Source organism: Oncorhynchus mykiss, chromosome 12 (assembly GCF_057628025.1).
Source record: "Oncorhynchus mykiss isolate SJ-2025 chromosome 12, ASM5762802v1, whole genome shotgun sequence".
NCBI lineage: Eukaryota > Metazoa > Chordata > Actinopteri > Salmoniformes > Salmonidae > Oncorhynchus > Oncorhynchus mykiss.
Genome location: NC_143033.1, coordinates 45,193,302 through 45,337,480, shown reverse-complemented (window position 1 = coordinate 45,337,480; position 144,179 = coordinate 45,193,302). Strand labels below are relative to the sequence as shown.

The 144,179-nt window shown below is 42.8% G+C and overlaps 3 protein-coding genes across 5 annotated transcripts; all 3 read left to right on the top strand.

Moving 5' to 3' along the window:
* The first annotated feature begins 41,547 nt into the window (after window positions 1-41,547).
* On the top strand, window positions 41,548-76,454 carry LOC110537659 (RNA-binding protein Nova-1). The gene is made up of 4 exons (XM_021623868.3): window positions 41,548-41,925; window positions 44,818-44,961; window positions 62,492-62,658; window positions 67,828-76,454. Exons 1-4 carry the CDS (start codon window positions 41,922-41,924, stop codon window positions 68,845-68,847), a joined length of 1,335 nt encoding a protein of 444 aa, XP_021479543.1. The 5' UTR covers window positions 41,548-41,921; the 3' UTR covers window positions 68,848-76,454.
* A 6,354-nt stretch (window positions 76,455-82,808) lies between these two features.
* On the top strand, window positions 82,809-99,044 carry LOC110537657 (alkB homolog 6, nucleotide demethylase). Of its 3 annotated transcripts, none has more exons than XM_021623867.3 (6): window positions 82,809-83,079; window positions 86,952-87,020; window positions 87,127-87,187; window positions 87,282-87,433; window positions 90,988-91,086; window positions 98,199-99,044. In XM_021623867.3, exons 1-6 carry the CDS (start codon window positions 83,056-83,058, stop codon window positions 98,469-98,471), a joined length of 678 nt encoding a protein of 225 aa, XP_021479542.1. In that variant the 5' UTR covers window positions 82,809-83,055; the 3' UTR covers window positions 98,472-99,044. The 3 variants fall into 3 exon arrangements, with proteins under 3 accessions (XP_021479542.1, XP_021479541.1, XP_036793524.1); XM_021623866.3 differs by lacking the exon at window positions 82,809-83,079 and adding an exon at window positions 85,323-85,688; XM_036937629.2 differs by lacking the exons at window positions 82,809-83,079; window positions 87,127-87,187 and adding an exon at window positions 85,361-85,688.
* A 17,903-nt stretch (window positions 99,045-116,947) lies between these two features.
* On the top strand, window positions 116,948-126,226 carry LOC110537656 (calpain small subunit 1). The gene is made up of 11 exons (XM_021623865.3): window positions 116,948-117,163; window positions 117,838-117,909; window positions 121,999-122,035; window positions 122,149-122,241; window positions 122,507-122,564; window positions 122,766-122,830; window positions 124,519-124,587; window positions 124,713-124,791; window positions 125,033-125,149; window positions 125,375-125,433; window positions 125,609-126,226. The coding sequence occupies exons 2-11, from the start codon at window positions 117,863-117,865 to the stop codon at window positions 125,633-125,635; spliced, it is 651 nt and encodes a 216-aa protein (XP_021479540.1). The 5' UTR covers window positions 116,948-117,163; window positions 117,838-117,862; the 3' UTR covers window positions 125,636-126,226.
* The last annotated feature ends 17,953 nt before the right edge of the window (window positions 126,227-144,179 follow it).

The following is a 144,179-nucleotide window of genomic DNA, read 5'->3' as shown; positions in this document are numbered from 1 at the left end:
CAGCTCCAAAGATGTCCAGCTCCAGTTATAATATTGGCAAATAATGTTTCTGGTTTCTGAAAGTACAGAATAAAGAGGAATTATTCATTAGAATACAATATAAGGATATAGCAATAAAACAATACTACAAAGAAGTAACATAATAAACACTGCTATAAAAAATAGTTTATTGCATTGACAAAATCACAGATTTGAGTTATAACAGTAAGAAACTAACTTTTGAGCTCCACAAGGGGGCAAGGCAGGGCAGAACAGAGCTATGCTGAATAGACCAAATAAACAAACCATGGTCATATTTTTATTTATTTAACTAGGCAAGTAATTTAAGAACAAATTATTATTTACAATGATGGCCTACACCGGCCAAACTTGGACAACGCTGGGCCAATTGTGCGCTGCACTATGGGACTCCCAATCACAGCCAGTTGTGATACAGCCTGGATTTGAACCAGGGTGTCTGTAGTGCCATAGACCGCTGTGCCACTTGGGAGTCATAAGGCCAGGGTAGCTTCAAAATACAACACAAGCTAATAGTTTTCTGACGCAACTAGCATTGTTTTACAGAGCTAATAGAATAATGTAGCTAGGTAAGCATGATTGACAATAACACCACAAAGGTTATAAAATGTGTAACGTTACCTCACGTGTCCGCAGTTATAAGGAATATATTATGATCTACAGCTACAGCAGAAACGGCATACGGAAACTATTATTATAACTATTATAACGTAATAAGGCACTTACTTTGATAGAAACGCAGCCTGGATTTGAACCAGGGAGTCTGTAGTGACGCCTCTAGCACTGAGATGTGGTGCCATAGACCGCTGCTCCACTTGGGAGTCATAAGGCCATGGTAGCTTCAAAATGCAACACAAGATAATACTTCTCTGACGCATTTAGCATTGTTTTACAGAGCTAATAGAAGAATGTGGCTACATAAGCACGATTGACTATAACACCATAAAGGTTATACAATGAGTAACGTTACCTCACGTGTCCGCGGTGATAAAGAATATACACAAATATATTATGCTCCATACATGCAGTACGCTACAATAGAAATGTGGAATGGAAAATGTGAACATGTGTGCAGACGGGAGATGAGCTGCAGACGTGAACTGCACAAACAATTGGGAAGTGCTTGGGGAATTTTGTCCGTGTCAGAAATGTCCCAAAAATGTAATTATCCGCAAAAGTAAAAATGACTATTTTTATGTGAATGAATGAGGAGGCGGAACACACCTAAATTCAAACTGTTTTTAGAAAATAAAAACTTGTTAGAAAATCATTTGAAATTGAAGTTAAAACAACCTATACATATAAACAGTCTGCGTGCTTTAGTTTGAGGGCAGCGCGGATAAAATGTACTGTTACGTATAAATCACATTCTGGAATGGAGAGGACATTCTAACATCACGTGCATAAAAAAACTCATGCTGGGGCGACCGTTAGAGATATTTGGAACTCACGCATGAAAGGGTTAAAGATAAGTCCATTGATTTAGCTTCTTCTGGGTTTTTTTTAATAAGAGGGTTAACATTTAGCAAGCCTCTAGAGTTCTAATCCTTAGTAATGGTTATGCTAAATATGTAAACTCTTCTTTCAACAAGTGGCTATTTGGACATAAATTATGGACTTTATGGAACAAATCAGTCATTTATTGTTGAACTGGGATTCCTGGAGTGCCTTCTGATGAAGATCATCAAAGGTAAGTGAATATTTATAGTGTTATTTCTAACTTCTGTTGACTCCAAAATGGTGGATATTTCTCTGGCTGGATTGGGCTCTGAGCGCCGTTCTCAGATTATGCTTTTTCCGTATAGTTTTTTTGAAATCTGACACAGCGGTGGCATTAAGGAGAAGTCTATCTTTAATTCTGTGAATAACACTTGTATATTTCTATCAATGTTTATTATGATTATTTCTGCAAAATCACTGGATGTTTTGGAATCAAAACTACTGCACATAACGCGCCAATGTAAACTGAGATATTTGGATATAAATATGCACATTATCAAATAAAACATACATGTATTGTGTAACATGATGTCCTATGAGTGTCATCTGAAGATCATCAAAGGTTAGTGATTCATTTTATCTATATTTCTGCTTTTTGTGACTCCTATCTTTGGCTGGAAAAATGGCTGTGTTTTTTTGACTTGGCAGTGATCTAACATAATTATATGTTGTGCTTTCGCTGTAAAGCATTTTTGAAATCGGACACAGTGGGTAGATTAACAAGAAGTTTATCTTTCATTTGCTGTATTGGACTTGTTAACCTCTCTGATCTCCCCATCCCGGATCCGGTATCAGGAATACAGACTCAAGCTCATTACCATAACGCAACGTTAACTATTCATGAAAATCTTAAATGAAATGAAATAAATATGCCATCTCTCAAGCTTAGCCTTTTGTAAACAACACTGTCATCTCAGATTTTCAAAATATGCTTCTCAACCATAGGAAAACAATAATTTGTGTAAAAGTAGCTAGCTAGCGTAGCATTTAGCATTAGCATCCAGCACGCAACATTTCAACAAAAACATAAAAGCCTTCAAATAAAATCATTTACCTTTGAAGAACTTCTGATGTTTTCAATGAGGATACTCTCAGTTAGATAGCAGATGCTCAGTTTTTCCAAAAAGATTCTTTGTGTATTAGAAATAGCTCCGTTTTATACATCACATTTGGCTACCAAAAAAAAACGAAAATTCAGTCCTCAAAACACAAACTTTTTTCCAAATTAACTCCATAATATCGACTGAAAACATGGCAAACGTTGTTTAGAATCAATCCTCAAGGTGTTTTTCACATATCTCTTCATTGATATATCGTTCTTGGAAGCATGGTTTCTCCCCTCAATCAAATGGAAAAGTACAAGCAGCTGGCAATTGCGCACCGAATTCCACGCAGGACACCAGGCGGACACTTGGAAAATGTAGTCTCTTATGGTCAATCTTCCAATGATATGCCTACAAATACGTCACAATGCTGCTAACACTTTGGGGGAACGACAGAAAGTGTAGGCTCATTCCTTGCGCAATCACAGCCATATAAGGAGACAATGGAAAACAGAGCTTCAGAAATCTGCTCATTTCCTGGTTGACGCATCATCTTGGTTTCGCCTGTAGAATGAGTTCTGGGGCACATACAGACAATATCTTTGCAGATTCTGAAACTTCAGAGTGTTTTCTTTCAAAAACTGTCAAGAATATGCATAGTCGAGCATCTTTTCGTGACAAAATATCGCGCTTAAAACGGGAACGTTTTTTATCCAAAAATATAATAGCGCCCTTAGAGATCAAAGAGGTTAATGTGTGAAAGTTACATATTTCTAAAAAATGTTTTTGAATTTCGCGCTCTGCCTTTTCAGAGGAATGTTGTCGATGGGTTCCGCTAGCGGAACGCCTGCCCTAGAAAGGTTATTAAACAATTTAAAGACAATGCTACCAAATACTAATTGAGTGTATGTAAACTTCTGACCCACTGGGAATGTGATGAAATAATTAAAAGCTGAAATAAATCATTCTCTCTACTATTCTGACATTTCACATTCTTAAAATAAAGTGGTGATCCTAACTGACCTAAAACAGGGAAGCTTGTTACTAGGATTAAATGTCAGGAATTGTGAAAAACTGAGTTTAAATGTATTTAGCTAATGTGTATGTAAACTTCCGACTTCAACTGTATGTATATTATCCAGTTTATTTAATATACATATTATCCAGTTTATTTAATATATACATTATCCAGTTTATTTAATCTATATATATTATCCAGTTTATTTAATCTATATATAGTATCCAGTTTATTTAATCTATATCTATTATCCAATTGATTTTTATCTATATCCATTATCCAGTTTATTTAATCTATATATTATAACGTTTATTTAATCTATATATATTTTCCAGTTTATTTTGTAACTCAATCAGTTCCATCTTCGCCTCCCCTGTGAAGCCGGCTGTGGACCTCTGAGAAAGGGAAGTTCTCATAATGATCACCTTTTCCTCCTTAGCTCTTCTGGTCTTAGCAAGATTACCACCATATTTTCTAAGGTATTTGGCCACTTCAAATTTAAAGAGCTCCCACCCAGTTCATGCAATAAGATTTTTCTTAACAAGCCCTTTCCCAAAAGTGTGAGAGCAGTGCTTTAACTTCAAACTTATCTATATAATTATTTAATAAGGAGCTATTTAGCTTCCAGCTTTACCAAGTTATCAGGGGTAAATATTTTGACAACAATGTGAATGGCCCTATGGTCTGTGAGGGGAATAGTACAAATATTTGTAGTAACACAAATATTTGTAGTAACACACGAGCAATACAATTCAATATAAGCCAATAATCTATTCTGGACTGTTTGGAACCTGTTTTGTCACTCCAAGTGAATGATCGTCGGCCGGGCAATCTCTTTCTCCATAAGTTCAAACTTGTCCATAAAAAGTATTAAACTCAAATTCTAATTGGTTGGCCTACCTGGTGGCCATCTAAATTGAATTATCATAGCAATGTTAAAGTCCCCTCCTATCAATAATAACGAATTGTGAAATTGAGATAACCAATGAAATATATGTTTCTCTCCAGATTCAAGCAACTCATCATTCTCATGTTTGGTGTTGTACCCGTAGAAGTTTACAGTAATGAGTGTAATGTCATTGTAACTGATCACAAGACAAATAAAGTGACCAAAGGGGTCACAGTCCGAATGTAGAATATTACCACCAAAGGTATTTTTCATTGTAATTGTCTTGTTTTGCACACTTTGTACAAAATAATGAAATGCAGTACTACAGGATATTTCTTAACGTAGCTCTTTATTAGCTAGCTATAACTGGCATGTTCACCTATCGTCAACCAGGATCAAACTGCCCATAACCATCATTTGGGTGGTCTTAAATAATCATAGCACAGTATAACATGGTGGTAAAATGCATCCAATTACAATTCAGTATGTTTACACATATGAATATTACATCCCCCTTCTTTTAAAACAAAAGAAAAATGTTTACATATTCTAAGCGTTTCTTTTGAATACATGCTCTGTAATTTGAACTCAAGGTAAGTAACCATTTATATTGCATACTACACCAACTGAATCAACATAGACTCTGAACAATGATCCAACATACTGTTACTTTTCAAACAAGATATTCTCAGCAACTCAGCTTTCACTGTAGAAATAACATCTTAACATTTCAAACAAATACAATACCAAAGCATTTCAAGTGAACTTTCAATAACAAGTTTACAGTCTGGAACTCTTTTAGGGCAGCGATCCTCCTACACCCTTTGACGTTTCACAGATCTAGGACAGCTCTGGGCTTGACCTCTCATCCTGACCTTGTGCGATATGATGCTGAGCATGCTTCTGTGTCAGTCAACAGTTATTGTGGTGTTGCAGGTAAGTATGGTGTGTGTTTAGTCCATCACATTCTCTTTCAGGGGAACAGTTCATCTCATCAGTGTGTTGTTCTTTTGTGTTCAGTAGGTGACGACGATTTCGGCGGTACACCGCTCCTTCTGCGGTGCGGACGTGATATGAACGTTCAGTGTCAGCTGGCTGGATGATGATGAATGCTGGCTTCCAGAGGCCATGCTCCTGGATTCTAACTGATTCTCTGTCGATCAGTGGTGGCAGTGGTCTAGCTGACCTGTCGTAGTATCGCTTTTGTTGTTGTTGTCTCTGTGCACGTTTTTCATGCATTTCCTTGCAGCTGACGACCTCAGGTTGTAGCTGCTGGTTGGTGCTGGGAAGGATTGAGCGAAGTCTGCGGCTCATCAATAGCTGGGCTGGGGATTTGAAGTTGTCAACTGGAGTGTTGCGGTATTCAAGGAGACTGAGGTAGGAGTCTCTCTTGTCTGCTTTTGCTTTGTCCATGAGTGATTTAGCAATCTGCACCGATTTTTCAGCAAGGCCATTACTTTGAGGGTAATGTGGGCTTGTGGTGACATGTGTGACCTCCCATGCTTTTGTGAAGGATTCAAACTCATTTGATTTGTAACAGGGCCCATTGTCAGATATTAAAGTCTCTACAATGCCATGCCTGGCAAAGGCTGCTTTCAGCTTGTGTATCACAGCTGTGGATGTGGTGCTGTGAAGCTTGTCGAGTTCGAAGTATCTGCTGTAGTAGTCCACTGTTACGATGCAGTCCTCGTTGTTCCAGGTGAACAGATCATTTGCCACGGCCTGCCAAGGTCGGTCTGGGATACAGTGAGGTAACATTGGCTCTTTGGTGTTTGAGGGGCGTCGTTCAAGACATATGGTGCATTTACCAACAATGTCCTCTATTTGTTTGCACATTCCGGGCCAAAACAAAATGTCCCATGCTCTCTGTTTGCACTTTTCCATGCCCATGTGTCCAGCATGGATTTTTGTCAAAATCTCTTCTCTGAGACTGGTAGGAATAATGATTTTCTCTACTTTGAAAATTATTCTGTTGATCTGTGATAGTTCATCAGAATCAGAATCCTGAGACGCTGTGAGGGCATTTTCTCCTCTCCTCAGGCCATCCATCCATCCTGTATGACATTCCTCAGCTGTGCGAGTTGAGTCCTTTTCTGTTTCTGCTTGGATCTCCTTCAGTTTTGTGTCACTAACTGGTAAGTTACTGTACACAGTGTGCACTTGCATGTCCATGCCTTCACTGAGGCTGCTGTCCTTATAGGTAAGAAACTTCCTGGAGAGTGTGTCTGCGACAGGGATGTCTTTGCCTGAACGGTGAGTGATTGTGAAGTCGTATTTTTGTAGTTGAAGGATCATTCTCTGTAGCCTTGGCGGGGCTGTGGCTAGTGGTTTCCTCATAATTGACTCAAGGGGCTTGTGGTCGGATTCCACAATGACTTGTCGTCCATATGTGTACTGATGGAAACGTTTACATCCGAACAGAATGGCGTAGAGCTCCCTTTCGATTTGAGCATAGTTGATTTCACAGTCTGTGAGAGATTTGGAAGCGTAGCTGATGGGCTTTCCTTCTTGCAGTAGCACTGCACCTAGTCAATAGTTTGACGCGTCCACTTGGAATCTGAGCTCTTTGTCGGGGTCGTAGTAGGCAAAGATTGGTCCTGGTTCTCTCGTGATCAAGTCTTTCACATTCTGGAAAGCAATGTCGTGTTGCTTGTCCCAGAGAAACTCACTGGACTGCTTTAGCAGTTGACGCAGGGGTGCATTAGCATTGGAGAGGCTGGGTGCAAACTTGGCTAAGTAGTTGACCATGCAAAGCACTGTTACCAGCTCTGCACGGTTCTTTGGTGGCTCCATTTCTTTTATGGCTGAGGTCTTCTGTGGATCTGGCTTGATTCCAGTCGCTGTGAGAAGATGTCCGAAGTAGCTGACCTCTGTAGCGCCGACTGTGCTCATCTCGGGGTTAAGCCGGACTCCTCTCTCGCGAGACCTTTGCAGCATCGCGCAGAGGTTTTGGTCGTGCTCCTCTTTGGTTCGACCATAGACAAGGATGTTGTTCACAATTGCCACAACTCCGTCGATCTTTCGCTGAAACTCGTCTTGGGCTGAGATAATCCCAAAAGGCAGGCGACGGAACCTGTAGCGTCCAAACGGTGTGTTGAATATTGTGAGCTTAGATTACTCTTCTGTGAGCTTGATAGCCCAGTAGCCTGATCTAGCGTCCATGACACTGAAGTAGTGTGCTCCCGCTAGCTTGTGTGTGATGCCATCTAGCGTCGGTAAAGGATAATGGGGGCATTTGATAGCCTTGTTCAAGTCTCTTGGGTCGAGACATACTCGGAGCTTGCCTGTGCGTGGTTTCTCCATCACCACTAACGCGTCCACCCAGTCAGTCGGTTCTGTTACCTTGGTGACTATGTCAGATTGCTCCATGCTCTCCAACTCCTTCTTCAGACAGACACGGAGAGCAAGGGGAATCTTTCTCGGTGGGTAGACCACAGGGGTTGCGTCTGGGTCAAGGTGAATGGTACATTCTCCTGGGAATAATCCTATTAATGTAAAAACATCAGCAAACTCCTCCAGTAAATTGTCTGCCGCTACTGGTGCTGTCACTGATAAAACTAGCTTGATGAGGTCCATGTCTAAACATGCTTTAAGACCTAGCACTGCAGGTGCTCTAGTGTCAACAACATAAAAGTCCAACATCATGTCACTTTCCTTGTATTTGCATTTGAAAGTGCATGTGCCTATAACTGGGAGCTGTTCACCACCATAACTAGTCAGTCTGCACGTGGTGGGCTGTAGCTCGCACTCAGATGTCAAGCTGTGGTACTTATTCAGAGGAATAATGTTTACTTGTGCACCAGTGTCTAGTTTGAACTTAAGCTCTGTGCCTTGTGTTCCTATCTCAACGTCAGCAAAGGCTTGCTCTGTCTCTGATATTTGACTTTTCTGTGTCACTGAATCAATAAACAGTTCCTCAGCGTTTGACTCTTTGATTGACATTTCATCTTCACTCACTGCGTGTACTGTTTTTCCACTGTAAGCTCGGCACACTTTTGCAAAGTGATTCCATTTTCCACATTTTGTACACTGTTTACCTTTTATCTGGGCAATTTCCTTGTTCTCCATGCACTTTGTATCCACATTATCCACATGTTTTGGGACGTTTTGAGTCTGTGTCATTATGTCTCTCTCCGTTCTAAAACGCGCTCTCTGTGCACCAGAGGTGTGCTTTGTTTTCTGCCTGCCTGCGTGCACTGTTTGTTCACCTGATGCGCTCATGCTGCCGCACTAAATGGTTTTCATCTGAGCCTGTGCTAGCTCGTGAGATCTGGCTATGTCGATAGCTTTGTCCAGCGTTACCTCAGACCCAACATTCAAAAGTTTCTCTCTCACTCCGGTGAGTGTATTCCAAATACAATACAGTCCCTGGCCATCTCATCCTTGTTTGCATAACCACAGTCTTTCACAAGCAAACACAGCTCTGTCACAAACTGTTTAAAAGACTCGCTAGCTCCCTGTCCTTTCTCATCGAATTTGTACCTTGCAAAAATCGTATTGGTCTTCGGCACAACATATGCTTCAAAACAATTGTAGTATGTTTTCAGTACCTTTGATTCAGCCTCGGTAAGTGTCCATGTGTTATAAATATCTCTCCCTTTTTCACCGATCCAGAGGAGCATGTTTCCTCTTCTCCTCTGTCCTTCAGAGGACCCGTGAACATTAGCTCCACATGCTGTTTGTACTTACGCCATGCATCGGGTAAGTTTGTAGACTCCCAGTCCATTCGAGGTGAAGGAACTCCAGAAAAATCCATCTTGTAAGACCTTTAACTCTAACACCAAGTCTTGTTTTGCACAATTTGTACAAAATAATGAAATGCAGCACTACAGGATATTTCTTAACATAGCTCTTTATTAGCTAGCTATAACTGGCATGTTCACCTATCGCCAACCAGGATCAAACTGCCCATGACCTAACCATTTGGGTGGTCTTAACCAATCATAGCACAGTATGATATGGCGGTAAAATGCATCCAATTACAATTCAGTATGTTTACACATATGAATATTACAGTAATGACCTCAGCGGATGCGTTCAGAGCCATGGGGAAGTCAAATATCTTTGCCCCATTGTGACTTTCAGAAGTTGGCATCAGCAGAAATTGAGTGTGACTCCTGAAAAAAACAAAAAAAAAATAGGTTTGAAGTTGTTTAGCAAATAAAAATAAGGCATTGCGCTTCACATTGTTTTTTAACCCCCCAGCATTAAGATAAACTACAGACAAAGACAAAATAACAAAGATAATATAAAAGTATAAACTTTCGGATGAGTCAAAAACGTAGGAGCAGTGAATATAAGCTATAAGGAACCGAGATCATCACCATTTAAGTCAACTTAAAGTAAAAATAGCTGATGCATATGAAAAGTAATCATAAAAAATCTAAAGTACAATTTTATATATATATATATATATATATATATATATATATATACACACACATTCCTTTCTCACTTGGAAATAAGTATTAATAAATAAATAGAACAATAACAGTGTAAAGTAAGTCAGAGCAGACCTGTATGTCCCTTTAAAACTGTATCTTAGGTACTGTATGCATAAAAAATAAAAGAAGATGCCCTGGCCTGGTGGGTCGTTGTGCTTAAACTCTCACCTGTCAGCGGCAGTGTGGTCTAGGCCTACTTGCAGCTTTGAAACAGTATTTCCCTCCTCTTGCACTTAAAAGACAACAATAACAACAGCTGCACTTACAACGACCGAACTGCCGTGGACTTACTGTAGGCTATGTTTATCCTAGAAGATGGCGTGAAGATTACTTAAAAATATATATTTTTATATATAAAATCTTTCAAATGGTTACCTTTTTGATAGGATCGTTCATCAGTGTCACTACTGACGTAAAGGCATTATTTAAAGTCACCTTGACTATTGCGTGTAAATCACGGGCAAGATGACAATTCCTCAACACAAAGGTTTTGAAGTGACAGGAGCGCGCTAATGGATGCAGTTCACTCAATGGATTTTTATATTTAGCTTTCTGTGACGCTCTATCAGCCAACTGCAAGCAGATTCGTGAAGAACAAGCAACACCGAATGCGCTGTTTTGCCTGTTTATTTTGGTGTTCTCAAACAGGAACACGTAATTTTAAATCAAAACTGAAAGATTGGGATAATTTTTTAACAACTCGCTTCCATTCATGTGGTGCCAGCGCGGTGGAATAACGATTTTTTCCAACAAACTGGTCGGTTAATGATGGCAGTTGAACATAATGGGATATTCTTGAAACCTCATTATCACAGTCAACAGTACCACATGGAGTCGGTTCCCCCAGACTCTCGTAAACGACCACTAACTCCGACCGAGGAAGACTGTTGTACCAAGCGCACAAACACGGGAGGTAAGACCTAGTGCCTCATGCACACCCTCCATAGGCTACATTGTCTGGAGCGTGTGTCAAGCAATAGGCCAACTCATATAACAGGGCCTCGGTAAATGTAACTTGTCAACCAGATATATTTGACAGACAGATAATTTAGAAACTTCTTATCTATGACTAATATTTCAGATGTCATAACCATGTAGTTACGGTAGTCTGATGTTTTAATGCATAAGATTCGGCATATACAACTTTTGTAGCCTATTTCAAAGCACATTGCATCAATGTATCTAAAATTCCTATTGCCTACCAGATTGGCAAAACCTGGTTGAAAATACATCAGTATTTTTATGATTTATTCTGGTAGCAAACTGGTTGAAAAATAAGGGTTTTTACATATTTTTACTGACCAGAGGAGTGTTTCATACCACCACATGACAAATTGGCAGGATTTGGGAGTAACGGATTACATGTAAGGGATTCCAAAAAACAAAAACTGTAATCCGTTAAATTATCAGCAAAAATATTGTAATCAGATTATGATACTTTTGAAAAACGAGATAATTACTTTTACATTCAGAAAGGATATTTGCGTTAAAAAAAATATTTGACACTTCTCTTTTCTCAATGACATTCAAATCAGCATTGAAAAAAGGCGCAAATTTAAGTTTGTTCCACCTGAGCGAGTCTGACCACAAGTCAGAGACCACTATGATGACACACCAAATGTGTTTGATCGATCGCGGGAAAAGCGGAGGAATAAGCTTTTGTAGGCTACAGACTAAGGTATGCCTTCCAATGGTGTGACTGCTGTCAGCATCCAAAGACTATACAACTTGAATAACCGCTTGGAGGTAAGAATGACAGTAGTGGTGTAGGCTACGGCGATACGGCGATCACTTATTATTGATATCTACATAGCGCATTGATGTGAATCACACTGCTGCCCTCTCATTTACCTATTTGCGCCTTACGGATATGGCTGTTCACAAATCCAAATGTGTATTTGAACCCAATAATTCAAGAAGTTTAAGCTGCCTATAAATCTTTGTTTTTGAAACCAGTGGACAGCCAGTGGAAAATGCACTCTTGTAACAGCTGCATAGTGCGGATCCCAGCCTATGGAATAAAAGTTAGGCTTTTATTGCTCAATTTAATTCATGCTGATAAAAAAAATCCATAGGCCTAATGGACACATGCTCAAACTCGCACAGTTTTGATAGACTGAAAGGGGCAATCTGTAGTTGCTACATCAATTTTTGGGCTAATAATATATTCATTAATTATTGAAGAATAGAATTTATAAATAAATGCCTCATTAGCTTAGTTCAACTGTCAAACTCGATGAGAACCCAAAATATAAGCTTGCTTTTCTCCAATGTTTGTAAACATTGTAAATGTTAACAAACACTGTATAGCCTCATAACACGGTTACAACAATACTTTTGATGTCATGGATGGTCAGTCCTTGCATACATAGCTCTGTCTATTCATCTGAACAGAGGCGGGGCGGCTGTTTTGTCATTGTTACATTTGTGGATTTACCCTTTAAACAGCTGAATATTATCAATATATCAAAGTGCCACCAACAAAAAGGTACACAATAGGCATATAGCAAAATCAGCACATGGCATTCATTTTTCACATGTAAATATCACTTTTCAGTAGTGCTCAAAGCATGCCATTCCATGAGCGCAGCATTTATTTTTCAACTCGATTCAATGAGCACAATCAGTCCTCCATGACAACAAAATCATAAACAATAGAGTAGGGCTGGCTAATAAGTCCTTAGTTTTGGGGTTATGCTCAGGTAAAACAATTAGGCTAATCTATACTTCCATATTTCCAAGTCCTATTCTTGAAGATCAAGGGGTATAACATTTATCGGAATGACTGGAGTTCTGATAGACTTTGGTTTTTAATGTAAAGATATAATTTAAATATTATATGTAGTAGAAAGCAATGGGTTAGAAGAAGCCTACATAACCAACCCATAAAGTATAATTTAACATCTATTTATGGCCAGCTATGTAAACTTTAACATTGATTTATCCTGCAATAGATGTCGTTCAATTGGTAACATACATTTTAGTCTTCTTCTAATGCCTTTTAAGGGGAAAGTAATCTAAAAGTAACTGAATGTAATCAGATTATGTTACTGAGTTTGGGTAATTCAAAGTCACGTTACTAATTACCATTTTGGACAGGTAACTAGTAACTGTAACAGATTACCTTTAGAAAGTAACCTACCCAATGCTGCAAGGTTGTCTTAATTGTGACCTCTATCTGATCAGCTGTTCATAATTCTGATCACTATATAATGTGCTACCGGTATTTTATGTACGGGTCATAGTTAATAAGACCTCACCATAACCTAGTAAAGACCACCTGACAACACCTTATTACCCACCGTAAAAAGTATTGAAGAGGATAAAGTTGGATATTGAAAACATTGTTCATTACATTTATATTTGATTCCATAAGCACCTATCTAAGTTTCAATCTTCAACATACAGTGCCTTCGGAAACTATTCAGACCAATTTACTTTTTCCACATTTTGTAAAAATATATATTCTCAGCAATATACACAGTATACCCCATAATGAAAAAGCAAAAACAGGTTTAAAAATTAACATTTAAACAGAAATACCTTATTTATGTAAGTATTCAGACTTTAAGAATTCAGAATAAAAAAATTGTATGGTTGAGATGGATGAGACAAAATGTATGGCAATTAAGTCTGGCAGCCCAACTGATTGGCAAACGTACTGCAAATTAAGAAATCATGTGATGAAACTAAAGAAAAAGAAACTACACTATGAAACAAAGATAAATTATATAAAGAATGATTTGGGGCACCTTAAATGAAATCTTGGGGAAAAAAGCCAACTCGGCTCCTTCATTAATTTAATCAGATGGCTCATTCATCACAAAGCCCACTGATATTGCAAACTACTTTAATAACTTTTTCCATTGGCAAGATAAGCAAACTTAGGGATGATATGCCAGCAACAAACGCTGACACTACACATCCAAGAATATCGGACCAAATTATGAAAGACAAGAATTGTACTTTTGAATTCCATAAAGTCCGTGTGGAAGAGGTGAAAAAAACATTGTCTATCAACAATGACTAGCCACCAGGGTCTGACAATCTAGATGGAACATTACTGAAGATCATAGCAGACAATATTGCCACTCCTATTTTCCACATCACATCCACTACTAGAGAGCATGTGCCTTCAGGCATGGAGGGAAGCTAAAGGCATTCCACTACCTAAGAATAGTAAAGCCCCCTTTACTGGCTCAAATAGCCAACCAATCAGCCTGTTACCAACCTTTAGTAAACTTCTGGAAAAAATTGTGTTTGACCAGATAAAATGTTATTTCACAGCAAACAAATTGACAACAGAATGTATACATGCTTGTAGGGAAGGACACTCAACAAGCACAGCACCTACACAAATTACTGATGATTGGCTGAGAGAAACTGATGATAAAATTATTGTGGGGGCTGTCTTGTTAGACTTCAGTGCAGCTTTTGACATTATTGATAATAGTTTGCTGCTGGAAAAACGTATGTGTTATGACTTTACACCCCCTGCTATAATGTGGATAAAGAGTTACTTGTCTAACAGAACACAGAGGGTGTTTTTTAATGGAAGCCTCTCAAATATAATCCAGTTAGAATCAGGAATTCCCCAGGGTGGCTGTTTAGGCCCCTTGCTTTTTTCAACTTTTACTAACGACATGCCACTGACTTGAGTGTCTATGTATGCGGATGACTCAACACTATACACGTTAGCTACTACAGTGACTGAAATGACTGCAACACTCAACAAAGAGCTGCAGTTAATTTCAAAGTAGGTGGCAAGGAATAATTTAGCCCTAAATATTTCTAAAACTAAAAGCATTGTATTTGGAATGAAACACTCACTAAACCCTAAACCTCAACTATATCTTGTAATAAGTAATGTGGAAATTGAGCAAATTGAGATGACTAAACTGTTTGGAGTAACCCTAGATTGTAAACTGTCATGGTCAAAACATATTGATGCAGTAGTGGCTAAGATGGGGATAAGTCTTTATGTCTATAATAATGTGATGTTCTGCCTTCTTAACAACACTAATAACAAGGCAGGTCCTACAGGCCCTAGTTTTGTCGCACCTTTACTCAGTTGTTCAGTCGTGTGGTCAGGTGCCACAAAAAAGGACTTAGGAAAATTGCAATTGGCTCAGAACAGGGCAGCACGGCTGGCCCTTGGATGTATACAGAGAGCTAATATTAATAATATGCATGTCAATCTCTCCTGGCTGAAAGTGGAAGAGAGATTGACTTCATCACTACTTTTATTTATGAGAGGTATTGACATGTTGAATGCACCGAGCTGTCTGTCTAAACTACTAGCACACAGCTCGGACACCGATGCATACCCCACAAGACATGCCACAAGAGGTCTCTTCACAGTCCCCAAGTCCAGAACAGACTATGGCAGGCACACAGTACTACATAGAGCCATGATTACATGGAACTTTATTCCACATCTAGTAACTGACGCAAGCAGTACAATTTGATTTAAAAAAACACCTAATGGAACAGCCGCCGACTGTGAAGCAACACAAACATTGGCACAGACACATGGATTTAGTGCTGTAGATGTGTGGAAGTGGTGGAGTAGGGCACACAGTGTGTTGTGAATTCTGTGAATGTATTGTAATGCTTTTAAAATTGTATAAACTGCCTTAATTTTGCTGGACCCCAGGAAGTGTAGCTGCTGCTTTGGCAGCAATTTAGAAGTGCCGTCTTTATCTTATTAATTATCGTTAATGCTGTTTTTGGTGTGCTTGTCAATGAACATGCACCTTTTCCCCTCCTATCGCTCTTTCTATCTGTGGAACAGCTTGTTGCGTTGTGGCCATAGACATATAATCCATAGAAGGGTTTTGGAACCTTTAACCCTGGCAATTTGACTGTTAAACTCATGGGTACACTAGCAATGGCTGCCTAGCCGTGCCCTCAGAGTATGTGCAGACCAGCTGACTGTTGTGTTTTCAGACATTTTCAATCTCTCCCTAGCTCAGGCTGCTATACCCACCTGCTTCAAGTTGTCCACTATCATCCTGTGCCCAAGAAATGGAAAGTAACCGAACTGAATGACTTCCGACCAGTAGCATTCACTGCCGTCATCATGAAGTGCTTAGAGAGGCTAGTCACCTCCTCCCTCACCGACAATCTCGATCCTCTCCAATTAGCCTCCCGTCCTGAAAGATCCACGAACGACGCAATCACCATTGCACTGCACACTGCCCTTACCCACCTGGACCAAAGGAATGCATATGTGAGGATGCTGTTCATTGACTACAGCTCTGCCTTCAATACCATAGTGCCTTATAAGCGCATTAGAAAGCTAACGGCCCTGGGTCTGAAATCCTCCCTATGCAACTGGGTCCTGGACTTCCTGACAACCCAGGTGGTGAAGGTAGGCAACATTACCTCTTTGACACTGATTCGCAACACGGGGGCTGACAAGGGTGCATCTTCTGTCCCCTCCTGTATTCCGTGTATACCCACGACTGCGTGGCCTCACACAGTTCCAACTCCATCATCAAGTTCGCTGACGACACGACAGTAGTAGGCCTGATTAACAACAATGACGGGGCTGTCTACAGGGAGGAGGTAGGCACTCCCTCAACGATAACAAAAGAAAATAGCTGATTGTGGACTTCAGGAGGAACCAGGCTGGACATGTCCTCATCCTCATCAGTGGGACCGCCATGGAGATGGTCAATAACTTCAAATTCCTTGGCGTACACATCTCAGAGAAGCTGAAATCGTCTAACCACATGGACACTGTAGTGAATGCATGAGATTGACTCTTCAACCTCAGGATGCTGAATAAATTTGGCCTGTCCCGAGGGCTCTCACAGAAGCACCATCGAGAACATACTGTCGAACTGCATCAAATCCAGGTGCGGAAACCCACTCCCGCGGACCGCAAGGCTCTTCAGAGGGTGATACGTGCAGCCTAACACACTATTGAGTGCACACTGCCTGCCCTACAGGACACCTACAACACCAGGTGTTGCAGGAAGGCCAAGAAGATCATCAAGGACCCCAGCCACCCAAGCCATGTCCTGTACTCCCCGCTTCAAATCACTCGGATCCGGGCATAACAGAAGCATCATGGCAAACACTAGCCAATAGTTTCTAATCTCAGACCACCACTAGTCAGCAGCCAGCTCCCCCTCCCCCTCTATTACTCCCCCTATGGCCCCATTACAAGATACTCAAATTGTCCCTATACCCATCATAAGGTTGCAACAACCTAGCCTATGAATGAAAGTTTACAACGTAGGTGCACAGGTAAAGAGAAATTTGAGTAATAAAGATGACAGACAGTAAGTGACAAATTAGTACTGTCTTGTAAACTCTTGCCTGCTGATCTAGGGTGTAATCATTAGTCCAAAAGTTGCAAACAATAGTTTCTATTCGTTAATTTCAGGTATGTTTATCCCTGTTTTATTCCGTTTGCTTCTGTTTAAACCTTTTTCCACAGAATCTGTGAAATGAATACACCCCTGATTACACGCAAACACAGTTTACTTTCATAACAGCCACATACAAATCTATGCACTCTCCTCCTCTCACATTTTCCCTTCACTTGTGAACTTCAGTGCACAACGTATCAGCTTTCTGTGACCAGGTGAAAAAAAACTTTCCAAGCCAAACGGTCATATTATAACTGCTAACCGCTGCACACAGCCTACATTGTTGTCACCATATTAGCTAACGTCAAGTCAACATAGCTACTAGAATTAACACATTAGTAAACCCGCAACAATCATGCAGGACAGTGTACAGTTATTAAGCAGTCTATCAGTTACACCGGCGGGCCCCGGGGGCAATAAATTAATAAAACCAATACCTTACCTTGACTTGGAAGAGTTCCAGTGTTGGATAGCCATAGCCAGCTAGGTACCATAGCATCCCTATCTGTTTGAGCTGGGTGTTTGAGTAGGCTAAACTAGCTAGCTTCATTGGCTAGCTAAGTTAGTAAAAGTGAAACAAATGTGACATATACAGTTGAAGTCGGAAGTTTACATACACCTTAGCCAAATACATTTAAACTCAGTTTTCCCATTGATCCTAGTAACAAATCCCTGTCTTAGGTCAGTTAGGATCACCACTTTATTTTAAGAATGTGAAATGTCATAATAATAGTAGAGATAATTATTTTTTTCAGCTTTTATTTCTTTCATCACATTCCCAGTGGGTCAGAAGTTTACATACACTCAATTAGTATTTGGTAGCATTGCCATTAAATAGTTTAACTTAGGTCAAACGTTTCAGGTAGCCTTCCACAAGCTTCCCACAATAAGTTGGGTGAATTTTGTCCCATTCCTCCTGACAGAGCTGGTGTAACTGAGTCAGGTTTCTAGGCCTCCTTGCTCGCACACGCTTTTACAGTTCTGCCCACAAATTTTCTATGGGATTGAGGTCAGGGCTTTGTGATGGCCACTCCAATACCTTGACTTTGTTGTCCTTAAGCCATTTTGCCACAACTTTGGAAGTATGCTTGGGGTCATTGTCCATTTGGAAGACCCATTTGCGACCAAGCTTTAACTTGTGTAACTGATGTCTTGAGATGTTGCTTCAATATATCAACATAATTTTCCTACCTCATGATGCCATCTATTTTGTGAAGTGCACCAGTCCCTCCTGCAGCAAAGCACCCCCACAACATGATGCTGCCACCCCCATGCTTCACAGTTGGGATGGTGTTCTTCGGCTTGCAAGCCTCCCCCTTTTTCCTACAAACATAACGATGGTCAATATGGCCAAAGAGTTCTAATTTTGTTTCATCAGACGAGAGGACATTTCTCCATAAAGTATGGTCTTTGTCCCCATGTGCTGTTGCAAACCGTAGTCTGGCTATTTTATGGCGGTTTTGGAGCGGCCTTTCAGGTTATGTCGATATAGGACTTGTTTTACTGTGGATATAGATACATTGTACCTGTTTCCTCCAGCATCTTCACAAGGTCCTTTGCTGGGATTGATTTGCACTTACATCCACACGTACACCTCCAATTGACTCAAATTATGTCAATTAGCCTATCAGAAGCTTCCAAAGCCATGACATCATTTTCTGGATTTTCCAAGCTGTTTAAAGGCACAGTCAACTTAGTGTATGTAAACTTCTGAGCTACTGGAATTGTGATACAGTGAAATAAAAGTTACTTGTGTCATGCACAAAGTGGATGTCCCAACCGACTTGCCAAACTATAGTTTGTTAATAACAAGAAATTTGTGGTGGTTGAAAAACAAGTTTTAATGATTCCAACCTAAGTGTATGTAAACTTCTGACTTTAACTGTAGGTAGCCCTCTCTCACTCTCTTGTTTCTCCTTAATTTTTGAAGACATTAATTTTGTTCAAAACTATTCAACTATTGTCTTTCTCTCTCTTTTAAAGAAAAACTTTGTTTATTAAGTTTTACACACACACACACACAGACAAGACAACACAAAGCAATATAAACAATATACTCAACTAGATAAAAAAATAGAAAAAAATTAATAAATACAAATAAAAAAATTGCCTTAAAGATACCATACTTTAGACAAGTTAAACACACCCGGCAGAAGGCTACAGAGGTTAAAGGGCAATCTATAGTACAGGGACAGAGCAAACACCTCACCATTGTTCCTGTAAACAGTCAAGGGCTAAGGGTGGAGAAATGCAACCACTCACATGGTTGCATGTGACCGACCATCCACTGGACCAAAAATAAAGTTTACAATGCTTTAAAATAAAAAAAATATAATGATTATTTATGTAAGCGTGAACAAAATGTAAAAATAACTGTGAAAAACAAGCTCACACTTCAGTCTCTGCCCGGGCAAGATGAACAAGGCATCCACAGGTCACAATCAATAAGCACATGGACCTTAATGCCCCCCCAGCAAAAACACACAGAGAAGCTCCTCCAACCCTTAAGTCACAGGGGGGTCAAATACAGACTTATTTTTGTTTTAATTGGAATGCCATCAGAGGATGGACTGTTTAATTGAATTAAAACAATTCTAGTTTCAGAGAGCACAACACATCTCTCACCCAATATTTATAAGATGGGGGAGCTGCCATCTTCCAATTCTGTAGTATTAGCCGTCTAGCTAAAAGAGTTGTATAAGCAACAGTGTCCAACTGGATTCTTGATAGAGGGGTACCTATGGGCAGTACTCCAAAAAGGTCTGTAAGGGGAGACGGATCTATAACAGTGTCATATATATCAGAGAAACATTTAAATATGAAATTCCCAGAAACCTGACAGTTTATGACAGCCCCAAAACATATGCAACAGTGTGGCTGGTTCCACTTTACATCTGACACAGGTAGGATCAAAATCTGAGAAAATTCTTCCAAGTTTGGCCCCCGACCAGTGGATACGATGAACCACCTTGAATTGAATGAGGCTGTGTCTAGTGCTAAAAGAGGACGAGTGCACCCTGTGCAGCACAGATTCCCAGGTGTCTTCCCCAAGTTCCCATCGAGTCTTTAAAGGCACCAAAGAAGGGTTCTGTAAGTCATGAATGATTGCATATACATCTGAAATTGCGCCCCTAGGAAGCTTTTTCAACTCCAAGATGCTCTCTATAGCTGTATTCGCAGGCCTATGGGGAAATCCAGGTGTGTTAGCTCTGACAAAGTTTCTCGTCTGGAGATAGTGGAAAAAGTGGGATTGGGGGAGATTGAACTTTTCCTGCAGCTGAGAAAAAGAGGCAAATGTATCATCAAAGAATAATTGGGCTAGCGAGGAGAGGCCTAGTGAGTGCCAAATGCCAAAAGCCTGATTATTCAAAGATGGAGGAAATAAAATGTTATTGGGGCTGATAGAGAAAAGCCTCGGAGGCTAAAGGCTAAACGGAACTGATTCCAAATTTTAAGAGACTGCTTTACAATTGGGTTGACACACCTCTTGCCTAGGGACACTGGGAGAGACGAGCACAACACAGAGGAGAGTGCTGCAGGTTTACACGATTCAGACTCCATCGGGACCCATAGTGGTCTAGGGCCAGTAGGGTCAGTCTGCAGCCAGTACAGGAGGGCTCTGAACTTTGCAGCCCAGTAGTATGTCTGAAAATTTGGTAGAGCTAAACCCCCCAATGACCTAGGCTTGTCTTTCTCTCTCTTTGAGTCAACTACTTACCACATTTTATACCCTGTTGTGCTAGCTAGGGGTGAGAACCATGAGCCTCCTAGGTTTTGTATGTACCCAAAGGAGGACGGAAGCTAGCTGTTTTCCGGCTACACCATAGTGTTACCCTACAGAGTGCTGTTGAGGCTACAGTAGACATTGATTGCAAAACAGTGTGTTTTAATAAATTATTTGGAGATATATGAATATATTAAGAATACTTTTATCTAAAAATGATTACATTTTTTGTTTCAGAATTTTTATTTTTATGGTCCTCCCCTTCCTCCTCTGAGGAGCCTCCACTGGTATATAGTGCTATTTGTATTGTTGTTTTTTATTACCATTTTAACTATTTTATTTCACTTAGTCCTGCATGTTGGGGCTCAAAGCCTAAGATTTTTACTGTACCCTGCAATCACACCTGCAACCCTGTACATATGACTATTAAACACTGAATCTGAATCAGTCTTGACTTGAATGAGAACTGCCATCTATGGATTACATGTCTATTGTTGGTTGCGACTGTCAATTTGCCTTTGGGAGATTTCAAAATCCAATCACTCGAAAAACGTATAGTTTGGGGAGAAAGTGCTGTCCTTACTAAATTTGTAATGTGATGGGTATTTTGTCCCTTTATCTACTTCCCCAGAGTCAGATGAACTTGTGGATACCATTTGTATTTCTGCGTGCAGTTTGAAGGAATTTGCTAACTAGTGTTAGCGCAATGACTGGAAGTCTATGGTAATTGCTATCATGCTAGTAGATACCATTTACACCCAGTCATTGCACTAACGCTAGTTAGCATTGGCTCATGAAACTACCTCTAACTTCATTCATACTGGATGCAGAGATATACTAATGGTATCCATGAGTTCGTCTGGGGAAGTAGATATTGCTAAAATACTGAAGTATCCATTTAAAATACCCATCCCCTCTATTGTGCCTTGTTGTGCCTCTACCTATTTTTTCCCCTTTTTTGCTTTTCTTTTTTGGTGCCCGCTCCTGAAAGGGGTTTCATTCGACTCCATTGAACAACAAGGCAGATTGTATAAAGTCTTACCCTCCAGCAGTCTCTAATAATGGTAACATTTTTGGACCATACATTACTGTTAAACAGTCTGCTACATTAGCTTGTAACACTGTTCAATACATTAGACTAATATCAAAGGGGCTGAAGTCTACATCATCCCATATTACAGTATACTCCATTAGGCCCCATTAACTTCCATTAGCCCGCTGTGTGTGTGTGTGTGTTGCACCTGGAACTGAGGTGAGTCAGTGAGTATGCCTGGTCTATGGATGTTCTTCCACCAGCGCAGTTTGTCCTTCTGATTTATGGCCATGAGAGTGTTGTGGAGCTCATTACACACAGCCTTCACACTGGGAGAGAGAAGGAGAGGGGGAGAGAGAAATATAGAAAGGGGAGGGAGAGAGAAGCGGAATGAGAGATCAGGGCATGACAGAAATTATCATTGAGAGATGAGATAAAGAAACACCACCCACATACACACACACCATCCTAGTAACAGTCTGACTTTAGGTGTAGCCTACCTCGCATTGTTGGTGACGTCCATTGTGGATCATTGCTGATCTTCTTCCTGATTGGTCGAAGTAAAAAGATATATCTATTCCACTCATCTAGGCATTTTAAAATAGGAAGTCAACTCAGCTGTTTACAGCTAGCATTATACAACTAGCTAGGAATCGTAGCTAAGACCTGAATGTCTCTCTGGTTGATAATGTTAACTAGTTGGTCAAAGCAATGTATAGCCAGATATGAGTATTTCTGGCATAGTCATACATAGCTATATAGTTAAATAACTGGCCAGGTTGCTAACATCACAACTTTTAAAAACTAGATGTGTTCGCTGACAGGAAAAACTACTATTGGCAATGTCAGCTAACAGGGTAGCCTCCGGGAGACTTGGGGTGTTATCATTAAGCTGATTCTGTTGCAAAATGTGTCATCTGTTGCAAAATGTCTTGCAACAGAAACCGTTCACTACAAACACAAATGAGAGTTTCTATGCGAAAAATTCAGGTAGGTCCCTCCCCGTTTCGTTGTGTTTCTTGTTTGCTTCTGTTTGGTTCTAAAGTGGTAAATGGTTTCTCTAATGAATACACACCTGTCTCTCGAAGCAAAGAGACTACTAACAGGAGGAATGTAATGCTAACGAGCAAGCCTGTAACTAGTTGGTAACGGTTTTGTGTTGCCGAAGGTTGCAAGTTTGTGGCTAGCCAGCTAAATAACTTGGCTAGTTTGTTCTCTGTGGCTTAATGTTAGCTAGCTAGATAGTTAGATAATTTGCTAGCTAATTTTAGCTAACCGTTCTGTCCACTAATGAGTGATACAATGGAACCGTTTGCTAACTTAACAAACAATATCAAGCTAAAAATGTATGTACTCAAAATTAAATCCAACTAATTGCAGCATTACCGCAAAAATGGAAGAGGCAAGTAGAAGGGGAAGAAAGTAAGGAACGGCCCTGAATTAAAGAGAAACAGACTCCTCACAAGTCCCCAACTGGCAGTTTCATTAAATAGTACCCGCAAAACACCAGTCTCAACGTCAACAGTGAAGAGGCGACTCCGGGATGCTGGCTTTCGAGCCAGAGTTCCTCTGTCCAGTGTCTGTGTTCTTTTGCCCATCTTAATATTTTATTTTTATTGGCCAGTCTGAGATATGGCTTTTTCTTTGCAACTCTGCCAAGGTCAGCAACCCAGGGTTGCCTCTTCACTGTTGACGTTGAGACTGGTGTTTTGCGGGTACTTTTCAATGAAGCTGCCAGTTGAGGACTTGTGAGACGTCTGTTTCTCAAACTAGACACTCTAATGTACTTGTCCTCTTGGTCAGTTGTGCACTGGGGCCTCCCACTCCTCTTTCTATTCTGGCTAGAGCCAGATTGTGCTGTTCTGTGAAGGGAGTAGTACACAGAGTTGTACGAGATCTTCAGTTTCTTGGCAATTTTTCGCATGGAATAGCCTTCATTTCTCAGAACAAGAATAGACTGACGAGTTTCAGAAGAAAGTTATTTGTTTCTGGCCATTTTGAGCCTGTAATCGAACCCACAAATGCTGATGCTCCAGATACTCAACTAGTCTAAAGGCCAGTTTTATTGCATCTTTAATCAGCACTACAGTTTTCAGCTGTGCGAACATAAACTTTTGAACTGTAGTGTATACTAACTCAGCAAAAAAAGAAACAGCCCTTTTTCAGGACCCTGTCTTTCAAAGATAATTCGTAAAAATCCAAGTAACTTCACAGATCTTCATTATAAAGAGTTTAAACACTGATTCTCATGAAGAATTAATGAACATGCACCTGTGGAACTGTCGTTAAGACACTAACAGCTTACAGACGGCAGGCAATTAAGGTCACAGTTATGAAAACTTAGGACACTAAAGAGGCCTTTCTACTGACTCTGAAAAACACCAAAAGAAAGATGGCCAGGATCCCTGCTCATTTGCGTGAGCATGCCTTAGGCATGCTGCAAGGAGGCATGAGGGCTGCAGATGTGGCCAGGGCAATAAATTGCAATGTCCGTACTGTGTTGACGCCTAAGACAGTGCTACAGGGAGACAGGACGGACAGCTGATCGTCCTCGCAGTTGCAGACTAGATTAAACAACACCTGCACAGGATCGGTACATCCGAACATCACACCTACGGGACAGGTACAGGATGGCAACAACAACTGCCCGAGTTACACCAGGAACGCACAATCCCTCCATCAGTGCTCAGACTGTCCGCAATAGGCTGAGAGAGGCTGGACTCAGGGCTTGTAGGCCTGTTGTAAAGACAGGTCCTCACAGACATCACCGGCAACAACATTGCCTATTGGCACAAACCCACCGTCGCTGGACCAGACAGGACTGGCAAAAAGTGCTCTTCACTGACGAGTTGCGGTTTTGTCTCACCGGGTGTAATGGTCGGATTCACGTTTATCGTCGAAGGAATGAGGCCTGTACTTTGGAGCGGGATCGATTTGGAGGTGGAGTGTCCGTCATGGTCGGACTGAGCTTGTTGTCATTGTAGGCAATATCAATGCTGTGCGTTACAGGGAAGACATCCTCATCCCTCATGTGGTACCCTTCCTGCAGGCTCATCCTGACATGATCCTCCAGCATGAGAATGCCACCAGCCATATTGCTCGTTCTGAGCGTGATTTCCTGCAAGACAGGAATGTCAATGTTCTGCCATGGCCAGCGAAGAACCCGGACCTCAATCCCATTGTGCACGTCTGGGATCGGAGGGTGAGGCCTAGGGCCAGGGCCATTCCCCCCAGAATATCCGGGAACTTACGGGTGCCTTGGTGGAAGAGCGGGGTAACATCTCACAGCAAGAACTGGCAAATCTGGTGCAGACCGTAAGGAGGAGATGCACAGCAGTACTTAATGCAGCTGGAGGCCAGATAGTGACTGTTACTGTTGATTTTGCCCCCCCCTTTGTTCAGGGCCACATTATTACATTTCTGTTAGTCACATGTTTTTGGAACTTGTTCAGTTTATTTCTTAGTTGTTAAATCCTGTTATGTTCATAAAAATATTTATACATGTTAAGTTTGCTGCCAGTGAGTTGACAGTGAGAGGACGTTTCTTTTTTTGCTGAGTTTATAAAACATTTTTTTCTTTTTTTGATCTATCCATCCATGGCCTTAATCAGTATAAAGGAGAACATGTTGCTTACTTGTTGAGCAAAATCAAATCTGTAATGCATCCTGATGTATTTGCTTGCTGGTTCAGTAGGGGCCACCAGAGACATCTGCAGGTCTTGACAGGTGGTTTTGCAGATAGCAACCATCTTCTGGTAGACAGACCACTGACTGAACAAGCATGAGATGCTGCTATTGCTTCTTCAGCTTGGCTGACTTAACAGCTTCTGGCAGATTGGCAGATCAGAAGACCTCATAGTTGTTCACATTGCACTGCCAGCACAGGTCTGTCCTGGGCTTGGTGCTTGAGATGTGGGGCATCAGATTCTTGAAGGAAGACAGCCTGACTACACGTCCCTCTGGAAAATACAGAAATCATGTGAGATCAATAAAAGTAGTGCCATTCATGTTGGAGGTCAATTAAATAATCAAAACGTGTTTATGCTTTACATACCAAGTGTTGTCATCAATTTCTTGTGGAGACGCCACACTGCTGCTTTTGTCACATGAGATGGCAGCAGCTTTCCACCAAAGTATTTGTCCTGGGTGGTGTTCTGGTAATACTATTGCATTATTCTCTGCGTAGTTGTTGATGAAGCTCACCACTCGCTGCAAGGTCTTGTGCTTCAGGTGTAACCTGTGCTTGCTTTGGCCAGCTCTCTTTTTGATTGGAGGCATTAGACCATTCTCCTTGTATGACTGGTGGAGGAGAGCCAGGCATGTTCTACTTATGCTGAAAGACACATTCCAGGTAAAAATATTTTAGCATTATTATACTATAGATGCAAAACGGCATTCTGAGATATCGCCACACACAGTTCATAAATGTAATTTTAGCTAGCAAGCCAGCAATCTACTATAAAGTCAGCAAGCTTTACTTGGGGTCTTTTGTTTAGACATGTAGATAGCTAGTTTGCCAGCTAAACAATGAACCATAATCCCAATCCATAGAGTACTAGCAATACAAACCGATTGTCATAGCAAGCTAAAGTTAACCAAATAGGTTCAATATTAGCTACAGTTGAAGTCGGAAGTTTACATACGCTTAGGTTGGAGTCATTAAAACTTGTTTTTCAACCACTCCACAAATTTCTTGTTAACAAACTATAGTTTTGGCAAGTCTGTTAGGACATCTACTTTATGTATGACACAAGTAATTTTTCCAACAATTGTTTACAGACAGATTATTTCACATATAATTCACTGTATCACAATCCCAGTGGGTCAGAAGTTTACATACACTAAGTTGACTGTGCCTTTAAACAGCTTGGGAAATTCCAGAAAAATATGTCATGGCTTTAGAAGCTTCTGATAAGCTAATTGACATCATTTGAGTCAATTGGAGGTGTACCTGTGGATGTATTTCAAGGCCTACCTTCAAACTCAGTGCCCCTTTGCTTGACATCATGGGAAAATCAAAAGGAATCAGCCAATACCCCAGAAAACAAATTGTAGACCTCCACAAGTCTGGTTCATCCCTGGGAACAATTTCCAAATGCCTGAAGGTACCACGTTCACCTGTGCAAACAATAGACCACAAGTATAAACACCATGGGACCACGCAGCTGTCATACTGCTCACGAAAGAGACGTGTTCTGTCTCCTAGAGATGAACGTACTTTGGTGCGAAAATTGCAAATCAATCCCTGAACAACAGCAAAGGACCTTGTGAAGATGCTGGAGGAAACAGGTACAAAAGTTTCTATATCCACAGTAAAACAAGTCCTATATTGACATAACCTGAAAGGCCGCTCAGCAAGGAAGAAGCCACTGCTCCAAAACCGCCATAAACAAAGCCAGACTACGGTTTGCAACAGCACATGGGGACAAAGATCATACTTTTTGGAGAAATGTTATTTGGTCTGATCAAACAAAACGAAAAAATCGGAGGGCATGTTGTCCGGTCCTCTGGCAGTCTCTATGGGGGTACCACAGGGTTCAATTCTCGGGCTGACTCTTTTCTCTGTATATATCAATGATGTTGCTCTTGCTGTGGGCGATTCCCTGATCCACCTCTACGCAGACGACACCATTCTGTATACTTCCGGCCCTTCCTTGGACACTGTGCTATCTAACCTCCAAACGAGCTTCAACGCCATACAACACTCCTTCCGTGGCCTCCAACTGCTCTTAAACGCTAGTAAAACCAAATGCATGCTTTTCAACCGTTCGCTGCCTGCACCCGCACGCCCGACTAGCATCACCACCCTGGATGGTTCCGACCTAGAATATGTGGACATCTATAAGTACCTAGGTGTCTGGCTAGACTGTAAACTCTCCTTCCAGACTCATATCAAACATCTCCAATCTAAAATCAAATCTAGAGTCGGCTTTCTATTCCGCACACCAGTATCTCTACCTGTACATGACCATCTGATCATTTATCACTCCAGTGTTAATCTGCAAAATTGTAATTATTCGCCTACCTCCTCATGCCTTTTGCACACAATGTATATAGACTCTCTTTTTTTTCTTTTTTTTTCTACTGCGTTATTGACTTGTTAATTGTTTACTCCATGTGTAACTCTGTGTTGTCTGTTCACACTGCTATGCTTTATCTTGGCCAGGTCTCAGTTGTAAATGAGAACTTGTTCTCAACTAGCCTACCTGGTTCAATAAATTTGAAATAAAAAAATAAAATAAAAATAGAACGATTTGGACATAATGACCATCGTTATGTTTGTAGGAAAAAGGGGGAGGCTTGCAAGCCGAAGAACACCATCCCAACCTTGAAGCACGGCGGTGGCAGCATCATGTTGTGGGGGTGCTTTGCTGCAGCAGGGACTGGTGCACTTCAGAAAATAGATGGCATCATGAGACAGGAAAATGATGTGGATATATTGAAGCAACATCTCAAGACAAGTTAAAGCTTGGTCGCAAATGGGTCTTCCAAATGGACAATGACCCCAAGCATACTTCCAAAGTTGTGGCAAAATGGCTTAAGGACAACAAAGTCAAGGTATTGGAGTGGCCATCACAAAGCCCTGACCTCAATTCTATAAGGTGTATGTAAACGTCCGACTTCAACTGTAGCTAACATTAGGTGATAACTGACAATGCAAAATGGTATTCTGAGAAAATATCACTAATTTACACACAGTTCATACACGTAATGTTAGCTAGCTAGCCAGCCATCTAACGTCAGCTAACATCACGCTTTAATTTGGGGTGTTTGTAATTTAGCTAGCTAGCTAGCCAGCTAAACAACAACAATAATCGCAATCTGTAGAGTAATAGCAACACAAACCAATTGCTAAACTAACGACCCTGGGACTGAACACCTCCATCTGCAACTGGATCCTGGGCATCCAGAAGGGCCACCCGAGGTGGGAAGAGTAGGTAGCAAAACATCCTTGACGCTTATCCTCAACACGGGGTTCCCCCAGGGGTGCATGCTCTGTCCCCTCCTGTACTCCCTGTTCACTCATGACTGCACGGCCAGGCACGACTCCAACACCCTCATCAAGTTTGCAGATGACACAACAGTGGTAGTTCTGATCATCGACAACGATGAGACAGCATATAGGGAGGCGGTCAGAGACCTGGCCGTGTGGTGCCAGGACAACAACCTCTCCCTCAACGTGATCAAGACAAATTAGATGATTGTGGATTACAGGAAAAGGAGGACCGATCACGCCCCCATTCTCATTGATGGGGCTGTAGTGGAGCAGGTTGAGAGCTTCAAGTTCATTGGTGTTCACATCATCATGCTCCAAACACACTAAGACAGTCGTAATGAGGGCACGACAAAGCCTATTCCCCCTCAGTAGACTGAAAAGATTTGGCATGGGTCCTCAGATCCTCAAAAGGTTCTACAGCTGCACCATCGAGAGCATCCTGACTCATTGCATCACTGCCTGGTATGGCAATTGCTCGGCCTCTGACCGCAGGGCACTACAGAGGGTAGTGTGTACGGCCCAGACATTACTGGGGCCAAGCTTCCTGCCATGCAGGACCTCTATACCAGGCGGTGTCAGAGGAAGGCCTTTGTCAAAGACTCCATCCACCCTAGTCATAGACTGTTCTCTCTGCTACCGCACAGCAAGCTGTACCGGAGCGCCAAGTCTTGGCCCAAAAGACTTCTTAACAACTTCTACAGCTAATCAAAGGGCTACCCAGACCCCTCTTTTACGCTGCTGTTACTCTCTGTTTATTATCTATGCATAGTCACTTTAACTCAACCTACATGTACATATTACCTCAATTTCGTCGACTAACCGGTGCCCCCGCACATTGACTCTGTACCCCCTGTATATTGCCTCAATATTGTTATTTTACTGCTGCAGTATAACCACGTGTTACTTTTATTTATTATTTAAGTCTTCTTAAAGCATTGTTGGTTAAGGGCATTTCGCTCTGAGGTTTACACCTGTTGTATTCGTAGCATGTTGTAACGGCTTTCTTCTATCTCCTCCTCTGACGAAGAGGTGGAACAAGGATCGGACCAAAATGCAGCGTGGTTTGTTCGATACATCTTTAATGAAGACAAAAACACGAACTATACAAAAACAATAAACATAACGTGAAAACCGAAACAGCCTATCTTGTGCAAACGAACACAGTGACATGAACAATCACCCACGAAACACTCAAAGAATATGGCTGACTAAATATGGCTCCCAATCAGAGACAACGATAATCACCTGCCTCTGATTGAGAACCAATTCAGACAGCCATAGACTTTGCTAGAGAACCCCACTAAACCACAAACCCAATACCTAACAAAACCCCAGGACAAAACACACCACATACAAAAACCCATGCCACACCCTGGCCTGACCAAATAAATGAAGATAAACACAAAATACCTCGACCAGGGCGTGACAGAACCCCCCCCCCCCCCCCCCCCCCCCAAGGTGCGGACTCCCGGACGCACATCAAAACAATAGGGAGGGTCCGGGTGGGCGTCTGTCCATGGTGGCGGCTCCGGCGCGGGATGTGGACCCCACTCTATCAATGTCTTAGTCCCTCCTCGCGTCCCTGGATAGTCCACCCTCGCCGCCGACCATGGCCTAGTAGTCCTCACCCAGAACCCCACTGGACTGAGGGGCAGCTCGCGACTGAGGGACAGCTCAGGACTGAGGTAGCTCAGGACTGAGGGGTAGCTCGGGACTGAGGGGTAGCTCGGGACTGAGAGGAAGCTCAGCACTGAGAGGAAGCTCAGCACTGAGAGGAAGCTCAGGCAGGTAGTTGGATCTGGCAGATCCTGGCTGGCTGGTGGTTCTGGCAGATCCTGGCTGACTGGCGGATCTGGAAGAGTCTGGCTGACTGGCGGATCTGGAAGAGTCTGGTTGACTGGCGGATCTGGAAGAGTCTGGTTGACTGGCGGATCTGGAAGAGTCTGGTTGACTGGCGGATCTGGAAGAGTCTGGTTGACTGGCGGATCTGGAAGAGTCTGGTTGACCGGCAGATCTGGAAGAGTCTGGTTGACCGGCAGATCTGGAAGAGTCTGGTTGACCGGCAGATCTGGAAGAGTCTGGTTGACCGGCAGATCTGGAAGAGTCTGGTTGACCGGCAGATCTGGAAGAGTCTGGTTGACCGGCAGATCTGGAAGAGTCTGGTTGACCGGCAGATCTGGAAGAGTCTGGTTGACCGGCAGATCTGGAAGAGTCTGGTTGACCGGCAGATCTGGAAGAGTCTGGTTGACCGGCAGATCTGGAAGAGTCTGGCTGACCGGCAGATCTGGAAGAGTCTGGCTGACCGGCAGATCTGGAAGAGTCTGGCTGACCGGCAGATCTGGAAGAGTCTGGCTGACTGGCAGTTCTGGCTGCTCCATGCTGACTGGCTGCTCCATGCTGACTGGCTGCTCCATGCTGACTGGCAGCTCTGGTTGCTCCATGCTGACTGGCTGCTCTGGCTGCTCCATGCTGACTGGCTGCTCCATGCTGACTGGCTGCTCTGGCTACTCCATGCTGACTGGCGGCTCTGGCTGCTCCATGCTGACTGGCGGCTCTGGCTGCTCCATGCTGACTGGCGGCTCTGGCTGCTCCATGCTGACTGGTGGCCCTGGCTGCTCCATGCAGACTGGCGGCCCTGGCTGCTTCATGCAGACTGGCGGCTCTGGCTGCTCCTTGCAGACTGGCAGCTCTGGCGGCTCCTTGCAGACTGGCAGCTCTGGCGGCTCCTTGCAGACTGGCAGCTCTGGCGGCTCCTTGCAGACTGGCAGCTCTGGCGGCTCCTTGCAGACTGGCAGCTTTGGCGGCAACCTGCAGACTGGCAGCTCTGGCAGCTCCTTGCAGACTGGCAGCTCAATGCAGACTGGCGGCTCTGGCTGCTCCATGCTGACTGGCGGCTCTGGCTGCTCCATGCTGACTGGCGGCCCTGGCTGCTTCATGCAGACTGGCGGCCCTGGCTGCTTCATGCAGACTGGCGGCCCTGGCGGCTCCTTGCAGACTGGCAGCTCTGGCGGCTCCTTGCAGACTGGCAGCTCTGGCGGCTCCTTGCAGACTGGCAGCTCTGGCGGCTCCTTGCAGACTGGCAGCTCTGGCGGCTCCTTGCAGACTGGCAGCTCTGGCGGCTCCTTGCAAACTGGCAGCTTTGGCGGCATCCTGCAGACTGGCAGCTCTGGCAGCTCCTTGCAGACTGGCAGCTCAATGCAGACTGGCAGCTCAATGCAGACTGGCAGCTCAATGCAGACTGGCAGCTCTATGCAGACTGGCAGCTCCATGCAGACTGGCAGCTCCTTGCAGACTGGCAGTTCTGAACAGGCGGGAGACTCCGGCAGCGCTGTAGAGGCGGAAGGCTCTGGCAGCGCTAAACAGGCGGGAGACTCCGGCAGCGTTGAAGAGGAGGAGGGCTCTGGCAGCGCTGGACAGGCGAGGCGCACTGTAGGCCTGATGCGTGGTGCTGGCACTGGTGGTACTGGGCCGAGGACACGCACAGGAAGCCTGGTGCGGGGAGCTGCTACCGGAGGGCTGGGGTGTGGAGGTGGTACTGGATAGACCGGACCGTGCAGGCGCAATGGAGCTCTTGAGCACCGAGCCTGCCCAACCTTACCTGGTTGAATGGTCCCGGTCGCCCTGCCAGTGCGGCAAGGTGGAATAGCCCGCACTGGGCTATACAGGCGAACCGGAGACACCGTGCGCAAAGCTGGTGCCATGTAAGCCGGCCCAAGGAGACGCACTGGGGACCAGATGCGTAGAGCCGGCTTCATGACTGGAGACACCGTGTGCACCACAGCATAACACGGTGCCTGCCCGGTCTCTCTAGCCCCCCGGTAAGCACAGGGAGTTTGCGCAGGTCTCCTACCTGGCGTAGCCATACACCCTGTTAGCCCCCCCCCAATAAATTTTTGGGGCTGACTCCCGGGCTTTTTCTCCTGCTGCACCTTTGGGCGGCTACACTCCCCTGGTTTAGCCCAGGGTCCTCTCCCGTCGAGGATTTCCTCCCATGTCCAGAAATCCTTATTACGCAACTCCTGCTGCTGTTGTTGCCTGTTACCACGCCGCTTGGTCCAGTTGTGGTGGGTGATTCTGTAACGGCTTTCTTCTATCTCCTCCTCTGACGAAGAGGTGGAACAAGGATCGGACCAAAATGCAGCGTGTAGATTGCGATCCATGTTTAATTAACAAACGTAAACATTAATTAATACAAACACTACAAAACAAAAGAACGTAATGAACGAAACGAAAACCGAAACAGCCTATACTTGTGTAAACTAACAAAGACAGGAACAAGGACACTAAGGACACTCAAAGAATATGGCTGACTAAATATGGCTCCTAATCAGAGACAACGATAATCACCTGCCTCTGATTGAGAACCAATTCAGACAGCCATAGACTTTGCTAGAGAACCCCACTAAACCACAAACCCAATACCTAACAAATCCCCAGGACAAAACACACCACATACAAAAACCCATGCCACACCCTGGCCTGACCAAATAAATGAAGATAAACACAAAATACCTCGACCAGGGCGTGACACGTGATAAATCCGATTTGATATTTAGATATATCTGAATGTCTAACATCTGTTTGTTGCTACAGAGCCCTGTACAGATTGTGTAAATATATTCTGTGAATCCATATAGGCAGACGAATTTTGAGGATTGATTGAAAAGATCCATATTTATTTTATAGTCCTTTATAGGGCACACTGGCAAAGGTGTTTGGCATGGTGGGCTGTGGAAGATGAGTGCTTGTGGTGAATGGTCTTGTCCCGTCTGCGGTGTACGGCCAGCTGGATAAGACTGCCGGAAGTGGTTTAGGGTTCGTAGACCTTAACCACCTGTGAACTTGAACTTGTTATCAGTATAAAAGACACCTGTCCACAACCTCAAACAGTCACACTCCAAACTCCACTATGGGCAAGACCAAAGAGCTGTCAAAGGACACCAGAAACAAAATTGTAGACCTACACCAGGCTGGGAAGACTGAATGTGCAATAGGTAAGCAGCTTGGTTTGAAGAAATCAACTGTGGGAGCAATTATTAGGAAATGGAAGATATACAAAACCACTGATAATCTCCCACGCTCTGGGGCTCCACGCAAGATCTCACCCTGTGGGGTCAAAATGATCACAAGAACGGTGAGCAAAAATCCCAGAACCACACGGGGGGACCTAGTGAATGACCTGCAGAGAGCTGGGACAAAAGTAACAAAGCCTACCATCAGTAACACACTACGCCGCCAGGGACTCAAATCCTGCAGTGCCAGATGTGTCCCCCTGCTTAAGCCAGTACATGTCCAGGCCCATCTGAAGTTTGCTAGAGAGCATTTGGATGATCCAGAAGAAGATTGGGAGAATGTCATATGGTCAGATGAAACCAAAATATAACTTTTTGGTAAAAACTCAACTCGTCGTGTTTGGAGGACAAAGAATGCTGAGTTGCATCCAAAGAACACCATACCTACTGTGAAGCATGGGGTTGGAAACATCATGCTTTGGGGCTGTTTTTCTGAAAAGGGACCAGGACGACTGAGCCGTGTAAAGGAAAGAATGAATGGGGCCATGCATCGTGAGATTTTGAGTGAAAACCTTCCATCAGCAAGGGCATTGAAGATGAAAAGTGGCTGGGTCTTTCAGCATGACAATGATGACAAACACACCGCCCGGGCAACGAAGGAGTGGCTTCGTAAGAAGCATTTCAAGGTCCTGGAGTGGCCTAGCCAGTCTCCAGATCTCAATCCCATAGAAAATCTTTGGAGGGAGTTGAAAGTCCGTGTTGCCCAGCAACAGCCCCAAAACATCACGGCTCTAGAGGAGATCTGCATGGAGGAATCGGCCAAAAACCAGTAACAGTGTGTGAAAACCTTGTGAAGACTTACAGTAAACGTTTGACCTCTGTCATTGCCAACAAAGGGTATATAACAAAGTATTGAGGTAAACTTTTGTTATTGACCAAATACTTATTTTCAACCATAATTTGCAAATAAATTCATTAAAAATCTTACAATGTGATTTCAGGATTTTTTTTCTCATTTTGTCTGTCATAGTTAAAGAGTACCTATGATGAAAATTACAGGCCTCTCTCATCTTTTTAAGTGGGAGAACTTGCACAATTGGTGGCTGACTAAATACTTTTTCGCCCCACTGTATCTTTGTGCTTGTCTCCACACCCCATCAGGTGTCTCCCATCTCCCCTCGTTACCCCATGTGTATTTATACCTGTGTTCTCTGTCTGTTGCCAGTTTGTTTTGTTTGTCAAGCCTACCAGTGGTTTTCCCCTTGCTCCTATCTGTTTCTAGTTCCTGTTTTCTAGTTTTGATCATTCTACCTGCCCTGAGCCTGCCTGCCATCCTGTACCAAGTCCTACCACACTGGATTATTGACCTCTGTCTGCCCTGATCCTGAGACTGCCTGCCGTTCTGTACCTTTTGGATTCTGATCTGGATTACTGAACTCTGCCTGCCCTTGACCTGTTGTTTGCCGGCCCCCTGTTCTAGTAATACACTTTTGTTACTTTGACACTGTCTGCATCTTGGTCTTCCCTAAAATGTGATACCACCAACTGTTTTGACCTCTTGCAGAAGATTTACTAGTGCTGCACGTCTCCTGGAGACGTGGTTGAGTTGTTATAGACATGGTTGAGTTGTTATACTTTTTGTGGAAGGGACGAACATCAACATGCCTTTGTTGGTAAAGGTGTCAACTGATTGGGAGCTAAGTGTTTAGAGACAGACTAGTGTATTGTTAAGGGACAATGATGGACATTGGGAGCTGCGTTTGAGAAGAAAGATCAGTCAACAAAGTGAATGGGCTGGGGGGCTGCAAAAGGCGTGGAAGTCTTTGGAAGGCAGTTCTTACACAGTATGTATTGTTGTGTATGGTACATAGAGGAGAAATGGTACCTTTCAATTGTTCTCATACACAACAATACATTTACTGTCTCTAAGCATAACCAAAACACCACAACAATCTGCAAAGAGAATGAGGTGGTTGTGTCATTACTGTTGTAGTCTTGATTTTATACCTTTTCAGTGTCCCTTGCTCATTTTTGTCCCAAAATCATGTTGTGCCCCATAACAGCTGAGAATCAACAAACCAATCATAGACAATTTATACACATTCAGCATTACTACCAACACACAGAGAGTGAGTTAGCTATATTGACAATTCTATTTTTAGTAACAGAGTGTTTTCCAGAAAAGGGTGAAATAGATTGCTACCTGATTGAGTTACTATTATTTGCTAACATTAGTCAAAGATAGAATGAACAGACAAGCATGTTTACTCTGCTGAAGGTAGCTACCAGTATGGTGGTGACCTACCATGGCATAGGCAAAATGTATTAAAAGTGTATATCCAAAAGATAGCTAGCTATATGATTTAGCTGATGGCTTTCAGAGTTCAATACAGAACTGTAACTTTTGCTATCTAATTTACCTCGACCAGCTAATGTTATGTTACCAATAATCGACAAGCTTACGTTTTGTTGTGAAGGGAGAAAACGATGGTATCGCAGCACTTGTCAGCTGTTGTCTAAATGGATTCCCCATCCATTCAGTAGGAAAATTCCTCTGATAATATTTGGTCACCGTAAGCATCATTCTTGATATCTGCAAACCACTGGCAACATCAGTCTTACCATAAAATAAAACAAATATTTTATTAAATTAAAGTAATGTGAATAAGTGATAAGCAGTAATGGGCAGTAACTACCATCACGTGACTTTTATTAATTGTTTTATGCAGTGTTACAGCATTAAACCCACATAATGCATAGTGCATTTAATGTAGATAAGGCATACTTTTATGACTACTGAATACCAACTATCAATCACTTAGATTATATAATTTCAGGCACGCGAAGCAACTGCTATCTAATCCCTCTCGATGTGCGTGTTCTCTCTTCTCTCCACGTCTGCTCCGTACAGAATGAAATGTGTAACAACACAGTGGCTCTTAAATGTATTTGTGTCACAGAAATGTAACACAAGCAAAATCATACACAATTACTAATGACATTTCTATATTGTTTTGTCTTTCTAAGGTCCTGTGGAAAACATAATAATCTACTTAAAGAAGACGAGTGCTGTTGCTCGTAGGAGCGTATCAAGACTGGTAAGACCAGAGACAGATGAGCTGGGGTAGTTATTGACCTGGATCATTGATAGCCAGCAAATGGGGGACCGTTCCAATCCTCACAAATCATGTTAAACACTACTTGTTGACCTGGATCATTGATAGCCAGCAACCCCTGGAAGGTGTCCCCCATGATGACCATTTGGACAGTTCAGATGGGGGACCGTTCCAATCCTTATTTGGTTGGACAAATGTATTCATGTGTCATCCCCAGACTGCAGGGAATATATAATGTTGTCAATCATCTCTTGCACTCCCATAATAAAAAGTATGTGATTTAACTCAACTTGAAGAAATAATGTTCTCTATTGCAGCAATGTAATCATTTTCTAGAGGTAGATGATCACCATAGCTTGGAGGGAACATGTCTTAACAGGATGAACGTTGTGTCACAAATCATGTCCTTTCGTTTCTTATCATCCTTATCCAATATGCTTGAAAATATGAAGAGTGGTACTCAGTGATGTGTTGTGCTGGATTTGCCCCAAATAACTATTTGTATTCAGGACATAGTTCATTTGTTTGCCAATTTGTTTGCGGTTTTACTTTTGTCTCTTATTGCAAACAGGATTCAAATTTAGGAATATTTGTATTCTGTACAGGCTTCCTTCTTTTCACTCTGTTATTTAGGTTAGTATGGTGGAGTAACTACAATTTTGTTGATCCATCCTCAGATTCCTCCTATCACAGCCATTGAAAGTTTGTAACTGTTTTAAAGTCACCATTGGTCTCATGGTGAAATCCCTGAGTTGTTTCGTTACTCTACGGCAACTGAGTTAGGAATGGGAAGGAAAGGGGGATACCTAGTCAGTTGTACAACTGAATGCATTCAACTGAAATGTGTCTTCCACATTTAAGGATGCCTGTATCTTTGCAGTGACTGGGTGTATTCATACACCATCCAAAGTGTAATTATTAATTACACCAAGCTCAAAGGGAACACAGGTGGGAAAAGTTTACCTAAGTATGATTCTCAGAGATAACGAACGACACCTGCTTCTGATTGAGAACCATACTAGGCCAAACACAGAGAAAATATAACATAGAAAAAAGAACATAGACAACCCACCCCAACTCACGCCTTGACCAACCTAACACAAAGACATAAAAAAGAAACTAAGGTCAGAACGTGACAGTACCCCCCCCCCCCCCAAAGGTGAGGACTTCAGCCGCAAAACCTGAACATATAGGTGAGGGTTTGGGTGGGCGTCTGTCCGCGGTGGTGGCTCTTCCGCGGGACGTGGACCCCACTCCATCATAGTCTTTGCCCGCTTAAGTGGCGCCTTTGGAGCGGCGACCCTCGCCGCCCACCTCGGACTGGGGACCCTTGCAGCGGGCCCCGAATGGACGGGAGATTCCGGCAGCACCGGACAGGCGGGAGATTCCGGCAGCGCCAGCGTGAAGGGCCGTTCGTCGTTCGTGACGGGCTGCTCTGGCAGCTCCTGACTGACGGGCGGCTCTGGCAGCTCCTGACTGACGGGCGGCTCTGGCAGCTCCTGACTGACGGGCGACTCTGGCAGCTCCTGACTGACGGGCGGCTCTGGCAGCTCAGGACAGACGGGCGGCTCTGGCAGCTCAGGACAGACTGGGGGCTCTGGCAGCTCTGGACAGGAGGGAGACTCTGGAAGCGCTGGACAGGCGGGAGCACCTGGAAGCGCTGGACAAGAGGGAGCACCCGGAGGGAGGAGACAGAGAGACAGCCTGGTGCGTGGAGGAGGCACCGGATGGACCGGACCATGGAGGCGCACTGGAGGTCTCGAGCACCGAGCCTGTACAACCTGTCCTGGCTGGATACTCACCGTTGCCCGGCCAGTGCGGCAAGGTGGAACAGACCGCACTGGGCTGTGCTGGTGAACCGGGGACACCGTACGTAGGGCTGGTGCCATATACCCCGGGCCGAGGAGACGCACTGGAGACCAGATGCGCTGAGCCTGCTTCATAGCACCTGGCTTGATGCCCACTCTAGCCCGGCCGATACGAGGCGCTGCGATGTAGTGCACCGGGCTATGCCTGGCACTGGGGACACCGTGCGCCTCATGGCATAACATGGTGCCTGCCCGGTCCACCTCTCTCCACAGTAAGCACGGGGAGTTGGCTCAGGTCTCCTACCTGACTTAGCCACACACATAAGTTTTTGGGGCTGCCTCTCGTCCCTGTTGCGCTGCCGTGCTAGCTCCTCATAATGCCGCCTCTCGGCTTTGGCTGCCTCCAGCTCTTCCCGGGGGCGGCGATATTCCCCAGCCTGTGCCCAGGGTCCCTTTCCATCCAAAATCTCCTCCTATGTCCAGGAGTCCAGAACCCTCTGCTCCTGATTACCACGCTGCTTGGTCCGGTTGGGGTGGGTGATTCTATAACGGTTGTCTTCGTCGTCTGACGAGTATGAAATATCGGACCAATGCGCAGCATGGTACGTGTTCATGATGTTTTATTTACTGAACACTGAAATACAAAATAACAACGTCCTGTAAGATGCAGAAAACACTAAACAGAAAATAATCACCCACAAAACACAGGTGGGAAAAGGCTACCTAAGTATGATTCTCAATCAGAGACAACGAACGACACCTGCCTCTGATTGAGAACCATACTAGGCCAAACACGGAGAAAATATAACATAGAAAAAAGAACATAGACAACCCACCCCACCCCAACTCCCCCCCTGACCAACCTAACATAAAGACATAAAAAATAAACTAAGGTCAGAACGTGACAGCCTAGGAACAGTGGGTTAACTGCCTTGTTCAGGGGCAGAACAACAGATTTTTACCTTTACCTTGTCAGCTCGGGGATTTGATCTAGCAACCTTTCGGTTACTGGCCCAACACTAACCATTAGGCTACCTGCTGCCCCAGGTTGAATACTTATTAACTGAAGACATTTCAGCTTTTAATTTTGTATTAATTTGTACAAATCTCTAAAAACATAATTCCACCTTGACGTTATGGGGTAGCCAGTGTGTAGCCAGTGACACAAAATCTGAATTGAATCAATTTTAAATTTGGGCTATAACAACAACATTTGGAAAAAGTGAAGGGGTGTGAATACTTTCTGAGGGCACCGTATATAATACATATGTAATAAGTATTTTTCTGGTGACACTGCTTGATGGTCCTCAGCCATTGTGGTCATTACATTACAATTTGTGTCTGATATTGTTTACATCATTCCTGTTGATCATTAACATGACTGGCAGTTACCATAACAAAGGAGTAAGGCTCTGCTGTTTTTTTTACTGCCGTGTGCCTATTGTGCATTTAGGTTTGCTGGCGAATTACTGCCCAACTCGAGGAAGAGGTAGCCTATTGCTTCTTTTATCAGCAACACCCCTCTCCTCTTTCATTCATCGCTCATGCTAATTTAGCCTGTAATTTCCCATGTCCCGAGACCCTTTTACTGGATCGGGTGCCTTTCCTAAGCCTGTGTAGTTGAAGGATTATGTATGATATGGTAATGTTGCTAATGGAAAGGTTGGCACAGGAATGTGAGCTGGTGGTTTTTTTTGTGAGAAGGACACAGGTGCCCTTGCAGAGAGATGTGACGTGAGCGGACTATGAATTTGCCAGGTGGCAGAGGAAGAGAGGAGGGAGCCTACAGAGAGACAATGCTTATGTACACCAGTGAGTCCGGGTGACACAATGAACGGTTCATCGGTAGAATTTACAGTAAGACGTTTGCCAGATGCTTATGTGCCTCAGTTATTACTTCAGTTTGCTCTGTGATTTAAATACATTGGAAATGAATCTAGAAAAGGAACAAAGAGACTATGCAAATGGTACTAGTGTTTCTAGAGGTTCCCTGGAAATTACTATTGAGCGGAGCCAACCCCCCTCCCCTCACACACACAGACTCTCTCACACATAGATACACAAAGACACACACACTCACACACACGTAGGATACCTCACTCTATAGTCTACAAGATTTATAGACGTAGTGATTGGCTTCGTTGTCCCCCACCCCTTCCCCCCTTCACCATTCTGCGGCACTGCCATTTGCAGTGGTTGATGAGGGCCCCCTCCCACTCAAACATGGCCGTTTGAGGGAAGAGGGGTGGATGAGATGGGGTGTACGGCACACACTATCAGATCAGTCCTCTCCTCCTCCACTCACCGCAACCACACACCTTTTCAGCCATCGCTCAAGGTCACCCCATGTTCTCTCCAATGAAACGCACAAACCAGTTTGTAATTTTTCACGGAAAAAGAAAGTGAATGGGTCGCTATGCTTTATAGTGCTGCGTCAAAAGAGGCGGAGTGTGGAAGAAAATATTTTTTTTCGGGGACAGGCATTGTGGGGGGTGTTTGGGGAATGACGTGCTAGGGAGGAGACTGCCGATTGGCCAGGGCAGGTGTCAGTCGCCACGCTGCTGCAGACGGACAGGCCACTCGATGAATATGGATGAGAGCAGTGAAAAGGGTGATGCGGCAGGGAAGACCCCCCCCTTCAAACCGGTGCAGGCTTGAACAATGCGTGGCGTCTTTCACTGAAAATACTGAGAGCCTGCATTAGCATTTTCTCATACAATTGAGGCTCTGGCCAGCTGCAGGCATGGCTTGGATGTTGCGGTGAAATCTTTTTTTTGCACCCACTGATGTATTAGACCTCTGTGAAAAAGGTTGACTGGCCGCATTCCTCAACGCCACCATTGCACCTATGACTAGCCTAACGTTAAGGTACCCTTACAAGATTGTACCCCGGTATTGATGGCGATCTGACAGAGGATTTTACCAGCAGATCTCAGAATGGGTAAGAGCCAAACTGTTTTTGTCATGACTTGTTGAATTCATTTATCACACTCAACTCTTAATACTTGACTACGTAAAATATATTCTGCTCATTATTGCCCATTTTGATCCATCGTTCTTGCTGCCTGTCAGCGCCAGGTTGGTCCATTGACATGCAGAGTGGGTATTTGGAGGGAGTGGGGGGTGGTCACAAGGCATTTCCTCCTGACCCACCCCCCTTGAGTGACTTCACTAAACACGTTTGGCTGAGTGTCCGTGTCTCTCCTTCAAGCCATCCCTCCAGTATTGGATGCATGGGGTTTGAACTCAACAGCCCCGACTGGCTTAGCTTCCCAACCTGCCCCATACTGCTCCCATTCCCCTGACGGATTGCAGCAACAGATTGCCATGTTTACTCTACTACATGACGCCATTGAAACCTGTTAGTGTGATTTTTCAGACGCTAGGACGAAATGAATTATTGACTAATGACTGTAAACGCTGCCTGTGAGGGCAATGGAGTGAATCTCAATGGCATGCTCTCCCCTGCTGGGTTCACCCTGGTTTTAAGACACATAGAAACGGGAACTTGTACACCCCTGCCAACACAGGTCTAATAGAGGACATTTCCATTCCTATTGTTCAGTTTATCCTGTGTGGAGAGTTGTAATAACATGTGTCCTCTGACTGACAGTAGAAAAGTCTGTACTTCCATGAAGACAATGTCAATGTCTAAGCCATGGTTTTTACTTTTTCATCAAGGTCATCTATTATTATTTTTCTCCTGGAAGGGAAAACTTTTTTTCTCTGAAAGGGGAAGATTAATGGAGTAGAAAGCAGAAATCCAAGCAGAAAAAGTGCCTTGGCTAAAGGAGTATGGTTTGTGTCAGATTGTCATAATGGTTTCTCTCCGATTGATAGAGGACTAATGGATGTTTTCAGAAAGGCTCTATCATTCATTGGTGTGATTTACAATATAAATGTTGACGGACTAGACATGTGAAGATGGTGTGTATTTTCATATAAATGTTGGTTCTAGTAGTCTAATGTGTGACCAGTAAGGAAGGTCCTTTAGTCTGAGTTAACAGAATTTACTTTGGATTTTAGATATCAACGTGTCATGACTTTATTGAGAGACCTATCAAAATCCAAATGGAACATGCGGGGCATGTTAAAAGAATCAGTAGAGAGGTGACATGTAGAGTGACTGAAATCCCTAGATGTCACAGTGCCACATTCATTGTGATCAGGATCTAATGAGCCCATTTAAGAGGCAAACAGAAGGTCAGTCTTAGAACAGTGACATCGATGTGTGCAGACCTCCATCCATCCGTCTTCCCTGGACGAGCTTGCAGATCCATCCCCCTGCATGAAGCTATACAACGACGACACAGGCAAACACGCATCTTGGCGTTGTCAACCAAAATCACCATTAAAACGAACAACTACGGTTTGATATCGTCATTATCTTTTTTTGTGCTGGTCTGTATTAAAAAAACGTTTGTTCACTGATATAAACAGTTCTTTGAATGTACGTTCTTGCCAGAGTGACGTCACCCTTGCTGATGAAGCATTGAAGAAGTCCCAAATTGAAGTCATTAATTGAAAAGGAATGTTAAAACTAGTAGTTGATATCTGAAAACCATACTAGATACTTTTTTGGGTCATACCAGCACAGATGTTTGAAGAATTATTTAGGCTATTATTATCTAATTGATTTCTGGGGTGACATTGAGTAGTAATTTTTCTCACAGGTTCATATATTGATCGCATGTCTGTCTCCCATGTTGATTACTTATGTCTGGAATAGCACAACCAGGTGTTGGTTGGTACAGAGACGGAAGAGGAAGTGAGACATCCCAGCCGCAATTTTTTTCTGGTTAATCTACAGTTAATGAACTAAGCTGACCAGACCCAGCTGCTATTGCATTGGTATCTATGGGACAGCCACCCCTTAAGCAGACCTGTTCTTTGACCAATCCACCATCTTTGGGTTGGTATTCGCAGTCCAATCCCAACATTGGATTGATTGCTCTACCCAATTGCTACCCAATCTGGATTTGTTTGGAGTGATACACACTGCTCACCTGGGTGATGATTAAATCTTCTTGATTAGCCAGTATGTGGAGTGGAACATTCTCGATTAAAAGGATGAAGAACAGAAGGTTTGATCGGTGAATTCTTTGAGCTGACATGATATCAATCACTGACTGATACAAGACAGTGTTATAAGCCACTGAACCCCCTTTTAAACGTTTTAAAAGTCTGTCTTTTTGGCAGGGATTTTGTTTCCTTATGCTAGCATCTCTAACAGTTATTACTCTGGATCACAATGGGTTGGATTTCATGCACCGCAAGCATATGATTTATATGTTTCGACATAGTCCTGTGTGAGTAATATTCTGAGTAATGTTAATACATCCTGTAATTTTCACCATTCCGATGATGTTTATGCTCCCCTTTGTCTCTCGGGTTTGAGATTAAAAAAAATAAAAAAGTTTACATTGTAGGTCTTGGCTTGGTTTGAACCATGAATTAGATATTTTGTCAGAAGATTCTGATAAAGGATACTAAAACTCCTTGAAAACAGTTAAAATTAGACCTCTGCAAACTGGAAAGGAGGTCAGCATTTACTCCACAGGAAATCTGGGACAGAACACAGAACGTGTCACCAAACTCTGATGAAATATGGGACTAGAGGCTACAAAAGAATCACACTCCGAAATGAAAAATACCTCTAGATACCTTCCTACCAAAGTGTCAGTCTGACAAGAATATATGTGGCTAGCTACCTATTCAACTGTTTGCATCTGATCTTACTTGCAGTATGGTGTATATGTGTGTAGACTACAGCTTCTTTACTAGCTCTGACCCTCTCCTGTCTGTTCGTCTCTCTCTCTCTATGTCCTTCCAGAGGAGGGTGAGTACTTCCTGAAGGTGCTGATCCCCAGCTATGCGGCCGGCTCCATAATTGGCAAGGGCGGCCAGACCATCGTACAGCTGCAGAAAGAGACGGGCGCCACCATCAAGCTGTCCAAATCCAAAGACTTCTACCCAGGTAATTGGATCCCACTATGTCCCTGATCAAATTATCCAAATATAACGGCGTACACCCAAGTAAGAGCCCCCAAAATCATCGGACTCTCTCAATTCAAGATCAGTACAAGATGTTATTTGTTGGTTACACTGGAATTTGAATTCCAACTGGGGAGCCCAATGAGTTTGATCCAGCCTTCCAAATGCACAGTATTTTTACCCAGACAAAAGACCTATTCAGATGCTACAGCTGCTTCTGACTCAGGAATAGCATTTATAGATACAAGCAATTGCTCTTTCAATTTGGCTGTGCTCTTAGCAGGGAGCTGATCCAATTTCTGTGAAAAGTCTGTAGTCCCCAGAAGTACTATCATTCTTCATTCTGCTACAATGCAAAGACTGCATTTAATCAATTCCCCGCTTAGCTGCCTGGCTGCCATTTTACTCCAAGATGGAGAGAGCACATTATCCAATGTCGAGGACATGTAAGGTACACTGGAAGCAGTAGTCGCCCATAAGGGCCTTGTTCTTAAAAACATGTCAACATGGAAAAAGATGCTCATGTTTTCCCAATGACCCCACACTGATGGAGGTCACTGCACTCTCTGGTTGGTGCTGAAACATCTTGTCTTCGGAGCAGGAAATGTGAGAGCCGCAGTAAAGTGTATGCGTTTGTCCTTCATGGCTGAGGAAGCTTCAACCTTCTGGAAAATAACAGGTGTCGGGCGGCTCGCTGTTGATTAAGATTACTTTATTAGCCAATTGCACACAAATTTGACTTCCGCTTTTAATCCAACCCATCCGAAAGACACACATACAGGTTTTTGGAGAGGTGCAAGGGGCTGCCACTCTGGGCACCTGTTGTTGTGGGGGGTTATGTGCCTTGCTCAAGGGCACAACAGCAGGTAATGGCATCTAGGAATTGATACCAGCAACCTTCCAGTTGCCAGGTCACTTTCAGACAGATTTTTTCTTGTCGGACACTGGATTAGAACTGGCAACGCTCCAGTTGCTGGCTCACCTCTAACTGATTGAACAAAAATGGCAATATGGCTCAAATATGGGCTATGTTCTGACACGCGGAAGTTGTGATATACTGCACTTGGACTAAACCTTGGCAAAATATTAGGTCACACTTTATTTGGATAGTCCATCTGTAGATGCTCTACAGGTTGTCATACTCTCAACAAACGATCTGTTGATAAGCAACTGCTTGCTACGGTTAGGTTTAGAATAAGGGTTAGGGTTAAGTTTAGGGTTAGGATAAGGGTTAAGGTTAGTGTTAGTTACATTAAATGTTACTGAGTCTGTAGAGCATCTACAGATTGACTATCCATATATAAAGTGTTACCAATAATTATTGAACCTCGGCAAAGAATAGAAGTACAATAATATTTCCCTTTTAGGGTATCTCCTGTTCCCACTACTGCACTATCTGAAAAACTGGATTCATCGATCGTCACCATGACACCCTGAAAATGAACTATAGTAATGGCTTACTTTTGCATACAATGTAGCAGCACTCCTTTGTAGTGTTGTCACGATATCAGAATTTTGACTTTGATATCGATACCAGGGTCAGCATCACAATGCTCGATACCAAAACTATAGCAAACGATACCAAGGGAAAAAAGAAGGCGTATTAGCCAGTCACAGAATGGCACTCGATCCAGACAGTTCTTTTGAGTTCAATATTATTACATTTGAAATTGTAGATGTTTGAATGAATGCATTAAGAAAACAATTATACAAGTATGCAAATTATTTGAATGGTCAATCTCAAGTCTATTGATAAACTGGGTGAATCAAGATGCAGCCTAGGTCTATTTACTATACAGGTGAATACAATGAGTTATTGAGCTTGTTTTGGCTGAATTCATGGGGCTACAGATGAAAAACAATGTTTACCTTCCATTTGGGGCTTATTTTATTATTTGCATAGAAGAAGCAATCTATTATTTTGTAAAAGTGCGTGCTGTCTCTTTAAGACCCATGACGACATATACACACTAAGTTCTAGGCTTGAGCAAATGTGATCTTGGGAGAGATGTGAGGCAGGGGAGATGAAGTGAATGAATAAAGTTTTTGGGTGACAATCATCAGCATTTTGCATTATGGTTTGCATATGATTACAAACAAGGTACTAGGGTAGTCAATTGATGTTAGCTTCTGCTGTAAGCTTTCTTTTGTGAACAGAAATGATTCTATAGCAACGGTCATCGAAATTGTTAAAAGGTTTTAAAAACAATTCTAATACATGCACATTTGAACAATGAATTAAGATACTCCAAAATGTTGGAATTTTTATAATCCAGTTTTTTGTTGTTGCATATATGAATACATTAACGCAAAGGGAGGAACAAGGCTGCAACCACCAAACACTTTCTCAGTCTACCCTAACTGCAGTCACATAAACATACTTTACAATGTTTACGAGATCATACATAATATCACTGTAATCCGAGAGCTCATTTTTGAAAGTTGCTTTCATTTCAGCTCATCTAATTTATAAAAATTTCAACTGTTAGATTCTTACTTTTTTTCAAGTACACAAAAAATGAACACCCATCAAAATAACGTTTTTTTTCTTCTCTTTCTTGTGATGTGGCGAGACGGTGAGTTCAATCTCTGATGAAGCGTTGACAGGTCATTACAAGCATTTCAGCGGTCGTAACGTTCATGGAAAGAAAATTGACAGACACAAGCAAAAGTGTGAAATAAGTCGCAGGAGTAAAATTAAAGCAATCAATCCAGCGAGATTTAAGTAACAAGCGGATTTAGCGCCCCTCAAACACAGGAAATAGATGGCTGAAAGACAGATCATCAGCTGGGCGGGGCATGCGCGTTGCTAGTTTCAAAATTGCTACATGCCATGTTGCATTATTCAAGTGTGTTAATAACTTCTGTGCAGCATAAGTGGTGATGCAGCCCAGACTCGCAGTGAGAGTAGTGGTTCTTCAGGACAGGCTAGAGCTAGTAATGAGTAAGTGCAACAGGCACTGTGCTCTCGTGCTATAAGAGGACATTGGCTGTGCTGATAGACAGACTTGATCCTCTCTCAACCAGTAGATGACGTGAGACACGTTTGACAGAAGTACCGAAAGTGAAGAGAAAAAGAAGAGGTATACCGTGCAACACTACTACTTTGTTTGTCTACATCGAAAACACACTTTGATGCAGTTGTGCTTTTGTATCCTCTTCCTCTCGCTGGGTGGTGAATGTGTCGATAGAGCACCACCTGCTCTGCTCCTCCCCATCCCCATCGTGTTGTGAGGAGTTCAGGGAGAGGGTGCTGGCAGCGATGTCATTGGTTACTGCTAGGGTCCCCAAAGTAAAATTAAACTACTACACCATCTCACACAATGGGCCGGAACTCTTCCAGAAAGTCTGCATGTATTCAATGTACACTTATATGACCAAATATACAAGGCTTTTGCACCTGTTCAAAGTTTGCAGCTGTTATTTTTTACTGAGGAATTCAAAGACAAGAAACAAAGCTAATCAATTGCATTTTAATTTGACTACCTTGTTCCTCATCGCAAGTCTGTAACCTTTCATTTTCGTTCTACCTTTCGTGATTTATTCCCTACTGAGCTTAGTGCAACATGTTGTAAATTCTGCTGCAATATTTTATCAAACTTGTTTTTAATGACAAACAGGTAGGCTATACCATAGCAATGACTTTTCAAATCAAATCAGACCTTACTTCAAATCAAATGTTATTTGTCACATACACATGGTTAGCAGATGTTAATGCGAGTGTAGCGAAATGCTTGTGCTTCAAGTTCCGACAATGCAGTAATAACCAAGAATAATCTAACCTAACAATTCCACAGCTACTACCTTATACACACAGGTGTAAAGGGATAAAGAATATGTACATAAAGATATATGAATGAGTGATGGTACAGAACGGCATAGGCAAGATGCAGTAGATGGTATCGAGTACAGTATATACATATGAGATGAGTAATGTAGGGTATGTAAACAAAGTGGCATAGTTTAGTGGCTAGTGATACATGTATTACAAAAAGATGCAGTAGATGATATAGCGTACAGTATATACATATACATATGAGGAGTAATGTAGGGTATGTAAACATTATATTAAGTGGCATTGTTTAAAGTGGCTAGTGATACAATTTTTACATAAATTTCCATTATTAAAGTGAGCTGGAGTCAGTATGTTGGCAGCATCCACTCAATGTTACTGACATCGCCTTCTGGATGATAGCGGGGTGAACAGGCACTGGCTCGGGTGGTTGTTGTCCTTGATGATCTTTATGGCCTTCCTGTGACATCGGGTGGTGTAGGTGTCCTGGAGGGCAGGTAGTTTGCCCCCGGTGATGCGTTGTGCAGACATCACTACCCTCTGGAGAGCCTTACGGTTGTGGGCGGAGTAGTTGCCGTACCAGGCGGTGATACAGCCCGACAGGATGCTCTCGATTGTGCATCTGTAGAAGTTGAGTGCTTTTGGTGACAAGCCAAATTTCTTCAGCCTCCTGAGGTTGGAGAGGCGCGGCTGCGCCTTCTTCACAACGATGTCTGTGTGCGTGGACCAATTCAGTTTGTCCGTGATGTGTACGCCGAGGAACTTAAAACTTACTACCCTCTCCACTACTGTCCTGTCGATGTGGATAGGGGGGTGCTCCCTCTGCTGTTTCCTGAAGTCCACAATCATCTCCTTTGTTTTGTTGACGTTGAGTGTGAGGTTATTTTCCTGACACCACACTCCGAGGGCCCTCACCTCCTCCCTGTAGGCCGTCTCGTTGTTGTTGGTAATCAAGCCTACCACTGTAGTGTCGTCCGCAAAGTTGATTATTGAGTTGGAGGCGTGCATGGCCACGCAGTCGTGGGTGAACAGGGAGTACAGGAGAGGGCTCAGAACGCACCCTTGTGGGGCCCCAGTGTTGAGGATCAGCGGGGTGGAGATGTTGTTACCTACCCTCACAACCTGGGGGCGGCCTGTCAGGAAGTCCAGTACCCAGTTGCACAGGGCAGGGTCGAGACCCAGGGTCTCGAGCTTGATGACGAGTTTGGAGGGTACTATGGTGTTAAATGCTGAGCTGTAGTCGATGAACAGCATTCTCACATAGGTATTCCTCTTGTCCCGATGGGTTAGGGCAGTGTGCAGTGTGGTTGCGATTGCGTCGTCTGTGGACCTATTGGGGCGGTAAGCAAATTGGAGTGGGTCTAGAGTGTCAGGTAGGGTGGAGGTGATATGGTCCTTGACTAGTCTCTCAAAGCACTTCATGATGACGGAAGTGAGTGCTACGGGGCGGTAGTCGTTTAGCTCAGTTACCTTAGCTTTCTTGGGAACAGGAACAATGGTGGCCCTCTTGAAGCATGTGGGAACAGCAGACTGGGATAAGGATTGATTGTACTTACTTATAAGCTCTTAACCAACAGTACAGTTCAAGAAGAGTTAAGAATAGAAATAAATAGACTAAAGTAAAAAATAATAATAAAAAGTAACACAATAAGAATAACAATAACGAGGCTATATACAGAGGGGGTACCGAGTTAGTGTGCGGAGGTACAGGTTAGTTGAGTTTTTTTGTACATGTAGGTAGGGGTGAAGTGACTCTGCATATATAATAAACAGCGAGAAGCAGCAGTGTATAAAAAGGGGGGGGGGGGGGAAATGTAAGTAGTCTAGTGGCGATTTTATTAATCGTTCAGCAGTCTTATGGCTTGGGGGTAGAAGCTGTTGAGGAGCCTTTTGGTCCTAGACTTGGCTCTCTGGTACCGCTTGCCGTGCGGTAGCAGAGAGAGTCTATTACTTGGGTGACTGGAGTCTCTGACAATTTTATGGGCTTTCCTCTGGCACCGCCTAGTATATAGGTCCTGGATGGCAGGAAGCTTGGCCCCAGTGATGTACTGGGCCGTACGCACTACCCTCTGTAGCGCCTTGCGGTCAGTTGCCGAGCAGTTGCCATACCAGGCGGTGATGCAACCAGTCATGATGCTCTCAATGGTGCAGCTGTAGAACCTTTTGGGGATCTGGGGACCCATGTCAAATCTTTTCAGTCTCCTGTGGGGGAAAAGGTTTTGTCGTGCCCTCTTCATGACTGTCTTGGTATGTTTGGACCATGATAGTTTGTTGGTGATGTGGACACCAAGGAACTTGAAACTCTCGACCCACTCCACTACAGCCCCGTCGATGTTAATGGGGGCCTGTTTGGCCCACCTTTTCCTATTGTCTACGATCAGCTCCTTTGTCTTTTTCATATTGAGGGAAAGGTTGTTGTCCTGGCACCACACTGATAGTTCTCTGACCTCCTCCCTATAGGCCGTCTCATCGTTGTCGGTGATCAGGCCGAGCACTGTTGTGTCGTCAGCAAACTTAATGATGGTGTTGGAGTCAGGTTTGGCCACGCAGTCGTGGGTGAACAGGGAGTACAGGAGGGGACACAACCCTGAGGGGCCTGTGTTGAGGATCAGCGTGGCAGACATGTATTTGCCTACTCTTACCACCTGGGGGCGGCCCGTCAGGAAGTCCAGGATCCAGTTGCAGAGGGAGGTGTTTAATCCCAGGATCCTTAGCTTAGTGATGAGCTTCGTGGGCACTATGGTGTCGACTACAGCTCAGCGTTCAATGAACAGCATTCTCACATAGGTGTTCCTTTTGTCCAGGTGGGAAAGGGCAGTGTGTAGTGCAATTGAGATTGCGTCATCTGTGGATCTGTTGGGGCGGTATGCGAATTGGAGTGGGTCTAGGGTGTCCGGGAGGATGCTGTTGATGTGAGCCATGACCAGCCTTTCAAAGCACTTCATGGCTACTGACGTGAGTGCTACGGGGCGGTAATCATTTAGGCAGGTTACCTTCGCTTCCTTGGGCACAGGGACTGTAGTGGTCTGTTAGGTATTACAGACTCCGTCAGGGAGAGTTTGAAAATGTCAGTGAAGATACTTGACAGTTGGTCTATCTCCATTCTGTGTTGAGCTATGAGAGGCCTATGTTGACATGTCATGTTCATACCAATATGCACAGATCACCCCTTAATCTGTAACACTTATTCTTATTCTAAAATTGATTAAATATTTTTTTCCCTCATCAGTCTACACACAATACCCTATAATGACAAAGCAAAAAACAGGTTTTTAGAAATATTTGCAAATGTATTAAAAATAAAAACAGAAATACCTTATTTACATAAGTATTCAGACCCTTTGCTATGAGACTCTAAATTGATCTCAGGTGCATAATGTTCGCATTGAACATCCTTGAGAGTCCACCTGCAGTCAATTCAATTGATTGGACATGATTTGGAAAGGCACACACACTATATAAGGTCCTACAGCTGCACCCTGACAGTGCATGTCAGAGCAAAAACCAAGCCATGAGGTCGAAGGAATTGTCCGTAGAGCTCTGGGACAGGGATGGTGTCGAGGCACAGATCTGGGGAAGGGTGCCAAAAAATGTCAGGATTGAGGGAGGGTACAGAGAGATCATTAATGAAAGCCTGCTCCAGAGCGCTCAGGACCTCAGACTTGGGCGAAGGTTCACCTTCCAATAGGACACTGACCCTAAGCATACAGCCAAGACAACCAGGAGTGGATTCTGAATGTCCTTGAATGGCCCAGCCAGAGCCTGGACTTGAACCCGATCTAACATCATTGGAGAGACCTGAAAATAGCTGTGCAGCAACGCCCTCCATCTAACCTGACAGAGCTTGAGAGGATCTCCAGAGAAGAATGGGAGAAACTCCCGAAATACATGTGTGCCAAGCTTGTAGCTTCATACCCAAGAAGACTCGAGGCTGTAATCACTGCCAAAGGTGCTTCAAAAAGTACTGAGTAAAGGGTCTGAATACTTATGTAAGTGTGATCAGTTATATAAAAAAAAAATATACATTTACAAAAAATTAAATAATAATACGTTTTTGCTTTGTCATTATGGGGTATTGTGTGTAGATTGATGTGGGGAGTGGTAATCAATTTTAGAATAAGGATGTAACATAAGAACATTTTCAAAAAGTCATGGGGTCTGAATACTTTCCAAATGCACTGTAAGACATGAAACCATGAATGGGGGAAGGCCTTGATGGGAATGGGAACTGTCCTACTGGGCCCTGCTGTGGTGGCCTGACATAGATGACTGGAGATAGTGAAGGGTGTGAATGATGCATGATTGTTTGTGAGGGGAGGGGAAAGGGGGGCAGTCCCAGAAATAGCCTGTTTCAATCTCTCTCTCCTTGGAAGTGACCGAGTCCCAGCTGTACCCAAACTGCTCTCTCACTACGCCAATTTTCCTCTTCCCCTCTCTCTCTCCCTCCTGAGCCTGGTTTTTCATAGCACTTGTTCTTAATAGTTTGGAAGTTTTATCCAGATTAGATGGCATTGTGCCGTCTCTACAGAGTTTTGTTTGCATGTTTGCCTAGTAACGAACAGCCCCTGCCCTCTTTTTGTCATTCAATCGCAACCTTACTTCAACCATAACTGACAGAATTACACATACCCAAGTATTTGAACAACATACTGTTCACTCATACTGTACACACGTGCACGCATTAATGTATATACGCACAAATGTACACGCACACACACACACACACACACACACACACACACACACACACACACACAAATTTCACAGCTGCAAATTAAGTTAAGCTGAGAGTTCTTGGTAAGGGCGCAAAGAACCAACAATCCAGGCTCCCTGCTTTGTGCAGCTAGCCGTCAGTTCAGCTAGCATATAAAGTTACACAATGTGCTTCACTAACAGATAAAATAGTTATGTCATAGGAATATGGTGCGGATGTTTTGGATTAGCCGAAAAACAGAAAGACTGACCTCACCCTGAAAAACAACACCATGTCAGTCCATTTTGAGTGAGGTAGTTTGATCAAAAAGCATGTTACATAGTTAAGTAACCTCATTGAAATGCTTTGAAGACAGCCTTTTAGTATTCCGAGTGAAACGCAGATAGTTGTTACTGCTTTATAGCCCTCTGCAGTTAAAAAATTGCAGGCTTTTACTGAAGCCACTGGACTCCAGATTCAAGGTCCTAATTCATTCTGCCTTTGGAACTGCTGCCCTGTGTGCCAGACCTCCCTCTAAGATTAAACATACTGTTACTCAAATTTTTATTACACACATATCAGAACCTATATTATAACTGCTCCTAATAACGCTGTCAAGTAAACCAAGCTCCCAGAGAACCTCAATCCCACCCAAATGACTTGGAAAGAAACCATTGCGGTTCTTAACCAGTCTCAGTCAATGTATGACAGCACTTTGAGGTACAGGCACAAGTATACGTAAACCCATGATGCAACCTACAGTAGTAGCCCCATAGGGACTATACTCTGTCCATGCCACACAGCATAACTACTGAAAGACAACATGGTTGAATGTCTTTACTTCGGACTCTAAAATGGGAACAGTAGCAACCAGCCAGAGTTGGATCGAGTTTGAGTGAGATCCTGTCCCGTCACCAGACTGTGTGGGCTGTGTGTTTTGATAACTTTGACGGACATTTCCTGAATGTTGACAAGTTCTTCTAAGGGCAGATGTGTGTCACCCAATTCTGTAAGGGGAGATGAACTCACGTTAAAAGGAATGGAACACAAATGGCCCGGACTGGCTAGAGTGGAGTGGTGTCAACCCGCAAAAGTAGCAGGCCTGTTTCAACCAGCCGGTCTTCCTGATAGGAGAAAACTCCTATTAGAAGGTTAGGATGACTCTCGTCGCTAACAGAGACCCCCCCCCCCCCCCATATAAAAGGTATTGTCACTAGTATTGAATACATTTTTCACTAATTGGATTGTTGTATTTGATCAGATTTCTGTTAACCAGCAAGTCATTTCAACAGTCGATTCATTTATTTGTATTTTGATAGATATAACACAATGTAGTGCTTACTGTAAAGCTGGTGGTGTGAGATTGAATGAATGATGTGGGTGTAGAAGTATTTCAAATCATATTTTATTTGTCACATGCGCTGAATACATGAAATGCTTAGTTATAAGCCCTTAACCAACAATGCAGTTCAAGAAATGAAGTTAATTAAGAAAATATTTACTAAATAAAGTAAAGTAAAAAAATGATATCTAAAAGTAATACAAGAAAATTACATAACAATAATGAGGCAATATACAGGAGGTACCAGTACCGAGTCAATGTGCGGAGGTACAGTTTAGTCAAGGTCATTTGAAGAGTGACTATGCATAGATAATAAACAGCAAGTAGCAGCAGTGTAAAAACAAAGTAAGTAGTCCGGGTGGCCATTTGATTAATGGTTCAGCATTCTTATGGCTTGGGTGTAGAAGCTGTTAAGGAACCTTTTGGACCTAGACTTGGCACTCCGGTACTGCTTGCCGTGCGGTAGCAGAGAGAACAGTCTATGACTAAGGTGACTGATGTCTTTGACAATTTTTGGGGCCTTCCTCTGAAACCACCTAGTATATCTATCTATCTATCTATCTATCTATCTATCTATCTATCTATCTATCTATCTATCTATCTATCTATCAATCAATCAATCAATCAATCAATCAATCAATCAGAAAATGTATGTATAAAGCCCTTTTTACATCAGCCGATGTCACAAAGTGCTGTACAGAAACCCAGCCTAAAAACCCAAACAGCAAGCAATGCAGATGTAGAAGCACGGTGGCTAGGAAAAACTCCCTAGGAGGAAACCTCGAGAGGAACCAGGCTCTGAGGGGTGGCCAGTCCTCTTCTGGCTGTGCTGGGTAGAGAATATAAAAGTACATGGCCAAGATGTTCAAACATTCATAGATGACCAGCAGGGTCAAATAATAATAATCACAGTGGTTGTGGAGGGTTCAACAGGTCAGCACCTCAGGAGTAAATGTCAGTTGGCTTTTCATAGCCGATCATTCAGAGTTAGAGACAACAGGTGTGATAGAGAGAGAGAGTCAAAAACAGCAGGTCCGGAACAAGGTTGCACGTCCGGTGAACAGGTCAGGGTTCCATAGCTGCAGGCACAATAGTTGAAACTTGAGCAGCAGCAGGACCAGGTTGACTGGGGACAGCATGTAGTCATCAAGCCAGGTAGTCCTGAGGCATGGTCCTAGGGCTCAGGTCCTCCAAGAGAAGAGAGAAAAGAAAGAGAGAGTTAGAGGGAGCATTATTAAATTCACACAGGACACCGGATTTGACAGGAGAAATACTCCAGATATAACAGACTGACCCTAGCCCCCCAACACATAAACTATTGCAGCATAAATACTGGAAGCTAAGACAGGAGGGGTTGGGAGACACTGGCAGGATATAACCCCACCCACTTTGCCAAAGCACAGCCCCCACACCACTAGGGGGATATCTTCAAACCACCAACTTACTATCCTGAGACAAGGCTGAGTACAGCCCACGAAGATCTCCCCCAATGCACGAACCCGAGGGGGGCGCCAAGCCAGACAGGAAGATCACGTTAGTGTCTCAACCCACTCAAGTGACGCACCCCTCCTCGGGACGGCATGGAAGAGGACCAGTAAGCCAGTGACTCAGCCCCCGTAATAGGGTTAGAGGCAGAGAATCCCAGGGGAGAGAGGGGAACCGGCCAGGCAGAGACAGCAAGGGTCACTCCAGTGCCTTTCTGTTCACCTTCAAACCCCTGGGCCAGACTACACTCAATCATAGGACCTACTGAAGAGATGAGTCTTCAATAAAGACTTAAAGGTCAAGACTGAGTATGCGTCTCTCACATGGATAGGCAGACCATTCCATAAAAATTGAGCTCTATAGGAAAAAGCTCTGCCTCCAGCTGTTTGCTTAGAAATTCTAGGGACAATATATAGGTCAATCCAAGATGGCAGCATGTCAAGTCGTTTGTCTGTGACTAGTAGTTTTTAACCTACTAATAACCTATTCATTTATGGTGGAGCAAATCTACAATTTCCTTGTTGTGTAGTGCAAACTATTTTGTTTTGCTATTGCAAAGATCGCGGGTCTTCCTCAACTCTGATATTATTTTTTTTTAGCTATTTGCACTTATTTACTTGAAGTTTACCAAAGTAACTCTCTCTATGGCTGGCCTGGGTTCTATCTTCAGCTTTCCCTCTGCGGAGTGTCTCGTCCAAGATGCTCCTCTTCACTCTCCGCCTGGCTATCAGAGGCAGCTCAACAATCCCCAACCCGTTCTCTCAATCAACCCCCACACCCAATCTACTCACACACTCACATACATACTCATACATACACACAGTCCCTCTCTCCCCTTACCTTTCCTTGGCCTCTATTTCTTTTTACATATCTCAGAGAAAATGACAATTTTCGTAGTATTGCTTTGTGTACTGACTTTACTGAACTCTGGAGAAAACATACATTGTCGCTGGGTGAGTACATCTGACAATGTGCTCTCCCGTCCATTAGACATTTTGTCTGCGGGAATTTGCTATTTTTCACTCGGTCCACTCGTCCAAGTGCCGATGCATTTGTGGCATGATGCGAACAGTACGAACTTGTGTCACTACCAAAGTCTAATGGTTTTAAATGACTGTTTTGTATTGTCTGGAAACTCACTTGTATAATTTGCTTGCAGTAAGTCTATTAAAAAAGAGAAGCCGTGGAAGGTTATTAAACAGAGGTGCCTAGTTATTCTAATTTTGTTGATATCAGGGAACGTGCATCCTAAACCTGGCCCTGATATGCAATGTCTCCAAACTCCCTCTGATTTTAAATCTAGATCTGGTTTTGGTAGTTTTCATTTAAATGTACTGTTGTCAAAAAATTGATGGGGTTAGGATTTGGGCTTAATCAACTGATTCTGATGTAATTGTGTTTTCTGAAACCTGGCTCAAAAAGTCTTTACTTGTAAAGGATATTTGTATAAATGGTTACAATGTGTATCGCACTGATCAAGTTAAGGAAGGTGGGGGGAGGGCTATATATGTAAAAACTAAATTCCTTGTAAGTGTGGCAAAGTCTGAAACTATTTGTAAACAGTTGGAATTTCTTGCTTTGAATCTTGAGGTTTCAAAGGGTCTCTCTATAACTTTGATTGGCTGTTATAGACCCCCCTCTGCTCTCTATAACTTTGATTGGCTGTTATTGGCTGCTCTCGTTGATGTATTTTCTTCTCTGATGCACCTTATATCTAAACTTCTTTACAGTGAAATGATCTTGATTGGTGATCTCAACTGGTGTTGGTTAAAGTCGGTCTCTGATGATTATAAAATGTATTGTAATTCTATGAATCTTACCATACCCAGTTGATTAACTCACCCACATCTCAAATGTCCAGAGAAATCTACCCTGATTGATTTGATATTGACAAATGTTCCACATATATATTCTGCGGTTGGTGTTTTCTGTAATGATTTAAGTGACCATTGTGCTTTTGTTGCTGTTAGAAATACGAAGGTTCCTAAAACAAACCCACGCTTTATTCGTAAGACATTTAAAGAGTTTTAATGAGCAGGCTTTCTTTCATGATTTGTTTTATTTTGACTGGAGCAAGATTGAGTTTATTCCTGATGTTATTCCTGATGAAACTGCCTGGAAATTCTGTCAGGATGTTCTTTTTAATCCAAATAGTAAATAACATGTCCCATTCCGCAGTTCAGAGTTAAAGGGCGGGATAATCCAGAGTTTTCTTCTGAGCTGTCTTGTATTATTCACAAACGTAATCTAGCCTGGGCTAAAGCAAGGAAATCATGTTCTGATGCTGATTGGCTTCTTTTTAGGCAGCTACGAAACAAGTGTTATTTTCTTCTCAGTAAGGCCAGGTCAGAATATTTTATGTATTTTACCACTGATAACAAGAATGACCCTAGAAAGTTTTGGAAGGCTATTAAGTCTATGTCTGCTAATGTTAATGAATTACTGTCATGTGTATTGAAGGACTCCGTGGTTGAATATGACAACTGAAATGCTGAATTGTTTCAATGAGCACTTTGTGTCATCTGGTAGGCTGTTTGATTCAGTATCCTCTGTCTCTGTACAACCCTGTGTGGATGAACCAGTGAGAGCTGGTCCAACTTCTAGCTTTTTGCCATTCTCAGTGCAGGAGTAAATAAAGCCCTGAAATCCTTAGATCAGAGAAAGCCTGCAGGTCCTGATCTTCTTGATCCCTGCTTTTTCAAACTGGCAGCTGATTTCATAGCTGAACCACTTACATAATATCTGTTAAATCTAACCCTGGGATGTAATGAAATTCCAAAGATCTGGAAATCAGCATTTGTCCTACCACTTTTAATAAAAGGGGGAGATCCCACTCTAATTATAGGCCAATCTAAAAGCTGTCACCCCTGGCAAAAATATTTGAAACCTTTTTATATACTAACTCTATTTTATCAACGTACCAATCGGGCTTCAGGAAGAAGCATAAGACAATTACAGCAGCCATTAAGGTTTTAAATGATATCACTGAAGTCCTTGACTTCTCTAAGGCTTTTGATACAGTTGATCATGCTATGCTGAGTCAGAGATTGTCGAGCCTAGGTCTTTCAGAGCATTCAGTTGCATTGTTTGCTAACTATCTCTGATAGAACTCAATTTGATGGACTCATGTCTGTTAAATTGTCTGTCTGTAATGGTGTGTCCCAGGGCTTTGTACTTGGTCCCCTCTTATTCACTATTTATATAAATAATTTAGACAAATGTGCAAAATGCGCAACTTCACTTTTATGTTGATGATACTGTTATTTATAGTTGTGACTCGTCTTCTCACAAAAGCTTTCCAGAACTTGCAAACTGCTTTTTATACTGTTCAACATACCTTGTGTCAATTGAAGCTTATCCTCAATATTGACAAAACTAAACGAATGGTGTTTTCTAAAGCAAGAAATAGACCTCTGAACCTTTCACCTATTACTACCTGTCAGGGCAATGAGATTGAGACTGTAACCTCATATAAATATCTTAGAATTTGAATTGATGATGGCCTCTCTTTTAAATTGCATACTCAACAACTAACAAAAAAAAGGCATTTTTATATTGTTCAGAAATGTTGTGGGTACTCTCTTTGTTCGCAGGACTTTATCCTGCTAACTGTTCCAAATGTCCGAACTGAATTTGGTAAAATGGCTTTTATGTACTCTGCGCCATCGGCTTGGAGCGCCTTACAAAATACTTTTCAACTGGAAGAACCGATTGGTGTTTTTAAATCATTGATGAAGGATTTTGAGTCAGATTCCCTGACCTGTCAATGTTTTTAATTTGCTGTTTTATGATTGTTATCCTCTTGTGAATTCTCTGTTTTTTTTACTACATTACTTGTAGTTTTTCATGTTGTCTGTCTGTAATTGTGTAATAACTTGGTGCTGCCTATCTTGGCCAGGAAGCTGTTGAAAAAGATATTTCAAATCTCAATGAGCCCTTCCTGGTTAAATAAAGGTTAATAAAAATGTTAAATATATAGGTCCTGGATGGCAGGAAGCTTAATCCCCAGTGATGGGACATATGCACTACCCTATATTGTGCTTTATGTTCAGATGCTGAGCAGTTGCCATACCAGGCGGTGATGCAACCGGTCAGGATGCTCTCGATAATGGAGCTGTAGAACTTTTTAAGGATCTGGGAACCCATGCCAAATCTTTTCAGTCTCCTGAGGGGGAAAAGGTGTCGTGAAGAGGGCACAACTGTCTTGGTGTGTTTGGACCGTGATAGTTCGTTGGTATTATGGACACCAAGGAGCTTGAAACTCTCAACCCGCTACATTACTGCCTTGCTTGCTCACATTGAGGGAAAAGTTGTTGTCCTGGCACCACACTGCCAGGACTGTGACCTCCTCCCTATAGGCTATATCATCGTTGTCGGATTGTTGTGTCGTCAGAAAACTTTATGATGGTGTTGGATTCATGCTTGGCCACGCAGTCATGGGTGAACAGGGAGTACAAGAGGGGACTAAGCACGCACCCCTGAGGGGCCCCAGTGTTGAGGATCAACGTGTCAGATGTGTTGTTGCCTACTCTTACCACCTGGGGGTGGCCTGTCAGGAAGTTCAGGATCCAGTTGCAGAGGGAGTTGTTAAGTCCCAGGGTCCTTAGCTGAGTGATGAGCTTTGATGGTGTTAATGTGAGCCATGACCAGCCTTTCAAAGCACTTCATGGCTACCAACGTGATTGCTACAGGGCGGTAATCGGCAGGTTAACTTCGCTTTCTTGGGCACAGGGACTATGGTGGTCTGTTTGAAACATGTGGGTGTATTACAGACTCGGTCAGGGAGAGGTTGAAAATGTTTGAAGACACTTGCCAGTTGGTCCGCACATGCTTTGAGTACACATCCTGGTAATCCGTCTGGCCCTGCGGCTTTGTGAATGTTGGCCTGTTTAAAGATCTTGCTCACATTGGCTACGGAAGAGTGTGATTGCACAGTCATCCAGAACAGCTGATGCTCTCATGCATGCTTCAGTTTTGCTTGCCTCGAAGCGAGCATAAAAGGCAGTTAGCTCGTCTGGTAGGAGCACGCCACTGGGCAGCTCGTGGCTGGGTTTCCCTTTGTAGTCCGTAATAGTTTTCAAGCCCTGCAACATCCGACGAGCATCAGAGCCGGTGTAGTAGGATTCAATCTTAGTCCTGTATTGACGCTTTGCCTGTTTGATGGTTCATCTGAAGGCATAGCGGGATTTATTGTAAGCGTCCGGATCCAGCTCCTTGAAAGCGACAGCGCTAGCCTTTAGCTCGGTGCAGATGTTGCCTGTAATCCATGGCTTCTGGTTGGGTATGTATGAGTCACTGGTACTTCCTGCTTTAGTTTTAGCTTGTAAGCAGGAATCAGGAGGATTTAATTATGGTCAGATTTGCCAAATGGAGGGCTTTTTATGCGTCTCTGTGTGTGGAGTAAAGGTGGTCTCGAGTTTTTTTCCCCCTCTGGTTCCACATGTGACATGCTGGTAGAAATGAGGTAAAACGTATTTATGTTTGCCTTGAATGTGAATCTGTGCGAAGGAAGGAGAGAAATAAAGCAAGGCAGACGAGGGGAGTAAGAGAGGGAGAGAAAGAGAAGGAGTCAAAGGAAGAGAAGCAGGCTGTAGAAAGGACATGCTGTTACATCACCTGTTTCCACAGCGCAGCTCCTTAACCATGGCAACGGAATTCCGGTAGGCCCGACAACGGGGGTGTAGAAAGAAACTTGCAAGAGGGAAGGGTGTGTGGAGACTATGCACGGGGCAGTGGGGAAAGGAAAGGCCTTGCATTCCAGGGCCCTGGAAGAGTTACATAATTTAGGAGGAATCATACTCTTTTAGCTGCTCTATTTTTGAGCGCCTACTTGGGGGGTGGAATATTATGGAATAGGTTAGCAATTAGCACCACTGCATAAAGAAACTGTGATATCAAACCTTGAGCATCCATTATTTTCTGCAAAGTGTCACTGCATAAGTGGCTATTAAGTTATAAATGAGGTTGCTTTGCAACACTAAGTACTAGTTTTAGTAAAACAGGTACTTGATAAAAACATGTTTTATCCAAGAAATCCTGTTCCTTAAATTAAACAAGGAAGTCTCTTGCAAGTGATATACTACAGCGATAGCAGACGCTGACCCCAAGGCACAAGAATCTATGTTCTCATAAGGCTGCGATCCCAAAGAAAGTAGTATTGATACACCGAGATGTATATGTTTTCTGTTCTCTCCACACAGGAACCACAGAGCGTGTATGTCTGATACAGGGTACAGTCGAGGCGCTGAATAGTGTCCACAGCTTCATCGCGGAGAAAGTCCGTGAGATGCCTCAGAGCGCCCAGAAAACAGAGCCAGTCAGCATACTGCAACCACAGACCACTGTCAACCCCGACCGCGTCAAACAGGTGAGGCACGGTCCACTCAGTCAGCCAGCCCTGACCAACCATCATACTAGACAGATCAAAGCATGTTCCTTCCCTGATGATCTGTCTGATTGTCTACAATATTGACATGTCATAAGCAGGGTTTCCAGGTCTAACTAAAATGTCTAACCCAGTGACCACTCAAAACCCGTACGTACAGAAAGCCTGAAAAGTAGCCAACATTTTTTCTGCAACGAGAGGATTTGACACATTTATGCAATAAACCCTTTTTCCATAACGTTATCGGGCCAATTAAGAAGAAATATCGACTTAACTTGTAATGACATTAGAAGCTGCATCTGGTTTTCATCAAAATAATAAATGCGAGCTATGACGTGACGTAATAAAGGAATTTGAATAAATTGCAAGAATGTCTGGATAGAGCCATTCGCCGTGTATTGGCCATATACCACAAACCCCAGAGGTTCCTTATTGCTATTACACAGTAAACTGGTTACCAACGTAATTAGAACAGTAAAACTTTTTTTGTCATACCCGTGGCATACTTAAGCAATATGGCAAGAGGGTATGGTATATGGCCAATATACGACGGCTAAAGGCTGTTCTTAAGCAAATCGCGGAGTGTCTGGATACAGCCCTGAGCAGTTGTATATTGGCCATATACCACAAACACCCAAGGTGCCTTATTGCGATTATAAACTGGTTACCAATGTAATTAGAGCAGTGAAAATAAATGTTTTGTCATACCCGTGGTATACGGTCTGATATACCACAGCTGTCATTCAATCAGCATTCAGGGCTCGAACCACCCAGTCTATAATTGTAAATAAATCCCTTTTGCGCATGTGCATAACTATAAATATATCAGACAGGAGAGTTTGAGTGATGAAAGTTGGACAGAGGATTTCAAAGTCTGCGCAAAAAACACTTAAAAAAACTGGCAATTATGTCGTTATTATGTCAGATGTTAAGACTACAAACCGTTATAAATGGCCCATTTGCGAGATTGTCTTGTCATTTCAATAGGCATAGGCTACAGACTAAAATCTGGGTTTATGATTGCAATTCAACTTTGCCTTGGTTTTATTTGTCACGTGCGCCGAATACAACAGGTGTAGATCTTACAGTGAAATGCTTATTTACAGGCTCCAACCAATAGTGCAAAAAAGGTATTAGGTGAACGATAGGTAGGTAAAGAAATAAAAGCAACAGTAAAAAGACAGTGAAAAACAGTAGCGAGGCTATATACAGCAGTGAGGCTATAACAGTAGCGAGGCTACATACAGACACCGGTTAGTCAGGCTGATTGAGGTAGTATGTACATGTAGATATGGTTAAAGTGACTATGCATATATGAAGAACAGAGAGTAGCAGTAGCGTAAAGAGGGGTTGGTGGGTGGCGGGACACAATGCAGATGTCCCGGTTAGCCAATGTGCGGGAGCACTGGTTGGTCGGGCCAATTGAGGTAGTATGTACATATGTACATGAATGTATGGTTAAAGCGACTGTCCACATATGATAAACAGAGAGTAGCAGCAGCGTAAAAGAGGGGGGTTGGCAGGGGGGGGGCACAATGCAAATAGTCCGGGTAGTCATTTGATTACCTGTTAAGGAGTCTTTTGGCTTGGGGGTAAAAACTGTTGAAGACTTTTTGTCCTAGACTTGGCTCTCCGGGCACCGCTTGTCATGTGGTAGTAAAGAGAACAGTCTGTGACTGGGGTGGCAATTTGACCATTTTTAGGGCCTTCCTCTGATAGCGCCTGGTGTAGAGGTCCTGGAGGTCCAGGCAGCTTAGCCCCAGTGAAGTACTGAGCCGTACGCACTACTCTCTGTAGTGCCTTGCAGTGGGAGGCAGAGCAATTGCCGTACCAGGCAGTGATGCAACCAGTCAGGATTTTCTTGATGTTGTAGCTGTAGAACCTTTTGAGGATCTCAGGACCCATGCCAAATCTTTTTAGTTTCCTGAGGGTGAATCGGCTTTCTCGTGCCCTCTTCACGACTGTCTTGATGTGTTTGGACTATACTAGTTTGTTGGTGATGTGGACACCAAGGAACTTGAAGCTCTCAATCTGCTCCTCTACAGCCCCGTCGAGGAGAATAGGTGCGTACTCGGTCCTCCTTTTCCTGTAGTCCACAATCATCTCCTTAGTCTTGGTTACGTTGAGGGATAGGTTGTTATTCTGGCACCACCCGACCAGGTCTCTGACCTCCTCCCTATAGGCCGTCTCATCGTTGTCGGTGATCATCGTGTGTCGTCAGCAAACTTAATGATGGTGTTGGAGTCTTGCCTGGCCATGCAGTCGTGGGTGAACAGGGAGTATATGAGGGGACTGAGCACGCACACCAGGGGGGCTCCAAGGTTGATGAAAAGCGTGGCAGATGTGTTGCTACCTACCCTCACCACCTTGGGGCAGCCTGTCAGGAAGTCCAGGATCCAGTTGCAGAGGGAGGTGTTTAGTCCCAGGATCCTTAGCTTAGTGATGAGCTTTGAGGTTACTATGGTGTTGAACGCTGAGCTGTAGTCAATGAATAGCATTCTCACGTAAGTGTTCCTTTTGTCCAGGTGGGAAAGGGCAGTGTGGAGTGCAATAGAGATTGCATCATCTGTGGATCTGTTTGGGCGGTATGCAAATTGGAGTGGATCTAGGGTTTCTGGGTTAATGGTGTTGATGTGAGCCATGACCAGCCTTTCAAAGCACTTCATGGCTACGGATGTGAGTGAGTCATTTAGGCAGGTTGCCTTTCTGTTCTTGGGCACAGGGACCATGGTGGTCTGCTTGAAACATGTTGCTATTACAGGCTCAATCAGGGTCATGTTGAAAATGTTAGTGAAGACACCTGCCAGTTGGTCAGCACATGCCCGGAGCATACGTCCTGGTAATTCGTCTGGCCCCGCAGCCTTGTGTCTAAAGTTCTCACTCACGTTGGCTACGGAGAGCGTGATCACACAGTCGTCCGGAACAGCTGATGCTCTCATGCATGCCTCAGTGTTGCTTGCCTCGAAGTGAGCATAGAAGTGATTTTGCTCATCTGGTAGGCTCATGTCACTGGGCAGCTCGCGGCTGTGCTTCCCTTTAGAATCTGTAATAGGACGAGCGTCGGAGCCGGTGTAGTATGATTCAATCTTAGCCCTGTATTGACGCTTTGCCTGTTTTATGGTTTGTCGCAGGGCATAGCAGGATTTCTTGTAAGCTTCCGGGTTAGAGTCCAACACCTTGAAAGTGGCCCTTTAGCTCAGTGCAAATTTTACGTGTAATCCATGGCTTCTGGTTGGGGTATGTACGTACAGTAACTGTGGGGACGACATCCTCGATGCACTTATTGATAAAGCCAGTGACTGATGTGATATACTCAAGTACATCGGAAGAATCCCGGAACATGTTCCAGTCTGTGATAGCAAAACAGTCTTGTAGTTTAGCATCTGCTTCATCCGACCACTTTTTTATAGACCAAGTCACTGGTGCTTCCTGCTTTAATTTTTGCTTGTAAGCAGGAATCAGGAGGATCTTAGCTATATGCAGGTAGCCTATAGCCCTGATAGGCCTACATCTAATTTCAGATAGCCTACAGTAGCCTAGCCAAGATGTAGGCAAGATGTAAGCAGAATGATTTAGCGGCTTGCTTCGTTCAAATTGACAGACTAATTTATTCAACATGAATAGCGAGGTGATTTCGAGGTAAGAAGTGCTTGTGCTGCCCAATAGCCTGCTGGAATAGGCTACTGAGGATGGGGTAATACTTTCAATCACTGAACCAAATATTAAGAATATGGATATGACCTGAATATGCTTGTCAACAACAGACAGTGTTTTTTTTCTCTTTAGCCTAATCTGACTACTGTTACCGTCAATCAAATAAAATGCATTCTAACTACTAATCATCAATTGCGATAGAGCTTTGATAACTTCCAATTTAATGAATTAATAACTGCATAATAACGCAAGGCTACAATAACAATAAACTGAAGTTATAGGCTATTTATTAAATTGGTTTGCCAGCTCCAGGTAGGCTACACAAGTGGCACTAATTGATTTGTAATGACTCCAGTGATATCGACATTTTAACATATTTATTGTATCAAATGGTAGACTACAGTAGCCTACAATGGCAGATAAATTAATAGGCTACTTGATGGCCAACAGATATCATTCTCCACATTTAAATGTCAGTACCATTGAGGACTTCCCCATAACAGAAGCACAGGAGGGGGATCCATAACTTCCATTTCAGATTTCCACTCGCGCAGCCTTCGAGACCCAAGAACTGAACATGCATAAAACACTTAGTTTGATATGGTTTTCCATAAGCAAAGTTGACATTTAGAATGGACTTTAAACTACCTCCAAGCAAATTTTTTATCTAATGTGCCCAAAGTCGTTTTCCAGTGCTTGTGTTATTTCTTGATGCGCATCAGTTCTAGCATATTAAAGTTTTATGGAAAAAAGGTTGAAAATAAATAAATAACCTACAACTGGTAAAAAAGTTGTCATGACATGCGCGTCTGCTCCTATGTATCCTCTCACTCATGTAAACTCAGCCAATAGTGGACTCAGCTGCCTGCTGCTGCGCTCGCTCAACAAATACCCCTCCGGCCCTCCCCACCACTCACTCACTCAGCAACGGCCTGCCTCACAGTCATTAGGTCACTTTGAAATACATTTTTGTTTATAAAGAGAAATGCAATGGAGGTCGCAGTGCAACTTAGAAGTAGCCCAAAAACCCGCAGCCCGCCACCAAAACATTTTTACCCACAACATCGTTTTCAAAGTAGCCCAATTTGGATGGAAAACCTTGGACATGGCAAACCTGGTCATAAGGACACATGGTCAGCACATGGCAAGAACACAGTCACACTTGCCGCACACCTTTTCTGACAGGGGCGAGCCTTCTTACCGGTTACCTGCCCCACAACCCGAGTCCTGACAGGGTCAGGAACATGTGAAGGCAATGGGTTATTTTTAACGGCCAACCGCCCACTAGGTCCTCCACACTGCCACAGAGCTGGACGACAGCTGTAGCCTTAACCCCTGGGATTAACACATTGCTGAGTAAAGCAGGGGGGCTGGGATAGTAGAATGACTCTGTGAGAGATATATTTATCTACCTCTCTTTCCTACTTAACAATCACTCACTCTCTCTCTCCCTTGCTTCCTCCCCTCCTCCCTCTGGCTCCCAACATTCCTCTGCAGGCTAAATTGATTGTGCCCAACAGCACGGCTGGGCTGATCATCGGTAAGGGCGGGGCCACGGTCAAGGCGGTGATGGAGCAGTCGGGTGCCTGGGTGCAGCTGTCCCAGAAGCCTGAAGGCATCAACCTGCAGGAGCGTGTGGTCACCATCAGCGGGGAACCCGAGCAGAACTGCAAAGCCGTGGAGATCATCGTGCAGAAGATCCAGGAGGACCCTCAGAGCAGCAGCTGCCTCAACATCAGCTACTCCAACATCTCAGGCCCCGTGGCCAACTCCAACCCCACCGGTTCCCCCTACGCCAACTCAGCCGAGGTCCTCCCCAACGCAGCCGCAGCTGCCGCCACTGCCTCCAGCCTTCTGGGCCAGGCCGGCCTGGCAGGAATGGGCGGCTTCCCGGGCACCATGTCCAGCTTCTCTGGCAATGACCTGCTGGCCATCACCTCGGCCCTCAACACTCTGGCCAGCTATGGCTACAACACCAACACCCTGGGTCTGGGCCTCAACCCCGCTGCCGCCTCTGGGGTCCTGGCCGCCGTGGCTGCTAGCGCTAACCCAGCCGCTGCTGCCGCCGCTAACCTCCTGGCCTCCTATGCCAGCGATGCCTCCGGCGGCTCTGGCCACCCCGCTGTCGGCCTGGGCGGCTTCTCCCTGGGCTCGCTGGCTGCCGCCACAGGGGCCTCCAACGGCTACCTGAACGCCTCATCCCCACTGATGGCCTCTTCCCTGCTGGCCACAGAGAAGCTGGGAGACGGGGCCAAGGACGTGGTGGAGATTGCCGTGCCCGAGAATCTGGTGGGCGCCATCCTGGGGAAAGGTGGTAAAACGCTGGTGGAGTACCAGGAGCTGACAGGCGCCCGCATCCAGATCTCCAAAAAGGGAGAGTTCATCCCCGGCACGCGAAACCGTAAAGTTACCATAACAGGGTCGCCCGCGGCAACACAAGCTGCCCAGTATCTGATCAGCCAGCGGATCACGTATGAGCAGGGTGTGCGTGCCACCAACCCACAGAAGGTGGGCTAAATGGGAAAAAATGGTAAAATAAAGGAAGGATGGAGACAGAGAAAATAAAAGGGAATCGAGGGTCACGGCGAGGGGAAAAAAATGTCAAAATATCCGTTCAATATTTCAGTATTAAAAAGAGAAGATCACAAAGGAGGAAGAGGTGGGGAGAAAACCAAGATAAGTTTGTGTGATATGTGATTGTGTTTTTAGGACCGAGGTCCTGATGTTTTTAAAAAGTTGTGAGGAGTCCTTTTGATGATGGCGATTAGAGTAAAGCTGAACTGGTCCACTGCCAAGCTGCAGATCCAGGGGTGAGCACATGAGTTCACCCCCATTCAGAAACCTCATAGCTGGGTTTGTTTTGGGTTTCGTTCTCTTTCGTTTCACTCTTCTATCATTGTGTGGGTTTTTCAGCTTCAGTTGCAGACCTCCGCTCCAGGTGAGTTGAGAGTCAGTTGAGGTTCCAGACAAGCTAAAAGAGCAGAGATGGATGTTTGCTCATGCCTTTTTCCTTTGATGTTAACCTTGCTCCATGTGAACAAAGCAAAAAAGTCTTTGTCTACATGAGAGCGGTTAAATGATGCTCACCAGAGGTCGTCCAAGACCATTAAGCATCCATTTTATTCTAAATTCTTAACGGATATCACATTGTTAATGACATGCCACTGTATGATTCATATCAAGATTAAGATTTTAACACTTTGGTTGTTATAATTTTTATTTTCATCAATTATTTATTGAAATATGGTCTCATTCAAACACGTATAGATTATTTTAACCTGTGAATTCGGGTTGATATGAATGTAAAGACAGTATTATTGTTGTTTTTTTATTAACGAGGATCACATTTTGAGTTGCAGTGACAGATATGTATAGTTTTAACCCAGAACTGCACAGTAACTATATATGAGTGTAGATCAGGGGTCAAATGTTCAATGTGAGAGGATAGATGAGACACACAGGAATGTACACACACATACACAGGAACACACATAGACAATCATTCATACATGTAGACCGCCACCCACATACACACCACTTTTGGTGCTACGAAAACATAACTACAGATAGGCTTATATCTCCTGTATTACCTAAATTGAAAATCCCTTTTGAGATGCCAAGCGTTGTCCACTCATCTATAGTTTACGGGATTTAGTTCTGCCTTTATGTGAGTAAAGTAAGACTGGATTTCATGCTACGACTGTCAGTCTTAATATTTTACCCCAGTAAATCAGTTGTCCTTTAGTTGCCATGGCAAACTGTTTCTTGTACCATCATGGGCAGTTTAGATCCAAATAACGTAGTTACTGGTTTAAAACCAATCATTTTATACTATTGTCATAAATTGGCCCTGTACTTTGAGTTTGCCAGACGATATTGCTCCTTGCGACATACTCCGACAGTATGTAGAAATATGATTAAACCCCCATGGGAAGGAGCATTGTATCCGAAAGGGAAGACGGCACTATACACAGCTTGAGGTATGTTACATTATCTTTTCAATTGAAGAAACATCTAACCAGAAGAGTCCCCCAAGGGAACGAAGCACTACAAAGCAGTTTTGTTAAGAAAAGCAGTTTGAACCTTATCTGTGAACAAGAAGACGATTGCTTTAGATTTAGGGTGGCTGGTAGTCAAGAGAGACAATAATGAGAAAGAAATGGAGTCACCATGAAACACATTTGGACTGAAACCATTTGGAGTTTGTTGTGAACCATTCTTCCCAATCAGAGTAAATACCAATATGGAGTCAAACAGTTTATGCAGTTGGTCAGTCGAACTTGTTATCTAGCCTAAAGCAGACATTGACACTAGCTTATGTTGGCAGTAGTGCATAATGCATTGCTGAAACATTTTGCTGACATTCTGTAAGGATAATTGCAGGGGGGGGGGGGGGGGGGTTAATTGTCTCCTAGAAAATTCTCAAACAAACAAAGATTACCCTTGCTTGCTTCTGCGCTGCTATACATTGGTTTTCATCCGAGTACACTGGGTCTATTATGACTGCACTGTGAGACACAACGAAGACACAACGCAGTGTGCCTGTCCCTTCTTGAGCCAAGTGTTCATATTTTGATGTACATATCCAAGAAATAGGCCTACAGCTGACACACACGCATTGCATGTTCTAGAGCAAAACCAGCCGAGCAGTGAGATAAGGAACATCTCCACAAGAACATCCATAATGTGATGTCTTGGAGATGTTTTGGTTTACCAATAATATTGCACAGCAGAGAGCTGCTACACATTCATATTAATGGAAGTCTCTTCTACTGATGAGTCCAGAGTCATCAGTCAACCATATTGTCTTTTATTAACCCAAATGACTCCTAATACATTTATTTTCCTGCACAGCAGTCCCTGAATCTTATTCTGACCCTCTTTTCCATTTCACACGTTTATCCTTATGTAACCAGAGCTCTGTGATTGGCTTTCAGTAATACAGGACCGGAAGGGATAGCAGCAGAGAATCAAAGAAAAAGCAACACTCCCTTTTTATGAGTGAAATGACAACGCCCCTCCTCCACCATACCTACCTACTCAATAGTTATCCTAAGGAATGTTTGCTCGAGAAAGAAGTTACCTTTACCTCATCTTACTATCAACTATGTGTTTGAGCACTCCGCATGGCATGGCACTAGCCACGAGCCCCATTACCTTGACTCACTGAATACACGTTTCCCTTTCATTGTATTTCTGAAGGGATGTGCTGTGACTTATAACAGTACTCAATGGTGCACTGGTTATTTGAAATGGCACTCCAGTTAAAATATCTGTAACTTCCACCCGTGGGGTTCAGAAACCTTCATATTTTAGCCCCTAACCTCACAAAATGTTTACGTGATTTAAAATACAAGCACAAATCAAGGTGAATTTAGTAATATAAGCAATGCAACTAGACTTGGTTTAGAGGACTACTCTAGAGCTGTCTGATCTATACATTGTCCTCTTTTTACGTTCATTACATTACTTACTTCGGCATTTCTCCCACCCTTCATTTGGTATTTTTAGAATATTTTAGAACGCTCCTATATCCAGATTCCCTTCTCTCTCTCCTCCACTCTGCTCGCCCTCTCTCTCCTTTTTTCTGTCTACTCATAGGCGCTGATGTCTGGGGTTGCAGGGAGTGCCGAAGTGATCGATAGCAGTTATGCACTATAGGTCATAAGGGTATGCAAATATTTTCACAGCCCATAGAGTTCACCAGGCAAAAATGCACAGATAACAACTGCCTCCAAACTGTGACACCCCACAAGACCAACAAGCAACATTGGTTCAAACTACGGTATCAAATTCCCTACTAAAAGAGGAACAAGTAGGATTTAGACAGGCTTATATTGTAATATATGACCTTTTAGGGGAACAGGAGAGGTTATGTATTTTTTTCTACTGGAAAGCAAAATAAGTAAGCAAATCTTTGTTCAATGAGCAAATGTCTGTTGGTTGACCAAACATAACTTATTTTTCAGCCTTTTAACAGGAGTTTATTTCAAAAAAAGTTCATGATAGAGCGCAAGAGAAAGATGGGAACTCGTTCGTGACCTCATGCTGAAACAGTGACATCCTTTATGCATATCCTCTTATCTGAAAAATGACTAGAAATTAATTTCTGTGGAATATGTCATGTCAACATGATGTATATGTATGTTATTGTAGCTATTCTAGTTTGTAGTCCAAATGCAGTCCAGCGTCTCGTCAATACAATGTGAAACTCTATGTTATCTTTGTGTGGATGATGAAGAGTGCCAACTAAGCCTGAGTAAGATTAGCTTCGCTATTTGTTTGTGCATTACGATGACTCATCATATGGCGTCCATATTTCTGTCATTTAGTTTGACCGTAAGAAAAATGTAAAGAATATTGGAAGCAATATAGTAGCATGTTGTCCTGTTTTGTGTTTTGGTAATGTTTGTCGTATGAACCTTTGAAATTACTAAGATTTTGAATTAATAGGTTTACATGTACTTTTTGTAAATTATGAAAATGCTGCTATTTGATAAGTAAAATATACAAAACATTTTAGTTGAAAAGATGTCTGGTCTGTTGATTAGAAACATGCTCTAAAAGACAGGGCATACAATTAGGTGTATAGAATACTATACAGTATTGGTAAGATAGTAACAGTAATAATAGACTCTATAGTACAACCTGTGCCAAACTAGACTTCTGCAGCTTTTGAAATTGTAGATGTGCAATCAAATGTTAGATATTAATAACTTGTTTAGAAGTGCTGATCAGGTGCCAATCAAACAATGTTTTTAAGTTAAGAAAAGATAATCAAATACATTACTTAAGAAAACAAAGGATGGATAACTGTTTTGTGCATTGTTTTACCCCATAGCTACATAGAGTAAGAGCTAAAGATTGTGATTTTTATGGATCCATGTTGTTTTACACTCCATGCATCCCCTGTGTGTTCATTTGACCTGTGGCTTAAGCACTGCTGTTTTTCACAAATGTCTCTATAGGCCAGCATGGACTTAGCATAACATGTTATAAGCATTCATAACATAGCCAGCCATTATCAGACAAAATGTGTTTCGTGGAGTTAGGTGTTATCTTTTTGCACGTCTTCTATTGCATGGTATCAAAGTGAAATATGGAGGGGGAAAAAATGAATGCAAAAAAAATGTGTTCTCGCAACATTCAAAGACATAACGTTGCATGCAATCAGTTGTAGAGCACTTACGTTAAAACCGCCTCATATTTAAAAAATGGTTTATTGTCGTAAGTTGGGAGGGGTTCTATTATTGTCATGTTGGTCCAAATACAACATATTTCAGATCAAATTCTCATACAGTCCATCTCTTTATATTATTACAGATATGATTTTGTTTTCTTAAGGTACCATGAGGAGTATTACAAATGCGAAAAATGTTAGTCAGTGTTATTCTTGTGTTTTGCTTTCTAGAATACCAGGCATGCATTTTTTTAGGATCAGGTTAAACCTCACAAAACCTGCGTAATATTTTTTACGATTTTTTATACTACAGCTTGAATTCCCAGATCTAATCTATGAATGTACTACCATTTGCTCATTATTTCTGTTGAATGTTTATCAGTCTTTAAATGTGAATTCAAGGCTGGAATGTCAACTACATGTAGCGTTAACATATTGTGTCAAGAACCAATTTCAGCTATAGTCAGGTAGGCCTGACATGGCCATAGTCATAATCCAGATATGTTTCAACAACACTTCAGATTCGCTGTAAACATTATCCTGTATGTTTGGTGTTGCATAAATGCACTTTACTTTTTACAAATTACATCTCCTATTATTGGATGTGAAACAAAGCAAACCATGTTCATTTTCTGCCGTTTTTGTCATTCTTTGCTGTTGCTCTGATGTTATTGTTTTAGTAAAAAAACAAACAAACAAACAAAAAAATGAAACTTTTTGTGAATGATGAGAGGGTTTTGTGTATCAGACTTCTCTGAAAAGTTGGCACCCGAGTCCTCACAATATCGATTCTCATTTCCTTTTAGCAAAGATTTGTGTTAATCGCAATGAGCAAATCTCTCTTTGAAGATAGAATCCTTTGTTGCTACATACATTTTTTTTACTTATAAATTAATAATATATACCCATTGATCCTTGAAGAATATAACTTATACATGCCTCATAAGCTTAGTTCAACTGTCGTATCACAGCAGAACCCCAAATATGCGCTTGTTTTACTCCATCTACATTTGTTAACAATGTAGATGTAAACAAACGCGTTATGGCCTCAAAACATGGTTAAAACTAAAATGTTAATATCATGCATGGTCGGTCCTTGCATCCATTGCTCTGTCTATGAATTTGAGTTGTTACATTTCTCCAGGCCCATCCCTCAGCTTTGTCATTTTTTCAATGAAGGATTCTAGATTTAAAAGAGGGAGAGGGAACTTAAGAGTGGAACTGTTCCACCTTGTCATGTTGTATTCTGCTCACTTGAAATCTAGCGATGGGAGTATTTTTATGAACAAATTGGCATTGAAAGCATGGTAAACCTCATACAATGTCTCTATGTTCTGTTATCAGAGTCCATGTTTGTTACGTTACAGAATGCTATCCCAAGGTCTCGCTGATATAATATTAGATCAGAGACAAATACAGCACCGGAAAAATGTGATCGCTTCGGTCATACCGCTGTCAGTGTTGGTGTATTTGACGACAACAACATTTTTAGAACCCTATGTAACCTAAGATGGCCTAACTAATTTACCACATGCATGATTTGAGTGTCTGTCTCATTCTTCTGTCATACACGCCTACTAACCCCCACCAATGTTCTAACCTCTCCACTACTGAGTGCCAAACTAAGTCAACACCATTCCAAACATTTAAAAAATATATATATATTATTTAAAACAAATAATCATCTGGATATTCACCTAACCCTCCCAATGTTCCTCCTCGGGGGGGATTCCTTTGAACTATCAGACACAGGACTAAGACGGTTCAGGCTGCTTGCCCCCGCTTCTCCTCAACTCTCTTCATCATCTTTTCAGCCTACATGACATTACGATTATGTGTGGTGTTGTCTGGCACCTTATCTTTGACCCTTTTTTGACCCTCCCATGAACGTAGTTGACCTTATCCACCCTTTGTGTGTTTTTATTATTTTGACCCCAGGTTTATTGCCAAACTTTGCTGAGACTACAACTGTATGAATTTTCATTTTGTTTGTTTGTTTTCTTGTCATCCGGATCATTCTGAAGGGTTGAAAGTTAACTAAAATGTTGATTGAAAAAAGCATGACAATGCCTTGCACACCTCTTTGGCTCCATTGCAAATATTATTTTGGGTTAGGTTTTTAATTTTGTAAAACTCTTTGTTTTTCCATTTCAAGAAATGGACTGTCAGCATAAGTTAAATGTTATTCAAAACAAAAAAGAGTTTTGTCAATCTGAATGACTAGTGTCTCTATATTAAGACAGAGAAGATACCATTTGAAAGTTTAGGCCTCACTTGTCCTTTGACTTAAGCATTTGCTTGGATGCCTTTACACAGACACAGTCTCAATCTGAAAGATGCAAGGGCAATACTGTCTTTCCTTGAGCCATTTCAGTGAAGTACGTATGGGAGCTTTTTAATCGAGATATTTGCCAATACGAGTGCCAAATGAAATCTCCATTAAGCCAAAAGCCAGCCAGCCTACACACTGAAGCTGTGGTAGCACTGGGATGGTTCACTTCCCAATCCCATTTCTCCCAGAAAACACTTCATTGTTTGACATTTGACATGACATGCCACTATTTTTATATGCTGCCAGTCTATTTACTGCTTTCCTCAGTGAAACATCTCAGAAGCAGTTCCTTTTATAACGATACACTGTTGATTAATGACAACAGCAACTATGAAAAGGGAATGAAAGGATTTTTAAAGTGTCATTTTTGTGAACTTTTTTTAATTATTATTATAAATTCTGAACATCATTCATTAATAGATTTAAGGGTAATGACTATATAATGTAACTGTAGTATTGTGTTTGTAAAAAAAAATCTGTGAGTTGTGTTTTATGACTCGTGGACTACCAGTGAAGTCAGCATTTCAGTGTTAATATATTGAATTGTTTTTTAAAGATTATTTTTGCGACGGCAACAGCAACAAAGAGTCATTATAAATGTTCATTTTAGCATCACTTGTCTTCTGTTCCTTTATTCTCCTCCACCTCTACTCTCTGCCTCATTGGAGTGAAAGGTCTTGAGTTGATAAAACTGCATGCAATATGCTCACCGACATGTTTGTTTTCTAAATGGAGTGCTGAAACTTCGTTTATGAAGTAGATCATGAAAAATGTACATATTTCTATTTAACCTTTATTTAACTAGGCAAGTCAGTTAAGAACAAATTCTTATTTACAATGACGGCCTACCCCAAGCAAACCCTAACCCGGACGACATTGGGCCAATTGCGCTCCGCCCTATGGGACTCCCAATCACGGCCGGTTGTGAAACAGCCTGGAATCTAACCAGGGTCTGTAGTGACGACTCTGGCACTGTGATGCAGTGCCTTTAAATGCTGAGCCACTCTATATCTCCAAATCATAACTGTGGTTTTATTGTGCATGTTCCTAATCGTTGTTCAAGGTCTTGGTGAAAGCCAAAGTGAGCGTCTAAGCTAATTAGTGTCTACCTGGCACAGACATCTATTCAACGTCTATTTCAATGAAATTATGTGGAGACAATGTTGATTCAACCATTGTGTGCCCAGTGGGTAGTTCTAGTACAGTGGTGTGTGGGCAGAATGTTGGAGCATTACAGATATAGCTGAGATCTTAATTTAAACACCCTGTTGTTGCAGGAAATTCCCTGCACAGCAGGAAATGCAAACTTGTAGTGTATTCAAGGTTTGAAAAGACTTCTAAAGTTAGTCATTTCCACTTCAAAATGTCAGACTTGATTTGCCCTAACTAAACATCTCCATGAATTATAATCCACACAATAATTCACATTTTCTATTGATGCAGGATTATTTTCCTGTTGTGAGAAACTGGTAAAATGTATATCCTACACCTGTATCTGTTTTGTGAACCTGTGAAGTTCTTCAAATAGGCCAGAATCTGTTGAAGTTACCTTGATCTACAGTGCCTTTAGAAAGTATTCACACCCCTTTACTTTTTCCACATTTTGTTGTGTTACAGTGTGAATTTTTATTTTATTACATTTAGATGTTGTGTCACTGGCCTACACACAATATCCCATAATGTCAAAGTGGAATTATGTTTTTAGAAATGTTACATAATTCATTAAAAAGGAAACACTGAAATGTCTTGAGTCTAAGTATTAAATCCCTATGTTATGGCAAGCCTAAATAAGTTCAGGAGTAAACATTTGCTTAACAAGTCACATAAATTGCATGGACTCACTCTGTGTGCAATAATAGTGTTGAACATTATTATTGAATGACTTCCTCATCTTTGTACCCACACAATTACCTGTAAGCTCCATCAGTCGAGCAGTGAATTTCAAAAACAAATTCAACCATAAAGACAAGGGAGGTTTTGCAATGCCTTGCAAAGAGGGGCACCTATTGGTAAATGGGTTAAAAAAAAAGCACACATTGAATATCCCTTTGAGCATGGTGAAGTTATTATTTTTATGGTGTATCAATACACCCAGTCACAACAAAGATACAGGTGTCCTTCCTAACTCAGTTGCCAGAGAGGAAAGAAACTGCTCAGGGATTTCACCATGAGGCCAATGGTGACTTTAAAACAGCTGCGGAGTTTAATGGCTGTGATAGGAGAAAACTGAGGATGGATCAACAACATTGTAGTTACTCCACAATAATAATCTAATTGACAGAGTGAAAAGAAGGAAGCCTGGATAGAATAAAAAATATTCCAAAACATGTTTACTCAGTGACGTTTGGGATTTGTCACAAACGGAAGGCTTTGCATTTAGGTCAAAAAAGTGAATCCCTTTGCAGTATTACTTTAGTGCCTTGTTGCATACAAGATACAAGTTTTTGAATATTTTTATTATGTTTATTGTATTCTTCTTTTCACTGTCATTTAGGTCATTGTTGTGGAGTCACTACAAGGCTGTTGATCCATCCTCAGTTTTCAACTATCACGGACACTGAACTCTGTCACTGTTTTAAAATCACCAATCACCCTCATGGAAGTTTAATTTCTTTCCTGCAGCTCAGTTCACAAGGACGACTGTATCTTTGATGTATCTGGGTGGTTTCACATATGTAATCTACAGCATAATTATTAACTTGACCATGTTTCAAGAGATATTCAATGTCTGATGTGTTACTGTTACCCATCTACCAATCACTACCCTTCTTTATGGGACATTTTAAAAGTTCCCTGGTCTTTGTAAATAAAATAAAATTTTATTGGTTGCATACACATATTTAGCAGATGTTAATGTGGGTGTAGTGAAATGCTTGTAGTTTTTTTCATCAAATTTGCTTTGTTAAAGTCCCCAGCTCCAATAAATGCCGCCTCAGGATATGTAGGTTCCAGTTTCCACAAAGTCCAGTGTAGTTCCTTGAGGGCCGTCATGGTATCGGAGGACCGTCGTAGTATCGAAAGTTGAATCTGTGCTTGAAATTCAATACTTGACTCGGGGACCTTACAGATCTTGTATGTATGGGGGACAGCAAAACAGTTAGTGGTTAAAAAATCATGCCAACCCCTATTATTTCACACAGAGTGAGTCCATATAATTTATGTAATTTGTTAAGCCACATTTTTATCCTGAACTTATTTAGGCTTGCCTAAACAAAGGGGCTGAATATATAGGCAATTATTATATTTGTGTTATTTAAATATATATTTTTAAGAATTTTCCTTCCGCTGACATTACAGAGTATTTTGTGTAGATTGTTGACAGAAAATGACAACTAAATCCATTTTAATCCCACTTTGCGACACAATGAAAGGTGAAGAAATCCACTGGGGCTTGAATACTTTTGCAAGGCACTTTAGGTGCGTTTTGAGGCCAGATTTGATAGAGCCTAGAGTCTGAGGTGCCTTGAGGTAGATGGCGGGGAGTACATTCCAGAGGTGAGGATATGGGATGCTGCTCAACCATGTCTCCGCCACTGCGAAATATATGAATCTAAGGAAGTTATAATAATATATGTTTCATATTTCTGTGGAATGAGAGAGGTTAAAACAGTGTAAGGGCTCTCAACACTGCAATACATCCACAGTAGGCCTACCATGTGAAGCTGCTTGGTTTCTCCTACCCTTTGAATGTTCTCATTTAGTGACCCAATGAGTGTATACAGACAGGTGGCTGAGCAACTTCATGAATGAAAGATATTGGCTGTTCCGGTGACTTTGGATGACACACAGAAACGTTACAATCTCTGAAGTTACATTATTAACAGATATGGGTTTCCCTGAGTAAATTAAGCATTTGTTTAGGGTGTTATTGGAAAGTCATTCAGTAACATGGGATGGTAGTGATAACAGAAAACACTGAAACAGACGCGCCAACAGATGGGTTCACCATGTGTGAAGACTAGCAAATAGCCGGCAAAACCAATACAGCAATATCTGGCTGGGCGTATACACTCAACAATAAATGTAATCTATTCTCATCTGTGCTTTGTGCATAATATCAAGGATAAGGTCTCACCAACTCCCCACCCTACACCGCACAATGGTAGAGGAAGACGGGGTTTTTTCTTCATAGAAAAGTCTTGGGCAGGCCGTTTAAGTGTTTTTTCGGGCCGCCTATGTCCAAACAGTAAAATATATATACAGTGGGGCAAAAAAGTATTTAGTCAGCCACCAATTGTGCAAGTTCTCCCACTTAAAAAGATGAGAGAAGCCTGTAATTTTCATCATAGGTACACTTCAACTATGACAGACAAAATGAGAAAGAAAATGCAGAAAATCACATTGTAGAATTCTTAAAGAAGAAGTTACAGGTCTATGAGAGCCAGAAATCTTGCTTGTTTGTAGGTGACCAAATACTTATTTTCCACCATAATTTGCAAATAAATTCATTAAAAATCCTACAATGTGATTTTGTGGATTCTTTTTCTCATTTTGTCTGTCATAGTTGAAGTGTACCTATGATGAAAATTACAGGCCTCTCATCTTTTTAAGTGGGAGAACTTGCACAATTGGTGGCTGACTAAATACTTTTTTGCTCCACTGTATATATATACAGTACCAGTCAAAACTTCGGACACACCTACTCATTCCAGGGTTTTTCTTTATTTTTACTATTTTCTACATTGTAGAATAATAGTGAAGACATCAAAACTATGAAATAACACATGGAATCATGTAATAACCAAAAACATGTTAAACAAATCAAAATATGTTATATTTGAGAATGTTCAAAGTAGTCAACCTTTGCCTTGACGACAGCTTTGCACACTCTTGGAATTCTCTCAACCAGCTTCATGAGGTAGTCATCTGGAATGCATTTCAATGAACAGGTGTGCCTTCTAAATGCATTTGAACCAATCAGTTGTGTTGTGACAAAGTAGGGGTGGTATACAGAAGATAGCCCTATTTGGTAAAATATCAAGTCCATATTATGGCAAGAACAGCTCAAATAAGCAAAGAAAGATGACTGTCCGTCATTACATTAAGACATGAATCCGTAAAATTTCAAGAACTTTGAAAGTTTCTTCAAGTGCAGTCGCAAAAACCATCAAGCGCTGTGATGAAACTGGCTCTCATGAAGACCGCCACAGGAAAGGAACATCCAGAGTTACCTCAGCTGCAGGGGATAAGTTCATTAGAGTTAATTGCACCTCAGATTGCAGCTCAAATAAATGTTTCACAGAGTTCAACTAACAGACACATCTCAACATCAACTGTTCAGAGGACACTGCGTGAATCAGGCCATCATGGACGAATTGCTGCAAAGAAACCACTACTAAAAGACCAATAAGAAGAAGAGACTTGCTTGGGCCAAGAAAAACGAGCAATGGACATTAGACCGGTGGAAATCTGTCCTTTGGTCTGATGAGTCCAAATGTGCGATTTTTGGATCCAACCGCCGTGTCTTTGTGAGATGCAGAGTAGGTGAACGGATGATCTCAGCATGTGTGGTTCCCACCATGAAGCATGGAGGAGGAGGTATGATGGGTGGGGATGCTTTGCTTGTGACGCTGTCAGTGATTTATTTAGAATTCAAGGCACACTTAACCAGCATGGCTTAGGAAGAGTTCAGAAATCAATATTTGGTGGAAGAACCCTGATTTTCAATCACAGCTTTCATGCGTCTTGGCATGCTCTCCACCAGTCTTTCACATTGATGTTTGGGGACTTTATGCAACGCCTGGCGTAAAAATTTAAGTAGCTCGTGACCATCCATCTGCCTCTTGATCACATTCCAGAGGTTTTCAATGGGGTTCAGGTCACGAGATTGGGCCAAGCAATCGATGGCCGATCCTCCACCAAATTTCACAGTGAGTGCAAGACCTGGAGAGGCCAACAAGCCACAGTGTCTCGCACCCACTGTGAAATTTGGTGGAGGATCGGTGATGATCTGGGGGTGCTTCAGTAAGGCTGGAATCGGGCAGATTTGTGAAGGACGCATGAATCAAGCCATGAACAAGGTTGTCCTGGAAGAAAACTTGCTTCCTTCTGCTCTGACAATGTTCTCCAACTCTGAGGATTGTTTTTTCCAGCAGGGCAATGTTCCATGCCACACAGCCAGGTCAATCAAGGTGTGTATGGAGGACCACCAGATCAAGACCCTGTCATGGCCAGCCCAATCTCCAGACCTGAACCAGGTGAATCCAGGTGAAAGCTATGACCCCTTATTGATAGCACTTGTTAAATCCACTTCAATCAGTGTAGATGAAGGGAAGGAGACAGGTTAAAGAAGATTTTTAAGGCTTGAGATAATTGAGACATGGATTGTGTATGTGTGCCATTCATAGGGTAATTGGACAAGACAAAATATGTAAGTGCCTTTGAACGGGGTGCTAGGCGCACTGTTTTGAGTGTGTCAAGAACTGCAATGCTGCTGAGTTTTTCTCGCTTAACAGTTTCCTGTGTGTCTCAAGAATGGTCCACCACCCAAAGGACATCCAGCCAACTTGACACAACTGCAGGAAGCATTGGAGTCAACCCTGATGAATTGAGGCTGTTCTGTGGGCAAAAGGTGGTGCAACTCAATATTAGGAAGGTGTTCCTAATGTGTTGTACACTCAGTGTGTGTATATATACATACATAAACTTTAAGAAAATGTTCGGATTGTAAAGAAAATATAAAAAGTACGCAGAAAAGAGAACAAAAAAACACCTAAATAAAAAAATTCAAATTATTATGCATTCAGGAGTATTTTTGTCATGCCATGGGCCTCCATTGATTTCTTATAATATTTGAGTCTCAGATAGCATAAGCCATGGCAAAATGTTAAGAATTGCAGGAAATTAGCTTTAGAACAGCTAAATCCTGTCACTGTGGCCAACAAGGTTGCCTCTACAATTTGCGGTTAGCGACACACCACTGGGCAAGCCTCCGCCACGCCCACCACCTAAGCCCCATTTTGACCCAGAAAAAACCCTGGAAGCAAGTGTGGTGGTACCATAAATTTCAAGACATTCCCGGCAAACCTCAGTCTTATCCGGCTTTGTGAAAGCATTTGATCCCCTTAGTGGGAAAAGGTAGTGGTGGACTAGAATGATCAAATCATGTTGTCAAGGTAACAGGTTGTATCGAGAACAATATGTCACACTGGGGATGCTCTTGCAAGGATTAAATCTGTAGCCCTGGCAACTCCTGAACAACTCCAGATCTGCAATGCACCCCCATCAGGATGACCAGGTAAGTGCGAGCTGTGCTGATATTTTTTGATTCAATAAATCACAATGTTTGAAACCCACAGCAAGGTGACTCAGGTCAATGCTGTTGCAAAGAAAATACTTAGTTCCCCTATTGGTGTGATTTCAAACACTAGAACTGCAGCACAGCCCTATTCCTAAAATGGCACTGTCTTGCAACATGGTGAATGAAAAATAAAGGTGGAGACTACTGCAGAATCAAGAGGCATTGAGGCACCCCTTAACATAGCTCCTAATGTAACCATGGAAACCTATATTTCATGGAGTGAATCTCGCTGGAGTGGGATTGAATGAGTAGATATCTCTGCAGAGCCTTTGTAATACATTTACATGGTTCTTCATAATATACCAAGTCTTATAAAAATGATTAAAACATGAACTGCTGTACAGATACTGTAAAGTATCATACTATGATCCATAATTGTCTTTATACATCCAAACTAGTCTTGAATTTATTCAATCATTTGGATTGTTTAATATGAACTAGCTATGTAAGATTCTCAATATATGATGTGTGTGTGTTGCACATTATGTTAGTTTGGTCAGTTTCAGACAAATCAATAATGAGATTTTTAAAAACACTGTAGTCTCGTTCTAGGTAGGTAACAGCCTAAAACAGACTACAGTATTACACGGAACCACTAGTTTGGGTACCAGCAGAGCGAGGCCCAACACGGCTGAAAACATTTCTCTCTCCAGCAGGTGGCATTGTTTCACCCACAAGCAAGGAGTTTTTGTATGGAGGTCAATGAGAGAGTGTCGGATTTGTTCAACAAAAAAACGAATGTGAGGTTTCTTTGATAAAATATAATTTTCGTAATGCTTAAGTTGTTACGAGTGTACTGATAAGTAGGACACATGACAGCCCGGAAACTTTGAGAAAAAACACATATTGAAGTTGTCTCGAGATGGCTCTGCATATTCAGGATTTGAGGCTATTAGCATATCATCTCTCTCCATTGAATATAAACAGTTGACGTCAATATTCAAAAAAGGATTACAATAATTAAGCAATAAGGCCTGAGGAGGTGTGGTATATGGCCAATATACCACGGCTATGGGCTGTTCTTAAGGGCAATGCGGAGTGCCTGGACACAGCCCTTAGCCGTGCTATATTGTCAATATACAACAAACCCCTGTGCTTTATTGCTTTATTAACTATAAACTGGTTACAAACGTAATTAGAGCAGTACAAATGAATGTTTTGTTGTACCTGTGGTATATGATCTGATATACCATGGCTGTCAGGCAACAAAAATTCAGGGCTTGAACCACCCAGTTCATAATGAGAGTTATACAAAGAGTGGGTCTAATCCTGAATGCTGATTGGTTAAAACCGTGTTTCAGCCAGTGTCTATTCCACAAATTACCACCAGTTAAATCTATGACATGAAAATGCCTATTTACTCTGTTCCATTTGACCACGCAATCCACTGTCTCATCAACCCATGCAGGGAAGTTATACACTTGATCTACACATTATCTCACATTTATTTTAGAATAACATTTAGTTTTCAACAGCAGAGAATTGTACAAACCTTGCTGTCTGTTAAAAGTGAGCACATTTTCTATGCCAGGCAAAATCGCGCCTCATTAGCTCATTGTTATGGCTGTATCCAAACAAATGTCACTACAATACAGTTTAAACAAATGCAGCTACTGTTGTTATTCTGTCTGCACTGTTTGACGTGACTGTAAATTAGCCGTAGTCGTCTAGCTAGCAAGTAAGGGATTAGAACGTTGCCAGCCAGTATGACAATGGGACATTTAGAAAGAACTGGGTTTCGTCCATTGATACAGAACAAAAAGACTGACAGGGACGCGTCTCTTGGCAACCAAACCGATAGAAGGAACGACCGAGCGTCTCGTGAAACAACTCTAGATTTGTGTCGGGACTATATCTTGTGGAAGTATGAAATAGAATGAATAAAATCAACAACAAAAATGTGAAAATATGTCAATCATGTGTTGGTAACCCGTTGAATAAAAGTGATAATGCTCTCGAAGCCAGTGTTTGGAGGATATATTGGCACGGGTTGCCGGCTCTCGACTTCGTTTTAGGCCTAACAACACCGGTGCCATAATACTGGCTTCTCCGGCTTTATCATATAAGTATCCACCAATCAAAAGAAAAGATGGGCGGGAGCTAGACAGAAATGACCGCATCTCTGAATGAACCAATGATCACATATCTGATTGAACCAAGGGCCCTCTGCTTTGCGATATACTCCAGTGCAGTAGGTGGCAGTATTGCACTACATATTGATTCTAGTCAACTGTTCAAGGTTTAGAAGAAGATTCTAATAAACGTATCAGGAGAAGTGCTTCGATAACAATTAGCTATCGATAAATCTTGTTTGTCATATCACATGACTTTGTTTTGTGTTCATAGTAGCTACGGTTAAGTATTTTTATATTCAGGGAAAAGGCTGGTATAGGTGCACGTTTGGTTACTAGCTAGCAAGCTGCTAATTTAGCGCCTTCCAACTATCACAGCTACGTTTAGCAGGCATTCCATGTCAACTTTCACGAGTAGATATGGAACACCCATGCAGTATTTTTGAGGATTTGGAACGATATGTCGTGAAAGACGTAAGAAAAGCTTTACCACACCTCTCATGTACTTCTGGTGTCAGTGTTTGTCAGCTAGTTGAGGGTTAACCCTTGCGCATGACTCCATTACATTAACGTTACACAAATCGTTGTGCGAAGGCGTGTTCTTTACGAGGAATTTTACAAGACCGACGCTCAATCTGAACATTAAGACGCGTCGCTTGCGTTAAGGTTTACGTTGATACACACCTTGATGTAGTGTTCCCACACGCCATATCTCCATGTTACTGCGCTTGTTTACGGAAGACAAGAGGCAACCTACCACCTGTGCTAATTAGCTATTATCTAGCATGCTCTGAACACCTGTGTGTGAGCATAACTCGAAATGTAGTTTCGTCAGATTGAGGCACCCATAGAGCTGTATAGATCTGTGCAAAAGTATATATTTGTCAATTTGAATGATTCTTTGTCGCTGATGAAAGATCAGTTTCTAAAGCCATATCACAAGCGGTGAATATTGACGTTTCTAAACGTTAAAACACAGCTAATGGCTGAAAACGGTTGTGTTTTCGAGAGCAAGTTGAGGTTGAGCTTCTCTGAATTTAAACATACTGAACAAAAATAAACACAATTTCAAATATTTAGAGTTATTGTTCATATGGCTGGCGTGGTTACACGCGGTCTGTGGTTGTGAGGCCAGGTGGACATATTGCCAAATTCCATAAAATGACGGAGGCACCAGCTCTGGTGGACATTCCTGCAATCACCATGCAAATTGCATGCTCCCTCAACTTGGCATTGTCTCATGTGACGAAACTGCACAGTTTAAAGTGACCTCTCATTGTCCCCAGGACAAGGTGCACCTGTCTAATAATCATGCTGTTTAATCATCTTGATATGCCACACCTCTCAGGTGGATGGATTATCTTGGCATTGGAAAAATGCTAACTAATAGGGATGTAAACAAATGTATGCTCAAACTTTGAGAGAAATATGCTTTTGTGGGTTTTGAAAATTCCAGGGATTTTTATTTCAGCTCATGAAACATTTAACATGTGTTTTAAAAATTGTTCAGTGTAAAAAAATGCAATCTAGTGGGCATAGGATGCTAATAGATTTAGCTACTTGGCCATTATTTTACTAGCTTGCATCTTATGCTAGCACAGATGAAAGGGAAAACATTATCATATCATTATCATATCTTTGCTACTAACTAGTCTAGCTCTAGGTAGGCATACATTATATGAAAAGGTTCAAATGTGCAATGGATATTAATCTGAGCATGGATATTTACATTTTTAGGCTCCACCAACGGTTTACTACATTCCAGATTTCATAACAGAGGATGAGGAGTCTCAACTATTACAACAGGTAATGGAATACAGGGGAAGGGGGTGACAGATGCACTACACATGTTTAGGTATAACATCAACTAGACATGACATCATGAAATGCCTTTATTCTAATGCTGTTCCAGGTGTATAAGGCACCAAAAACTAAATGGACACAGTTATCCAACAGAAGGCTCCAGAACTGGGGTATGTCAGTGATTTATAACTGAATGTGAGGTGAACTGGGAATGATGACTGCTGGGTGAAATGCTATTCTTACGCCTATGTACTTTTAATACAGGTGGGCTGCCTCGTCCGAAAGGGATGCTTGGAGAGAAGCTTCCTGATTGGCTCCTGAAGTACTGCGAGAGAATATCTGCTCTTGGTGCATTTGCTGGGAAGACTGCCAATCATGTGCTGGTGAATGAATACAAGCCAGGGGAGGGAATAATGGTATGGTCCTCACATCAGCTTCAGTCATTAGCACTGTGTGATAACACCAATATTCTTGTGCACTTTTGTGTGTGTGTGAAAATAAGCGTTCAATACATTCCATCGGGTGTGGTACTTCTCTGCTTTTGTGTCATTGTTAATTTTGTACAGTACCAGTCAAAAGTTTGGATACCTACTTTATTTTTACTATTTTATACATTGTAGAAAAATAGTGAAGACTTCAAACTATGAAATAACACATATGGAATCATGTAGTGACCAAAAAAGTGTTAAACAAATCAAAATATATCTTAGATTCTTCAAAGTAGCCACCCTTTGCCTTGATGACAGCTTTGAACACTCTTGACATTCAATGCTTTTCCAAAAGTCTTAAAGGAGTTCTCACATATGCTGAGCACTTGTTGCCTGCTTTTCCTTCACTCTGCGGTCCTACTCATCCCAAACCATAACCATCTCAATTGGGTTGACGTCAGGTGATTGTGGAGGCCAGGTCATATGATGCAGCACTACATCACTCTCCTTGGTCAAATTGCCCTTACACAGTCTGGAGGTGTGTTTTAGGTCATTGTCCTGTTGAAAAACAAATGTTAGCCCCACTAAGCACAAACCAGATGGGATGGCGTATCACTGCATTATGCTGTGGTAGCTGTGCTGGTTAACTGTGCCTTGAATTCTAAATAAATCCGTGTCACCAGCAAAGCACCATCACACCACCTCCCCCATGCGTCACGGTGGGAACCACACATGCGGAGAGCATCCGTTCACCTACTCTCACAAAGACACAGCGTTTGGAACCAAAAATCTCAAATTTAGACTCAACAGATCAAAGGACAGATTTCCACCTTCTAATGTCCATTGCTCGTGTTTCTTGGCCCAAGCAAGTCTCTTCTTCTTGTTGGTGTCCTTTAGTCGTTGTTTCTTTGCAGCAATTCAACCATCAAGGCCTGATTCACGCAGTGTCCTCTGAACAGTTGATGTTGAGATGTGTCTATCATCAGAATCCATATATATATATATTTTATATTTTTAACCTCAATTTCAACATACTCTCCTCACCCAATACCAATGTGATATGGATCTGAAATGTTCTATGCTTTAGAACCGGAACCCCCAACAGAAGCTAGCCAGCTAACTAGCTAGTAGTCAGTTAGCCACTGCTAGCGGTTATCAGCTAACCTCAGCCCGGTCAACTCTTGCCAATCTGCACAGCGCTATTCAACCCAGAGCATATCAGACTGCTTTTTCTCTACCACATCTCCGGATTCCTACCGTAAGCTCTGAACCTTTTCACCTGGCTCATCGCAGCTAGCAAGCTGCTATCCGAGAGGCTACTCCTGGCTACCATCTCTGTCCCGAAGCAAGCACCAGTTACCCTGGAGCTAGCCTCGTGCTAAGCCCATCTCCCAGCTAGCTGAAGAGGTCCATCAGCAACTTCTTGGGCTACAATACCTATTTTGCCAATTGGCCTGGACCCCTTTTACTGCCGTCACGGAGCCCCGCCGATTCATCAAGATCCTACTGACGTAATCCGCCCGAGGGGGTTTCAACAGGCTCCTCAGTCGCGACGTCCCCTGAAGCCCCACCTGCTAGCTCCGGCCCGCTAGCTGTCTGAATTGCTGTGTCCTGCTCGCCTAGCTATTCACTGGACCCTATGATCACTCGGCTACGCATGCCTCTCCCTAAGGGTCAATATGCCTTGTCCATTGCTGTTTTGGTCAGTGATTGTCTTATTTCACTGTAGAGCCTCCAGCCCTGCTCAATATGCCTTAGCTAGCCTCTTTGTTCCACCTCCCACACGTGGTGACCTCATTTGGTTTAAATTATGTCTCTAGAGACAAAACCCCTCTCGTCACTCAATGCCTAGGTTTACCTCTACTGTATTCACATGCCACCATACCCTTGTCTTAACATTATGCCTTGAATCTATTCTTCCGCTCCCAGAAACCTGCTCCTTTTACTCTCTGTTCCCAATGCCCTAGACGACCAGTTCTTAAAGCCTTTAGCCGTATCCTTATCCTACTCCTCCTCTGTTCCTCTGGTGATGTAGAGGTTAATCCAGGCCTTGCAGAGCCTAGCTCCACTCCCATTCCCCAGGCGCGCTCATTTGTTGACTTCTGTAACCATAAAAGCCTTGGTTTCATGCATGTTAACATTAGAAGCCTCCTCCCTAAGTTTATTTTATTCCCTGCTCTAGCACACTGCCAACCCTGTCCTAGCCGTGTCTGAATCCTGGTTTAGGAAGGCCACCAAAAATTCTGACATTTCCATCCCCAAGTACAACATTTTCTGAGAAGATAGAACTGCCAAAGGGGGCGGAGTTGCAATCTACTGCAGAGAGAGCCAGCAGAGTTTTGTCATACTATCCATGTCTGTGCCCAAACAATTTGAGTGTCTACTTTTAAAAATCCACCTTTCCAGAAACAACTCTCTCACTGTTGCCGTTTGTTAAAGACCACCTTCAGCCCCGAGCTGTGCCCTGGACACCATATGTGAATTGATTGCCCCGCATCTATCTTCAGAGCTTGTACTCTTAGATGACCTAAACTGGGACATGCTTAACACCCTGGCCATCCTACAGTCTAAGCTAGATGCCCTGAATCTCACACAAATTATCAAGGAACCTACCAGGTGCAACCCCAAATCCGTAAACACGAGCACCATCATAGATATCATCCTGACCAACCTGCCCTCTAAATATACCTCTGCTGTCTTCAACCAGGATCTCAGTGATCACTGCCTGTGTGACCACCTGACGCGATGTTATCTTTCTGGCTCATTTTTCAAAATAAAAGCCTGAAACTATGTCTGAAGACTGTTGACACCTTGAGGAAGCGATAGGAAAAGGAATCTGGTTGATATCCCTTTAAATGGAGCAATGGGAGGCTATGGAACATGGAGCTTTCAAAATAGAAGCCACTTCCTGGTTTGATTTTTCTCAGGGTTTCGCCTGCAACATCAGTTCTGTTATACTCACAGACAATATTTTGACAGTTTTGGAAACTTTAGTGTTTTCTATCCTAATCTGTCAATTATATGCATATTCTAGCCTCTGGTCCTGAGAAATAGGCCGTTTACTTTGGGAACGTTATTTTTCCAAACATAAAAATAGTGCCCCCTAGCTTCAAGAGGTTAACAACTGATTTGCCCAAACGCAGTAAGAAGGAAAGAAATTCCACAAATTAACTTTTAACAGGGCACACCTGTTAATTTAAATGCATTCCAGGTGACTACCTCATGAAGCTGGTTGAGAGAATGCCAAGAGTGTGCAAGGCTGTCAAGGCAAAGGGTGACTACTTTGACTAATCTCAACTATAAAATACATTTAGTTTGGTTTAACACTTTTTTTGGTTACTACATGATTCCATGTGTTAGTTCATAGTTTTGATGTCTTCACTATTCTTTTACAATGTAGATAATAGTGAAAATAAATCAAACCCTTTGAGTGAGTAGGTGTTTCCAAACTTTTCACTGGTACTGTATATGACCAGCACCTGGTAGGTGGTGATTTGGCTACTGCTTACTGCAGGGGGTTGGTTGTGTGTGTGTTGTCACAGCCCCATGAGGACGGGCCTCTGTACCATCCCACAGTGACGACCATTAGCCTGGGCTCCCACACATTGCTGGACTTCTACAGGCCCATTAGCGCCCAGGAGGTAAGCTCCCAACACAGCACTGTGTCTGCTCTCATTAATAAATATGTGAATAGATGCTAACATGTAATAATAATTCATCTATGGAGCACATTTCACACGTGCAATATACAGATGCAGTGCATTCGGAAAGTATTTGGACCCCTTGACTTTTTCCACATTTTGTTACGTTACAGCCTTCTAAAATGGACTAAATACAAATAATCAGCTCAGGTGCATCCTGTTTCCATTGGTCATCCTTGAGATGTTTCTGCAACTTGATTGGAGTCCACCTGTGATAAATTCAATTCATTGGACATGATTTGGAAAGGCACACACCTGTCTATATAAGGTCTAGAGGTCGACCGATTATGATTTTTCAACGCCGATACCGATTATTGGAGGACCCAAAAAAAAGCCGATACCGATTAATCGGCTTTTTAATTTTAATTTTTTTTTACATTTTAATTTAAAAACAAAATTATATATATATATGTGTGTGTGTGTGTGTGTGTGTGTGTGTGTGTAATAATGACAATTACAACAATACTGAATGGACAATGAACACTTTTATTTTAACTTAGTATAATACATCAATAAAATCTATTTAGTTTCAAATAAATAATGAAACATGTTCAATTTAGTTTAAATAATGCAAAAACAAAGTGTTGGAGAAGAAAGTAAAAAGTGCAATATGTGCCATGTAAAAAAACTAATGCTTAAGTTCCTTGCTCAGAACATGAAAGCTGGTTGTTCCTTTTAACATGAGTCTTCAATATTCCCAGCTAAGAAGTTTTAGGTTGTAGTTATTATAGGACTATTTCTCTCTATACCATTTGTATTTCATATACCTTTGACTATTGGATGTTCTAATAGGTACTTTAGTATTGCCAGCCTAATCTCGGGAGTTGATAGGCTTGAAGTCATAAACAGCGCAATGCTTGAAGCATTGCGAAGAGCTGCTGGCAAACGCAGGAAAGGGCTGTTTGAATGAATGCTTACGAGTCTGCTGCTGTTGCCTACCACCGCTCAGTCAGACTGCTCTATCAAATCATATACTTAATTGTAATATAATAACACACAGAAATATGAGCCTTAGGTCATTAATATGGTCAAATCTGGAAACTATAATTTCGAAAACAAAACGTTTATTCTTTCAGTGAAATATGGAACCGTTCCGTACTTTATTGACGGGTGGCATCCATAAGTCTAAATATTCCTGTTACATTGCATAACCTTCAATGTTATGTCATAATTCCGTAAAATTCTGGCAAATTGGTTCGCAGCGAGCCAGGCGGCCCAAACTGTTGCATATACCCTGACTCTGCGTGCAATGAACGCATGAGAAGTGACACAATTTCCCTAGTTTAATATTGCCCGCTAACATGAATTTCTTTTAACTAAATATGCAGGTTTAAAAAATATCCTTCTGTGTATTGATTTTAAAAAGGCATTGATGTTTATGGTTAGGTACATTCGTGCAACAATTGTGCTTTTTTTGCAAATGCGCTTTTGTTAAATCATTCCCCGTTTGACAAAGTTGGCTGTCTTTGTTAGGAAGAAATAGTCTTCTGACAGTTTACAACGAGCCAGGCGGCCCAAACTGTTGCATATAGCCTGACTGCTTGCACAGAACGCAAGAGAAGTGACACAATTTCCCTTGTTAAAATAAATTCATGTTAGCAGGTAATATTAACTAAATATGCAGGTTTAAAAATATATACTTGTGTATTGATTTTAAGAAAGGCGTTGATGTTTATGGTTAGGTACACATTGGTGCAACGACAGTGCTTTTTTTCGTGAATGCGCTTGTTAAATCACCCGTTTGGCGAAGTAGGTTGTGATTCAATGATAAATCAACAGGCACCTCATCGAATATATGCAACACAGGACAAGCTAGATAAACTAGTAATATCATCACCATGTGTAGTTAGATTTTTTATAAGATACGTTTAATTCTAGCTAGCAACTTACCTTGGCTCCTTGCTGCACTCAAGTAACAGGTAGTCAACCTGCCACGCAGTCTCCTCGTGGAGTGCAATGTAATCGGCCATGATCGGTGTCCAAAAAATTATGATTACCGATTTGTTATGAAAACTTGAAATCAGCCCTAATTAATCGTCCATTCCGATTAATTGGTCGACCTCTAATAAGGTCCCACAGTTGACTGTGCATGTCAGAGCAAAATCCAAGCCATGAGGTCAAACGAGCTCCGAGACAGGATTGTGTTGAGGCACAGATCTGGGGAAGGGTACAAAAAAAATGTCTGCATCATTCAAGAACACAGTGGACTCCATCATTCTTAAATGGAAGATGTTTGGAACCACCAAGACTCTTATTAGAGCTGGCCGCCTGGCCAAACTGAGCAATCGGAGGAAAAGGGAGGTGACCAAGAACCCAATGGTCACTCAGACAGAGCTCTAGAGTTCCTCTGTGGAGATGGGAGAACCTTTCAGAAGGACAACCATCTCTGCAGCATTCCACCACTCAGGCCTTTATGATAGAGTGGCTAGCTGGAAGCCACTCTTCAGTAAAAGGCACATGACGGCCTGCATGGAGTTAGCTTCTCTGGTCAGACCAGCTTCTCTAGATGACACCAAGATTGAACTCTTTGGTCTCACGTCTGGAGGAAACCTGGCACCATCCCTACGGTGAAGCATGATGGTGCCAGCATCATGCTGTGGGGATATTTTTCAGTGGCAGGGACTGGGAGACTAGGCAGGATTGAGGGTCGCCCGGACTTGAACCCGATCGAACATCTCTGGAGAGACCTGAACATAGCTGTGCAGCGCCGCTCCCCATCCAACCTGACAGAGCATGAGAGGATCTGAAGAGAAGGGGAGACACTCCCCAAATACAGGTCTGCCAAGCTTGTAGTGTTATACACAAGACTTGATGCTGTAATCGGTGCCAAAGGAGTTTCAACAAGGTACTGAATCAAGGGTCTGAATACTTACATAATGTCATATTTCAGTAAAATGTTATATACATTTACAAAAAAAAAATGTTCTGTCATGTTGTATTGTTTGTAGATTGAGGAAAAAAACTTTTGAATCAATTTTAGAATAATGCTTTAATGTGGAAAAAGTCAACATGTCTGAATACTTTCCGAATGCACTGTTTATACAGACACTAGATGACATGCAGACTTATAGTATTACACAACAGTATTACTGGGTCATTCCACGACAAGAGTGCCTGTTGCGTCCTTTATATATTTTAAGAAGAAATTGTGCACCAATAGAGCTTGCCAGTTTGTAGTCCTAAAATACGTTTAAACGTTACCTCTGGTAAATGAATGGGGAAAGAATAGGTGAACAGCCTAGAAACTGTCTCTAACCAGAATAGAAAAAGGAGTGGGAGGCTACGGTGCACAACTGAGCAAGAGGACAAGTACATTAGTGTCTAGTTTGAGAAACAGACACCTCACAAGTCCTCAACTGGCAGCTTTATTAAATAGTACCCGCAAAACACAAGTCTCAACGTCAACAGTGAAGAAGCGACTCCGTGATGCTAGCCTTCTAGGCAGAGTTCCTCTGTCCAGTGCCTATGTTCTTTTGCCCATCTTAATCTTTTCTTTTTATTGGCCAGTCTGAGAGATGGCTTTTACTTTGCAACTCTGCCTCGAAGGCCAGCATCCCAGAATCGCTTCTTCACTGTTGACGTTGAGACTGGTGTTTTGCGGGTATTATTTAATGAAGCTGCCAGTTGAGGACTTGTGAGGCATCTATCTTTAAGGTCAACCCTGTTACGTGAACTGAACTCTTGTTTTAATATGGTGAAATTCTTCCATTTGGGAAAAAAATTCAACAGAAACCGTCAAAATGTAATGCTCATCATATAGGAGTGGCAGATAGCTTAGTGGTTATAGCGTTGGACTAGTAACCGAAAGCTTGACAAGGTAAAAAGATCTGTCGTTCTGCCCCTGAACAATCAAGTCAAATCAAAGTTTATTTGTCACGTGCGCCGAATACAACAGGTGTAGACCTTAGAGTGAAATGCTTACTTACAGGCTCTAACCAATAGTGCAAAAAAGGTATTAGGTGAACAACAGGAATAAAAACAACAGTGAAACGACAGTGAAAAATAACAGTAGCGAGGCTATATACAGTAGTGAGGCTATAAAAGTAACGAGGCTACATACAGACACCGGTTAGTCGGGCTGATTGAGGTAGTATGCACATGTAGATATGGTTAAAGTGGCTATGCATACATGATGAACAGAGACTAGCAGTAGCGTAAAAGAGGGGTTGTTGGGTGGTGGGAGAGAATGCAGATAACCCGGTTATCCAATGTGTGGGAACATTAGTTGGTCGGGCCAAATGAGGTAGTATGTACATGAATGTATAGTTAAAGTGACTATGCATATATGATAAGCAGAGAGTCGCATCAGCTTAAAAGAGGGATTGGGGGGAAACACACAATACAAATACACCGGGTAGCAATTTGAATACCTATTCATGGGGTCTTATGGCTTGGGGGTAAAAACTGTTGATTACTTTTTGTCCTAGACTTGGCACTCCGGCACCGCTTGCCATGCGGTAGTAGAGAGAACAGTCTATGACTGGGTTGGCTGCTTTCTTTGACAATTTTTAGGGCCTTCCTCTGACACCGCCTGGTGTAGAGGTCCTGGATGGCAGGCAGCTTTGCCCCAGTGATATACTGGGCCAATAGCACTACCCTCTGTAGTGCCTTGCGGTCGGAGGCTGAGCATTTGCCGTACCAGGCAGTGAAGCAACCGGTCAGGATGTTCTCGATGTTGCAGCTGTAGAACCTTTTGAGGATCTCAGGACCCATGCCAAATCTTTTTAGTTTCCTGAGGGGGAATAGGCTTTATCGTGCCCTCTTCACGACTGTTTTGGTGTGTTTGGACCATTCTAGTTTGTTGGTGATGTGGACACCAAGGAACTTGAAGCTCTCAACCTGCTCCGCTACAGCCCGGTGGGGGCGTACTTGGTCCTCCTTTTCCTGTAGTCCACAATCATCTCCTTAGTCTTGGTTACGTTGAGGGTTAGGTTGTTATTCTGGCACCACCCGGCCAGGTCTCTGACCACCTCCCTATAGGCTGTCTCCATCGTTATCGGTGATCAGGCCTACCACTGTTGTGTCATCTGCAAACTTAATGATGGTGTTGGAGTCGTGCCTGGCCATGCAGTCGTGGGTGAACAGGGAGTACAGGAGAGGACTGAGCACACACCCCTGGGGGTTCCAGTGTTGAGGGTCAGCGTGGCAGATGTGTTGCTACCTACCCTCAACACCTGGGGGTGACCCGTCAGGAAGTCCAGGATCCAGTTGCAGAGGGAGGTGTTTAGTCCCAGGATCCTTAGCTTAGTGATGATCTTTGAGGGTACTATGGTGTTGAACGCTGAGTTGTAGTCAATGAATAGCATTCTCACATAAGTGTTCCTTTTGTCCAGGTGGAAAAGGGCAGTGTGGAGTGCAATAGAGATTGCATCATCTGTGGATCTGTTTGGGCGGTATGCAAATTAGAGTGGGTCTAAGGTTTCTGGGATAATGGTGTTGTGAGCCATTACCAGCCTTTCAATGCACTTCATGGCTAACGACTTGTGTGCTATGGGACTGTAGTCATTTAGGCAGGTTGCCTTCGTGTTCTTGGGCACAGGGACTATGGTGGTCTGCTTGAAACATGTTGGTATTACAGACTCAATTAGGGACATGTTGAAAATGTCAGTGAAGACACCTGCCAGTTGGTCAGCACACGTCCTGGTAATCCGTCTGGCCCCGCAGCCTTGTGAATGTTGACCTGTTTAAAGGTCTTATTCACGTCGGCTACGGAGAGCGTGATCACACAGTCGTCTGGGAACAGCTGATGCTTTAATGCATACCTCAGTGTTGCTTGCCTCGAAGCGAGCATAGAAGTGATTAAGCTCGTGTCACTGGGCAGCTCGTGGCTGTGCTTCCCTTTGTAGTCTGTAATCGTTTGCAAGCCCTGCCACATAAGACGAGCGTCGGAGCTGGTGTAGTATGAATCAATCTTAGCCCTGTATTGACGCTTTGCCTGTATATGGTTCGTCGCAGGGCATAGCAGGATTTCTTATAATCTTCCGGGTTAGAATCCCGCTCCTTGAAAGCAGCAGCTCTACCCTTTAGCTCAGTGCTAATTTTGCCTATAATCCATGGCTTCTGGTTGGGGTATGTATGTACAGTCACTGTGGGGAGGACTTCCTCGATGCACTTATTGATAAAGCCAGTGACATTTGTGGTGTACTCAATGCCATCGGAAGAATCCCGGAACATGTTCCAGTATGTGGAAGCAAAACAGTCTTGTAGTTTAGCATCTGCTTCATCTGACCATTTTTTTATAGACCGAGTCACTGGTGTTCCTGCTTACATTTTGCTTGTAAGCAGGAATCAGGAGGATAGGGTTGTGGTCGGATTTACCAAATGGAGGGAGAGCTTTGTACGCTTCTCTGTGTGTGGAGTACAGGTGAACTAGAATTTTTTTTTCCTCTGGTTGCACATTTAACATGTTGATAGAAATGAGGTTGAACTGATTTAAGTTTCCATGCATTAGTCTCCGGCCACTAGGAGCGCCGCCTCTAGGTGAGTGGTTTCCTGTTTGCTTATTTCCAAGGCAGTTAACCCACTGTTCTTTCATTGAAAATAAGAATTTTTTCTTAACTGACTTGCCTAGTTAAATAAACGTTAAATAAAAAATGGAGTAAAAGCAGATGAGCTGGTTCTCTTTTTGGACAGTGTCTTGTGTTTTGTATTGGAAAACTGAGCGGTTCGAGCATAACACATCAACCCTGTTATCTATCCATGGATAGACAGGCTAGAAATGTTTCAACAATTACATTTTTGGGGGTGAAGAGCGCGTTCAATTTCCACTCGCTGTTGCACACAACAAGATTCTAGTCCCCATGTCATAAAGGGATTCATGGCTGATTTTTAAGAACAAATTGTCAACCCTGTTACTTTATTTGGCACTCAATAGACTCTTACTATAGTTTATTTAACCTCTTAAAAAGGGAAATTGTTTTTATGAATTTGAACATGTGCTCTTCTTGACAATGTTATGAGGTGATTTATTATAATAATAAGTTACACTTCTCAAAAGGCACTGAATTGGTGGAACTTGTTTACTAACGTCTTGTCACTCACTTCATCCCCAGCTGGATGAGGTGCCACAGACTGAGGAGAGCCGCTACCTCCTGTCTCTGCTGGTGCGGCCGCGGAGCCTCCTCATCCTCCAGGACGACATGTACCAGCGCCTCCTCCACGGCATCCAGGGGACGCACCACGACTCTCTCACTGAAAGGGTGGCCAACCTGCTCGCTGCCGGGGTCCTGCCAGGGGCCACATTAACCCGAGGCACCAGGGTGTCCCTCACCGTGCGTCACGTGCCCATAGTCATGAGGGCCAATCTGCTCCTGGGCAGGAAATGACAAGAGGAAGTGACATTTGAGGACTTGGGAAAAAATTGACACCATGATACAGACTGACTTGATTATGTCATTCATTGTCTGCCAAGGAAAAGTTTAAATGGGATCCTTGGGATGTCCCAAATTTCAAGCGGGTAGGGTTGTTGCAGTGGATATATTACCGCCACACCGGCAGTCATTAGTCATGGCTGCAGTAAAGTTCCACATGACAACGGCAACGGTCACGGTAATCTCCTCTGTGTTCTGGACATGCGTTGGTAGCAGGGCCTTAAATGTGTAATTCACTAGCCACGTTGGCAGGTGGTAATACTCAGGGCTCTACAGTGTGAGCATTTCATAAAAATAGTCAAGTATGGGCACAAGTGCCAGTTGTGATTTATACCAAAATAAATGCCATTCTGTTTTATATCTGTTAATGCACAATGAAATCTGAATCCTAACGTTATAGCTATCCCACCTCGCACAGCAATGCTGCCTGTCTAGGGGGCTATGAGCACCATGTGTGAAGCGCTAAAAGGTTTGTTTTTAGAAGCAATGCGCACAGGAATAAAAGTTGGTCTAATTTACTCAATTCAACTACAGTGAGACGGTCCCCGTTTTTCTTGGCTATTGACATTGTTTTGTTCACAAACAAGGTTTATTTTTAATGTTGGAGTTTGTTTCCACTGCTAGCAAAAACAGACATTGTCAGATTCTACAATTGAGATTCTCACAGGCACACATGACTTGAGTGGCCCTGTTACCAAGGTAACCTTAAATGGGCAGCAGAATTTTTTGGTTCAAAGGTCACAGAATATTAACTCAGTCAATATATAACATTCTTACTAGTAATACATTTGTTTTAGAAACATTACTAAGCATGCTCATGGTTTTTTTGTGTGTAATTATGCAAAGCTATATTTTGTCTGGTAAAAAATCTGAGTGGCTAGTAGATTTAAAAATAATAATAATTATACCTGCCACAGTGGCTGGTATACAGAAAAGTTTGTTTTAGGCCTTGGTTGGTAGTACCCAAATTGCTAATGACCTTCAGGTTACCAATGGCCTGGTACTCAGGGCTCTATTGTCCTTCTAACCACTCTGAAGTCAATGCAAATGCAGTTGAAAATCACAAACACTTATCTTCAAAACAGTATTGTGCTTTTAAAACTCACCTCACTGTGATGATCAATTTGAAGAAAGAATTTCAACAACAGGTTGAAACTGAGTGGAAAACATGGTCGTCGTTTCAAAGCCCAACACAATGAAATGGACAGCACTTTCTAAGGTGATGGTTAATTCAAAACATACATACACATATTCAAGCTTACGCATATGCAAGGATAAAAAAGGTTTAAAAAACAAATTAAAATGATTGTGCCGTTATACAATATATAGCCTACCACATATTATGCATGGCAGAAAAACATAAAACAAAACTGATTTCAGATGTAATTGGTCTAGCCTAAACAAATTCTAGTAATTGCCTTTTGAGTGTGGACTGTATTATTATGCATACTGGATGGACTGGTTGCCTGTGCTACACACCAAACTTTGTCCACGAGTCTAGGAGAGAACGTATAGGCTTAGGCGATGCTGTTGGTTCATTGATTGTGCAGGGCGGCTTACAGAGTTAGCCTACAATTATAGCGATGTTGTATTTGATTTTTGAAAAACCTAGTGCATTCTTTATATTTTCATTATTTATTAGGCTTACACATGACATTTTAGCTATAGAGAATCTCACCACTACAGCTCTTCTCTCCTTCATTCCTTTCTCGGCCATGCAGAGAGAGGGGCTGTCAACGGTTGAATTAAATGTTTTGTTGTGAAAACATGTTAGTATCGATGTTCCCCAACAGATTTTACTTGGTTTCCCAAATTAAGCAATGGGTTGCTGCAAGAACAGGGTTGGAGAGCCCATGGCATACAGTTTGGGCGGAATATCACCTGTCACACTGCGAGTGCATGCTCCTCAAACAGTGATTGATGCGTGGAGTGAAGTAAGGGTTCTTATAAGCCCAGACATTTCTATATGCAACCCCGTGTGAAAGCAAAGTTTTTGTGGTTGCCACTAAAAAGAGGATCCCTGCTGCTACTATATTTATTTCTTAGCTGCTCATATTAAGCACATGCTCTGCTAGAAAACTGAAGTAGCCTACCCAGCATCATTGGAGAAAAAAAATATATTGAAAAGTGGCCTCCATTCACTATTGGAGTACATACGGATGATGTCTTCTTTCCCCTGCCCCTGTTCTTGCCCATTTGATAACTGGCCCTTCTTAAATCAAAACTAGTTTTGCACATTAAAGATTAAATTGAGAAAAGTATGATTGGTGAAAATATGATCACTTGATGAGAGAACAGCTGTGCAGCCTAAGGCAAGGAACAGAGCGCAAGCTTTTTTTGCGACTTTCTCATCAGTAGCCTGTAGTTGCATCATGCAGCCCATATATTTTTGATTTCTTGGGACATTTTTAAGGTTTGTATCATTCACAATTGTTGCCAAATTACTCAATCTAGCGAATATGAACTGTTTCATATGATCACATCCGACGGCTCCGACACTCGTCGGATGTGGAACACCTATGTGAGAATTCTGTTCATTGACTACAGCTCAGCGTTCAACACCATAGTACCCTCAAAGCTCATCACCAAGCTAAGGATCCTGGGACTAAACACCTCCCTCTGCAACTGGATCCTGGACTTCCTGACAGGCCGCCCCCAGGTGGTGAGGGTAGGTAGCAACACATCTGCCACGCTGATCCTCAACACTGGAGCTCCCCAGGGGTGCGTGCTCAGTCCCCTCCTGTACTCCCTGTTCACCCATGACTGCATGGCCAGGCATGACTCCAACACCATCATTAAGTTTGCTGACGACACAACTGTGGTAGGCCTGATCACCGACAACGACGAGACAGCCTATAGGGAGGAGGTCAGAGACCTGGCCGGGTGGTGCCAGAATAACAACCTATCCCTCAACGTAACCAAGACTAAGGAGATGATTGTGGACTACAGGAAAAGGAGCACCGAGCATGTCCCCATTCTCATCGACGGGGCTGTAGTGGAGCAGGTTGAGAGCTTCAATTTCAATTGTGGAGTAACTACAATGTTGTTGATCCATCCTCAGTTTTCTCCTATCACAGCCATTAAACTCTGTAGCTGTTTTAAAGTCACCATTGGCTTCACAGTGAAATCCCTGAGCAGTTTTCTTTCTCTCCGGCACCCGAGTTAGGAAGGACGCCTGTATCTTTGTAGTGACTGGGTGTATTGATACACCATCCAAAGTGTAATTCAGTACTCGACTGTGGGACCTTACAGATAATTGTATGTGTGGGGTACAGAGATGATGTCATTCAAAAATCATGTTCAACACTATTATTGCACACAGAGTGAGTCCATGAAACTTACAGTATGTGACTTGTAGCAAATTTCTACTAATATTTTCTACTAAAAATTTGAAAATATTATGGGGTATTGTGTGTGTGTGTAGGGCAGAATTTTTTTTTCTTCAACTTAATTCATTCTCAATTCAAGCAGTAACACACCAAAATGTGGAAAAGGTCAAGGGGTGTGAATACCTCCTGAAGGCACTATGTTAAATGGAGTTATTATACTTTTTTTATGTGGATGTTTCAAAGGTGTGTATCAGCAGCTTGTATGTGTGGAGGTCTGGAGATGCTAAACATGTTTATGTTCATTATCGGTCAATTTCTGTGGGACCAGCAGTCTTTTTCATGACCATAACCAGACAAAATTTCATGACCTCCACCGCCCTGTTTAGGGTAGGGTGGTCACAAGGATCCCGGATAGCACTAACCATAATGCCAAGAGACACTACAAAATGCAAGCGAGGATTCACTTTGGTAACCTTGAATTTTGGAAACCCATTGTATGTACAGTATGTTTTGATACAGTTCGGATCAGGCACGTTTTTGTCCGAGGCTTCATGCGGTGAAGCCTTTATGTACATGTAGAATACTTCCTCACTGTTTCACATTTGGAATAATGTGGCTAATAGCCTACACAAATAGGCTGCAATATTAAAAATAAATGAAATCCAATTTGAGACTCCTGAAGTCACCACGCCTGTAGGTCCAGGTTGCGGGCCCGACTGTTTTCTATAGTGAGTATTGCCAACCCAGACAGTCTTTCCTGAGACATTGTGCATTATATGTCCATTCCACTGCACACAATTTAAACTTAGTCTTGATTGACACATGCCAAGATATACCAGAGATAAGGGACTTGATATTTGCTACCACAGAACTCAAACACTGGTTCAGTGGTAGGAATGAAACCGCAAACCGCTTTTTTTGTTGTCTGCTGTTTGTAGCTCAGTTGTTAGAACATGGTGCTTGTAATGTCAGGGTAGTGAGTTCGATTCGCGGGACCACCCATATGTAGTATGTATGCATGCATGACTGTAATTCACGTTGGATAAAAGCGTCTGCTAAATGGGAAATATAAGAAATACGCTTTTGAACGAGAGCCTAAATCAGACCACCGGAATAAACTCCACTCATTGCACTGGTGTGGACATAGCCTTGACCATGGCATTTGTTCACCAATATACTTTCAATCAGTTACTTTTTTCCTGAGGAACTTTTTCAGTCATTCCTGAAGCCCAAGAAACAAGCACTTAGAATCCTAGTATTGAAATTATAAAGGTTTATGAATGACTTTTTAAATGCTTACTGTCAATTATTTGTACAGATTTAAAGGACGGGCACATGGGCCCCCAGAGGTCGTGGATCTGAGCACCTCCCTGACCCTTAACAGAATGGCAACACATTCGGGGCTGTCTGATTGGTCCAGAAACCGATGGGTTGGGCCAGAGCCAGTAACTTAATACTAAGGTTATGATTCCTTGGTGAAAGGTTAAAAAAAGTAATAATAATAAATTTAAGAACTGAAGCATAGAAATAGCTCATATACATATATATTCTAACTCTTCTTAGACATGCTTTCAATGATGTATATAAACCCTGCATGGCTGATGCTATGTCTTGGCCAATGAGAGGCTTTGAAGCCACCTGTCGGCCATATTTATTTATTTATTTATTTATTTTACCTTTATTTAACCAGGTAGGCAAGTTGAGAACAAGTTCTCATTTACAATTGCGACCTGGCCAAGATAAAGCAAAGCAGTTCGACAGATACAACGACACAGAGTTACACATGGAGTAAAACAAACATACAGTCAATAATACAGTATAAACAAGTCCATATACAATGTGAGCAAATGAGGTGAGAAGGGAGGTAAAGGCAAAAAAGGCCATGGTGGCAAGGTAAATACAATATAGCAAGTAAAACACTGGAATGGTAGTTTTGCAATGGAAGAATGTGCAAAGTAGAAATAAAAATAATGGGGTGCAAAGGAGCAAAATAAATAAATTAATTAAATACAGTTGGGAAAGAGGTAGTTGTTTGGGCTAAATTATAGGTGGGCTATGTACAGGTGCAGTAATCTGTGAGCTGCTCTGACAGTTGGTGCTTAAAGCTAGTGAGGGAGATAAGTGTTTCCAGTTTCAGAGATTTTTGTAGCTCGTTCCAGTCATTGGCAGCAGAGAACTGGAAAGAGAGGCGGCCAAAGAAAGAATTGGTTTTGGGGGTGACTAGAGAGATATACCTGCTGGAGCGTGTGCTACAGGTGGGAGATGCTATGGTGACCAGCGAGCTGAGATAAGGGGGGACTTTACCTAGCAGGGTCTTGTAGATGACATGGAGCCAGTGGGTTTGGCGACGAGTATGAAGCGAGGGCCAGCCAACGAGAGCGTACAGGTCGCAATGGTGGGTAGTATATGGGGCTTTGGTGACAAAACGGATTGCACTGTGATAGACTGCATCCAATTTGTTGAGTAGGGTATTGGAGGCTATTTTGTAAATGACATCGCCAAAGTCGAGGATTGGTAGGATGGTCAGTTTTACAAGGGTATGTTTGGCAGCATGAGGGAAGGATGCTTTGTTGCGAAATAGGAAGCCAATTCTAGATTTAACTTTGGATTGGAGATGTTTGATATGGGTCTGGAAGGAGAGTTTACAGTCTAACCAGACACCTAAGTATTTGTAGTTGTCCACGTATTCTAAGTCAGAGCCGTCCAGAGTAGTGATGTTGGACAGGCGGGTAGGTGCAGGTAGCGATCGGTTGAAGAGCATGCATTTAGTTTTACTTGTATTTAAGAGCAATTGGAGGCCACGGAATGAGAGTTGTATGGCATTGAAGCTTGCCTGGAGGGTTGTTAACACAGTGTCCAAAGAAGGGCCGGAAGTATACAGAATGGTGTCGTCTGCGTAGAGGTGGATCAGAGACTCACCAGCAGCAAGAGCGACCTCATTGATGTATACAGAGAAGAGAGTCGGTCCAAGAATTGAACCCTGTGGCACCCCCATAGAGACTGCCAGAGGTCCGGACAACAGACCCTCCGATTTGACACACTGAACTCTATCAGAGAAGTAGTTGGTGAACCAGGCGAGGCAATCATTTGAGAAACCAAGGCTGTTGAGTCTGCCGATGAGGATGTGGTGATTGACAGAGTCGAAAGCCTTGGCCAGATCAATGAATACGGCTGCACAGTAATGTTTCTTATCGATGGCGGTTAAGATATCGTTTAGGACCTTGAGCGTGGCTGAGGTGCACCCATGACCAGCTCTGAAACCAGATTGCATAGCAGAGAAGGTATGGTGAGATTCGAAATGGTCGGTAATCTGTTTGTTGACTTGGCTTTCGAAGACCTTAGAAAGGCATGGTAGGATAGATATAGGTCTGTAGCAGTTTGGGTCAAGAGTGTCCCCCCCTTTGATGAGGGGGATGACCGCAGCTGCTTTCCAATCTTTGGGAATCTCAGACGACACGAAAGAGAGGTTGAACAGGCTAGTAATAGGGGTGGCAACAATTTCGGCAGATAATTTTAGAAAGAAAGGGTCCAGATTGTCTAGCCCGGCTGATTTGTAGGGGTCCAGATTTTGCAGCTCTTTCAGAACATCAGCTGAATGGATTTGGGAGAAGGAGAAATGGGGAAGGCTTGGGCCAGTTGCTGTTGGGGGTGCAGTGCTGTTGACAGGGGTAGGAGTAACCAGGTGGAAAACATGGCTAGCAGTAGAAAAATGCTTATTGAAATTTTCAATAATGGTGGATTTATCAGTGGTGACAGTGTTTCCTATCTTCAGTGCAGTGGGCAGCTGGGAGGAGGTGTTCTTATTCTCCATGGACTTTACAGTGTCCCAGAACTTTTTTGAGTTAGTGTTCCAAGAAGCAAATTTCTGCTTGAAAAAGCTAGCCTTGGCTTTTCTAACTGCCTGTGTATAATGGTTTCTAGCTTCCCTGAACAGCTGCATATCACGGGGGCTGTTCGATGCTAATGCAGAACGCCATAGGATGTTTTTGTGTTGGTTAAGGGCAGTCAGGTCTGGGGAGAACCAAGGGCTATATCTGTTCCTGGTTCTAAATTTCTTGAATGTGGCATGTTTATTTAAGATGGTTAGGAAGGCACTTTTAAAAAAATATCCAGGCATCCTCTACTGACGGGATGAGGTCAATATCCTTCCAGGATACCCCGGCCAGGTCGATTAGAAAGGCCTGCTCGCTGAAGTGTTTCAGGGAGCGTTTTACAGTGATGAGAGGAGGTTGTTTGACCGCTGACCCATTACGGATGCAGGCAATGAGGCAGTGATCGCTGATATCTTGGTTGAAGACAGCAGAGGTGTATTTAGAGGGGAAGTTGGTTAGGATGATATCTATGCGGGTGCCCGTGTTTAAGGCTTTGTGGAGGTACCTGGTAGGTTCATTGATAATTTGTGTGAGATTGAGGGCATCAAGTTTAGATTGTAGGATGGCTGGGGTGTTAAGCATGTTCCAGTTTAGGTCGCCTAGCAGCACGAGCTCTGAAGATAGATGGGGGGCAATCAGTTCACATATTGTGTCCAGAGCACAGCTGGGGGTAGAGGGTGGTCTATAGCAGGCGGCAACGGTGAGAGACTTGTTTTTAGAGAGGTGGATTTTTAAAAGTAGAAGTTCAAATTGTTTGGGTACAGACCTGGATAGTAGGACAGAACTCTGCAGGCTATCTTTGCAGTAGATTGCAACACCGCCCCCTTTGGCAGTTCTATCTTGTCTGAAAATGTTGTAGTTTGGAATTAAAATGTCTGAATTTTTGGTGGTCTTCCTAAGCCAGGATTCAGACACAGCTAGAACATCCGGGTTGGCAGAGTGTGCTAAAGCAGTGAATAGAACAAACTTAGGGAGGAGGCTTCTAATGTTAACATGCATGAAACCAAGGCTATTACGGTTACAGAAGTCGTCAAAAGAGAGCGCCTGGGGAATAGGAGTGGAGCTAGGCACTGCAGGGCCTGGATTCACCTCTACATCGCCAGAGGAACATAGGAGGAGTAGAATAAGGGTGCGGCTAAAAGCAATAAGAATTGGTCGTCTAGAACGTCTGGAACAGAGAGTAAAAGGAGGTTTCTGGGGCCGATAAAATAGCATCAAGGTATAATGTACAGACAAAGGTAAGGTAGGATGTGAATACAGTGGAGGTAAACCTAGGTATTGAGTGATGAAGAGAGATATTGGCATATTGGCATTCCCCAGGAGGAGCAGTCCTCCACAGGTATTAATGAAATTCTACAGTATTTCAATTAAATTATTTGAGGCCAAAATTCCATGTATTTATTTTTTAGTCTGGACAATAACCTTTTCTTTTGTAGTCTGGACAATCTTTTTTTTAAATTATAATTTAAGGAAAATGTTTACAGTACCAGTCAAAAGTTTGGACACGCCTACTCATTCAAGTGTTTTTATTTTATTTTTTACTATTTTCTACATTGCAAAATTAATAGTGAAGACATCAAAACTAAGACATAACACATATGCAATCATGTGTTAAACAAATCTAAATATATTTGAGATAAAGCAGCCACCCTATGCCTTGATGAAAGAAAACCTGATGGAGTCTGCAAAAGACCTGAGACTGGGACGGAGATTTGTCTTCCAACAAGACAATGATCCAAAACATAAAGCAAAATCTACAATGGAATGGTTCAAAAATAAACATATCCAGGTGTTAGAATGGCCAAGTCAAAGTCCAGACCTGAATCCAATCGAGAATCTGTGGAAAGAACTGAAAACTGCTGTTCACAAATGCTCTCCATCCAACCTCACTGAGCTCGAGCTGTTTTGCAAGGAGGAATGGGAAAAAATTTCAGTCTCTCGATGTGCAAAACTGATAGAGACATACCCCAAGCAACTTACAGCTGTAATCGCAGCAAAAGGTGGCGCTACAAAGTATTAACTTAAGGGGGCTCAATAATTTTGCACGCCCAATTTTTCAGTTTTTGATTTGTTAAAAAAGTTTGAAATATCCAATAAATGTCGTTCCACTTCATGATTGTGTCCCACTTGTTGTTGATTCTTCACAAAAAAATACAGTTTTATATCTTTATGTTTGAAGCCTGAAATGTGGCAAAAGGTCGCAAAGTTCAAGGGGGCCGAATACTTTCGCAAGGCACTGTATATATATATATATATATATATATATATATATATATATATATATATATATATATATATATATATATGTGTGTGTGTGTGTGTGTATTTAAACAGTGGGGCAAAAAAGTATTTAGTCAGCCACCAATTGAGCAAGTTCTCCCACTTAAAAAGATGAGAGAGGCCTGTAATTTGCAAATAAATTCATTAAAAATGCTACAATGTGATTTTCTGGATTTTTTTCCCCCATTTTGTCTGTCATAGTTGAAGTGTACCTATGATGCAAATTACAGGCCTCTCATATTTTTAAGTGGGAGAACTTGCACAATTGGTGGCCGACTAAATACTTTTTGTTATGGTGCGTGAATGAGGACCCAAAAGCGAATTAACAAACAGAGTACTTTAATGACGAACATACGTGGGCTCAGATGGACAGGTAGATTCCGACAGGACAGGACAAGGTTGCAGCACACACGATGATAGTCTGGTTCAGGCATGAGACACATAAACAAACAAACAAGAATCCGACAAGGACAGGAGCAGAAACAGAGACAGATATAGGGACCTAATCAGAGGGAAAAAGGGAACAGGTGGGGAACGGGGTGAATGGGTAATTAGGAGGAGACAAGGCACAGCTGGGGAAAAGAGGGGGAGAAAAGGTAACATAACAACGACCAGCAGAGGGAGACAGGGTGAAGGGAAAGGACAGAGACAAGACAACATGACAGTACCCCCCCACTCACCGAGCGCCTCCTGGCGCACTCGAGGAGGAAGCCTGGCGGCAACGGAGGAAATCATCGATCAGCGCACGGTCCAGCACGTCCCGAGAGGGAACCCAACTCCTCTCCTCAGGACCGTACCCCTCCCAATCTACTAGGTACTGATGACCACGGCCCCGAGGACGCATGTCCAAAATCCTACGGACCCTGTAGATGGGTGCGCCCTCGACAAGGATGGGGGGGGGGGGGGGAAGACGAGCGGGGGCGCGAAGAACGGGCTTGACACAGGAGACATGGAAGACCGGGTGGACGCGACGAAGATATCGCGGCAGAAGAAGTCGCACTGCGACAGGGTTAATGATTTGAGAGATACGGAATGGACCAATGAACCGCGGGGTCAACTTGCGAGAAGCCGTCTTAAGGGGAAGGTTCTGAGTGGAGAGCCAAACTCTCTGACCGCGACAATATCTAGGGCTCTTCGTTCTACGCTTATTAGCAGCTCTCACAGTCTGCGCCCTATAACGGCAAAGTGCAGACCTGACCCTCTTCCAGGTGCGCTCGCAACGTTGGACAAAAGCCTGAGCGGAGGGGACGCTGGACTCGGCGAACTGAGATGAGAACAACGGAGGCTGGTACCCGAGGCTACTCTGAAAAGGAGATAGCCCGGTCGCAGACGAAGGAAGCGAGTTGTGGGCGTATTCTGCCCAGGGGAGCTGTTCTGACCAAGACGCAGGGTTGCGAAAAGAAAGACTGCGTAAGATGCGACCAATAGTCTGATTGGCCCGTTCTGCTTGACCGTTAGACTGGGGGTGAAAGCCGGAAGAGAGACTGACGGAAGCCCCAATCAAACGGCAAAACTCCCTCCAAAATTGAGACGTGAATTGCGGACCTCTGTCCGAAACGACGTCTGACGGAAGGCCATGAATTCTGAAAACATTCTCGATGATGATTTGTGCCGTCTCTTTAGCAGAAGGAAGCTTAGCAAGGGGAATGAAATGAGCCGCCTTAGAGAACCTATCGACAACCGTAAGAATAACAGTCTTCCCCGCTGACGAAGGCAGTCCGGTGACAAAATCTAAGGCGATGTGAGACCACGGTCGAGAGGGAATAGGAAGCGGCCTGAGACGGCCGGCAGGAGGAGAGTTACCGGACTTAGTCTGCGCGCAGACCGAACAAGCAGCCACGAAACGACGCGTGTCATGCTCCCGGGTGGGCCACCAGAAACGCTGGCGAATGGAAGCAAGCGTACCCCGAACGCCAGGGTGACCGGCTAACTTGGCAGAGTGAGCCCACTGAAGAACGGCCAGACGAGTAGGAACGGGAACGAAAAGAAGGTTCCTAGGACAAGCGCGCGGCGACGGAGTTTGAGTGAGTGCTTGCTTTACCTGCCTCTCAATTCCCCAGACAGTCAACCCGACAACACGCCCCTCAGGGAGAATCCCCTCGGGGTCAGTGGAGGCTACTGAAGAACTGAAGAGACGAGACAAAGCATCAGGCTTGGTGTTCTTAGAGCCCGGACGATAAGAAATCACGAACTCGAAACGAGCGAAAAACAGCGCCCAACGCGCCTGACGCGCATTAAGTCGTTTGGCAGAACGGATGTACTCAAGGTTCCTATGGTCAGTCCAAACGACAAAAGGAACGGTCGCCCCCTCCAACCACTGTCGCCATTCGCCTAGGGCTAACCGGATGGCGAGCAGTTCGCGGTTACCCACATCATAGTTACGTTCCGACGGCGACAGGCGATGAGAAAAATACGCGCATGGGTGGACCTTGTCGTCAGAGAGGGAGCGCTGAGAAAGGATGGCTCCCACTCCCACCTCTGACGCGTCAACCTCGACAACGAACTGTCTAGAGACGTCAGGTGTAACAAGGATAGGAGCGGATGTAAAACGATTCTTGAGGAGATCAAAAGCTCCCTGGGCGGAAACGGACCACTTAAAGCACGTCTTGACAGAAGTAAGGGCTGTGAGAGGAGCTGCCACCTGACCGAAATTACGGATGAAACGACGATAGAAGTTTGCGAAGCCGAGAAAGCGCTGCAGCTCGACGCGTGACTTAGGGACGGGCCAATCAATGACAGCTTGGACCTTAGCGGGATCCATCTTAATGCCTTCAGCGGAAATAACAGAACCGAGAAATGTGACGGAGGAGGCATGAAAAGTGCACTTCTCAGCCTTCACGAAAAGACAATTCTCTAAAAGGCGCTGGAGGACACGTCGAACGTGCTGAACATGAATCTGGAGTGACGGTGAAAAAATCAGGATATCGTCAAGGTAAACGAAAACAAAGATGTTCAGCATGTCTCTCAGGACATCATTGACTAATGCCTGAAAGACAGCTGGAGCGTTAGCGAGGCCGAAAGGAAGAACCCGGTATTCAAAGTGCCCTAACGGAGTGTTAAACGCCGTCTTCCACTCGTCCCCCTCCCTGATGCGCACGAGATGGTAAGCGTTACGAAGGTCCAACTTAGTGAAAAACCTGGCTCCCTGCAGGATCTCGAAGGCTGAAGACATAAGAGGAAGCGGATAACGATTCTTCACTGTTATGTCATTCAGCCCTCGATAATCTATGCAGGGGCGCAGAGACCCGTCCTTCTTCTTGACAAAAAAAAACCCCGCTCCGGCGGGAGAGGAGGAGGGGACTATGGTACCGGCGTCAAGAGCTACAGACAAATAATCTTCGAGAGCCTTACGTTCGGGAGCCGACAGAGAGTATAGTCTACCCCGGGGGGGGGTGGTTCCCGGAAGGAGATCAATACTACAATCATACGACCGGTGTGGAGGAAGAGAGGTGGCCCTGGACCGACTGAACACCGTGCGCAGATCGTGATATTCCTCCGGCACCCCTGTCAAATCACCAGGCTCCTCCTGTGAAGAAGAGACAGAGGAAACAGGAGGGATAGCAGACATTAAACATTTCACATGACAAGAGACGTTCCAGGAGAGGATAGAATTACTAGACCAATTAATGGAAGGATTATGACAAACTAGCCAGGGATGGCCCAAAACAACAGGTGTAAAAGGTGAACGAAAAATTAAAAAAGAAATGGTTTCACTATGATTACCAGAAACAGTGAGGGTTAAAGGTAGCGTCTCACGCTGAATCCTGGGGAGAGGACTACCATCCAGGGCGAACAAGGCCGTGGGCTCCTTTAACTGTCTGAGAGGAATGTCATGTTCCCGAGCCCAGGTCTCGTCCATAAAACAGCCCTCCGCCCCAGAGTCTATTAAGGCACTGCAGGAAGCTGACGAACCGGTCCAGCGTAGATGGACCGACAAGGTAGTGCAGGATCTTGAAGGAGAGACAGGAGTAGTAGCGCTCACCAGTAGCCCTCCGCTTACTGACGAGCTCTGGCCTTTTACTGGACATGAAGTGGCAAAATGACCAGCGGAACCGCAATAGAGACAGAGGCGGTTGGTGATTCTCCGTTCCCTCTCCTTAGTCGAGATGCGGATACCTCCCAGCTGCATGGGCTCAGCACCCGAGCCGGCAGAGGAAGATGGTAGTGATGCGGAGAGGGAGGCGACGGAGAGCGCAAGCTCCTTTCCACGAGCTCGGTGACGAAGATCAACCCGTCGCTCAATGCGAATAGCGAGTTCAATCAAGGAATCCACGCTGGAAGGAACCTCCCGGGAGAGAATCTCATCCTTAACCTCTGCGCGGAAACCCTCCAGAAGACGAGCGAGCAAGGCCGGCTCGTTCCAGCCACTGGAGACAGCAAGAGTGCGAAACTCAATAGAGTAGTCTGTTATGGATCGATTGCCTTGACATAGGGAAGACAGGGCCCTGGAAGCCTCCTCCCCAAAAACAGATCGATCAAAAACCCGTATCATCTCCTCCTTAAAGTCTTGATACTGGTTAATACACTCAGCCCTTGCCTCCCAGATTGCCGTGCCCCACTCACGAGCCCGTCCAATAAGGAGAGATATGACGTAGGCGACACGAGCAGTGCTCCTGGAGTAAGTGTTGGGCTGGAGAGAAAACACAATATCACACTGGGTGAGGAACGAGCGGCATTCAGTGGGCTCCCCAGAGTAACACGGCGGGTTATTGATTCTGGGCTCCGGAGATTCGAAAGCCCTGGAAGTGGCCGGTGGATCGAGGCGGAGATGGTGAACCTGTTCTGTGAGGTTGGAGACTTGGGTGGCCAGGGTCTCAACGGCATGTCGAGCAGCAGACAATTCCTGCTTGTGTCTGCCTAGCATCGCTCCCTGGATCTCGACGGCTGAGTGGAGAGGATCCGAAGTCGCTGGGTCCATTCTTGGTCGGATTCTTCTGTTATGGTGCGTGAATGAGGACCCAAAAGCGAATTAACAAACAGAGTACTTTAATGACGAACATACGTGGGCTCAGATGGACAGGTAGATTCCGACAGGACAGGACAAGGTTGCAGCACACACGATGATAGTCTGGTTCAGGCATGAGACACATAAACAAACAAACAAGAATCCGACAAGGACAGGAGCAGAAACAGAGACAGATATAGGGACCTAATCAGAGGGAAAAAGGGAACAGGTGGGGAACGGGGTGAATGGGTAATTAGGAGGAGACAAGGCACAGCTGGGGAAAAGAGGGGGAGAAAAGGTAACATAACAACGACCAGCAGAGGGAGACAGGGTGAAGGGAAAGGACAGAGACAAGACAACATGACACTTTTTGCCCCACTGTATATATGTATGTGTGTGTATGTATGTACACTAAGTATACCAAACCTTACGAACACCTTCCTAATGTTGAGTTGCACCCCTCCTGGATGTCCTTTGTGTGGTGGACCATTATTGATACACTGATGGGAAACTATTGAGTGTGATCCCAAAAAAACTGCTAAATGGCAGTTCTTGACACAAACCGGCGATCCTGGCACCCGTTCAAAGGCACTTAAATCTTTTGTCTTGCCCATTCACCCTCTGAACAGCACACATATGCAATCCATGTCTCAATTGTCTTAAAATCTTCTTTTAACCTGTCTCCTCCCCTTCATCTACACTGAATGAAGTGGATTTAACAAGTGACATCAATAAGGGATTATGGCTTTCACCTGGATTCACCTTGCAGTCTATGTCATGGAAAGAGCAGATGTTCTTAGTATTTTGTATACTCAGTGTATATACTGTAAATCAGGGTTCCCCAACTACCGGCCCGTTTTATTTGGCCCCTCAAGTTTCTGTTGAATTTTCATTGTTGGACATAAACTGTTAAAACACCAGTAAATCAGCTCCAAGTGATTTTAATTTGGGAAATCTGTCTACGAAAATGTAAATGTAAAATGCATTTCCACGCAAAATAGAGAGATCATATAAAAATGTAAGCAAGGTTTGAAATTATTATGTTTTAGTCAAATATTATATCTGTTTAGGCTTTTTGCAGTCTCCAAATTATTTGTAATTATGTTCCGGCCCCCCGACCATCCGCTCAAGAAGAAATTGACCAGTGGATGAATCTAGTGGAAGATCCCTGCTGTAAATCGTTGGTTTGTACCTGTGTTTGGTCCGGGTCTGGAAGTCGTGCTGGTACCAGGACTGGAAACCTGGGGTGGGTGCTGGTTCTAGTGCTGGGACTGGGTCTGTAGACAGGAGGAAGGGCAACCTGAGGAGCAAGCAAAGACACACAAGGAAGCCCTAGACCCAGTGGTCAACGGTGGCACTCCCCTGTGGTCTGCTTGCTTCAGGTGAAGGTTAGATTTCTGGTCCATCCTCTGCACCTCGTCTGGTGTCTGGGACTGGTTCTAGTACTGGGTCTGATGCTGGAGCTGGGACAACCTGATGAGCGAGCAGATGTAACCGATGTGAAATGGCTAGCTAGTTAGCGGTGGTGCACGCTAATAGCGTTTCAACCGGTAACGTCACTCACTCTGAGACCTTGAAGTAGTTGTTCCCCTTGCTCTGCAAGGGCCAAGGCATTTGTGGCGCGATGGGTAACGATGATTCGTGGGTGTCAGTTGTTGATGTGTGCAGAAGGTCCCTGGTTCGGGGCAAGGAGAGGGAAGGAAGCTATACTGTTACATTGATGCTGTTGACCCGGATCACTGGTTGCTGCGGAAAAGGAGGTCAAAAGGGGGGTGAGTGTAACCAATGTGAAATGGCAAGCTAGTTAGCGGTGGTGCGTGCTAATAGTTTTTTAACCGGTGACGTCACTCGCTCGGAGACCTTGAAGTCGCTATTCCCCTTGCTCTGCAAGGGCCGCGGCTTTTATGGCGCGATGGGTAACGATGCTTGGCGGGTGTCAGTTGTTGATGTGTACAGAGGGTCCCTGGTTCGAGCCCAGATAGGGGCGAGGAGAGGGATGGAAGCTATACTGTTACACAGAGACAGAAGTGATGGTACTCCCCTGTGGCCTGCTCGCTCCGGGCGTAGGTTGGTATCTTTAGGGGATTCCTTACTCTGTGCCCTGGTTGAGATGGTGTTTTCTGTGTCCAGCCTGGTTTCTCCTGTTCGGAAACTGCTTCAGGCGGTTGGCTGGTTGTGGCTGGGGGAGTCCAGGATTGTCCGTGGAGTCAGGTCAGACCGCTGTCAAGACACTTACAGTAGCTTTCCTTCTTCCCCAGTCTTTCAGGTGTCTGAGTGGTCCGTGAACTTGGGGACCAGCCATAGCCGTGGTCAAGTCACTGTTACTAGCGCTGTCCCCTTGTCCATCAAAATAAAATAGAAGATGGAGAAAAGGTATAGAGGGACACAACCCCGGAAAATCTCCACTGCACAGTGTGTAATGAGGAGAAACCAGAGTCTGTAGATTTTCAGATTTCTGTACAGATAACAGTACAGAAAACTGTACACACAGATGTTAGATGATAGTATTTCATGTGTGGTTTTATCAGGATTGTGGCAAATATTTTCTATTTGTGGTCAAATTTTGTTTGGCGGTAAAGACTTCCTTCAGGGGACACAGCTAGTGAGTTTGATTGACAGTGTCAGTGGTTTTGTTTATGCCATGATCAACTCACATGGAATCACGGACATTTTCAATTTGCTTACGCGTAGAAAGATGATACCAGAGTTTCCCATTTGGGAACAAGTAGGTGTGGTGAATTTGTGGTGAATTTCCCAGAGCCTGAGGCTTGCACCAAGGGTCAGGATAAAGATGAGTCTGTGACAGTAGGACTGAAGTTTTTGGAAGATGTGGACCCTTGCCCTTTGGCTGATCCATTTGTTTTTTTAGGGTCAGTGAAAACAGAGTTGGGTGCTGTAGAATCAGTGAGGTTAACCAGAAGTGGTCTTGTGATAATTGTTTGTGTTTCTGCTGGTCATAGGTACGAAGGTGTTCTGCGTTAAAACAATGGGGGCACGAAATTTGAATTGTTTTGCTCTCAATAAAATAGCGCCATTGAAAGGAGTGATTTACTGGGGTAACAGTAAATGTAAAAGTTGACCAACTGAAGGGGAAGATTCCCGGTGTTTGATGCTCGTCGTTTTGTGTGACGCAGGCAGGGTGGTGTGAGTGGTGGAAGAGTCATTGTTTGTTGTTTTGATGTTGAGTCTGCCTGACAGAGTGATGTTGGGATATATAAGTTATCCTGTACGAGCTTTTGTGCCAAATACTTTACGTTATTACAGGTGTCAAGCTTATGGGCATGTAGCAGCAGTGTGTAGGAGGGAGGTTCCTAGATGTGAGAAGCTTGCAGAAGGGCATGAGACAAAGTGTGTAGGAGGGAGGTTCCTAGATGTGAGAAGCTTGCAGAAGGGCATGAGACAAAGGAATGTGTAGCGTTGGGGAAAGTAGTGGTATGTGTTAATTGTAGGGGTACTCATGGGGCTGGGGATCAGAAATGGCCCGTGCGAGAGAGGCAGGTTGATGTTTTCATGGTTAGACTAGTGCAAAAGTTGTCATATGCTGAGACAGTGAAGAAAGTGGAGGAAGATGGGTCAAGGGGGAGGGATCCTGAGAGGAGGGGTGTGAGGTAGATATGTACCAGTACAGAGGGATAGGCCAAAAAGTGATATGTTAGAGTAAAATTGGATTTTTAGCATTTATAGCAATGGTTATCAACTGTACTGGAGGGATAGAACATAAGAAAATAACATAAGAAAATTGAGGTTGTGGTGGCAGCTGCAGAGAGGTAGTTGGGTGTGGGAGACATGACATTAGAAGATTTACAGGGTGTGTTAAGTGGTGGTCTCTCATCCTTTCAGGTTGTTGGCCTGAGGTAGGACTAAATATGTTTAAATTGTGGAGTAGGGTAGTGTTATTTTTTGTGAGTGTAGTGTTAGAGGGTAGTTTATTTAAAACAATATAAAATAAAGAAAAATTCAAGCAATGTACAAGGGAGTTAGTTGTACTCCAGTGTAGTATGTGGCTGTAATGCAACATTGGATGCTAACAGCTGTTTCACCTCATCAAAGAAGCAGCAAGCTCTACGCAAATAACTTACGTTCACTTTAACTAAGAGGTCCCCAGTTTCAGACATGACATGTGCACGGCATCACTCCTCATTGGCTTACTAAAATAATGTGCGTGACAGCCTCCTTGCTATTTTTTTTTTTTTAACAATATCACTGGCACCTCCAAGTCTGGTAAGTAGCGACTACTAATATGTTGAATACTTTTGTCGATTTGACTATAGTGTTATTGTAGCCTCGTTTGCGTACTACCGTCAGCATTCTTAGCTAGCTAACGTTAACTAGTTAGTACAGTTTAACACACTGCTAGCCATCCTCTTCCTGTCCGGGCAAGCTAGCTAGTAGCTAGCCTGTCTAGTAGTGGGTTTGTAGGCTTGCGAAAAAGGCCATACAGTTTTAGGTTGTAATCGTAACATTATTTAAACGTACTGAATGTTCAGCCTTCCCATTAAATATATTCGTAGCATTGATTAAGTTAACGTCGATGTGGTCGGCAAATTAGCCCCCTAACTAGTTGTCGTGAGTTAAACATCAATTTATCATTCGCAGGGCTAATATTGATTAATTTGGTCCTTTTTAGCAGACCACTCTGAAAGGGGTGTTTTTTTTGTTGCCAAAGGCGTCTTACTTAGGGCGAAACATTTGCAGCGGGTGTGCCTCCCATGGCATGTGTCAACTTGAGTAATTAGCCTATCCCCATAGTCATTGGCCTATCCTAGCTGACTTAGTAGGCTTCCATTATGTAATGGCCGTATGATTTCCATGATGTATTTGACTCAGGTGTGTTTTTTAAATATAAACTACGTTTAAAAACGACTAACGTTTTGAATGTTTTTTCTTTCTCACAGGTTGACACATTTCAATTGATTAAACATGTTTCTGGCCAAAAGACTCATCGGTGGCATTCTTGATGTCGTAAGGTAGGGAGGGATCTTCTAAATCATCATCTCTTATGATCACCACAGGAATTTAGTCTCTACATGTTTCTGGCTAAAAAAAATAAAAAATGTCCGATGGGAAGGTGGTTGAGGAGGCTGTATAGGTTGTGGGGGAGGAAGGGCAATGAAAGTAGTCTAATTTTAGGACACTGCCACTCTTAACTGATTGTACCGTTGCAACAGCCAAGCTATGTCGGATAGGAGCATGATTCTTCAGATAGTAACCTCAGACCATAAATAAATCGCTCATCATACACTATATTATCAAACGTATGTGGCCACATGCTTGTTGAACATCTCATTCCAAAATCATTCCAAAATCATGGGCATTAATATGGAATCTCTCTCCCCCCTTCACTTCTATAACAGCCTCTTCTCTTCTGAGAAGGCTTTCCACTAGATGATGGAACATTGCTGTGGGGACTTGCTTCCATTCAGCCACAAGCATTAGTGAGGTCAGGCACTGATGTTGGGCAATTAAGCCTGGCTCACGGTCGGCGTTCCAATTTATTCCAAAGGTGTTCAATGTGGTTGAGGTCAGGGCTCTGTGCAGGCCAGTCAAGTTCTTCCACACTGATCTCAACAAATAATTTCTGTATGGCCCTTGCTTTGTGCTCGGGGGATTGTCATGCTGCAACAGGAAAGGGCCTTCCCCAAACTGTTGCCAAGAAGTTGTCTAGTATGTATACAGTAGCGTTAAGATTTCCCGGTACCTACCTAACTCGGTAGTGAGTGTTGCAACTGAGGACAGTTGATTTTTACGCTCTAGCACTTGGCGGTCCAGTTCTGTGAGCTTGTGTGGCTTACCATTTCGCGGCTGAAATGTTGTTGCTCCTATTTATTTATTTATTTTCTCACCTTTATTTAACCAGGTAGGCCAGTTGAGAACAAGTTCTCATTTACAACCGCGACCTGGCCAAGATAAAGCAAAGCAGTGCGACAAAAACAAGAGTTACACAAGGGGTAAACAAACGTACAGTAAATAACACAATAGAAAAAGCTTTGTGCATATGTAGTAAAATTAGGGAGGTAAGGCAATAAATAGGCCATGGTGATGAAATAATTACAATTTATCATTAAAACTGGAGTGATAGATGTGCAGATGATGATGTGCAAGTTTAGATACTTGGGTGAAAGAAAAAAAAAACAATATGGGGATGAGGTAGTTGGGTGGGTTATTTACAGATGGGCTGTGTACAGGTGCAGTGATCGGTAAGCTGCTCTGACAGCTGATGCTTAAAGTTAGTGAGGGAGATAAGTCTCCAGCTTAAGTGATTTTTGCAATTCGTTCCAGTCATTGACTGCGGAGACCTGGAAGGAAAGGCAGCCAAACGAGGTGTTGGCTTTGGGGATGACCAGTGAAATATACCTGCTGGACCGCGTGCTACGGGTGGGTGTTGCTATGGTGACCAGTGAGCTAAGGAGGGGCTTTACCTAGCAAAGACTTGTAGATGACCTGGAGCCGATGGGTTTGGCGACGAATATGTAGTGATGGCCAGCCAACGAGCATACAGGTTGCAGTGGTGGGTTGTATATGGGGCTTTGGTGATAAAATGGATGGCATTGTGATAGACTACATCCAATTTGCTGAGTAGAGTGTTGAAGGCTAATTTGTAAATGACATCGCCGATGTTAAGGATCGGAAGGATTGTCAGTTTTACCAGGGTATGTTTGGCTTCATAAGTGAAGGTGGCTTTGTTGCGAAATAGGAAGCTGATTCTAGATTTGATTTTGGAATGCTTAATGAGAGTCTGGAGAGTTTACAGTCTAACCAGACACCTAGGTATTTGTAGTTGTCCACATATTCTAAGTCAGAACTGTCCAGAGTAGTGATGCTAGTCGGGCAGGTGCGGGCAGCAATCGGTTGAAGAGCATGCATTTAGTTTTACTGCTTTTAAATGCTAGTGTTGTATGGCATTGAAGCTCATTTGGAGGTTTGTTAGCACAGTGTCCAACGAAGGGCCAGATGTATACAGAATGGTGTCGTCTGCGTAGAGGTGGATCAGAGAATCACCAGCAGCAAGAGCAACATAATTGATTTATATACAGAGAAAAGAGTCTGCCCGAGAATTGAACCCTGTGGCAACCCCCATAGAGACTGCCAGAGGACCGGACGACAGGCCCTCCGTTTTGACAGACTGAACTCTATCTGAGAAGTAGTTGGTGAACCAGGTGAGGCAGTCATTTGAGAAACCAAGGCTATCAAGTGTGCCGATGAGAATACAGTGATTGACAGAGTCGAATGGCGGTTATCGATGGCGGTTATGATATCGTTTAGGACCTTGAGCGTGACTGAGGTACACCCATGACCAGCTCAGAAACCAGATTGCATAGTGGAGAAGGTACGGTGGGATTCGAAATGGTCGGTGATCTGTTTGTTAACTTGATTTTAGAATGGCATGGCAGGATGGATATAGGTCTGTAACATTTTGGGTCTAGAGTGTCTCCACCTTTGAAGAGGGGGATGACCGCAGCAGCTTTCCAATATTTAGGGATCTCAGATGATACGAAAGAGAGGTTGAACAGGCTAGTAATAGGGGTTGCAACAATTTCGGCGGATAATTTTAGAAAGAGAGGTCCAGATTGTCTAGCCCAGCTGAGGGGGGGGGGGGTGTAAAGCATGGACAGCTGTAGAAAAATGCTTATTGAAACTTGATTATTGTAGATTTATCGGTGGTGGCAGTTTTTCCTAGCCTCTGCAGTGGGCAGCTGGGAGGAGGTGGTCTTATTCTCCATGGACTTTAGTGTCCCAAACCCTTTTGGAATTAGTGCTACAGGATGCAAATTTCTGTTTGAAAAAGCTAGCCTTTGCTCTCCTGACTGTGTATATTGGTTCCTGACTTCCCTGAAAAGTTGCATATCGAGGGGCCTGTTCGATGCTAATGCAGTACGCCACAGGATGTTTTTGTGCTGATCAAGGGCAGTCAAGTCTTTAGTGAACCAAGGGCTGTATCTGTTCTTAGGTCTACATTTTTTTGAATGGGGCATGCTTATTTAAGATGGTGAGGAAAGCACTTTTAAAGAACAACCAAGCATCCTCTACTGATGGGATAAGGTCAATATCCTTCCAGGATACCTGGGCCAGGTCGATTAGAAAGGCCTGCTCACTGAAGTGTTTTAGGGAGCGTTTGAGAGTGATGAGGGGTGGTCGTTTGACCGCGGACCCATAGCAGAAGCAGGCAATGAAGCAGTGATCGCTGAGATCCTGGTTGAAGACAGCAGAGGTGTATTTAGAGGGCAGGTTGGTCAGGATGATATCTATGAGGGTGCCCTTATTTACGGATTTCGGGTTGTACCTGGTAGGTTCCTTGATAATTTGTGTGAGATTGAGGACATCTAGCTTAGATTGTAGGACGGCTGGGGTGTTGAGCATATCCCAGTTTAGGTCACCTAAGTGTACGAGCTCTGAAGATAGATGGGGGGGCAATCAATTCACATGTGGTGTCCAGGGCACAGCTGGGGGCTGAGGGGGGTCTATAACAAGCGGCAACAGTGAGAGTCATATTTTTGCAAAGGTGGATTTTTAAAAGTAGAAGCTCGAACTGATTGGGCACAGACCTGGATAGTATGACAGAACTCTGCAGGCTATCTCTGCAGTAGATTGCAACTCTTTGGCAGTTCTATCTTGACAGAACATTTTGTAGTTGGGGATGGAAACCTCAGAACTTTTGGTGGCCTTCCTAAGCCAGGATTCAGATACGGCTAGGACATCAGGGTTAGCGGAGTGTGCTAAAGCAGCGAATAGAACAAACTTGGGGAGGAGGCTTCTGATGTTAACATGCATGAAACCAAGGCTTTACAATAACAGCACTTAGTTTAGCAGGGCAGACATTTTACAAACTGACTTGTTGGAGAGGTGGCATCCAATGACAGTGCCACGTTCAAAGCTCTTCATTAAGGTCATTCTACTGCCAATGTTTGTCTATGGCGATTCCATGGCTGCAGGAACGGGTGTGGCTGAAATAGCCGAATACACTAATTTGAAGGGGTGTCCACAAGTGTGTGTCCCCTATCTATCTCTTAGGAATGCTACCAAGTGACTAACCTGTTAATTTCCTGTGTCCTTTGCAGCAATATTGATCCAGCTGTGTTTGTGCCCTCTGACCCAGTGAGTGGCATCGCTATTTTATCATTCAAGTTATCACTTGAGCATACTGTTTTGCTGAAAATTTGGATTTGTTATGGATAATAGTAACCTGAAGTGCAAATGTTATCGTGCAGCCCGCACCACGAAGGCCACTTGCGTACGCAGAGCAGAATGAGAGTGACGAGGAAAGACAGTTTCGCAAAGTCTTCCAGCAGTTGGCTGGAGATGTGAGTACGATAGGTCCCTGTCACTTCTCACACATTCCTATTCTAGTTTACCTTCATAATACCCCTGTAAATGTAAACCCCTTGTGGCAATGCCATTAGAAAGGCACTGTGACTGCTGAAATTGATGCAACATAGCAGTTTGATCTTCATGTAATTATTTCTGCTTTTAAGTATGGCTCAAATTCACTATTGAATATTGTTAAGACACTTTATACGTGGTATTCTTCGATGTTGGATTAATTAAACGGAATAACTTTTCCCTAAGGACATGGAGGTGAGCCCAACTGAATTGATGAACATCTTGAACAGAATTATTTCCAAACGTAAGCTATGTTTCTGTCTCTGTTCATGTGGCTTTGCCTGTGCTTGTGTGCATTAAGTGTATACCTGTTCAATCCCTCTCTCAGAAAGCCATGTTTGAGATGTAATATTTGTGATTAATTTCTCAGTGAGATTGATTTTTGTTTGTGACTCATTAAGGGCATGGTAATCCAGTGAGTGAACTGGCTGCTTTTGAATTTCAGATGGTGACCTGAAGACAGACGGGTTTAGCATTGAGTCCTGCAGGAGCATGGTTGCAGTCATGGATGTATCCTTCCTGTTATTACCTGTTTGTGGTAATGCATCTGATGTTGATGCAAAAATATCATTTCCAGAATTTAGGGCCATAAGGATGGAGAGATAATTCAGACATAGCCATATAAAAAGTCTCAGCAGGGGAAGGTTTATTGACAACCCATGTTTCTCAAGCCATGTTTCTTGAGTTTAGGTCAATTAAAATTATCCATCATATAACACATGGATTATTTAAATTGACCTAAACTCTTGGAAAGCATAGGTTGTTCATAACCTCCCCCTTGTTCTTAGACCTTTTTTCTATGGCTATGTGGAAATACCTTCCTAAGTGAGTATTTGTTCACGTCCCTTCAGTGATTTTTGAAAGGAAATTACTGGTTAAAAAAAATATGGTGGAAACTCTCACTCCACCAATCCAATGCTTTTCGAGTTGTGAGAAGTAGTTGTGCACATGTTCACTTCACTTCTCTGATTTGAAAGGAAATGGGGGAATTCTCAATTGGTAATGTTTGTCCTCCCCTCGACTACTCCATCCTCTTTTCTGTGACCCGGAAACCGATAAGTGGTCACCATATGTAGGGATGTCGATTTGTTAATAGGCGAACGGAAGAGTTTGCACCTCTGATAGCCTCCTCCAGCCAAGGACATTCTGATGTTTCCTATCACAGAAGTGTTTTGAAATCTGCCCACATCCCCTTGGAATCATTTGTTGTTTTCTCGAATGAGAAGAACCCTGCACATGTTTAAAGTCAATACACTACTTATCTTTTATATATGAAATGTCTGGCTACATTTCTTTTTACCACTTTACACATGTATTTTGGGATTCCTCCTCTGTAAACGTAATTAGCCTGATGTGTGTGGTGGAGTCTAATTTCATACTGCGTATTTGTTTCCTTTCTTCCGCTCCTCGATTTACCTTTGGCCTTTTTCAAAGGAGACGAGTGGTGGAAGCAAGGAGTCGAGCAAAACAAATTGAGAATCTCCCAATGACTGGTATAAGAAATAAAGTGGAAACTCCACCTAGCCCATGCCTCCACCAATCCAATGCTTTTAGATTTGTAGTGTGCACTTGTTAACCCTTTCACTATTTGAAAGGAAATTACTCGTATAAGAAATATGGTGGAAACTCCCATTAGCCCCTGCCTCCACCAATCCAATGAGGTAACTTACACCTTCCTAATATTGAGCAGCCTTAATTCATCGGGGCATGGACTCTACAAGGTGTCAAAAGCATTCCACTGGGATGCTGGCCCATATTGACTCCAATGCTTCCCACAGTTCTCAAGTTGGCTTGATGTCATTTTGGGTGGTGGACTGTTCTTGATACACACAGGAAACTGTTGAAGTTGAAAAACCCAGCAGCGTTGCAGTTCTTGACAAACTCAAACAGGTGTGCTTGGTACCTACTACCATACCCTGTTCAAAGGCACTTCAATCTTTTTTGTCTTGCCCAATTACCTTATGAATGGCACATATACACAATCCATGTCCCTATTGTCTGAAAAATCCTTCTGTAACCCGTCTCCTCCCCTTCATTGATTTTGAAGTGGATTTAACAAGTAACATCAATAAAGGATCATAGCTTTCTTCTGGATTCACCTGGTCAGTCTGTCAGGGAAGGAACGGGTGTTCTTAATGTTTTGTGTACACAGCATTGTTATAGGTGTCATGTTTTTGTTAACCTTAACGCTGTTGCAGTGTGACAGTACTGGGAAGCTCGGATTCCATGAGTTCAAACACCTCTGGAACAATATCAAGAAATGGCAGGTGAGAGTAAAAGTAGTTTGAGAGTATTGGCACTAATATACATTTTATTTTTGTATTAGAAAGTATAATACAAATTTGGAACCATGGAGATTTAATCATAGATGTATTTCACTGTTTTTTTTCAGGGTGTGTATAAGACTTATGATACTGATGGCTCTGGGGTTATTGGTGCAGATGAGCTTCCCAATGCTTTCAGGGCGGCAGGTAAAAGCTATCATGTAGCACAGAAACATTTTGGCTGTTTGCCAGACACTTTTTACAGCATACATCTTGAAACATTGCACTTTTTGAAATGAATACATTTTGAATCTCTTAAGTTCTTAAGTAAAGTTGTGTTTGACCCAGCAATTCTGTTATTATTTACAACTTTATAGCTATCAGCTTTTCAGTGTGGACCAAGGATGTACATTAAACCTAAACATGTATGTCTATGGTTTGGACACAGGCTTTCCCCTCAATGATGAGCTGTTCCAGATGATCATTCGCAGATACAGCGATGAGAACGGGAACATGGACTTTGACAACTGCATTGGCTGCCTTGTGAGACTGGACGCTATGTGCCGTAAGTCCGACTCCCTGCTCTTTCCGATCTCATCACCATGGCAAGGGTTATTTTAGATCTGTATAGGTGTTCGATGTAAAAAATAAAAACATACGCATTAACCTTTGTTACATTTGTTGTGTGTCAGCACAACTAATGGTACTTTGAAAATAATGGGGTACATACATAATCATTGTGAAAATTTGCAGTTGTTTTGTCACTAAAAGTAGTATCTTCTTGATTCAGGTGCCTTCAAAACCTTAGACAAGAATAACAATGGAACTATCAAGGTCAACGTTCAAGAGGTAAGCATGTCACACTTACAAGCTGTAACAATTAGACGGTTTTATGAATGTAATTAGCCTAGCAGAACTACTTTAGGAACAACATTGTAGAGTAATGCAGACGATATCACACGAGGTCAAAACCCACCATTGTACAGGGTTGATGTCAATCAATTGTTTTTCTTTCTCTCTGCAGTGGCTCCAGTTGACAATGTACTCCTAAGCACATTAAATGGCTACACGTGTTTACAAAACAAAACCACTCTTTCTACATGGCGCTGCGCTTTAGACCACTCCAGGGACCCCCTATGTCAGTCAACCAGCCCCCCAATTTATGCAGGTTTCCCTACATGCTTTGCAACCTACACTATGTGAATATAGCATTTTCCCATATAACGAAGGAGAGTTGTAGACCAATTTGTAGACTATTGTGGTAGCAAAAACCTGCACACGGTGTTCTTTGGGCTGCTCAATACCAATGCTAGTCTTGCACTCGCCCACGACTATCTGCTTGTTTTCCTTTTGAATTCAAGAAAACTTCTACACAGGCTATGGCTGTCTTCGCCTTTCAAAGAGCTCTCTCAAATAGTAGTAATTTAACAATTATTTAAGCCAGTTATGAAATAGCCTGTCACATATGTAGGTAGGTACACAACGCCAATACAATGCTAGTTTTTGTCATGTCTCACAACATTGTCTTGTGCCATTGCTTCATGAAGCCAACAGATGCCATTTAATGATTGGGTAAATGTTGCCATAAGTCATTGAGCTGTTATTACTTTGAAATGTATGGAATTAAAGAAATCTTAATGTATTTATTGCATGTGTTATTTGAACACTTCAAGCCTACTTATCGACCATTCAATCATTAAGGGTTGATGCATTTACCTAATGGCTGGAATGATAAATGTATTTTTTTTTAAATTATAGTTCAAATGTGCATCCAACACAGTGCTCTAGCTCATATATTTTGGTCAGTCCAGGTACTTCTCCTTTCACAGAAAAGTAAACCACGTAACTAGCTACTGAGCTTGCTTACAAACAGGCGTGAGAAATCTGACTGGTTAGCTAGCTAGCCAACTACAATGTTTTCCCACTAGTCAGAAATTACACAACCTTCATTTCCCTCAAAGGTAAACACTATCGTGCATAGTAATATTAGAAATATCAAGTTTATTGTTGGTATTTGTCGGTCTTGTAAAAAGAATGAAGAGGCGACAATGCGTGGTAAACGTTGCGTAGCTAGCTACAATTTTGTAAAGCCGTGACTCTTTAACATGAGTTTAGCTAGCGTTATTTGTGGATAAACATGGGCAAATTTGAAAAACGACATTTGATTGAGGCATTGTGCTTTTTAAAGTGCTAATATGCTACCATTTGCCATACCAACAGGGTTTACCGCTGTGTACATTAACGTTAGCTAGCAAGTCATGCATTTTTTTCGAAAGGGTAACTAACTAATGTAGCTACTTAAATAGGTTGCAGGGCTTGTATTCTTTTTCTTTCATGCAATGTAACGGGAACCAAATATAATATAAATGCGCATTCGTGGACACTTCACTTTACCTCATTTTTGATGCGCCTCTTTAGCACGCCCACCTGCCGATTTTTATCCAGCTTATACTGTAATCAGAATTCTATAATTTTTCAAATGCATCTTCTTTTAGTTGTATGCTGTCTATTTGATATAGGTCCAGTGTTGTACTGAGAATTGTTTTGGGAAGGTCGAGACCAGAGAGAAAGCAGACCACGAGATGGATAAGGGGCATTGTGGAAGATGTCTGCCTCACTTCAATGAATACACATTTATTAAAAATGGATATCACATTTACATAAGTATTCAGACCCTTTACTCAGTACTTTGTTGAAGCACCCTTGGCAGCGATTACAGACTGAAGTCTTGTTACGTATGACGCTACAAGCTTAGCACGCCTGTATTTGGTGCAGACCCTCTCAAGCTCTGTCAGGTTGGATGGGGAGCGTCACTGCACATGTATTTTCAGGTCTCTCCAGAGATGTTAGTGGGTTCCAGTCCGGGCTCTGGCTGGGACACTCAAAGATATTCAGAGACTTGTCCCCAGGCCACTCCGGCGTTGCCTTTGCTGTTTGCTTCTGGTTGTTAAACTGTTGGAAGGGGAACTTTTAACCCAGTCTGCGGTTCTGAGCGCTCTGTAGCAGGTATTCATCAAAGATCTCTACTTTGCTCCATTCATCTTTTCCTGAGTCCTGACTAGTCTCCCAGTTCCTGCCGCTGAAAAACATTCCCCCAGCATGATGCTGCCAACACCATGCTTCACTGTAGGGATGGTGCCAGGTTTCCTCCAGATATGACGCTTGGCATTCAGACCAAAGAGTTCAATCTTGGTTTCATCATACCAGAGAATCTTGTTTCTCATAGTCCTTTTATATTGTAAATATTGTATTTTCAGCTGTTTGAAGCTGGTGTACAAACATTTGTAAAAGATGCACACACACAAAAGGGAAGCATAGAAATAGCATAAATAGAACAGGTCTACCGCTTCTTAGTCTTGCTTTCAATGAGCTCGACAGATCTGTATCTCACATTTTTATGTGAATTTGGTCAGGTCCCCCAAAAGTTGTATATTGTAGCTTTAACCAAGCAAGTCAAGGTAGGGATGACCGTGACAATGTTGTCACTAGAGGGCAGCCTTGCCTGAGCTGCAGTGTAGGCTGTTCTGCAAGACTGTCTTTTCATTTCAATCACCCCATCAAACGATTAAGAAACTAGATCAAGAATTCCAAAAGAGTGTAGAATGTTGTAGCCTTTACACCAGCATTTTAACACACATTGGCCCCAATTACTACCAACCAACAAAAAAGTTCACCTTTATATGCAGCTCAGTCCGAGATGTGCTCTTAATTAAGGAGCCTAATGTTATTTTTTTAGGTGGTAGATAAGCTTTAATATTGTAGATAGATCGTAGCTTCCATCAATGTAATTGTCTGCATCAATTCCAATCCCCCATATACAAAAATATATATTTATATATATACAGTTGAAGTCGGAAGTTTACATACACTTAGGTTGAAGTCATTAAATCTCGTTTTACAACCACTCCACAAATTTCTTGTTAACAAACTATAGTTTTGGCAAGTCGGTGAGGACATCTACTTTGTGCATGACACAAGCAATTTTTCCAACAATTGTTTACAGACAGATTATTTCACTTATAACTCACTGTATCACAGTTCCTGTGGGTAAGACATTTACATACAGTAAGTTGACTTTGCCTTTAAACAGCTTGGACAATTCCAGAAAATGTCATGGCTTTAGAAGCTTCTGATAGGCTAATTGACGTAATTTGAGTCAATTGGAGGTGTACCTCTGGAAGTATTTCAAGGCTTACCTTCAAACTCAGTGCCTATTTGCAGCCGTCATACCGCTCAGGAAGGAGACGTGTTCTGTCTCCTAGACATAAACGTACTTTGGTGTGAAAATCAATCCCAGAACAACAGCAAAAGAGCTTGTGAAGATGCTGAAGGAAACAGGCACAATAGTATATCCACAGTAAAACGAGTCCTATATCGACATAACCTGAAAGGCTGCTCAGCAAGGAAGATGCCACTGCTCCAAAAAAGCCTGCCTACGGTTTGCAACTGTGCAATGGGGACAAAGATTGTACTTTTTTGAGAAATGTCCTATGGTCTGATGAAACAAAAATATAACTGTTTGGCCATAATGACCATCGTTACGTTTGGAGGAAAGTGGGGGAGGCTTGCAAGCCGAAGAACACCATCCCAACCATGAAGCACGGGGGTGGCAGCATCATGTTGTGGGTGTGCTTTGCTGCAGGAGGGACTGGTGCAGTTCACAAAATAAATGGCATCATGAGGCAGGAAAATTATGTGGATATATTGAAGCAACATCAAGACATCAGTCAGGAAGTTACAGCTTTGTCGCAAATGGGTCTTCCAAATGGAAGATTACCCCAAGCATACTTCCAAAGTTGTGGCAAAATAGCTTAAGGACAACAAAGTCAAGGTAATGGAGTGGCCATCACAAAACCCTGACCTCAATCCAATAGAACATTTGTGGGCAGAACTGAAGAAGTGTGTGCGAGCAAGGAGGCCAACAAACCTGACTCAGTTACACCAGCTCTGTCAGGAGGAATGGGCCAAAATTCACCCAACAAATTGTGGGAAGGCTACCTGAAACGTTTGACCCAAGTTAAACAATTTAAAGCCAATGCTACCAAATATTTTTTTATTTCCCCTTTATTTAACTGGGTAGGCTAGTTGAGAACAAGTTCTCATTACCAACTGCGACCTGGCCAAGATAAAACACAGCAGATTGACACATACAACAACACAGAGTTACACATGGAATAAACAAACATACAGTCAATAATACAGTAGAAAAAACGAAAAATATATATATACAAATCAAATCAAATTTATTTATATAGCCCTTCGTACATCAGCTGATATCTCAAAGTGCTGTACAGAAACCCAGCCTAAAACCCCAAACAGCAAGCAATGCAGGTGTAGAAGCACGGTGGCTAGGAAAAACTCCCTAGAAAGGCCAAAACCTAGGAAGAAACCTAGAGGAACCAGGCTATGTGGGGTGGCCAGTCCTCTTCTGGCTGTGCCGGGTGGAGATTATAACAGAACATGGCAAAGATGTTCAAATGTTCATAAATGACCAGCATGGTCAAATAATAATAAGGCAGAACAGTTGAAACTGGAGCAGCAGCACGGTCAGGTGGACTGGGGACAGCAAGGAGTCATCATGTCAGGTAGTCCTGGGGCATGGTCCTAGGGCTCAGGTCCTCCGAGAGAGAGAAAGAAAGAGAGAAGGAGAGAATTAGAGAACGCACACTTAGATTCACACAGGACACCGAATAGGACAGGAGAAGTACTCCAGATATAACAAACTGACCCTAGCCCCCCGACACAAACTACTGCAGCATAAATACTGGAGGCTGAGACAGGAGGGGTCAGGAGACACTGTGGCCCCATCCGAGGACACCCCCGGACAGGGCCAAACAGGAAGGATATAACCCCACCCACTTTGCCAAAGCACAGCCCCCACACCACTAGAGGGATATCATCAACCACCAACTTACCATCCTGAGACAAGGCCGAGTATAGCCCACAAAGATCTCCGCCATGGCACAACCCAAGGGGGGGCGCCAACCCAGACAGGATGACCACATCAGTGAATCAACCCACTCAGGTGACGCACCCCTTCCAGGGACGGCATGAGAGAGCCCCAGTAAGCCAGTGACTCAGCCCCTGTAATAGGGTTAGAGGCAGAGAATCCCAGTGGAAAGAGGGGAACCGGCCAGGCAGAGACAGCAAGGGCGGTTCGTTGCTCCAGAGCCTTTCCGTTCACCTTCCCACACCTGGGCCAGACTACACTCAATCATATGACCCACTGAAGAGATGAGTCTTCAGTAAAGACTTAAAGGTTGAGACTGAGTTTGCGTCTCTGACATGGGTAGGCAGACCGTTCCATAAAAATGGAGCTCTATATGAGAAATGCCTTGCCTCCAGCTGTTTGCTTAGAAATTCTAGGGACAATTAGGAAGCCTGCGTCTTGTGTACGCTATGTACGTGTAGGTATGTACGGCAGGACCAAATCAGAGAGATAGGTAGGAGCAAGCCCATGTAATGCTTTGTAGGTTAGCAGTAAAACCTTGAAATCAGCCCTTGCTTTGACAGGAAGCCAGTGTAGGGAGGCTAGCACTGGAGTAATATGATCAATTTTTTTTGGTTCTAGTCAGGATTCTAGCAGCCGTATTTAGCACTAACTGAAGTTTATTTAGTGCTTTATCCGGGTAGCCGGAAAGTAGAGCATTGCAGTAGTCTAACCTAGAAGTGACAAAAGCATGGATTAATTTTTCTGCATCATTTTTGGACAGAAAGTTTCTGATTTTTGCAATGTTACATAGATGGAAAAAAGCTGTCCTTGAAATGGTCTTGATATGTTCTTCAAAAGGGAGATCAGGGTCCAGAGTAACGCCGAGGTCCTTCACAGTTTTATTTGAGACGACTGTACAACCATTAAGATTAATTGTCAGATTCAACAGAAGATCTCTTTGTTTCTTGGGACCTAGAACAAGCATCTCTGTTTTGTCTGAGTTTAAAAGTAGAAAGTTTGCAGCCATCCACTTCCTTATGTCTGAAACACATGCTTCTAGCAAGAGCAATTTTGGGGCTTTACCATGTTTCATTGAAATGTACAGCTGTGTGTCATCCGCATAGCAGTGAAAGTTAACATTATGTTTTCGAATAACATCCCCAAGAGGTAAAATATATAGTGAAAACAATAGTGGTCCTAAAACGGAACCTTGAGGAACACCGAAATTTACAGTTGATTTGTCAGAGGACAAACCATTCACAGAGACAAACTGATATCTTTCCGACAGATAAGATCTAAACCAGGCCAGAACTTGTCCGTGTAGACCAATGTGGGTTTCCAATCTCTCCAAAAGAATGTGGTGATCGATGGTATCAAAAGCAGCACTAAGGTCTAGGAGCACCAGGACAGATGCAGAGCCTCGGTCCGATACCATTAAAATGTAATTTACCACCTTCACAAGTGCCGTCTCAGTGCTATGATGGGGTCTAAAACCAGACTGAAGCATTTCGTATACATTGTTTGTCTTCAGGAAGGCAGTGAGTTGCTGCGCAACAGCCTTTTCTAAAATTTCTGAGAGGAATGGAAGATTCGAAATAGGCCGATAGTTTTTTATATTTTCTGGGTCATGGTTTGGCTTTTTCAAGTGTCTGCAAATGAGGTAAGGCAAGAAATAGGCCCTGGTGGCGAAGTAATTACAATATAGCAATTAAACACTGGAATGGTAGATGTGCACGCGTGCTACGGGTGGGTGCTGCTATGGTGACCAGTGAGCAGAGATAAGGCGGGGCTTTACCTAGCAGAGACTTTTTGTTGACCTGGAGCCAGTGGATCGGTTGAAGAGCATGCATTTAGTTTTACTTGCATTTAAGAGCAGTTGGAGGCCACTTAAGGAGAGTTGTATACCATTGAAGCTTGTCTGGAGGTTAGTTAACACAGTGCCCAGAGAAGGGCCAGAGGTATACAGAATGGTGTCGTCTGCGTAGAGGTGGATCAGAGAATCACCAGCAGCAAGAGCGACATCATTGATGTATACAGAGAAGAGAGTCGGCCTGAGAATTGAACCCTGGCACTCCGATTTGACACACTGAACTCTATCAGAGAAGTAGTTGGTGTACCAGGCGAGGCAATCATTTGAGAAACCAAAGCTGTTGAGTCTGTAGATAAGATTGTGGTGATTGACAGAGTCGAAAGCCTTGGCCAGGTCGATTAATACGGCTGCACAGTAATGTCTCTTATGGTTATGGTTATGATATCGTTTAGGACCTTGAGCATTGCTGAGGTGCACCCATGACCAGCTCGGAAACCAGATTGCATAGCGGAGAAGGTACGGTGGGATTCGAAATGGTTGGTGATCTGTTTGTTAACTTGGCTTTCTAAGACCTTAGAAAGGCAAGGTAGGATAGATATAGGTCTGTAGCAGTTTGGGTCTAGAGTGTCTCCCCCTTTGAAGAGGGGGATGACCACGGCAGCTTTACAATCTCTGGGAATCTCAGACGATATTAAAGAGAGGTTGAACAGGCTGGTGATAGGGGTTGCAAACATTTCAGCATTTAATTTTAGAGAGTGTCCAGATTGTCTAGCCGGCTGATTTATAGGGGTCCTGGTAGGAGAGAGGAAAGAGGTTGGTCGGGAAGGATGGGTGGGCATGTAACGTGAACATTTAGCAACCCAAAGGTTGTGTGTTCGAATTTGGAAAACTTTAGAATTTGAACAAATTAGCTAATTTGATAATAATTAAGTAATATTACTTTTGAGCTAATTTGCAACCACTTGTATGTTGGCTAACCCTTCCCCTAACCCTAGCCCTAACCTTAACCCCTAACTCCTAAACCTAACCCTAACCTTAACCTCCATCCCTAACCTTAACCCCTAGCCAAGCTAGATTTTGCAGCTCTTTCAGAACATCAGCTATCTGGATTTGGGTGAAGGAGAAATGGGGAGCCTTGGGCAAGTTGCTGTGGGGGGTGTAAAGCATGGCCAGCCGTAGAAAAATGCTTATTGACATAAGCTTTCCTAACTGCCTGTGTATATTGGTTCCTAACTTCCCTGAAAGGTTGCATGTCACTGGGGCTATTCGATGCTAATGCAGAACGCCACAGGATGTTTTTGTGCTGGTCAAGGGCAGTCAGGTCTGAAGAGAACCAAGGGCTGTTCCTGGTTCTACATTTTTTAAAAGGGGCATGCTTATTTAAGATGGTGAGGAAGGCACTTTTAAATAATGACCAGGCATCCTCTACTGATGGGATGAGGTCAATATTCTGCCAGGATACCCGGGCCAGGTCTGTTAGAAAGACTGGTCGCTGAAGTGTTTTAGTTAGCGTTTGATAGTGATGAGGGGTGGTCGTTTGACCGCAGACCCATCACGGATGCAGGCAATGAGGCAGTGATCGCTGAGATCTTGGTTGAAAACAGCAGAGGTGTATTTGGAGGGCAAGTTGGTTAGGATGATATCTATGAGGATGCCTGTGTTTACGGATTTGGGGTTGTACCTGGTGGGTTCATTGATAATTTGTGTGAGAATATTAATATTAATTGAGTGTATGTAAACTTCTGATCCACTGGGAATGTGATGAAAGAAATTAAAGCTGAAATAAATCACAACTATTATTCTGGCATTTCACATTCTTAAAATAAAGTGGTGATCCTAACTGACCTAAGACAGGGAATTGTTACGAGGATTAAATGTCAGGAATTGTGAAAAACTGAGTTTAAATGTATTTGGCTAAGGTGTATGTAACCTTCCGACATTCGGAAAGTATTCAGACCCCTTGACTTGTTCCACATTTTGTTTTACAATACAGCCTTATTCTAAAATGGATAAAATAAAAAAAATCCTCAGCAATCTACACACAATACCCCATAATGACATTTTTGTAAATGTATTAAAATAATGGACAGAAATCTCTTATTTACTTAAGTACTCAGACCCTTTGCTATGACACTGGAAATTAAGCTCAGTTGCATCCTGTTTCCATTGATCATCCTTGAGATGTTTCTACAACTTGATTGGAATACACCTGTGGTAAATTCAATTGATTTGACTTAATATGGAAAGGCACACACCTGTCTATATAAGGTCCCACAGTTGACAGTGCAGGTCAGAGCAAAAACCAACCCATGAGGTCGAAGGAATTGTCTATAGAGCTCCGAGACAGGATTGTGCCGAGGCACAGATCTGGGGAAGGGTAACAAAAAATGTCTGCAGCATTGAAGGTCCCCAAGAACACATTGGCCTCCATCATTTTTAAATGGAAGAAGTTTGGAGATTCTTCCTAGAGCTGGCTGCCAGACAAACTGAGCAATCAGGGGAGAACGGCCTTGGTCAGGGAAGTGACTAAGAACCCAATGGTCACTCTGACAGAGCTCAAGAGTTCCTCTGTCGAGATGGGAGAAACTTCCAGAAGGACAACCATCTCTGCAGCATTCCAACAGTCAGGCATTTGCGGTAGAGTGGCCAGACGGATGCCACTCCTCAGTAAAAGGCACGTGACAGTCGGCTTGGAGTTTGCCAATAGAAATCTAAAGATTCTTAGACCAACAAGATTCTCTGGTATGATGACACCTATAAGTCCCCCCTTATCTCAGCTCGCTGGTCACCATAGCATCTCCCACCTGTAGCACACGCTCCAGCAGGTATATCTCTCTAGTCACCCCCAAAACCAATTCTTTCTTTGGCCGCCTCTCCTTCCAGTTCTCTGCTGCCAACGACTGGAACGAACTACAAACATCTCTGAAACTGGAAACACTTATCTCCCTCACTAGCTTTAAGCACCAACTGTCAGAGCAGCTCACAGATTACTGCACCTGTACATAGCCCACCTATAATTTAGCCCAAACAACTACCTCTTTCCCTACTGTATTTAATTAATTAATTTATTTTGCTCCTTTGCACCCCATTATTTTTATTTCTACTTTGCACATTCTTCCATTGCAAATCTACCATTCCAGTGTTTTACTTGCTATTTGTATTTACTTTGCCACCATGGCCTTTTTTTGCCTTTACCTCCCTTATCTCACCTAATTTGCTCACATCGTATATAGACTTCTTTATACTGTATTATTGACTGTATGTTTGTTTTACTCCATGTGTAACTCTGTGTCGTTGTATGTGTCGAACTGCTTTGCTTTATCTTGGCCAGGTCGCAATTGTAAATGAGAACTTGTTCTCAACTTGCCTACCTGGTTAAATAAAGGTGAAATAAATAAATAAATATATTGAACTCTTTGGCCTGAATGCCAAGTGGCCCGTCTGGAGGAAATGTCAGGGTAATTGCAAGATTATGTTAAAATGCTTGTATTGCATTATAATGGTTGTTTTATTCGACAGAATAGAGTATTCTGTTAACTATTTTGTGTGTGTTCTACTGAGGATGGGCCTGTATGAGGTAACACTGACCGAGGAGATTTACGATGTCTTTGGGTGATATAACCTAAAGAGCATTCCAGAGAACATGAGTTAATGTTTCTATTCTATAACCAATTTGACAGAACTTGAAGAATTTTGAAAAGAAAAATGTGCAAATGTTGCACAACCCAGGTGTGGAAAGCTCTCAGCAACTTACCCAGAAAGACTCACGGCTGTAATCGCTGCCAAAGGTGCTTCTACAAAGTATTGACTCAGGGCTGTGAATACTTATGTAACTGAGACATTTCTCTATTTCATGTTCACAAAATGTGCAAACATTTCTAGAAACATGTTTCCATTTTGTCATTATGGGGTATTGTTTGGAGATTCCCTTTTTGAATTCAGGCTGTAACACAACAAAATGTGGAATAAGTGGTTTGAATACTTTCTGAAGGCACTGTATATTTATATTCTGGACATTGCTCGTTCTAATATTACTATATTTCTTAATTCGATAATTTTTTATTTTTGGGATTTGCATGTATCGTATTGTATTATTAGGTATTACTGCACTGTTGGAGTGAGGAACATAAGCATTTCACTACACCTGCGATAACATCTACAAAATATGTGTCCGCAACCAAAAATACAATTTTATTGGGTTTGATTTTTACCTCTCTGCCTTTCTTTTGCTTTAGACATCGGATCAGAGTGGGGAAAGGAAGATTCATGACTTGTTCTGTTAAACTAGATTGTGAAAATATGTTCAATACTTATTTACTTTGAAAAATGAGCTCAAATGGAGGCTTATTTCCTCCTCTGCAAGTACAAGTTGGAGTTTCCTCCCCCTTTCTTTTAGCCCCTGTTGACCGCTCAGCCCTTTTCTTTCTTCATGCCCACCTGTTCTTGTTCTCCCATCCCCCCTGCTCCCCCTTTCATCTCCCATCTGCCAGAGTAGCTCCACGAGGAGAGAGAGGGATATGGGGAGTGAGGGACAGACGGATAGAGGGAGGGATGTGGATAGAGGTAGGTGTGAGGGAGATCTCTCTATACGCTTGGTCTGTATCAAATTATCATCATGCCACCAAGTAACCAGACAACGGGGATTCTGACTGCCCAATTTTACATATTTCTTCAAGCTGATAAACCATTTAATGTTATGTATTTCACCACATTTGTTTGATTGAAAAATTATTTCCAGTAAATTATTGTGTGGAAGTGTGGAAGTTTTGGGAACAGATCAAAATATAGTTTATTATAAAACCATTTAAAGACAGGGAGGGGTATCAATGTATTTAGCCATTGTTTTCTTGGACATGGCAGATACAAAATGAAATAGCCACATCCATGACACACACACAAACGAAACAGTGCTTAATTTGTGCCGGAACAGGATCCGGCACCTCAGTGTCCTTCCGGAACCCATTTGCGAGGATCTGTTAACTCTTGTGGCATTATTAATCAGCATAAAAATAACTCAATTTTTTAGTTGTCAGTGTTTATTACGATTTTAGTGGCAAAGCAGAATTTAAAAAATCTAAATATGCACTGTAAAAATAAATTCATATTTTTTACATTTTGTATAAGCCCCAAGTATAATGGATATATCCTCTGGCGTGTTGATGTTAGTGTTGATGTTCTCCATAGCCAGAACGATTTTGCAGTGCATGGTGATCGAACAGGTTTCCTGTTATATCCAGAGGTGTAGGGAGGGTGAAGTCTGTGAATCCAAAAATAGTAATTATACAGATGTTTAACAAAACATGCACACGACAACATTCATACCTGTGGTAAATGTGAATGAAAAAAACTGTTTTGATAAGTTTTCATACACATACATTGTCCATAATGTAGAGGCCTATGGGATATTCATTGAAGAGGTAAGGGAGGAGGATGGTAAATGTGATCTGCATAACATACCTTTGTATGCCTTCTGGTATGTATACCTGCAGACAGACACAAGGTGAGCAGTTCAGTCATCTGCACCCAATACAGCTAGCCTTCAACATATTATTATAGCCTTTTTACCTCTGTTGGTTGATATTCATTGAATTGTGTCCATTTTAGAAAGATTTGCACAAATATGAAAAGATCATACAAGGGACAAACCTTACTTTAAATTGAGGAGATCTTAATACTTCTTAGGGCTGAAATCTCGTTAACGGGATCGATATGACAACAGCCAGTGAAAGTGCAGGGCGCCAAATTCAAAACAACAGAAATCTCATTAAAATTCCTCAAACATACAAGTATCTTATACCATTTTAAAGGTAATCTTGTTGTTAATCCCACCACAGTGTCCGATTTCAAAGAGGCTTTACAGCGAAAGCACCACAAACAATTATGTTAGGTCAGAGCCACGTCACAGAAGAACACAGCCATTTTTCCAGCCAAAGACTGGAGTCACAAAAATCTGAAATATAGATAGAATTAATCACTAACTTTTGATGATCTTCATCAGATAACACTCATAGGACTTCATGTTACACAATACATGTATGTTTTGTTCGATAAAGTTCATATTTATATCAAAAAATCTCAATCTCACGCATTATGTTCAGTAGTTCCAAAAACATCCGGTGATTTTGCAGAGAGCCACATCAATTTACAGAAATACTCATTATAATTTATTTTTTTTCTCCCCAATTTCGTGGTATCCAATTGTTGTAGTAGCTACTATCTTGTCTCATCGCTACAACTCCCGTACGGGCTCGGGAGAGACGAAGGTTGAAAGTCATGCGTCCTCCAAAACACAACCCAACCAGCCGCACTGCTTCTTAACACAGCGCGCATCCAACCCGGAAGCCAGCCGCACCAATGTGTCGGAGGCTACACCGTGCACCGTTGCATTAAGGAGAATTTTATCTATATTTCCATGTATAACACTTGTATTTTCATCAACATTTATAATGAGTGCCTCCGGGTGGTGCAGTGGTGCAGAGTTCGCGCCCAGGCTCTGTCGTAACCGGCCGCGACCGGGAGGGCCGTGGGGCGACGCACAATTGGCCTAGCGTCGTCCGGGTTAGGGAGGGCTTGGTCGGTGGGGATGTCCTTGTCTCATCGCGCACCAGCGACTCCTGTGGCGGGCCGGGCGCAGTGCGTTGATGAAAATACAAGTGTTATACATGGAAATATAGATACAATTCTCCTTAATGCAACCGCTGTGTCAGATTTCAAAAAAAGCTTTACGGAAAAAGCAAACCATGCAATAATCTGAGTACTACGCTCAGAGACCCAACAAGCCAAAAAGATATCCGCCATATTGTGCAGTCAACAGAAGTCAGAAATAACATTATAAATATTAACTTACCTTTGATGATCTTCATCAGAATGCACTCCCAGGAATCCCAGTTCCAGAATAAATGTTTGATTTGTTTGATAATATCCATCATGTCCATCAGTCAAAATGTCAAAAGGTTCCGTTACAGTCCGTAGAAACATGTCAAACAATGTGTAGAATCAGTCTTTAGGATGTTTTTAACATAAATCTTCAATAATGTTCCAACCGAAGAATTCCTTTGTCTTCAGAAAAGCAAATGGAACGGGAGCTACCTCTCGTGAATGCGCATGACCAGCTCGTGGCTGCTGGCAGACCTCTGACTCATTCCCCTCTCATTCAGCCCCCCTTCACAGTAGAAGCCTCAAACAAGTTTCTAAAGACGCTTGACATCTAGTGGAAGCCTTAGGAAGTGCAACATGACCAATATCCCACTATCTTCAATAGGGGCTGAGTTGAAAATCGACCAACCTCAGATTTCCCACTTCCTGGTTGGATTTTTCTCAGGTTTTTGCCTGCCATATGAGTTCTGTTATACTCACAGACATCATTCAAACAGTTTTAGAAACTTCAGAGTGTTTTCTATCCACATATACTAATAATATGCACATATTCGCAACTGGGACTGAGGAGCAGGCAATTTACTCTGGGCACCTTATTCATCCAAGCTACTCAATACTGCCCCCAGCCATAAGAAGTAAAACAATTTCAGTTAAGTGACTGCACCTGCTGTCCTTTCAAATTAAAATGCAAACGTTTCAGTTGGGCAGTTAGGTTCCTGCAAGAACCCCCACGATGAACTCCACCTCCTATGGGGTTCTTGGAAGAACCTTTTGGGGGCAATTTTCAGTGCCAAGAACCCTAAACTTCTTTGAAGAACTTTGAGAATCTTAGAAGAACCTTGTTGAACCCCTTATTTTTTAGAGGGTATATAGACCAACGTGTGGCCATTGCTGTGGTAAGAGATTAGCCTCTCACTCACTCACTGACATCAGACTGCAACTCTCACCTCTCCAGCGTTGCACTTCATAATTTATTTCCTTATAGAATCATATCCGAGCAAATGGTTCTGGAGGTGCCGCATACATTGAAATAGCCTACATTTGCCAAAGTTATAGAATTACTGCTGTCTGTTCAGAAATAAATAACATTATTCTTAATACTACACCAGGAACAGGCCTATAATTTAGCCACAGATTATCAATAGTTTATTTTAAAAAATTGCCTAGCTGTGGATTGTGTGTAGCCCAATCACGAGGCATGCCTTCAGCCGGGAATGCGTGGCAAATCTGTCAGTGAATATCATACAGCAAAATCAGGCCTTTGTGAGGTATGATAGAATTGCATGAAATGTGTTTATAAAGGCCACATTTTTCCGGAACCCTAGGCTACAAAACATGTTCCCCATATGTGTGCGCGCAACTTTTGCAAGCGCCTCTACTCTAGTAATCTATGCTAGTACGCAAAGCATGATTAAGCATGATTCAATGCTTTATAATAAAAGGTGATTTTTTTTTCAAGCCTTCCTGTACCTCAGAGCACCCCGGGTCACCTCCCTCTCGGGCTCATTTACAAATTAAGCATTGCACACACAGTCTTGTACAGCTAACCTTGTGGGGACACACAATTCAGTCCCATTAAAAATACACTTTCCCCTAACCCTAAACCGTACTCTTACCCTTACCTTAACCCTAACCCTAGCTCCTAACCCTAACGTAATTCTAACCCCAACACTAATTCTAACCTTAACCCTAAACCCCCTGGAAATAGCATTTGACCTTGTGGGAACTAACAAAATGTTCCCAGTCGGTCAAATTTTTGTTCATTTATGATTATTGTGGGGACTTATTAAACACGTCCACACACGTATTGTAATGACCCTAGTTGATACACGACTTACAATCTTTGACAAAAGAGATATCCTTATTGGGATTGTGGTTAAGGCAGTTGTCTTAGGGCCAGGCGACCAGAGTTTGTGGCCAGCTAGGGACCTTGTACTTCTCACTCGTTTCGTTACAGTGTCATAAGACATGTACCATGTCCTTACACATGCACATACAAAAATAGCTATAACAGACACGCACACATACTTAATCCACACTTTGACACATGAGCAGCATATCAATTGCACAACCGACCACACCCAGCCACATGCTCCAGTACAATCCCCACTCCTCCTTTTGTCCTGTACCACAGTCAGACTGCAGGCTGGGGGGTAGGAGGGGCTTGGAGCGGTGGCCGAAGCAGCCTGGCTTTTCCCTTGAGGGTCTGGGGCTCTGGGCCTGATTCTCCCCAAGCTCTCCCCTCTCCCTCGCGGGGGTAATGGTCTCTGGACTGCTGTATTGTGAACCAAACAGATGCTGGTCATTTTAATGGGAGTGATGGGAGGGACTGGGTGACTGCGTGACTCCTCTTCCCAGGTTCCCATGCCCTGTGGCAGGCTTGTGTCACACCACTCAAGGGGATACAGATGAAACAACATCAGAGAGGGAGAGAGACCAGGCACAGAGTCCATCTGCTCCTTGACACAAAGACCTCTCAGATATACCTATTGATATGCACCGCATTGGTTCGCATACAAAGACAACGGGTATGCTAATAACTGGGGAACGGAGTGAGATATTGAGATAAGATGATTTGACCTATTATACTACGAAAAGGTATAATACACAGTATGAGACGTAGAGTAAAATAAAAACATCATTACTGTATTTAAAGACCATAGGACGATAAGAATAATAACCAGAGAAAATATAGAACATTCAAAAGTAATGGTTATATATTAAAACCTTGAGTTAAAAGGGGAATTTAACCCTGGCTCTGCCACGGCATATTGCCATTGCTATATTGTCAACATTACGTTTTTATCATAAACATCACAATTATCCAAACCACAAGCTAAAACTAGCACATTTCACTCTATATTGGTCTGCTCATAGTGAACCATCAAGTTTGGCATTCAGTGAATGCTGATACAGCCTGCCAGGTAGTGCCCACAAACTTGAATAATGGCATTGTTTACTTCAAAATACCAACAAACACACAGTAACCTCAGAAGTTCTCTAGGAAAGATTTTTGTGAAGTCGTTATCTAAAATGAGTTATCTTTGTCACAAGTATAGAGAGGATTAGGCAGGAGGCAGTCGAATGTTTAGAATTGCTGAATTTATTCAAGCAAGCATACATAAAAAAAAAGCAGGACGAAACAAAATAAAGTACTCAGGAAATACTAGGAGATACTTCCTCTCAGGAAAACAAGCAACATTTACAAAGACAAATGACAGAGGGAGTATATATACAGTGATAGAGTGGGGATTGGAACTAGGTGTGTAATGATGACGAGGCAAGTCCAGGGTTGATGAGTGAAGGGCGTTTTCCAGCAGCAGGTTCGGCAGCAGCTAGGCCGGCAGCGCTGAACGCCTCAGCTGGACAGGAGGGGGAGCCAGAGCAAAGGCTGATGTGACAATCTTTCACTCTTCTACCTACCAGAGATTCACCCCGATTCTTCCAGTGGCTTGCGGCTATCAAGAATGATACGATGACCAAAGATTATCAGACAGATTTTCAGGATGTTGGTGAATCCATTTTGACGACAGCTGAGAAATGATGCTATATCAACAATTGTTTTCCTTCACAACAAAACTGACGATTCTCAATTAGAGGTAACCTAACTTTAGCTAGCTTGCTAGCCTAGTTCGGTATGTTAGCTGGCTAGCTAACTAACTAACGTTAGTCCTGTATTTAACTGAAAGCCATTAGCTAAATCATATATAGCTATATTTTGGTATACACACTGTCAATCAATTCAGCCTATGCCATTTTAGTCACTGCTAGACTGGTAGCTACCTTCAGAGTAAACATGTTTGTCTGTTCTTTGACTAATGTTAGCTAGCTAATGTTGCCAAATAAAGAGAATCTCAATTTGGTAGCCATATATTCCACCCTTGATTGGAAAACACTCTATTACTAAAAATAGAATTGTCAAAATAGCTAACTCACTGTGTGTTGGTAGCAATGATGAATGTGTATAAATCATCTATGGGTGGTTAGTTTGTACTCAATCTTGCTGCCAATTTAGTAATTCTAGTTAGCTAACAGCAAGATGCCAATATTGAAATGTCCATGTTAGGTATGCTTAGCTAGCAAGTCTAATAGAGTTAAATGCGATCATTCCATAATTGTCTGTCGTAGGAAGGTTCAGAAAACAGTTTTTAATTGTCATAACTCAATAAAAATGTGGTATGTGAAGAATTATAGTCAGATATTTTAATATGTTAATTGTTTGAGCAATTTGGACTGGTCTGCTGTATTGAAATGCAATGAGGTGGAAAATGCCTGGGGCAGTTTTAAATGATTGTTTTTTGATGCTGTAGATAAGCAAGCTCCAGATTTATTTATTTTTATTAATCAAAGAACAGAACCATGGATAACTGCTAACATTTTAAAGGCAATTAAGCATAGAAATGAATGCTTTCTGGAGTTCAGGAAATCCAGGGCAGATTATATATTTATATACTTTAAGAAATGGGGTCACAGTAACATGTTACAGTAACAGATTAAATACCAAAGCTTGACATTTTAGCTTGGACATTGGAGGAAAGGTTACGTCAGACAAGATCAAGGTTGCAGACAGTCTGAATAGCTAATTTACAACTATAGCTAATACATTAGTTAGCAAGTTACCTTGTCAATCAGGTTGCTATTGGGAAATTCATGTCCAGCAGTTTTACTCATAGCATGGGATTCAAGTGTCTCAGTCAACTGTGCTAAAGAAGAACTTGACCATTCCAAAGAAACTGGCCTTGACAACATTCCTGCCAGATTTCGAAGGGATACTCCGGTAATTATCACCCCCTGTGTAACTCACAATGTAAATCTGTCTATTGAACTAGGGTGTTTTCCCATTGAACTAAAACTTGCAAGGATCATTCCTTTATATAAAAAATAAAATAAATTAGATCATGGAAAATATTGGCCTGTCTCAATCCTGTGTGTTTTATCGAAGGTCTTGGAAAAGATTATGTTAGATATATCTAACTG

Bases quoted from the DNA above. Each gene is read 5' to 3' on its own strand.
- LOC110537659 (XM_021623868.3), top strand. The intron at 44,962-62,491 runs GTAATTGGATCC...CTCTCCACACAG, and splicing joins ATCCAAAGACTTCTACCCAG to GAACCACAGAGCGTGTATGT. The intron at 62,659-67,827 runs GTGAGGCACGGT...ATTCCTCTGCAG, and splicing joins ACCCCGACCGCGTCAAACAG to GCTAAATTGATTGTGCCCAA.
- LOC110537657 (XM_021623866.3), top strand. From the start codon at position 85,635: ATGGAACACCCATGCAGTATTTTTGAGGATTTGGAACGATATGTCGTG. The intron at 87,434-90,987 runs GTATGGTCCTCA...GTGTTGTCACAG, and splicing joins AGCCAGGGGAGGGAATAATG to CCCCATGAGGACGGGCCTCT. The intron at 91,087-98,198 runs GTAAGCTCCCAA...CTTCATCCCCAG, and splicing joins GGCCCATTAGCGCCCAGGAG to CTGGATGAGGTGCCACAGAC.
- LOC110537656 (XM_021623865.3), top strand. From the start codon at position 117,863: ATGTTTCTGGCCAAAAGACTCATCGGTGGCATTCTTGATGTCGTAAG. The intron at 122,565-122,765 runs GTAAGCTATGTT...TTTGAATTTCAG, and splicing joins GAACAGAATTATTTCCAAAC to ATGGTGACCTGAAGACAGAC. The intron at 124,588-124,712 runs GTGAGAGTAAAA...GTTTTTTTTCAG, and splicing joins ACAATATCAAGAAATGGCAG to GGTGTGTATAAGACTTATGA.